Source organism: Alligator mississippiensis, chromosome 1 (assembly GCF_030867095.1).
Source record: "Alligator mississippiensis isolate rAllMis1 chromosome 1, rAllMis1, whole genome shotgun sequence".
NCBI classification, from domain to species: domain Eukaryota; kingdom Metazoa; phylum Chordata; order Crocodylia; family Alligatoridae; genus Alligator; species Alligator mississippiensis.
The window spans coordinates 27,833,111-27,977,289 of NC_081824.1; the positions used below are offsets into that span (position 1 = coordinate 27,833,111).

The 144,179-nt window shown below is 43.6% G+C and overlaps 2 long non-coding RNA genes across 2 annotated transcripts; one reads left to right on the forward strand and one right to left on the reverse strand.

Moving 5' to 3' along the window:
* The first annotated feature begins 5,045 nt into the window (after positions 1-5,045).
* Positions 5,046-23,870, forward strand: LOC132249945 (uncharacterized). The gene is made up of 4 exons (XR_009461488.1): positions 5,046-5,229; positions 7,240-7,322; positions 18,749-18,875; positions 22,016-23,870. It is a non-coding gene; the product is annotated as an uncharacterized LOC132249945 (long non-coding RNA).
* A 12,866-nt stretch (positions 23,871-36,736) lies between these two features.
* Positions 36,737-103,546, reverse strand: LOC132249946 (uncharacterized). The gene is made up of 4 exons (XR_009461489.1): positions 103,486-103,546; positions 41,453-41,508; positions 41,066-41,278; positions 36,737-37,014 (listed from the first exon to the last, which is right to left on the reverse strand). It is a non-coding gene; the product is annotated as an uncharacterized LOC132249946 (long non-coding RNA).
* Between the last annotated feature and the right edge of the window lie 40,633 nt (positions 103,547-144,179).

Sequence of the window (144,179 nt, forward strand, 5' to 3'; positions counted from 1 at the left end):
ACTGCAGAAAGACCTGGATAGGTTGCAGGGGTGGGTTAACAAAAACAGGATGCGTTTCAATACTGACAAGTGCAGGCCACAGCTGGAGTACTGTGTCCAGTTCTGGGCACCCCACTTCAAGAGGAATGTGGACAACGTTGAGAGGGTCCAGAGGAGGGCCACCCGCATGATCCGGGGACAGCAGGGCAGACCCTACAGTGAGAGGCTACGGGACCTGAACCTGTTCAGCCTTCACAAGAGAAGGCTGAGGGGGGACCTGGTGACCATCTATAAACTCACTAGGGGAGACGAGAAGGGTTTGAGGGAGACCTTGTTTCCCCTAGTGCCCCCCCGGGATAACAAGGAATAACGGCCACAAGTTGTTGGAGAGTAGGTTTAGATTAGACATCTGTAAGAAGTATTTCACAGCTAGAGCAGCTAGGATCTGGAACCAACTTCCAAGGGAAGTGGTGCTGGCTCCTACCCTGAGGATGTCTTTAAGAAGCGGCTTGATGCCTACTTGACTGGGGTGCAAGGGGTCGGATTTGAAGATCTACAAGGTCCCTTCCGACCCTACTTCTATGATTATATGAGGGAAGGGAAGACAATAAACAAAAACAAAATATCCCACAGGGCTGGTGAATCTAGCAGGGGCAGGCTGGGGTTGTAGGGCAGAAGGGGGATAGGGAGGAAGGGAATTGAAGCTCACTGAGCCACAGCCCCACAGGAAAAAAAAAAAAAAAAACTGGGAAGCCTATGCTTTGAGAATGTGTAGGGGAAGGGGAAAACAGACTGAAGGATGGGGAAACACAAGCTGGGTTACTCAGCCACACAACAAACACCAGGTCAGGGGGAATGGACCACAGGACTTACCTCACAAGGGCAAAAAACACACAATGAAGGCTGCTGAGGCAAGTATAAAAGATGGCTGGAGCAGTGGAGGGGCTTTGTTTGTGGAAGATTTGTCCAGAAGCCCCTCAGACCTCCAGCCAGACACTCAGCAGCAGATCAGCCAGCAGGAAGACAAATTAGGATCAGATGCTGTGAGTTAGCTGTGGGGGAGGGTAGGAGAAGTCAGTCAATTAGGAAGTGATCCTGTGCAGGTGTGGTGTCAGGTGGTACAGCAGGGAATCTCCCTCTCTCCTGAGAGGGTAGCAGCAGAAACAATGGCAGCAGCAGCAATGGTAGGAGGCATCCAGTTCAGCCACTCAGGGTGTGCTTTTGGCAGAAGTGGAGGTGAAGGTGTGGGTGGCCTGCTAAGGCAGCTGGGGGAGGCAAGGCTCGTTTAGGCTCTGGCAGTGATGGTTGGGGAGGGGCCCACAGGCAGCACAGGCTCCCTTCCCAGGCTGTCCCCCGACTGCAGCTTGGTGGCAGACTGGGTAGCAGACCAGAACAGGGGTGCAGAAGCTGAGGTGTGATGGGGTATGGTAGGCCCCTCCCTGACGTGGGCAGCAGCTTGCATCAGAGGACCCCCACCCGGAGGGTGCAGCAAACAACAGCAGCAGCCGCCACCCAAGGCAGGAAGGGGTGCAGCCAACTTAGTCCAAAAACTGTGAGACCAAGCCAGCAGGTAAAAGTAGCCAGAGGCAGGAAAGGGCCTAGCCATCTTCTCCCCAGAAGCTTCTGAGACCAAGCTTGCAGAAACCAGCCACAGCAGCAACAGCCTGGGACAGGAAGGGGTGTGGCCAACTTCCTCCCAGTGGCTCCTCCCCCAGAAGTCCCTGAGAGCAAATCGCCCTGAGCTTCTTGCCAGGGCAGCTTTTTATACTGCTGGGGACAGCACAGGCTCTAGCTCCCCTGGCTGCAGATCCGGGAGGAACCAGGCAGGGTTATTTTGCCCAGTGTGGCACAATTTGCTCCATAACAAAGTGCATGTCTGAGCAAGTGCGCTTATGCAAAAAGTCCCCGCTCAAATTTGCATCGCTTCTATTTGAGCTGCTGTAAGCGCACGTGCTTGCATGTGTGGACGCACCCAAAGATCTCCAATAGGAATCTAGTGTCAAAAGTATTCAGAGCTATTTGGCTCTTTCTGAATTCTTTGCAACAGAAGAATTGCTCTTTTATTCTTCTATTGTGAAAAAATGAGTGAAAACTATGAGCTAGCATTTTGACAGTAGTTGTCAACACCCAGAATAACTCTATATCTTGTCCCCTGCACTCCCTTCTTGGAGCACACCTCTGCTCTGATATCTAGGATTAAGTTAGGAACACTTGGCTATATTTGAGGTTCACATGCCCTTATTAAGGTAGCTTCTTCAGAAGAAGATTTTATCTACTCAGAAAAGTGTCGTTCTGACCTTTGTAGACCTTAACTCCTAACTTTGTAAAATTAATGAACTTGTTTCTTCTCTTCACGGTCATTTCAGCAGAAGGAACACTGACTTCATTTTTTCATGAATGTTCTCTTCTAAATCCAGATCTTTTCCTATTTTAGTCTTTTTACACATCTGGCAAGCTTACATTTTAATTCCTGGGAACATGGGATTTTCCACTGTTTCTTCTCTGATGTTAATTCCAGATGCTTCAGAGGAACCCCTACAATGGACAATTATATACTAACATGCCCCTCCCGGAAGTTTCTTTCGAACCTCAGGCAGTAACTGTTTTGGCTCATGTCCCAAAACATGAGAATTTAGCTCTCAGATGAATGTTATATAATCAAAGTCACTGGTAAATGAGAACATGGAAATATCACTTTAAGTTCAAACCTAACCTGAGAACTGTGGCATTCAGTGGGGTTCTGCAGCTGCAAGAGTGCCTGCCTGTGTGATTCCTTTCTGATGTGGCATGGAGGGTTTGGTTTTGTATCAGGAGCTAAATGAGGGCTCAGTACATGTTTGTTGACACACAGCCTTGTGACAAGAGGCCTATCATATTGCTGTAAAATTGATTATTAGTCACTGGAAAAGATGCAAAATCCTGACTAGGTGCCAGATCTTGTAGATGTGGAAAATCTGAGATGTTTATGGAGATGTTTTTGCCAGAATAAGCATAAATCTCAATAGCAGAATAAATATTTTCTGTTTTTTAATAGCAAGACCTTGTAGAAAAATTACTAGCTTATTGAAAACCCAAAGCATCTCATTGGCCAACTCTAGATTTGGTGGCTGCACCTTTCTTGCCTAGGTTAGAAGCTGCACAAACTGCAGTGCATATGGCTTGGGATGAAAAGGAAAGGCAATGCAGGTAGTGGAGGAAAAATTAAACTGACTTTCAACTGTTAATTTTTATTTTTTTTTTAACATTAAAAAAAATATCAGCTTTATAACTTGAACCAGCAAGGTCAAACTGTTCAAAATTTTTCCATATCTATTCATTTCATGAGAAATACCCTTTAGGGCATTAAGTCATAAAGAAAATACTTAAAGATGGGATGCAGGTGCTGGACTTTCACTTTCTTGTGCATTAGGGAACTGCCACACTGACCAACTAGGAGCTTGTCTTCACTGAAGTTATTTGTTGTGAGAACAGGGTAGATATGCCCTAGCCAGCTTTAAATGACCTTAAGCTGGAGGAGTCTACTGCAGCCACATCAAGCCTAGCACTGGCTACAGGAGCTGCACAAGAAGCAGGGGATCTACTTGGGTGGCTAGCTGATGTTGATCTGTTGTTAGATCTGCTACTGATATCTGAACTAGATCATGTATGACTATTGTGTGCAAGTGCAGTGTAGACCTTCCCACTGAAACCTTGCCCACTCTTATAATGGGTATAGCACAGGTGAAGCTGTCTCAGCTTTCCCATGCCACCCTGCCCCAGATCCATGCTCCCTGGCCTGGATAAATGTTCTGGTTTGGCCCATCTCTGGGGGTATTGTTTGTTTCACTGGAATACAACAAAGCAGCCTCTAGCATAGGCTGAGTCTTAAAATTAAAACCAGGGTCTTGAACTAGTATGAGAACTGTACTAATAGTCAGCAGTGGGTGTGGAGTATCATTTTGACTGTTCTTCCTGTTAAACTCTAGCCCCTGCACCCTTATCTCCACCCCCTGCTCTACATACAGAGACTTGAATCTATCCAGTCTGGTCAATACGATCCTCATGGCCATTATAGTCATAACCTTACTGAAGAGGAAGAGGTGTAGTCAAATCTGTACATCCCATTGCCTCCAAAATGCCCTTACACATTGATATCCCATTGTTTCAAGTGCCTTGGTGGAAGCAGATCAGGAAATTTATCTAAATCTGTCCCCACCCCCATCTTGGAGCAGTTCCTGGAAAGAAACCACCATATTTTCTCTCTCTCTCTCTCTCTCTTTTTTTTTGTTCTTATTTAGAAGGTCATTAATGTTAATTGTTCCTATTGCTGTCCTTTTAAATTGTTGGATTCCCTGTGTCAAAAAAATAATAATAATTTCAATTCCTCAAGTGCCATCTCTTTTTGTAGCTTGGGACTAGTGACAGGTGCCTCTTTTGTTTTCTGATTTGACACCATCTCAAATAGCCTTGAAGCCTCAGCTAGCCTAAAAAGCCTTCACTAGAAGCAAATGCCCAAATTAGCATTTTTGCTAATTCCACAGAAATGCAAAGTTCCTGGCCTTGGGCTAGGAATCCGTCATATTACTCCACATTGTAAAATAAGAGATTTGGGAGTGAAGAAGAATTTTGGCTAGGACAGTTATGACAAGGCCTATGTGAACTCTCCTTCTCCACATGGGAAAAAGGAGCTAAATATTTCTCAGCACCTTGCTATCATGGTTGAATAATAAATTGTTAACATGATTAAAAATGGTTTAGAGTCTTTCATGTCTCATCTTCAAGTGGTTGCTCTCTGCCTCAAGATACTCAGGTGTTCACATTTATCCCCATGATTAATTTAACTCTGACAGGTTTTCTTTATCAGTGTGGCAGGGCACCTTTGGGTGCCTGCTTGTAGCAGGCCTTGTGGTGCCTGCCATTCAAAGGGCCTGGGTAGGCAGAAGAGACAGCCTACAGGTGGCAGTACTCTCCAATAAGGAGTCACATGGGCACCAGGAGAATGCCTGATTGGGGAAGAGAGGTTATCTGCTAGCTATAAAAGCAGGCTTGAGCAAGCAGCAGTTGCTGCAAGCTGTCAGGGGCAGGACATTGCCTGGTTGGAGCTGCTGCTCAGGAACACCTGGAGGACAGGGCAAGGAACTATGGGCATGGCAGGAGGTTCCTGGTCCTGGGAATGACCTAAAATTAGCCCTGCTGGGCTGGATGGTGTGGTGGAGCTGTTTGTGGCACAGCAGCTTCCAGGAAATGCCACGTGTGCCTCCCCAGTGAAGGGTGAGTATGGGGCACCAGAAAACCTCAGCCCCAGCTGCCTTGTGGGTTACCCTATGGAGGGGAAAAGCTAGGGGAGAACACCCTAACAGAAAATTGCAGAGGCCTAGGCCCACCGTGTGGGGCCAGAGTCCAGGTAAGTCAACAAGCACCTGACGCCCAAGAGGGAGTAATGCCCCAAAGGGTCCAGGTATGTTAATAGACACTTGAAGTCTGCACAGCTGTAGGCAGAGTTAATAGGGTCCAGGTAGATCACCTACCTGGTGAGCCTGAGGCTCAGAGACCCTAGCAAGGAGACAGAGTAGAGTAATAGGGATCCAGTGGTGGTGTAGAGTAGGGCCTAAAGACAGCTTGAAGTACTGCACAGAAGCAGTCTGGAGTAGTGGCAGACAGCAGTAGTGTAGAGTAGTGCCTAAGATGGTCTGAAGAGCTGCACCATATGCTGACTATCCTAGTCATAGCTGGCAGCACTGTAGAGTAGGGCCTGAAGATGGACTGAAGCTGACCAGTACAATTAGAGTAGGGAGTCCCAGTGAGGGGCATGAGTTAAAGTCTAAGAACACAGTGGGGTGGTATAGTGGTGTTGTGCTCCAGGGGAGAGTGAGAGTCTTGGTGAGACCCTGGACCATGGGTTCATGTGAGGCACTAGGCAATTATGGATGCCATCTGTGAAGCATGGGCCATGGTGTAGGGGTGGTATGGAGCCATGGATAATGTCCTTGACATCTGGCTTTAAAAAAAATGGACAGCCTCCCACTTAAATATAAGCAATTTATTGTTTATACCAAGGCATGGTGTGGCAGGGCACTGTTTGTGCCTGCCACTTTAAGGGCCAGAAGGCAGCAGCTGTCAGGTGCCCAATTAGGGCAGCCATTTTAGATTCAGTGCTGCCCAAATAAACAGGGCAGTTCTGATGCTGGGGGCCAGGCAACAACATTGCCTGGCTGGAGGGCTGCTGATATCATCTGGAGGTAAGGGGGGGAGCTGTAAGGGATGGTAAGGAGGCTCCTGGTCCTGGGTATGACCTAAAACTGCACCCTGCCAGGAGTGGGTGCTCTGGTGGGGCTCTCAGTGGCACAGGAGCCCCCAGGAAATGCCAGGCCATTTACCACCCCAGTGAAAGGCAGGTTGGGGCACTTTAACCCCTAGCCCCCACCACCAGGTGGGTAACCCTTTTGTTTGTAGGACCCAGACAGCAGACCCCAGGAAAGAGAGAGGGGCTAGAGACTCAGACCTGATCAAGAAAGTACCCTCAACTGGTCAATGCTGGGGTCAGGGCCAGGACCAGGACCGTCAAAAGGGCCAGGGGCCCACCGCAAGGAATGCCCAAGAGCTGAGGGCCTGGGATTCCGAATGGCCTGGAGGTGGGCCAGGGCTGGTAGCCAGAGGTCCCGGGGGACCACACCCAAGAGGGGTAAATCATTTCAGGGAGCTAGATAGCCTGAATGAAGGCAGGGTAGGCCACCTGAATGGAGGGAAAGGTACTGATGGGAGGATTCTGGGGCCTGGTGTGGGGCCAGTGATGATGAGAACTGCTAGATGCCATCTGCAAGGTTTGGGCTCCGGTGAAGGGGAGGAATGAAGCTGCAGATAGCGCCCCCTGACATCAGGGCAGTAAGTGGGCAGCCTCCCGCTTAATTACATCTATTAATCAATTAACATCAAGGCATAGCAGGAGAGAACTCAGGCCGTTAGCCCAGGAACAGATGGGTGGGCCACTCTGAGACCGGCCCTGAGAAGGCCCCCCTTTACACATGGCAAGTGAGACTAAGCATCTAGATTGCCCAGAAAGGGAGGTGGGCCGGCCTGGTGCCCAGCCCTGAGAGTTATCTTGTTACAATCATCTTCAATGTGGCTACTTTTCTGAATAAATCTGTGTTTTTACTGTACATCTTTGTACTTCTTCATTGCTACAAAATGTTTTTCAATTCTTATGCTATTCACTTGATTCAGATCTGGCTTAACTTTCTTCTTTCTAAACATAACTGTAAACTTCCCAACTTTCTTTCCTAGGTGCCCATACAAAGGAAGTAACAGCAATAAGTGCCCACCTTACACTTCTTGAATTACCTGTATCATGCTCCAGGGACAAAGCAGTAAGTGGAAGAGCTTACTCCATAGGTTTATTTTACCTTGCTTTTACTGTTGCTTTCCAATACAGCAGATGGCAGAGGCAAGTGAACTGTGGGCAGGAATGTCCCCAGGAGATAAGCCAACCTGGGTCATAATTTACTGCTGATATAAATCAGAAGTGAATTACTGTGTTCCAGGAGCAAGGAAGAATCAAGGAAGGAATTATGCATTTGAGTCACAATGCCCTCCAAGACTAATACCATATTTATTACTATCATTGCTATGAGAGGGACTTATCTAAATCATGGTGGAAGTTTGTGACACAGTGGTGCCTTTAATCTTTCTCTCTCTGACCCATACCCCCCCCCCCGCAGAAACCACAGCATTAATTGTCTCTCAGCCACTCCATGGCAGGGGGAGAGAGGGGCACATGGTGAAACGAGCAAGATTAAAGGTACTGCTGCACTGTGAACTTTTGCTGCAATTTAGGTAGGTCCCTAGCTATGAATGCTCCTGAAGCCCAAATTTAACCCTTTTGGGTTTTGTGGGTTTTTTGTTTTTTAAATCCCAATGCTCTTGTTCATTGTAACTTAACTTTCAGTACTTGTAAAAGAACTTTTTTTTTTTTCTGAGCAGTTTCTGTTCACTATTTGTCACAGCAGCACCTAGACTTAAGTTATTAGTAGTGAGGAAGAATCAAAAGAGAAATGCTAACTGGCTGTCTTGCCCATCACTATACTTTAGTGACTTACATTTCTAGGAGACTTGCATGCTGTCATCTCTGCTTTATGGCCAAGAAACAAGGACTTTGTATGCTAGACACATCAGGAGACTGAACAGTTTCTGCATGAGATGCCTACATAAGATCCTGGAAATAAAGTGGGAAGACAAGATACCAAACAGAGGTGCTGGAGGACTCACACACTTAAAAACTGCTATCAAGAAAAGGAAGCTACAATAGCTCAGCCATGTCAAGAAATAGGAGATTGGATCTCCAAGAATATTTTGTATACTGAGATTTGAGACAGCTCTAGAATGCAGGTTCCCCTCTATGGAGGTACCACAACATGAACAACTTTAGGTAACTTTGGCACAACATATCTGGGTTCCCCACAATATACTGTGTCTAATTGTAGGCCCCTCACTGTAGAAAGGATGTGGACAAGGTGAAGACAGTCCAGTGCAGGGCAATGAAAGTGTTTAGGGTGGGGAAGCACATAACTTCTGAGGAGAGACTGATGGAATTGGGCTTATTTAGTCTGCAGCAGAGAAGACCGAGAGGGGATTTGATAGCAGCCTTTAATTACCTGAAGAGTAGTCCCAAAGAAAATGGAGCTAAATAGTCTCAGTGGTGGCAGATGACAGAACAAGGAGCAATGGTCTCAAGTTGCAGCAAGGGAAGTTGAGTTTGAATATTAGGAAAAGCTCTCACTAGGAGGGAGGTGAAGCACTCAAATGGGTTACCTAGAGAGGTGGTGGAGTCTTCATCCATGGAGATTTTTAATACCTGGTGTCACAACATGGGGTCCTGCAGGATGGCTGTCTTCTCTCCAAGGCCCCTTTACTGTGTCAACTTGGCCCAATGGGCACCATCAATTCTTTCCCGCCATGTCTTTGTTGGTAAATGTATATTAGAGAGGCTGCCTTTACATCTTCTTGGACACTGTTTTGCTGTACTCTGACCCTGCCAGCTCCTGGACCCCTTGTGGGTCCCATTCTGCAATGGGTGTTTTGGGGCACCCTAGCCTTATGGGCTATGTGTGGCTCCAACCTCCCCTTTACCATGCCCCAAGCCTCGCAGAGGGAGTTGACAATGTTTGGTCTGGGTCTTATTATAGTTTAGCCCCCTACCTTGCACTGCGCCTTCTCTGGTGCTGGGGTTGGTAAACCCCCCCATGCTGTGCCCTGTCTGGTGCCAGGTTCCCCACACTGCCATGGGTCCCCTATGAGGCCTCCTCCTTCCCCTCATAGCCTCACCCAAACCACCGGTCTTAAACAGCAAACAAAACACAAGCCCCTGGGCTATAACATAAATTCAAGCTGCCCAGCTATAACATCTTACAAGCCATACCAGGGGTGCTTCGTTTCTCACCAGTATCAGAGGTTGTACCTGCAGTCAGGCCTCTTCCCTTTGCTTGCTCTGGGAGAGCTCTTTCCCCCTTGGCTGCTGGCAGGAAACAGCCATCCTAGCCTCAGCCCTGGGGTTTATATGTGAGCCAGGCCCTGCCCCTCCTGGTCAGCTGACTGCTGGCAGGGTTGGACCACTACCTCACTCTGGTTTCCCTCATAACCAGCAGCTGGGGCTCCCTACTCACTGCTAGGGCTCTTCCCCTAGCAGTTTCCACTCTTCAAAGTAGCAGGGCACCTAAGTGCTCTGAGACACCTGGCTTGAGAAAGCCTTGGCTGGAAAGATCTGTTTTGGGATGGTCCTGCTTTGAGGACCTCTGGAGGTCCCTTCCAGCCCCAATTTTCTATGATTCTAATATCAACATAGAAATCTGGGAGGAGTGCAAAGAATCCCATCCAATCTGGAGGGAATGTCTGGCACTAGGTGCAGCTCAACATGAAGCTACTTTGACTCAGAGTAAAGCAAGAAAGAAGGAAGCAGCATGCTGGAAACTTGGATTCCAACTCAGACAACACATGGATTTGTAATGCTTATAACAATCTGTGTTGCTCTTGAATTGGACTTGTCAGCCACAAGCAGATTCATCAATCACATAACTAGATCTCTTACACATACCATGATCTGGAGCAGGGGTTCCCAACTCCAACAGTGCTGGGCCATGAAGAGTTGGCTGCCAGTCCTCGGGAGGTTTGGCTGCTGGACTGGACCGGCAGTGACTGTTGACCAGTAAACTACAGACTGGAAGTGACTGGCATACTGCAGACTGGCAGCCAACCCTTTTTTATATTGTAGTCAGTACAGTAGTCAGTATAAAAAAGGGTTGGCTGCCTGCCCACAGTATTCCAGTCACTGCTGGCCCACAGTTTGCCAGTCCGCTGTCACTTCTGGTCTGTGATTTGCTGGTCCTCTACAAAAAAATGTTGGGAACCCCTTATCCAGAGGACTAGTGATTGCCTATGCTATATATGATTATTACCATGTACCTGTAAACGGGTAAGACAATGATACATGCGGTTTCTTGGGGTGGGGAGATATGAAGAAGTTTAAAACTGGGATGAAGACAGGGAGAAGAAAGGGGGCAAAGTACAAAGTTTATGGAGTTTGCATCTGGTGCTTGGATATGAAGTCTAATTCCCTTCTGGCTTGAAGGGACTGCCAAAGACAGCACATTGCCAGGCATAGTGTACACTGGCTTATAGCTAGGGCCAGAGCATTGGATCCAAGCCCCATGAACCTTAGAGGGACTAGTCATATCCTTAAAGCTCACTATGTGCTTAAGTGCTTATTTTACCAGGGATTCAGCACAGTGAATAAGTTATGCTTTTCTAAAGTGTGGTAGCTGAGGAGCAAACAAGACCAGTCTACAGTAGGTCTCGGCATGTCCCTCCATGGCATGAACATCTAAATTGAAACATCCCAATTACATAGACTTATGGTCCCCATTAAATGGTAGATCTTACTGCAAGAATCACTGGGTTTAAATTGGATCCATGGGAGACTTCTAATTTAATGGATTTTTCCAATTTAATATGGATTCTGGACTAAGTAGAATGTCTAGTGATAGCAGAGGCAATTGACCTTGTTGTGTCTTTTGCAGCACCGCAGTAATTGGTGATTGTAATTAGTGTTAATAGCACATGGGGGCAGAGAAGGGAGTTGTGTGTGTTGTCAGCACTTTTCCACAGGATGTTCAACATGGGAGTGAAAGGGAAACCTTTCACATATCGAAATTTGCTCCAAACTAAAGAACATCACAGCTATATGTCACAAAGTTATTTTATAATGTAGTTTGCTAATCTAGAATAAATCTGTTAGACCTTCTGCCCCTCCAGACAAGTGAAACAAATGCATGGTAAGTTGGTCATGAATTGGCTAAGTCAGACTGACTTGGAGAAATGAGAAGTCCAATACTCTGAAACTAATAGGATTTTTTTTTTAATTAAGTGCATAGGATGGAAATATTGTGGCTTGGGGTCTTTTTCCTGCTTAGAAAGTGACTTTTGGTGCCATTCTCAAGATTTTAGTATCTATAATTGATTGTAATAATTAGGATTTCGTTAAGAAGCTGGCACGGCATGGGTTTTCTTTTTAAAATAATCTATGTCAGTGGTGTCAAACCTATTCAAACAGCAAGTCAATAGCTACTGAAATTCATCATTCTTATCAAAATTGGCTGGAAAAACCATAATTTGACTTACAAAATATAAAGCTTTGAAAATATGGAATATGATGCAGTTGCAACAGTCACAGACACTAGATGTACATATGGTAGTGGAATAATGTAGTTTTCAACTGTTAGACTGAGTGTTCTTTTTCCCCCTATAGTGTAGGTCATTTCTACAGTAAAAACCTTTATAGCAGGAGTGAGACTTAAATATCCTTGTTGCTGTGGATGACTAACTCAGGCACATGTTAAAGGGAGTTCCTTGTGCGAATAGGGAGAAGAATGTATTATATTCTACAATTAGATTCTAATGGAGTTGGTTCAAACACCTGTCAAGGTGATTCAAAATCTGAAAATAATGATTAACTTGCCCTCCCAGTTCCTGCTGTGTCCAGATAACATGACTATGCCTGGAAAAATTAAGAAGAAACATTCTTGTCTAAAGAATCACAGATTACATGGGGAGTTAATTATCTTTAAGGAGAGAGGTCTATTTAAACCCACCATAGCACTAGAATTGCCAAAAGCCCTCAGAAGGTTGAGTGGTTTGGTTCAGTTTGGAGAAGCACCCAGAAACTTGGCTTTTCCTCTGATCTCTATGCAAGAAGAAGTATTTTTGCACAAAGGACCTTTACTTTGTGAAGTATTTTACAGGTTTGCAACTTCTGGGTACACGAAGGACATGTTCCAAAATGCTTTGGAATAAATTACAGTCTCCATTAGCAAAAGCAGCTGTAGAAGAGCCCCTATGGGTTTTTTAACTATTTGGGTTACAAAGTGGAAATACATTTCTCACAAAGAGAAAGTTTCCAGTGCACCATACTTCTAGGTGGGCCAGAAATATGAAAATATTTCTTGAGACTTTTCATTACTTCTGCTTCCACTGTTGAAAACAGACCAAGTTTGAAGGCTTTATAGAGGTGGGGAGGAAATTAGAAAACCGGTATAGTTTTGGTCACTGCTGGTAAAATTCCAAGCAAGTCCTTTTTTTAAGTAGATAGGTTTATCTGCCCTATTTATTAGGCTCCTATATAATTCCAGACTTTCCTGCTGACTCTCATATTCATGGCTTTCAATTCACTGATGGGATTTATGTCTGAGGAATCAAAATCAAACACAGTAATTTTGTGACTTTTTTTGCATGTGGAAACTAACAAACATTCTACAAAAGAACTTTCAGCCTCTTCTTTGCATCTCAAGTGTCTAGATGCCAAAGCAAAGAAGCAGTGTATATCCAAAAATGACTTTTTGGCTTCAGTGAGTATTTATGCCTTTTCATAATGAAAGATTATTGAACACTTCCCAAAACAGCAGCTGTACAAACTATGCCTGCTACAGGAGGAGAGAGCAAGCTCATTAGTCCTTGAACTGGTGGTCTAAGTCCAAAGCTTCCAATGTGTAAATTTGACCTCTCAAAGGAAATACCTGTTAGGAGGGTTTTTAAAAAGACTTAAAAAAACTGCTTACAGTATCCTTTTATAACTTCCTAATAAAACATTAGGCCAAGCTCAAATTCACTTTTAAAATGTAAAATCATAGCTTATAAGTCTGGTAGCAAATGGACTGCTGTCATTTCACTGACCTTATTTGGGCTACAGTAAATTTACCATCACACTTGAAATTATAAGCAAACAAGCAAAATCCATCAATCAAACTCTTGGCAATCCCTTGCAGTCAAGGATGATTGACTTCCATGATCTGAAGATAGCTGACAAGGCCTATCCGGGATCAGCAGATTCTGTTGCAACTCAGGCACATGTTTGTTTCCATGTGGGGTAGGTGGCTCTGGATTTTTGATTCAGTCCATAATATACTGCTTGTATGATTCCTGCGTTTCCATCTCTTGCTGTTGTCATAAGGTTTCAAGTACTGAGATCTTTGCAGCAGACTCTTCCTCCACTTGCTTCAGTCCTGAGCAACAGTCTTCCAAAAGTTGATGCTGATGTTGCATTTTTTCAAGTTGGTCTACAACATCATAGGAATAATGGAGACCTGGTGGGACTCCACCCATGACTGGACCACAGGTATAGACGGCTATACCCTGTACAGGAGAGATCAAGCGGACAAAAGGGGCGGGGGTGTAGCTCTTTATGTCAAGGAAAGCTATGCATCCCTGAAAGCCAATATTGGCACCCAGGGTGGATGATTGGAGACCCTCTGAGTTAAAATCCATGGGGAACACAGCACAGAGGACACAATGGTGGAAGTCTATTATAGACCTCCTACCCAGGATCAAGAGCTTGATCAGGAGTTCGCCAAGGAATTGGCTGAAGCTACATGCACCAGGTGCATGGTTGTTATGGGAAACTTCAGCTACCTTGACATCTTGTGGGAAGAGCACTCAGCCAAACCAGAGCAGTTGCAAAGCTTTCTCCCATGCATGGATGACCCAATGATTGAAGGGAAGCTGGCTGACAGTGACCATGAGCTGATCACCTTCACCATCCGCCGTAAAGCTGGCAAGTCAGTCGGCAATACAGAAGTCCTCGACTTCAGGAAAGCTGACTTTGACAAGCTCAGGAGGCTTGTAGGCGAGGCCCTAAGAGACCATGACCCAAAGGGGACGGGAGTTCAGGATGAGTGGTTGCTCCTCAAGGGAGCAATCCTGGATGCACAAGCTAAGTCTATTCCATCTTGAAGGAAAGGCAACAAAAGGGCACAGCAGCCCCCTTGGCTCTGCAGGAAACTAGCGGACCTCCTGCATCTAAAAAGAAAGACCTACAAAGGATGGAAGACTGGATCCACCTCCAAGGAGGAATATTCTGCACTGGTCCAGACCTGCAGGGAGCAAACCAGGAAAGCCAAGGCTGCGACTGAATTCCAACTAGCTACAAGTATCAGGGACAATAAAAAGTCCTTTTTTAGATATGTAAGGAGCCAGAGTAAAAGCAAGGGCAACATGGGACCCCTACTAAACCAGATGGGACAACTGACAACCAATGCCCAGGAAAAAGCCAAGTTGCTAAATGGGTACTTTGAATCAATTTTTTTTTCACCAGTCCCAAGGGGCGACCCTGCCCATTACAGGACAGGAATGCCTGGTTGAGGAGGATTCCTTACCCTCCATCAATGCTGTCCTTGAGAGGCTGGACACCTTCAAATCAGTCAGCCCTGACAGTTTACACCCCAGGGTACTCAATGAGCTGGCAAGCATCATAGCTCAGCTACTGGCATGGGTCTTTGAGAACTCCTGGCACTCTGGTGAAGTGCCTGACGATTGGAAAAAGGCCAATGCAGTGCCTAACTTCAAGAAGGGGAGGAAAGTGGATCTGGCAAACTACAGGCCTATCAGCCTGACCTCTATTCTGGGGAAGGTCTTAGAAAAGATTATCAAAGAGGCCATTCTTAACAGACTGGCCAATGGCAGCATCCTGAGGGATAGCCAGCATGGGTTTGTTGTGGGTAGGTCTTGCTTGACCAATCTTATTTTCTTTTACGACCAAGCAACCTATCACCTGGACAAGGGAGAAGAGATTGATGTCATATATCTTGATTTTAAAAAAGCCTTCTATCTGGTAACCCATGATCGCCTCTTGGCGAAACTGGCCAACTGCGGCCTCCTCTTCCCCACGATCTGCTGGTTGGGGAATTGTCTCTGTGGTTGGACCCAGAGGGTGGTGGTAGATGGAAGTCAATCATCATGGTGCCCTGTGACCAGTGGGGTCCCTCAAGGCTCTGTCCTTGGGCCAACACCATTCAACATCTTCATTAATGATATGGACATTGGTATCAATTAAGGACTGGCCAAGTTTGCTGACGACACCAAACTCTGGGGTAAAGCGTCCACACCTGAGGATAGAAGGGGAATCCAGGTAGACCTTTACAGGCTCAGAAAATGGGCAGACAAGAACCTGTGGTGTTTTAACACTGAAAAATACAAAGTTCTCCACCTTGGGAAGAAAAACCCGCAGCATGCTTATAGGCTTGGCAGTGCTATGCTGGCTAACACTACAGACGAAAAGGACTTGGGGGTCATGATTGACCACAAGATGGACATGAGCATTCAATGTGATGCTGCAGTTAGTAAAGCGAGCAAAACACTGGCTTGCATCCATAGATGCTTCTCAAGCAAATCCTAAGACATCATTCTCCCATTGTACTTGGCCTTGGCGAGGCCGCAGCTGTAGTACTGCGTCCAGTTTTGGGCTCCACAATTCAAAAAGTATGTGGAGAAGCTTGAGAGAGTCCATAGGAGAGCCATGCACATGATCAGAAGGCAGGAAAACAGGTCTTATGATGAGGGGCTGAGAGCTATGGGACTCTTCAGCCTGGAAAACCACAGACTCAGGGGGGAGGTGGTGGCTGCCTATAAATTTATCAGAGGTGCTCACCAGGATCTGGATCTGTTTAAAGTCATATATCCTGACTTTAAAAAAGCCTTCGATCTGGTAACCCATGATCACCTGTTGGCAAAACTGGCTGTTCACCAGAGCGCCCAAAGGGATGACAAGGTTAAACAGTCACAAACTCCTCCAGGACCATTTCAGATTGGACATAAGGAAGAACTTCTTTACAGTCCGAGCCCTCAAGGTCTGGAATAGACTGCCACCACAGCTGGTTCAAGCACCTACTTTGAACACCTTCAAGAGAAATTTGGATATTTATCTTGCTGGAATCCTGTGACCCCGATGACTTCCTGCCCCTGGGGCAGAGGGCTGGACTCGATGATCTTCCGAGGTCCCTTCCAGCCCTAATGTCTATAAAGTCCTTGAAGTAGTTTCTCTTCTCTCCTCTTGAGTCTATGCCTTGACTGAGCTGGGAGAATAAAATTTGCTTTAGGATTCTGGAGTCAGACATCTGGGTGACATGGCCAGCCCAGCAAAGCTGGATGATCAACACCTTGATGCTTGGTATTTGCTTGCAAGAGGATGCTAATGTTGGTGCATCTATCTTCCCACTGGATTTGAAGGATCTTCCACATGCAACATTTATGGTACTTCTCTAACAAGTTCAGATGCATCTCCTCTATGTTTTTCATGTCTCAGTTCCTTACATTATGGTAGGGTTAATAACTGCTTAATAAACCATGAGCTTGGTTTTGGATCTGATGTCATGATCTTCAAACACCCATTTCCTCAGGTATCGGAAGGCTGGACATACACATTTGAGGCAATGTTGGATTTCTTTGTCAATGTCAGCCTTCTACAAAAGATGGCTTCTCAGGTACCGCAATGATCAAGCACTGTTTATATAAAACACACTTTTCTCTTGGATTTGAATTTTTTTTTTTTTTAATCTATATTTTGCCCTGCAATGCAGGTAATGTACTAGCATTCCCTGGAAACCATGGCCTTGGGTGAAGTAGGTAAATGGATGCGGATAAATCCTGAGGAATGTCAGAGGAGCAAAAACTTCATTTTGTGTTTTCCCGAATGTCAAAATAAAGTGATCCAGATTCTTAGTTATCACAAATTGGTGTCAATCTAGCTCCATTTTTAATTTAATCTATTCAGTTTTACATTGGCTAAACAACTGGCCCCATTGCTTTCATTTCTACTGGCTGAAATTGTCTAATAGTTGTGAACAGGAACCTAATCTTGCATTCATCACTGCAATGTTACTTGTTTCAGTAGAACTAATGCCAGGGGTGTATAAGTAGGGTTGGAGCAGCATAGAATCAAGTATATTTTTCAGCAGACTCGATTAATGGAGTCTGCTGGAGCACACTAATTAGCATGCTCCAGCAGACTCCATTAACTGAGTCTGCGCCAATGTGTGATAATTAGCACACATTGGTGCAGAGGTCTGTCACATGTATAGTTGCCCCATATGACCACCCATTTTAAGCCCAAATAGGATTGATAAAGATGTTTCCCTATAGATACATGTTTTTATTTGTAAAAAGTTGACCAGAAGAGTGTACCAACCTTCCTTGGACAGCCTCAAGCTCAACAAGTAACTTGGGATAAACATGGGGAAAGTTTTTGATAAGCTTGTGAAGCATAAATAATATAGTTCAGTGTACATGGAAGTACATTCAAGTTAGTAATTTCAGAGTGTGGACCTCTGTACTTTTTAAAGAAATATGAGTGTGCTGATTGAGAATAGTCAAATAAATATACCAAGCACAAAATACACCAATTAGTCATATAGGTTTCTGTACATTTAAATTAAGATATAAACCCCTGAGAGTAGTGTTAGTATTAGCTAAGCAGCTTTGCAGTTTTGCTGTTGCTGTCCTGAATACTTCACTCTTAGTATGGCTTCATTATCATTTCTAAGTGTGGTGGAATATTATTATTTACTATTAGGTCATAGGATTTACAGTTAGGTTATTTCTCAAATATATAGACTGAGTGCAGTATCAAAGACTAATACCTTTTCACTCAAAAAGAAATATACATTAATCAGTGATTCCAAACTGACTGTTTCAGATGGAGAATGCCAATCATTTTCACAATGAATATAGCTAAATCTCCCTCTGGTCCTGTCCTGCTATTTTTATCTGTCCAGAAACATACACATGCCTAAAAAGGTGAAACAAGCCCTTGCTGCAGCTTTTCTTTCTTAGGGAGGATTGGTTTCTGCATTCCCATTTTCCTTCTCCATTTATTCTTGGTTGATACGTTGATAAACCATAAGGGCTTAAATAAATTAATCTATTACCAGGGAACTAACTTTTCTATAAGTATTTTTCTAATTAAGAATGTTGCTATTTTTAACTTCCTTGAAAATGTGTCTCTTACTTTTGTTTGGCCTGTACATTTCACACACATTTATTTGACTGCTGATTTTACATCAGATTTCAACTTGCTGTTAGGAGGCATCATAAAAGTTTAAGTATCTATTGTCTTTAAAATTATGTCTTTAAATGTATAGATTCTATCTCTGTTATTTTTATTACTTAGTCATCCTAGAACTGATTGAAGAATATTTATCAAACCAAAACTTGAAAAATATTGGCTTTCATTGTTTGCAGATCTGTCCTGATTTCTGCAAATGATAATATGTTCTCTCCAGGAGTATACATTTGAAAGGATTGCTGTGGGTGAATTAAAACTAGGGGTCCAATGATGATAACAGCACTGGTGACTTTGAAAGCAAAATCAAATGGGATTGTTTCACTAGACCTTTCAGTTTGTAGCACCTCCTGCAGGCAGGTAGCAGGAAATATCCCATCATCTGAATGGCCTATTAATCCTTTTTTCCAACTGCAGGACACAAAAGCATTAATTGGGGTGCCTTAGAGGAACACACCAGAAAAGAGAGCATTGATAGAAGAGCAGTAGTAGAATCAAAAAAAGGAAACACTGCTTCAAGGTCTGGTTCCCTTTTGCAAACATGGTGAGAGTTACCAGTAGACGTGTTGCCTTTAATGACTATCAGCTTATGAGAGGACTGAGTCCCTGGGGTAACCCTGATGCCCCCTGGTGGCCTCACAACTCTTGCCCTGCTCTGGCTTTCTGGGTACCCTCCCTCTCTTGCCCTCACCTGCCATGCCTTGCTGGTATTTATTACCATTTTCAGTTTGCTTGCAAATTATTCACTTTCACTCTAAGATGTGTGTGACAAAGTATTAGGTAAGGCATACCTTACCGCCAGTAAGATATATTATGGCAGCTTTGAGACAAATACTGTCAAGTGAGCAGTGAATCACGGGCTCATGAATGGCTTTCCTTTTCATTATTTGGTTGGTTCTGTCCAGTATCCCAGGTACTAGTATGTGTTCTTTCTTTCCTTAATGGGAATATATGGGCAGATGTGCCTGCCCATACAGAAGGTACCTTCATATGATTTGAGGGACTCTGGTGAAGCAGAGTGGAGAAACTTACCCTGCTGGTGCTTGTGCAATAACTGAGCTGTAAAGAACAGGGATTTCCTTACATTCAGCAGAGAGTTTAAAGCTTGCCCTGACATTTCCCCTGTGTATTTGGAGGGGAGTGAGAAATAGACTCTCTGGCATTGGTAATGGGATACTTCTGCTACTAAATAGAAAAGCCTGAACCATGTTTTCAGAGCTTTCCTTCTATTACTTTAATATTTGGCATCATTATGAAGAGATAGAAGGAAGCTTGAGGAGACAAAAAAGTAATGGACTGCAAAGGAACAGTGGGAAGCAGTGAAGCTCCCCTAACTACCCACCTACTTGACTTCATGTAGCATACCTCTGCAGACTCTGGTGTCTGAGGCAAAATGCAAATGTGAGGCAAATACTGGATCACCCATCCAGTAAAGGATAAATGGGAGATGAAGGAAAAGACTACCAAAGGAGGACAGGACACAGCTGCCAATGAACTATAATGAGTGGGGAATAGATACAGTGAGGAATAGGAGCAGGGAGGTATGGAAATTCTCATGTAGCTTGAACCCAGAGCCACTAATAATACCAGGAGATAATACCTAACACCTCTTCTACTTCCCATGGAAGAGGGTGGGAAGTGATACAAAGAGTACTTTGGAGACATATTTCAGTGTCCCTTTTGTTCACAAAAATATAAATCTAATTTTCTTGGCTAAATAAACTCTACCCTGCCTATTGCTCATACTTCTGTTCATCTCCAAACTCTCATATCCCAATACCGTTTATTCTTGATTTATTCCACAAATACTTCCAGGATTTTTAATGACATTTTTAGGAATTAAGTTCCAGGTGAATATGGGCATTGATATTTGTTTTTTAATGATTAGTAACTCTATCTTTTTTTTTTAATATTATTATTTATAGGGTTAGAATGTTCTACTCCTGGGATGATCATTCCCAAGATTGCTTCTCTTTCACAGGAACATTTGCATGACACTTGCTGTTTTCTAATCTCATGGTGCCTCCCTATTTATAAAAATCTATATTTAGGAACATTTGGTCACATACAAATGACTGTCTAATGTAAGAAGAAGTATATGTTCATATAGTTACTGACAAACATTAGATATATTCTCTGCCTTTCATACCCTAGCATACTTCAACATTACTCAACTTTCTGACAAGTATCACAGATATATTAGGCGTGTAGCCATAATTTCACTCAATACAGAAATAGACTGCTGTCCTAAACTGTGAGTAGCATGGTATTGTGCTGTTAAACAGGTGTTGCTTACATTCCAGAAGTAGATATATTTCAGTGACGGGAGAAATAATGTTCCAAGAAAATAAACTCGTAAAGACTTTGAAATCTTTCATGGTTGCTGTATTGTAAATTTGTACATGTGAAATACTTATTATATTTATTTATTATAATTAGTGCAAGGAAAGTAAATGTTCATAGTGTGTACAGCTCCTTCTTCTAAACAAAGTTGACATCTAAACAAATCCTCCAAATCCTTTACTTGCATAGAGTTATGGGAAGAATATTGATTGCAAGATGTAAGTGGAGGCAAAGCTTTCAAGCCTGCATGTATAGACATTGCTCTCATTAGATTTAGAGGCAGAATCACTGGGCTTTGTTTATCTGAATACATCTGACATTTTTTCCTCTCATTTGAATGGAGATATGGTCAGACTTCAGTGATTACATACACTTCAGTAGAGGCAAAATAATTCAGTCTTCGATCTGCAGCTTTCCGGAGGCAGCTAGGCAAGTAGAAACATTTTTCTTTCCTTTTCTTGATCAGGCTTTTTATCAGCCATGTGGAACTACTTTTGTTTGCTCAGCCACAGTTAGAGTGAGGTATACTTTAATAAGATCCATGTGTTAGACATTTTCTAAGCCAAGTACTGTAGACTCCTCTCATCTAACAGTATACAATATAAATCCTGCGCGCGCGCACACACACACACACACACACACACACACACACACACACTTAAAATTGTTTAGAGGTTGCTGCTCTTCATTATAACTTGAGGCATTGCAACAATATGTCGGCTTCTTTTTCTTGCAAGTTTTTTAATCCCTATATTTCATCTACACATGCCATATGGATAATAAGCTAAACCTTCATTTTCTTCTTGCTATTTTTAATGTGAAACATAAAGATGACAAAGGGATTATCATGACTGAATTTCAGGGTAAATAGGGACAGAAGTATTATGAAAACATAAGAGAATGTGGGATCTCATGAACATAAGCATTTATCAAAATGCAACACAAATCTACTTTGTGTAAATCTGGGGGGAAAGGGAGAAAATGAAGTGAAGTACTGTTGCCAATGTTTTTGCCATTGCAGAGTACCCAAAACCACCACATTGTAAAATAAGTAAATAGATTTGGGGAGTTGTTTCTTGGTTTGTTTGGGTTCTTTTGCATTTTTTTGCATTTTTAATTAAAAGAAACACTTGCACTTGTCTTCTATTACTAGTGTTTATTGGGTCTGGGTCTTCACTATATTAAATAAGTTTTCTATGGTCCTTGGGGTCAGATCAGCATAACATTGTATACACTCTAAAGTGTAAAATAAAGCACACTTAAAGTCTGGAAGACCATTCTGTTCATATAACCTGAAAACATATATGTATATTAATTATTACCTTATTTCTTCATTTACAGGGCATGATATGACTAGGAAGTATTTGCTTTCAGGACATGGCTACCTTGGTATCAAAGTTAAGAACAGCTAAAGAAATAAATGATGAAACTACTGCTGGAGCTGGAATTACTTCACTGAGGTTTCATGCTGCCATGGTATAAAGGAGAATAAATACCATAGGAGCCTCAGTAGTAGAGGAAATAATGGTTAGTTTCACTGCTGTAGACCAGGAGCCAGTGGAGTTATATATGTCAGCAGTGACCTTTTCTTATACGGTACTTCCTTCAAACTGCCCCACCTGAAAAATCAACCAATTTTAACATGCTATGTGCACTACTCTGGGATAGAAATATATTTTCTCTATAGCCAGACCTATGCCTATCTGAAATATCCATATTTCAGCTTCTGTTTACACACCAGCAAGCAGGCAGACGTGGCTTGGGGCTAGTCTATTCACAGCTGTTCTTCAGTGCAAAGAGGGATTGAGCACTCACTAATTTCCTTAGTTCTCACCACCACCCTTTTCTCCTTTTTCCTATTTTAGAGCCTTTGTTGATCAGTTGCTTGAAAGTGAAATTTCTCAAGAAAAGCCAAAGTCAGTGCTATTATTGGAGGGGATATTATGAAAGTGCCAACAAAACTCTCCTCTCCCTCCCTCCCCCCTCCCCCCCCCGGAAGAATTTCGGTTCCTAACTGAATCAAAAGCGTGTTTGAAGATTTCACTCTTCCAGTCGGTCTCAAAGCCATCTGTGGCAACTGCACGATCCCTATTGTGTGCCCCATACTGAAGTCCCAGAATATAATAGCCTCTCAGATGACGCATCACACATACAGTACAGTGTTCATATTGAATATATCTATACTTGAAAGCAGGGCAGCTTGGGTCAATAACAAAGCTGTTCTACAATTGTCCAGAAAAAAAATTTCCATTTAGACAAAATCATCTTTCTGAAACTTTGGTGGATTTCTGCCTGAAGCCTTCCTGGCTATCTCTTTAGTTCCTGCCTTTCTGACTGTTTAATGCCTGGCCTTCTTAGGGCTTGGGTTCAAAGGCAGCCCTGTCAGGGGGGAGTGACCCTGGGCTTTCACTCTTCTACCCGGGAGCTGAAAGATCCAGGACAGCGGTTCCCAGGCTTTTTGGCCTCGAGGCCCCCCTCATTAGATTTGAGACACCTTTCCATAACTTTTGTAAATTGAGTGACATCCACTTTCAAAAACTAGTTTATGTATTACAGTGCTTACCTCCCTGCAGAGAGGCTCAGCAATGGAGGTGGGGAATCACTTGCTCGACTGGGAAATCACAGTCATTTTTAGGCAGCTATCTTTGTGAAAGCTAAACATGGGTCTAATGGTCTTTTTTTTTTTTACTAGAATAGATGAGAGAAATACACATTTTAAAGAGATCTAAGTACCATGACTTGTCTGGTCCATACTGACCATTTAATTCATATTAGCAGCATCTATTTTAAAATTTGTCTAGTGAGAAATTAGAGAAAAAAGTAATGAGAATTGAACAACCTGTAATTTGCCCATCTTCTTTCCTACTTTATGTCTCTTTCCTTTTTTGGAAGGAAAGGGGAAGGGGGAGTGGAAGGTGGGAAGGATTCAGCCTTTGAACACACTGTAGAGAATGCAGCTTTCCATCTCTGAAGCTGTTTCCCCAATCACAGCTATTCCTAATTAACTCCCTGACTCAATTCTCTCAAATCTGGAACAATATGGCATTTTATAATAGTGTTGTAAGAAGGAATTTTTACTGACTAACTATTCTGTTTAAAGACTGATGGGATAACATAAACCATAGCTCCCTGCCACTAGTACTCCAATGTTGAGAATGAAGCCAGTTGTTAAAACTGTAACATTTTTTCTCAAAATCTATTCATTAAATCTATTGATGTCTATAAGATGATATGAGTGCCATCATCTTTCATTTAGGAATTATAGCTTTGATTCTCAGTTGTGTTGCTCTGGAATATGGGACAAATACAAATATAGGCATAAAAGTAGTTTTAAGCATTTTTTTCCTTCTCCTGTTTTGGAAGCATGCAAAGATATTTCTGGCCTGTAAGAACTAACTGTCCCTGAGCAACTAGATCCTCTGGACAACTGCATGAGATTTATGGTTCTTTCCTGCATACTTTATAACACTATAGGGAGAAGAGTTGAAGGGTTTGTTTGGGTTTTTTTTTTCCTTTTGATTTTGTTTTGCGGGGGGAGATGTTAAGCAAAACATGTAGATGTGACATCGCTAACATATTTTGAAAAGTCCTGTTCATTTAGCTTAATTGTGTGTGCTTAAAAATGCATTTAGATGCCCTCACCCCAATTTTGAAAAGATTGTTTCAAAATTTCCTTCGGTTTTTTTTTAAAGTTGGAGATAATTTAAGATTAAAACAATCTTCCTCCTGGAAGGAGAAAGTTCTGTAGTGTTTGTGAGCAAAACCAACCTTCTTCAGGATGGCCAGTGAACTGAAACATTGGCTGTTTATGCAGTTGTAGTAAGAAGTCATTAATGTCACTGAAAATTTGGTCCAGCATTCAGAAGATGAGTTAATGAGCACTCTTTGGCAGGCAGGGAGCGAAGAGGAAAGGCCCATCTATTTATCTTTTTTTTTTATGTATTTCTAGCACAGAAGCATGGAAACACTCACATTTTTTTACCATGCATTTTTTAAATATGACTCAACTATGGATCTCCTGTTGTGATAGATTCACATAGATTCATGAAATATCATTCCCAGATGACTTCATTTTACTGCTGTCCCCAGTCCAACCTTGAATGCCTAAACTTAACTCTTTGAAATGTTCAAGTTCCTTATTATAACAGTACACTCTTTTTTTCTAAAACAGCACATTTAGAAATGTTGAAGCAGCCAGGTGAGATTCTTTCAATAGAAATAAGTCACCTTCTTTCCTGCTTTTTTTCAAAATGGCCGCTGACAGATGTGTTCCCTCTGGGCTCTGGGAGCCTGCGCCTGTTCTGCGAGTCTTTCTCCTTCTCTTGCTTCATTTTTGTTCCCTCCCCCAGACAGTCTGACGCATCTCCCACCACAAGCCCCTACTTTTCATACTTTTTCTTACCTCTTTTCACCATTTTTTTAAGCCCTTACTTACTCCTGCAGTAACCCACCCTCCCCCCTCACTCTCCCCTCCTCTCCCTTTCCCTCTGGTTCTTTTTTTGTTCCCCTTCCTAGCCCTCACCTGCACTGTAGCTGCTCTGTGGCTTATTCTTTTCCCCTCTCTCTCCTGCCATATTGCTCGCATTTCTCCACCCGCTGGTGTTCGTTTGTCTGTTTGTTTGTTCCAGATTCGTTGTTCCTTGCCGGCCAGAGGGCTGCCCATCCTCCACCCCTGAGCTTCCTTGCCTAGTCAACACTTTTTTTCACTGGAATGGCTGAGGGCAGCTCCCAGCGGGCCACTGCTGGGGCTTCTGTCCCTCTGGACCAGAGCTTTGGTCTCTCCCTCCATTGGAGTGGAGGAGTATGCCACTGCTGTGCATGTACTAGTAGGCTGCAAAAATGTCCTTTATGCTGTTCGGATGAGTTCGGTCCCATTTGTTTTCCTCAGCAGCCCTGCTTTGGCACATGATGTTGTGGTGTCTGTTGGGGGTGTTTTTTGCATTGTGATGCCCTTAGACACATCAGCAATTCAAGTGGTAGCCTCTAATGCCCCCACATTTCTCTCAGACAATGAGCTCATCAACTGCCTGAGCCCTCATGGCATGGCTACAGGGCTGGTCCATAGACTGCTACTTGGCAGCAAGATTCCTGAATTCCAGCATGTCCTGTCCTTTTAAAGGCAAATGGTCATGCTTCTTGACAGGGAGGGTCAGGGTTTGCCCCACTCCATGTCCTTCATGGTAGCATTATGAGGTCTGCTTCACTATTGGAGACATCTCGTGCTTTTGCTGTGGCAGCAGGTCCCATCTGGCTACCCAGTGCCTGAAGAAGAAGCCAGTCAAGGTGGAGCCAGCTGTAGCACACCCAGTGGTGGCTTATCTATCTCTGGCGCAGAAGCCTCATCGAGTGGTGGGGATGGGGATTCCTCCCAGCCACTACCAATTTCACTGGAGTGACTCCACAGTGGTGGACCTGGCCCATGCCATTCCTTCCCCCTGCCTCTATTCCCCCCTTGGGGAGGTTTTGCTGCCTCCTCCTGGGAAGGCAAGTCCTGGCAACAGAAGAGGTCTTCTAAGAAGGCCTCATCATCCCTTCATGACCTCCCCACCATTTTGAGGAAAGCAAAGATTAGTGAGCAGGACCCCCCCCCGTCTACCTACCTCCTCAGCATCCCCCCCCCCCCAAACTCTGTAGCGGTCAGAGGTGACCTGGGGGTAGGGGAGGTGGTGGGAGTGTCCAATGGCCCTCCCCCCACATCTCACTTCCTTGAGCCTAACGAAGTTGACATGGAGGTTGGGCTCTCTAAACTAGCCCCAAGCCAAGCAAGCAGCTCCAGGAGCAAGAGAGACCAGCCTAGGAGAGCACTGGTGGACCTGGTGGAATGCCAGAGCATCTGGTATGCCTCCTGGGTAAACTCAGTGCCCATCATATACTTGAGCTCTCCCAGTCTGGTGAGGGAGGTGTGTGTGGCGGGGCTGGAAATCTCAGGCATACACTATTTGGTTATGTCCCTGGAGACCCTGGCAGTGTGGGTGGTGGCCTCCAATGAACCCCCACACCTGCCAGACCAAGACTTCACCAAAGCGTTCAAGCACTATGGTGTCCTCACCAGCCCCAGGCACAGGCTGACCATGGGGAGTAGGGACCCCAGGCTCAGACATGTCCTGTCCTTTCACAGGCAGGCATTCATGCTCCTCACGGGTGGCACCCACACCCTGTCTCTCTCCATGAACTTTGTGGTGGATAGGAGGCCCTATGTGGTCTACCTCTCCCAGGGCGGGAATGCATAACGCTGCTGCAGTGGCAGCTCTCACCTGGCTGCCCAGTGCCCACTGGGACAGTCAGCTGGAGCACTGTCTGCTGCACCCGCACAGGAGGATGGTGTGTCCACCTCTGGCATGGGAGCCTCATCAAAGGGTGGGGTTGGGGGATCCTCCCAGCCCCCTCCACCCCTGCTCTATCCAGAGGGATCGACCCCTCTGATGTGAGCATGCCACCCAGGGGGGGCCTGGGATGTCCTCCCAGGTTTCTCCCCCCCTGTTGGGGCTGATGCCCTGCCTCCTGGAGAGGCTGGGGAATCCTCCTGGCCCCCTCCTGCCCCCTGGGACAGCTGGTACCCCGAGCGCTGGCACCCCACTGGGTGGGGTGACTATGTCCCACTCTCAGCCTCCCTCCACCCTCCCCCCACCTGATGGGGCTGCCCCCCCACCCAGTGCAGGGGTTTCACCTGGTGGAGGGGCTGGGACGTCATCCCAGTCCTCCCCATCCCAGTTCCACCCAGGGTGGCTAGCATCTGAGGTGCTGGAGCCCCGTCAGGTGGAACAACTGAGACCTCCCCTACACCTCCCTCCACCCCTGCCTCAGTCGAGGTGGTGGACCCAGAGGTGGCAAACCCCAAGCAGCCTGGTCCGCCCCCTTCGGGGGAAGTGCCACCTGCTCTCAAGAAAACCAAGAGCAAGAGGCAAAAGGGAGCTTCTAAAGGAGCCCCTGCCCCTTTGGGGGCTGCCTATGACAGTGCCGGGGAAAATGTAGCCAGGGAACCTGACCCCCACCCTGCCTGGCACCCCAGAAACCCCACCACCTCAGGCCATGACTGAGGGTGTCCCCAATAATGTCTGGCAACTCTTCACCCCCATCCCAGCTCGTGGGACTTGTGAGTGACAGGGCAGGGAGAGAGTGCCTGCCTCCCCAGCGTCAGGCACAGGAGACAGCAGAGGGGCCCGCCACCCCACTGCCCTCTCCCTTGCCCACTGAGGCTGATGAGGAGGAGATGGAGTGCCTGCCCTCTGAGCGCCACAAGTGGCCCCGGGAGCAGGACGACATTTGCCCCCAAAGAGGATGGGGATCGATCTCCTGGAGACGGTCCTCGACCCAGATACCGAGGGGGGCCTGCTAGGGAGCCTGGCTATTAAGGCCTCACTGGTAGGTCCCCTCCCAGAGTGAAACCCCGCCAGTTCTCAGTCAGCAACATCCAGCTCCTGCTGGAGAACGCCCCCTCGGTGGCCCCCAGCTACAGAGGCCTCCTCGACCTCTTAGAGCAGACCAAAGGCCAAAGGAATGTGGCAGAGAGTATCCGGCAATGGTGCCCAGACCCCGTGCGGTTTGTCTGCGCCACCAGTGACACGGCGAGGCTCATGCGCCAGGACCCAGGTATGCTTCAACATGCCTTCCAGCTTGAGAAGCTGGTGACCCAGGTGAGGGAGGTGTGGGGCTGAAGCAGATCCACAGAATAGGGTAGGACAAGGATAGGCCTTCCCCTGTCTCTGTGGTTTTGCCCTGCTCTATCACCTCCTTTCCCACCTGTACCCTGAATATCCTTCCTCTCTATTCTCCTGCTCATGGCAGTTACCACAATTGCCTCACTAAACACCAATGGCTGCAGGGACCCAGTAAAGCGGACTGCTGTCCCAGAGGGTTTGCAACAGAACCAACTGGCAATCTCCTTCCTCCAGGAGACGCACAGCAATGTGCACGTTCAAGCTTACTGGCATGCTGCCTGGAGAGGCCTCTTGTTTCTAAGCCATGGCACCAACCTCAATGCAGGAGTGGTGACCCTCCTGCCACCATAGCTGCAGTACGACTCGGCAGTGGCACAAGAGGTCATCCCCGCCCAACCATTCACATTACACTGGCACACCAGAGCTTGCTCCTCGTCAGCGTCTACATGCCCACTGAGGGGAGAGAGAAGGTAACCTTCTTAGAGACCCTGGGTGATCTCCTACATAATGCCAGTGAGAATGATGACCTGCTCCTCATGGGCAGGGATTTCAACTGCACCATCGATGTGCTGCTAGACTGGATGGGGCCAGAGCCACACCTGCCTTCAGCCCACTAGCTGCAGACCATGCTAGAGGCGGCGGATCTCGTTGACACCTGGCGGGTCCTCCACGCCGACATGCGCCAATGTACCTGGGTAAAGATGAGTGCCAGTGGGATCGCCATGGCCCACCTCGACCACCTCTACATCACCCAGCACCATCTGCCATTACTGCACAGCAGCCACATCCTCACATCAGGCCTCTCAGACCACACCCTGGTCTGCTGAGAACTGAGCCTGCCTGGCAGAGCACGCACGTGGGTCCCTTACTGGTGCCTCAACATCAGCCTGCTACAGGACACCCACTTCAGGGACTGCTTCGCCCATCTCTGGAGGAGCTGGGAGGCTGTGTGAGCAGACTACTCCTCCTGGCAGCTGTGGTGTGACATGGGGAAGATCCAGATTCAGGCATTCTGCCAGCAGTATTCCCAGCTGGCAGCAAGCGAGATCCTCCACTGCACCCAGGAGCTGGAGGAGGACATGGCGGAGCTTTAGGCAGCCATGCTCCATGCAGGCAATGAAGCAGCACTCCTCGAGAGCCTACGGTCCCACAACAAATGCCTGTGGGAGCTGGTGGAGGGCATGGCTCATGGTGTGAGGGTACATGCCCACTACCAGGAGCTGGCAGAGGCCAACACCCTGACCAGCTTCTTCTTTGGCCTGGAAAGGCAGCAGCCAGTGGCAGGTGAAGTGCGAGGGCATGCCATCACGTTCTATCGGGACTTGTTTGTGGCTGACCCCATTTGTCCAGAGGCTGCTCAGCAGCTGCAACCTGCTGCACCTCGGCACTTTGCAGGTCGAGGCCCTGGAGTGTGAACTCTCTCTGGCAGAGCTTGAGGCTGCTGTGGGAGGGCTTGCCTCGGCAGGGCCCCAGGCCTTGATGGACTGCCTGTGGAATTTTACAAAGCCTTCTGGCCCCTCCTTGGGCCCAGCCTCCTCCATGTCTTTCATGAGAGCCTCACCAACAGGACCCTGCCAACCAGCTGTCACCAGGCAGTGCTCACCTTGCTGCCCAAGAAGGGGGACCTCAGCTGCCTTAAGAATTGGTGGCATGTCTCCCTTCTGTGCATCAACTATAAGATCCTGGTGAAGGCACTGGTGAACTGTCTCTGCACTGTTGTGGCCTCCGTCATCAGGCCTGAGCAAAGCTACTGCGTGCCGGGCAGGACCATCCAGGACAACCTGTTTCTGCTGTGTGACCTGCTCATGGCTGCTGAGCATTTTGGCCTGGACATCGGCTTGGACCCGGAGAAGACCTTCGATCACGTCAACCACCGGTACCTGCTTGGCACCCTCGAGGCCTTTGGCTTTGGGCCACTTTTCACCGTGGCGCTCTGGGTCCTGTACCATGATGCCTCCGGCCTGCTCAAGGTGAATGGCGTGCTGTGCTCCCCATTCCCTGTGCGTTGCGGCATACGCCAGGGCTGCCCCCTGTCAGGCATGCTGTACGCCCTGGCCATTGAACCGCTGCTGCACACTCTGCAACGTCACCTGACCGGCCTAGCCCTGCCATCGGCACCGGGCCTGACCACCGGCCCCCCGATCCAGCTTACAGCGTACGCGGACGATGTGACCGTCTTCCTGGGCAGCCAGGAGGATGTGCGGGCCCTGGTGGACTGCCAACGCGCCTACGAGCTTACTGCGTCGGCCCGCATCAACTGGGGCAAGAGCGACACACTCCTCCTCGGGAAGTGGGCAGGCACACCACCTCCGGACCTGCCGGGAGGCCTCGCTTGGCGCCGGGAAGACCTCAAAGCCCTGGGAGTGTTCCTGGGGCCACCGGCCTTTGCAGCCCACAACTGGGAGGACCTGGCGGACAGAGTGGAGATCCGCCTTCAGCACTGGCGCTGGCACCTACCCACCCTCTCTTACCGCAGCCGGGTCCTCATCACCAACAACCTGGCAGCAGTGACCCTGTGACACTGCTGCATGGTGCTAGACTCTCCGCCGGAGCTACTGGAGTGATTGCAGTGGCTCCTGGTGGACTTCCTGTGGGACGGACACCACTGGCTCCCACGAGCTGCCCTCTACCTGCCTACCGGTGAGGGGGGCCAGGGCCTGATTAACCTGGCCAGCAGGGTGGCTGCCTACCGGCTGCAGGCCCTCCAGCAGCTCCTGTACGCCAAGGGCCACCTCCCACAGCGGCAGCTGGTGTGCCAATTCCTGCACCAAGTGGGGGACCTCAGCTTTGACTGGGAGCTGTTTCTGCTGGACCTCACCTTCCTGAATGGGGCAGTCCTTCCCCCATTCTACCACAGCATGGTGAGGGCCTGGCAGGCATCCTTCCATCTCTGTCCCCAGGCCAGGCACCTGTAGTTCCCACAACTTTTTCTGGAGCCCCTGGTCTACAGCCCGGCTCTGCAGCATGTCATGCCGAGCCTGCCTCCGCCTGCCTCGTGACAGCTCTCATCAAGGTACACACCACCCGCCTGGGGCACCTCCTGGACCCTGCTTGGTCGGACTGGCTGTCACCCAAAGCCCTGGCTGCCCAGCTGGCACTGCACTCCATCCACACCACGGGCCGGCTTCTGCGGGCCATTAGGGCCGCCCTCCCGACGAAAGCAGTGACCACCCTGGAAGGCTATCTCCAGGCACACCAGACCCTCCCCACCATGGATGCCTCAGACAACACCTTCCCACTGCTGCCCGTCATCCCAGTGGTACCCAGCGAGCTGGCTGAGCGGCCCAACACGCTGCTTAGGCTCCCTGTGCCCCCCAGCAGCAATACAGGCTGCCCTTTTGTCACCCTGCCCCGCAAGGGACTCTACATGTGGATGATGCACACCCGGCACACCCAGGTGCTGGCCAGCCGCCCTGACACCGTGTGGCAGCAGCATCTGGCACAGCCTGGGACCCCATCATGGCATACACTGTATAAGGCGCCCACCGCCAAGAAGACCAGCGACCTGCAATGGCGACTAGTGCACAGCATCCTGGCCACTGGCACCTTTGTGTGCCACCTGGACCCGGTGGCCTCAGCAGCCTGCCCCTTCTGCCCTGGGGTGCTGGAGGAGGACATTTTCCACGCTTTCCTCGACTGCCCCTGGATGCAGCCGCTCTTTGCCACCCTGGGAGAGCTGTTTCAGGCACTGGGCCAGGACTTCTCAAAGGGTGTCTACATCCACTCCTTCCCTTACCGGGTGACTGAGTGGGCCGTGGTCAGCCTGGCCAACTTCCTGCTGGGCCAGGCCAAGATGGCCACCCTGAAGAGCCAGCAAAACCAGTTCACCGGGACCGGGATGGTTGACGCCCTGCAGCTCTTCCAACTGCTGGTGCGGGCCCGCCTCTCGCTCGAGTTTGAGCATGCTATCCTCCGGCGGACTGTGTCCACCTTTGAGGAATGCTGGGCCCTCGAGGGGGCACTGTGCCGAGTCGAGGCGGGACGCCTGCTCCTTGTCCTGTGACACCTCCGGCTGTTCAAGTTGCAGACGTATCCAGCGGGCTGAGACCTCAGATTTTGTTCATGTGGGCCGACCCCTGATGCCCTAAGGCCCCCATGGGTGTCCAGAACTGTAAATATGTAAATAGTCCTTTTGTTTGTTGTGGTTTGTGTTTTTTAGTCTGAAGTGTACGGGCAGGCCTTGCAGGCCATGAGCCCAGGCCTTGTTCATGAGGCCCAGATCTTCGGGTCAACCTGTACATACTCTTTACTGGCCCTGATTTGTCACCCTCCCTGGAATAAATGCCTCTTAAAAGTCAAAAGAACAGAATAAGTGGCATCTGTATGCCATCTGTATTCCATTCCAAAGGAGGCGGGGGGGGTTGTCCTCTTCAGTCACTCTGTGAATATGGGTATTTTAATTAGGGGGTTGGGGGGGGGAGAGGGGTGTTTGTTTGTTTTTTAAGTTTTTGAATACCAAAGAATAAATTTCATTTTGAAAATTTCAATGGAAAATTATACTAGAATGATACTCTTACCAAGGTGGGGAGGGGAAAAAAAGTCTTTCTGACTTTCTAACTTCGAGAATTTTCACTTAGAAAAAAAAAAAGCATTTGGAAACAAATATGCTTACTCAGCTCTCCTTGGAGTTCCTTATGTCACATCCAAGGAAACACAACAGATTTTTAATGGTACAGGACACATCTGTATGAGATGCTTTACTGCTCAGTAGAGCTAATTACAGCGCAGTAAGCATCCACATCCAAAAATATGAGTAGCAAATTTACTGAAGATTAGTAACTGTGCAGTAGCGTGTGTGTAGACACCTGCACCAAGTTAACTCTCGGTCAGCTGGACAGAAGTGGGTGAGAGATTGCTCCCTGCCCCCAGGAGCTGCCTGCTTCAGGGGCACCAGAATCCAGGCAGGGACAATGTCCCTATGCCCCAGCAGCAGAAAGCTCCCAGCCCCCATTCCCGAATCACAATAGCTCGCTGCTAACTGGCACATCAGGAGCAGGGACCTGCCCATCCCCTACAACTCTTTCCAAGTCCTTTGCCCTCAGTCAGGGAGCTGGGGCAAAGACCTCTCTGCTGCCAGGGCAAGAGGACATCGTCCCCGCCTGGGTTCCAGTAGTGGAACCCACCCTGGCAGCAGGCAGCACCCTGGGGCAGGGAGCCTAGAGCTCCCCCTGGATGCTTCAGGGGGCTGGTGCAGAGCCAGAGGGGGTGGGAGCAGACTGCTGCCAGGAGCAGCAGATCTGCTTCTGCATTCCTGCTCATGTAGATGCCTGCCCAGGATAGATAAACCTACCCTGGAGCAAATGCATGTGTAGCTATGCCCACAGAATCTGAATCTGAAGCCTTGAACATCTGAAAGAGGAAAGGCAAAATGAATAGACATTGCTTTGTTTATGCTAATGTAACTGAAGTGTTGCAACAGACTGTTTCAGTTCCTTATCAGATAAAAAGTGGCTGCTTGCCTGGGGGACCCAGTCCATATTAAGCAAGCACTCTTATTGCTGAACTTAATCTGGACTAGGGAAGGCATGTCTAACGTGTTTTACTTGGCCAATGGTAACTACTGCTGGAGCTGCTAGACTTTTCTTGAGATCTGCTTGCAAGGTATCTCAAGGAAAAGATAGCAATATGATAGCAAAGATAGCCCAATTCAGAAGCTGCCTCTTGCTGTTACTTCTAACATGCAAGAGGAGAATAGCAACTGAGCATCAGTCTTAAAAAGAATATAATTTCTTACTGCTTTCCAATCACTTTTGTTGGTTTTCCTATATATAGAAGCCTTAGGTAGTTAAGCACAAAATAGTTAAGTCTACCAGTGCAGTTGTTCCATATATTTGGTATTAGACATTCCCAGCTTTTTCAAAGAGTTCAGATTCCTTGCTAAAACTGTTTGCGCAGTGGTCACTATTTTTTTCAGCATAGTAACACAACATCAGCTTAAACAGTGGTTCATATTTCATGTCTTTCAACACATTTTAGAAAACTAGTGCTCGTAATAACTGCTTAAGCTGAGTTAATGTTTCACATGGCAAGAGTTATATTAGTAAAAACAAATTCCGCCAAGAGCAAATAATGTACAACTGTTTCTAATACTAACACAAATGCCTGACCCCCCTTTCCCCCTCCGCATTGCTGACCTTGGGTATGATTTGTCCATGATGTCATCACATAGCAGGAACTTGCAACAGGTGGAGTGAAAATTGCCTCATTCAAAAAAGGGTATGAAATAAATTAATATCTGATTCTAAAAGAGATATTTTACCCTGAAAGAACAATTTTAGCTGATGAAATGTCACTTACTAGGGTTTTTTTTTCAAACGGGAGGAGTATTTGAGAAAAAATACTGGCTCTATAATAAAATGCTGTCTTTTCAATTTGGTATGTGAAATGTATATTTAATATATTCTTATGTGCTGTATTTACTTGAACCCAAGACAAGTTTTACCTCCCTCCAATCAACATGGATAGGGGAGATCCTTACCTTGGATTCCAGTACTGGCTGGGGTAGGCAGCTGCTGTAACCCCAGCTCCAGGCCCTGGATGAAGCCATAGCCATGCCATTTTCTGTACTGGGCCAGGATGACTTGCGCTGCAAATGAGGGAGTGCACAGTCGGGGGAGCACAGAGAAGACGTGCAGTGTGCAGCTCAGGGGGACCATGGGAGAGACCATGCAGCCTGCCTCACAGATGCCTGCCCACCCTGCTTCTTCCCTTCTGCTCTGGCTCCATTCCTGACCTGACCCTGACTTAGCCTGGCCTAGAACTGCTGCTGCTTCTGCCTGACAGAGCCGAGGTGGGCAGGGTTGGGGCCAGGGCTGGGGCCACCACTGCTGACTGCCTTGGAGCCAGAGCAGTGGGGCAACAGGAGGGAGCAGAGGATCGGGGTAGGGTAGGCAAGTGGCCATTAGAGGCAGGCATAGAGGGAGCATAGGATGAGGGTCTGGCCACCTGCCCCCCACCACTGCTTTCCCTACCATAGTGGTATGGGAAATGCATTTAAGATGACCCCTATTAATTAAATTCCAGACACAGGAAGTTATTTTAAAAATAGAATTTTCCTTATATCAAATTAATTATTGGGGGTTGGGGTCATCTTAAATTTGAAGTCATCTTGGATTCTGGTAAGTATAGTAAATTCTAAAATGCCACATAATTGTGTGTGTGCACGTGTGTATGTATTTGTGAGAGAGTAACGATTTATATAAACATGTTACCTACTCTTGGCCTAAGTGGATGGGGCCTGACAGGTTGTTTTGCTTAAGAGAAGAAATTAATGACAGAATCAAGAATCTTCATATTTCTATTTATTTGCATATGATGTACAAAGTCCTATTTCCCCTAATGCAACAAATCCATCAACACAGGATTTTCTTCACTTATAGCACCAAGTCCCTTTCAGCCCTCAGATCAAACCATGCTCTCTAGATGTTTTTCATGTCCCTGCCCCAGTTCTTTTTCTATGTCCTTGACTTTCTTGATGTTCTCACTGGTTTTCTAGTCTCACCCCCTCTTCCATAGATCCGCTTCACCCATAACACAATAGCCAACAGAATCTCTTTATCTATATGTAGGCCCTTTTTTAAGTTGATTTGCCTGTGTTTGGGATGGAGGATGCTGCTGAATTGGGTACCTGGTTCTGGGAAGGAGCTTAAAGGCATCTTACAATTACCTTAAAGTAAGAGTGTTTACACACAGTTCATAACATTACTTTCCATTTCTAGCTGACGGGGCCTTTTTTCCAGAATGGGTTTCTATACAGTGCAGCTGGCTCCATTTTTCCAAACAGACAAGAAGCATTACACATAAGGAGGGCAAACACGAATCAAGGATTGGCTACTCCGATTTCCTCATTCATCAGACATGATGTGTGACTACATTTTGTTGACTAGGAATATTGGACCACAGCTGGGAACCTTATTATTTAGTATGTTTTACAATCACAGGGCTTATTTTTTTTTCATCACCCCTATAATATAGAGTATAGAAAATCAATATATAGCAGAAAGAATGGTAGGTTGAGTGAACATATTGTTACAGCCTTACTGCCAGCTATTATGTAGGATTGGGCATGGGTCTCTTGGAGTTACAGGGAGAAGGATTTGATTGATTTCAGTCACTACTGTGTTTACCTGGAGAATCTGAGGCCAATCAAAATTTCAGTTTTAAGGAATATCTATTTGTGTTTGGGTATGCAAAATGTCTAGGGCCAACCTTGATCAATAGAACCAAGTCCATGAGTGAGAATGACACTTAAGTTATAACTCCACTGATCATACTGGCATTTTTTACTTGAAAAGACTTTTTAATCTTAAAGTAAACAAACATTCAGAAGTCTGCGCAATGCATATAGTTTACAATCCAGTTCAAGTAATTTAAATCTGACTGCATTGTGTTTTATAAACAGTACTTTTTATTATTTGAAGGAGAAATGTATGACAGAATATGTAATACACAAAGAAATGAGTGTGGGTGGTGTAGAGGAACTGAAGTTATTTAAATGATTAAGTCATGTTAAACTCTAGACAATTCATCTTAATTGGATGGCTTTCTTCACCAGTGTATCCTCTTATCTTTTGTTCATATTTCTGGTTTGGCTGGGCGCACAGCCAAAACATTTTTACAAATAATGGCTGCTTCTCTCAGCTGATATTTGTAGCTTGAGCCATTGTCCTATTTTCTTTTTACCTGGAAAAATGACATAAAATCAATTCCTATAAAGCTTCTTTTGGATTTCTCTCACAAAAGCACTATTTTCAGTTCTTTGCCAAACATGCCTGCAGCAACATATGTACAGAAGACATGGTGTAAGCCCCTCCTTTTCTCATTGCAGAATCTCTTTGACTGGTAACACTCCATCACAAAAGAGGCTAAATGGGCTAAGATCTAGTCTGCACTCCTGGTGGGGGCACTTTGGGGAGCTCAGTGTGCGCATGCTTTGCTGTAAATAGTTGTCATGAATAGTTTCTTAAGTAAGACTGTTTCTTAAGTTTCTGAAGATGCCCTTGTCCCTAAAGGGGGAAATGGTGGTTTGGATCTGGCAGCCAGCTGCACTAATTAATTGGTTTCCTATAACATTGTTTCATTTGATTGGGTGAATGTTAGTCCCAGGGTGGATACTATAGCTTTGTATGAGTTTTATGGCAAGTGTGGCTGACTGTGCCAAAAGAGGAGGGAGAGCAGTAGAGCCAGGGAAGACAGAGTAGAGTCCAAGGGAGGACAGTGGCATAAACACTGACTGCTGTTTTGGAACAGACTTGGCTGTTGTGCTGTTTGGGACATCAGCACTCTGACCCTTGCCCTCTGCCCCATTTTGAAGAGGAAAACACATACATCTTTCCCAGGAGTGAACTAAGTAGGAGCATTCTGAGATGAGGATGCTATGGATTGCTGCTACAGTTGGCTTCATGGGGTCTTTCAGGAGAGGGAGACTGAATAAGGCTTCTTGTTAGGGTGTCCCAAGGCAAAGCTTCTCCTTGAAAGCAGTGTTGATCCATGACAGGTAGCAACAATGGTGGGATCCCACAGTGCCTATCCAAAACCATAGGTGAGGATTCAACATACATGCAGGTCTGTAAGAGGAGGGTTGCAGACCTCTGCCACCAGGGAGATGTAACTAACTGTTGGCATGGCAGAAAGTCCCAGGTAATTGGACTGGTTGTACAGAGCAATCAAGCTCAAACCAACTACAAAACTGGTAACAGGGGAGGAGCCTAACCTGTCAGCATGGGAGGGCAACACTGCTTGTGACTGCTAGTAGTTGGAGAAGCATCTACCTTCATCACAATGTTTGCTCTGTGACACTGAGCTGGAGCAATAGTGATTGATCCTGAAGGAAAGGGAGCTTCAGTTAGAGATGTTGAAGATGAAGCTGAAGTATAAAGATCACCAGAGACAGAGAGAGCTTGAGCTGGAGATGAAGACACTAAGGAGTTCTAGGGCTCCAGATATGGGCTCAGTGGGTGTTTCTGGTTTTCAGGGCATCATTGGGTTTCTGGATCACCCTGGCCAGCCATAATCCAGAAGTCTACCTGGCCTCAATGGCTTTAATGCTACTGTTGAGTCCTGGGGTTCCTGGGGAGGATGGGAGTTCCTGTTACACAGGGGCCACCTTGTCCAAAAGGTCCAAAAAAAGAACTTGCTTATGCCCCAGATGGCCTTAAATGAATTAAGGGTGAAAATGGTCATCCTATATTAAATAGGATTTCCAATCTGAAAGGTTCCCCAACCTTAGCAGGTTCCGTAGGAACTACAGACTTGCTAATCTTGCAGAGTCCACCAGGGCTACCAGATCCAAAAGATAACTTGGGATCAAGTTCCTAAGGGCAAGAAGGAACTCTCTGAGCTGGGGTGCTATGAATCACTAGGGAAGCCAGGGACAGAGGGACTGAGCATGAGCTTGTGCTTATTTGCTCATCTTCTTATACATGGCTTCTATCCTTATACCATGGCACCCTTCAAAGGGTTTTGAGACACCCCTGGGTGCCCTGACAACCTAGTTGAGAATCACTGCTCTATCCTAGTCAGAATGAGGCCCTTCTGCCTCCAAAAGATTTTAACAAACATAAATCCAAAGATCTCAAGGAGAAGAGTCTCTGGTAGTGGAAACCCTACTTGCTGACATGTAATAGGAATCTAAGGGCATGCACACATGTGATAGACCTCTGTTCTGATGCATGCTAATTACGATGTGTTGGAGCAGACTCAATTAATTGAGTCTGCTGGAACCTGCTAATTACCATGCTCCAGCAGCCTCCACATCACATGTATTCAGTATTCCCACATTTCAAAATGGCGCCAGGGGCACTTTAACTAGAGCTCATCAAACAAGCTTTAGTTAAAGCACCTCTGCTGCCATTTTGAAGCATGGGATGTCGAGTACAGAATACACGTGACCTGCGGGAGCTTTAATTAGATTGCTCCCCTCCCGAGCATGTGTATAGATGCCCTAAGATATTAAAACTTTGATTTAATTTTAGAACCTGTGCTGGAGCTGACCACTTTGCTTGGAAGGAGGGATAACTTTGTTTGCATATTAATCATGGTACTTTGGCAGAGAAATTACTTTTTAGATATGCTGACTAGTGAAAATTAACTGATTCTTCAATTGAAATAAAAGGGTGTTTCCATATTTCACAAGTGCCTGCCTGCTCTGATTCCACACTCCTAATGAAGATTTAAAAGGAAACAGATAAACCGTGGGCAATAGAACTTACATGCATAGAATCATAGAAAATGTGGGCTGGGAGAGACCTCAGGAGATCATCTAGTCCAAAGCTCAAAGCAGGACAATCCCCAGCTAGATCATCCCAACCAAGGCTTTGTCTAGCCAGGTATTAAAAACTTCCAAGGTTAAAGTTTCCACAACCTCTCTGGATAACCTGTTCCAGTGCTTTACTTTCTAGTGAGAAAGTTTTTAATACTATCTAAATTAAACATCCCTTACTGTAACTTGAGACTATTTCTCCTTTTTCTGTCCTTGGCCACCAGTGAGAATAGTTTAGGTCCATCCTCTTTGTATCCATACTTCAGGTAATAGAAGCCTGCTATTAAATCCCCTCTCAGTCTTCTCTTCTCCAGTCTAAATAAGCCCAGCTCCCTCACCTTCTTCTCTGAAGTCATGTGTTTCAGCCCTCTAACCATTTTCATTGTCTTCTACTGGACTGTCTCCAATTTGTCTACACCCTTTCTATCATGAGGGGCCCAACATACAACACAGTACTCCAGATGTGGCCTCACCAGTGCTGAACAGAAGGGAATCACTTTGCTTGATCTGCTGGCAACACTCCTACGGCATCCCAGTGTGCCGTTAATCTTCAGAACAAGGGCACACTGTTGGCTCATATTCATTCAGCTTATCATCCACTGTAACCCCCAGGTCTTTTTCTGCAGAGCTGCTGCTTAGCCAATCAGCCCCCAGTCTGTACCAGTGCATGGGATTGTTTTGTCCTAAGTGCAGGACTTTGCATTCATCCTTAATGAAGTGCATGAGATTTCAGTTGGTCCAATCCTCTAATTTATTGAGGTATTTCTGAATTCTAGCCTTAACCTCCAGTTTATTTACTAATCCCCACCACTTGATATCCTCTGCAAACTTGCTGAGCACGCACTCCATCCCATCTTCCAGGTCACTGATGAAGATATTGAATAAAGCTGGATCCAGGACCAACCCCTGTGGCACTCCACTTGATACTGGCTGCCAGATAGACATTGAGCTATTGATTACCATCCATTGATTCCAATAACCCAGCCAGTTTTCTATCTACCTTACAATCCATTAATTCAACCTATACTTCCTTAGCTTGCTTGCAAGAATGTTGTGGGAAACTATGTCAAAAGCCTTGCTACAGTCAAGGAATATCATGTCTACTGCTCCTCCCACATCCACAAAGCCAGTAATCTCATCCTAGAAGGTAAGCAGGTTGGTCAAGTATGACTTGCTCTTGTTGAATTCATACTGACTGTTCTTGATCAGCTTCTCCTCCACGTGCTTAGAAATGGTGCTTGAGGACCTGCTGTATGATTTTTCCAGGGACTGAGGTAAGGCTAACCAGTCTGTAGTTTCCCTGATTCTCCTTTTCTTAAAGATGGATATTATATTTGCCCTTTCCAATCACTAAAGATCTCTCCCAATTGCCACACATTTTTAAAGATAATGGCCAGAGGCTCTTCACTCATAATTCCCTCATCACCCTCAAGTGCACCTGTGGTGGGGACATTGCCATGAGTAAAAACTTACCTGAGAGATGGGAGCCAAGAGAAGTGTGGAGCTGGTGGGATACCGCCGGGGACTGAAAGCGTGGCAAGAGAAGGGCTGCTGCAAAAGAACATGCTGCACCAGGACCAAAAGGAGAGAAGCTGCAGCAGGCTGCAGGAGAGCCAATGAAGGCACTTGCACTGACATGGACCCACTTTATGGCAGCGTGCCAATGCCAGTTTGCTGACCAGCCCCCTGGAGAGGGAATAAAAAACCCACTAGATGACAATTGCAGAGGCCTGGAAGTAGGTCCTCTGGAAGGTTCAGTGTGGCCAGGATCTATCTATAGCCCTGATGAGGGCACGTGGTGGCAGCCCCAGGAGGGGGCATGCCAAGACAACATGAGCTCAGCAGAGCCTAAGTCCTTACCTGGGACAGAGCCCTGGATCCCAGACACAGCCAGCCAGGAGTGGAATAGCAGCGAGCTTGGGGAGAGAGAGAGAGAGAGAGAAGAAGAACCTTAGTCTACTGTGAGTCCAAACTGGAGAGAGAAGGGAGTGTAACTGTAAGCAAGGTAACCAGGGATGAGTAAAATTAAAGGTTTGGCTAACGTGAGGCCCGAAGCCAGATGGTACACCATCCAAACGGGACTTTTGAACCTAAGAGCTTCTAAAGCCCTTACCATGATAAGCAGACTTTGTCTTAGTCACAGCCTGGAATTAACATTTGTGGTTGGCATAAGGTGGGGTGTAGGGAAGGGGGAGCCCTGAAATGGGAAACTGGATGGGAAGACTGAAGGAGGGAACCAGGGGAGGCATAACTTAAAAACATCCTCCCGATAATAATCTATACCAACGAGACATGGCAGGAGAGAACTCCTGGGGACCTTCCAAGGCATCTGCTCAGATGATAAGCTGTCAACCAGAAAGGAGATGGAGGCACCTGAAAGGCCAGAAAGAGCAAAGCGCACTAGTGAGTGACACAGAAGGTTACAACATCCCATACAGCTCCATGGACTTGCACACATACAGCTTTTCTTATTCCATAATATGTTCTTTCAACACTGTTGGTTTCCACTTTGTCTGCAAACTGTGCTTCCTGGTGCAGTGGTCTTGGTGCTGACCTTGTCTGTGAAGACTGAGGTGAAAAAAACATTGAATACTTCAGCCTTTTCCACATCATCTGTCACTAGGTTGCCTCCCAAATTCAGTAAGGGACCCACGTGTTCCCTGATCTTACTCTTGTTGCTGACATACTTGTAGAAACCTTTCTTCTCTATCCTTCAGATCACTTGTTAGCTGAAAATGTAGTTGCACTTCGGCTTTCCTGATTTCATCCCTGCATGCCCAAGCAATATTTTTATATTCCTCCCTAGTCATTTTTCCAATTTTCCACTGTTCGTAAGCTTCCTTTTTCTGTTTTACCCCATTGAAGAGTTCCCTGCTAAACCCAACTGGTCTTCTGCCATCCTTTCTAGTTTTCATGCTCACTGGGATGGTTGACTTTTGCACCTTCAGGAAGGTTTCTTTAAAATATAACCAGCTCTCCTTTCCCCCTCAGACTGGCTTCCCAGGGAATCCTGTCCATCAGTTCCCTAAGTGAGTCAAAGTCTGCTTTTCTGAAGTCTAGGGTCCTTATTCTGTTGCTCTCTTTCCTTCATTTCCTCAGGATCCTGAACTCAGTCATCTCGCGGTCACTGCTGTCCCAGTTGCCATGCACTTCTACACCCCCACAAATTCTTCCCTGGTTCTAAGCAGCAGGTTAAAAAGAACAACTAGGGGCCCCTGGTTGGCCTCTCCAACACTTGTACTAGGAAGTCATCCCCAGCCCTCTCCGAAAACTTCCTGGATTGCATGTACACTGCTGTATTGTTTTCCCAGCAGATTTTAGGGTGATTGAAGTCCCACATGAGAACCAGAGCCTGTTATCTGGATATTTGCACTAGCTGTTTGAAGAAAGCACACACTCACCATGACATTACCCTTGTTGCTCTCCCCTCTGACCCTAACCCAGAGACTTTCAACAGGCTTTTTTCTAGTTTCATAGTGGAGCTCTGAGCAAACAAACACAGCTATTTTACATAAAGCGCAACTCCTTCTCCTCTTCTCTCCTGCCTGTCCTTCCTGAACAGTTTATACCCATGCAAGCTATCCCACCAAGTCTCTGTTATTCTAATCACATCATAGTTCTGTGACCATGCAAGGACTTTCAGTTCTACCTACATCTCCAGCTGTGTTGCAGAGACTGAGGCTTAAGTGATCTCTTCCAAAGGTAAAAAGGTCATATACTTTAATCAGTATGTGTGTTAGTGCTAGTTGTGGCCCAAAGAGACTGAAATCACCCTGTTTAGATGGGTACATTAGGGGAGGAGGGAGCAGAGGGGAGGCTCTACCAGTATCACTGGTATCCTTCATCACTGGAATACTGTATCCAGTCCTAATGGCAGCACTGATACAAGGATATCAGAGCTAAATGGCAAAGTTTCTGGAAAGAATATCAAGAATAATTTTTTAGTGTGGGGAAAATGCTTTCTCTGAAAAAACAGGAAAAAAATCAGTTTAATAAGAGAAGGCAAAAAGGTTAGCTGGTCATAGTCCACCAGAAATATATATGACATCCTAATAGCTACAAAATTTAGACTAGAAATAAGGTGAAATTGTCTTTTAATAGTGAGACTCATTAACAAGAAATGGTTAATTCTATATTACTTGCTATCTTTGAAAAAAAACAGGAATATTTGTCTTACATGCTAGAACTCCTGGTTAAGCTACAGTCTTGATGCAGAAATTATTAAGCAGGGTTCTTTGACTTCTCTTATATAGGAGGTTGAAGGAGATGATCAAAGAGTCCTTTTCAGGTTTAATAATTTATGAAGAAGTTTTTAATGAAGAACAGAGTGACCAAATATTTCTAATGTCAAGATCTGTATTGTTCTGATTCTTCTAATTTGGTAGCCCAGAAACTGTAAATGCAGGACATTCATACAAAAAAACTATAGGTGCCTGTACACATGCAGGACATCTGCTCCAACACATTTTAATTAGAACTCATTAGACCAGACTTGATTAATCACTGCAATTAGAATGCTCCAGTAGCCTCACCATCATATGTATTCAGCTTCCCCACATTTCCAAATAATAGCAGGGGCACTTTAACTAAAGCTTATTAAATGAGCTTTAGTAAAAATGCCCCCACCACCATTTTGAAGCATACAACACTGAATACATGAGACACTGCAGATATTTTAACTAGAGTCGCTCTAATTAAAACACCGCCCCTCCCTGAAGGTTATGTAGCTATATCTCTATATCTGCCTTCCCCCCCCCACCCCGCCCCCAACAACAGTCTTTAATGATTCACTTTTCATAATCCTTGTGCTACACAACATAAAAGGCTGTATTGTTGTCAAAGAAATATATTTTGCTCCTAATATATTGGATACACCTTCTGGATTGACAAAGACATCCATTAACTTCTTTGCAAGTTGCTTTTGATATCATTATTGTTCAGCTTCCATTTGCTGATTCCTATGATTTAAGATGAACAAAAGCCTAACCGTGTTCTCTTAAAGTTACATAACTTCTGATGTACAACTTGCTCACTACTATAAAAACGAAACTATTAAAACAGTTGAGTGATGGCTTTCTTTTTTGCTAGCTTTCCTGGTTTTGACTGATGTTTTTCGTAAAAAGGAAAAGAGGGAGAAGGGGGTCTTTTATCTGCCTTCTGAGTTCTGAGAAGAGTGCATGTGATCTAGCTCCCAGCATGGAGAACTACACAAGTAAGCTCTCCAGCCAGAGAGCACTAGAGGGCTGTTGCTTGAGTAACTCCCTGTAGGGGAGCCCATTGATTGACTGCCAGCTCTCTGCCCTGCCTGGGAAGGGGGAAGGCTGTCAAATGGCAGTTGGCAGCTAATCTCCTTACTCCTTCTACTCCCTGCCCGCTGCACCAACCTGAGTCACCCTCTGGGTGACCCAAATGGTTACATGAAGAGGTGAGGCATGCTCCTGGGGCTAGAATCCCCCCCCCCCCCCCCCCCGGGCTCTGGGAAAGCTCCTGGAACAACTGTAATCTCTACTCCTGGCTTCTGTCTTTTGATTCCATGAGCTGAGACTTAGCGAAAAACCTTATATTGTGAAATCTGAGATAAAAATCTAAGTAGACTACAAATGGATTGTGCAATGCCCCAATTAAATAACATTTCCATGAGGCCCTTTTAAATGATTTTGCTTCTGAATGCAGTTCAGTGAGCTATAAAAAGATCTAACGGATAGATAATGACAGTAATATTTGAACACTTCACAACATTTTAAAGCTTTGGAACATCCTTAGGCAGTAGGAAGTGATTTTTATTATTCCAATATTACAAATGGGGGAGTGAGTCAGAAAGATTAAATAATGCACCCAAAATCATACATGTAGCAGAGCTGGGCAGTCTCTTTCCAATCACTGTGGCCCACTCGGATTTTCTCTAGCTGTAATGTCATAGCTAATCATTAGCAAGTGAGCTGGATGTGCTTTAGTATCTTATCCCTTGGCATTTTATATGTCTTGTTTAGCTTTAGTGTTGTCCACATCATTTTACATAGGAACCTAGAACTGAAAGGGGCCGCCTGGTGAGTCCTCTCTCTTGCATTTGCAGGAAACATTTTATCAAAGGATGCCTAAAAGTTGCCTCACACACAACAACTGGCACAAATCCAGAACCAGCAGGAGTATCCTTCAACATACCATGAATTAAAAAAAAACCCTAAAAAGAAAGATAGACAAGGGCCCTGCCACTACAATGATACAGATGCAATATATACTTAGAAAATCCTCAGATGAGGACCCTGCCCCATACTACTAAGCAAGGCAAAACCCTCACAGTCCTTGCCAATCTGACCTAGCAGTTAAATTCCTTTTGACTCAAATCTGGTAATCTGACCTTGAACAGAAAAGCAAGATGTTCTGACCAGGAGCTTCTGAATTTTCCAAGTACTAGGAAGAGCACCAGTACACCTTGGTCAAAATAAATCGATAAAAAACCATAGCTGTGTTCAGCGTGTAATGCTTCAGAGAATGAGGTAGCAGGAGCCAAGAGCATTCATGGCGGGAGGGGAAGAGGAACGCCTTCCTACAGGCAACTGCAAAAAGCCCAAAAGAATAGGATTGCCAGACTCATAACATATTGCAAGAGACTTTGTTCTCTATCCCAAAATGAGATATATGCCAGTTGCTAAACCAAGAACTCCTTGTCCTCACATACTATCCTTTCCACAAATATATTGAGTTCAAATTTAAATTGATTCATGTTCTATCCTGACTACTTTGTTTGGATGACATCTGACATTCTCACTAAGGAATTTTCTTTAAAGGTAAGAAAGCACAGAATTTATTTTGTCCTCTGTTGCCCCTTTCTGTTTTTTTTTCAGTCCATACTTATGCTCTTTATGCATTATACAAATTGCATGAGGGTGGTCTGTACTACAATTATTTAACAAGACACAGTCATTGTAAGAAGAGCACTTCTAAATATTTGGTGCTGTTAGTAACACCTAAATTCTCCATAACTGAGGAGAATATAGGAGGAAAAAATCCCTTTTCCCCCTCTATATTACGTTACAGTGCACAAAGTACTTACATAGGGTCAATTTTATATTTTACTGTTTTATGTTTCACACACAGTGACAGGGGAGAAAAATGTTAACAAGATAGATAAACACAATTATCTAGTAAAAAAAAAAAATCTTGACATTTTCTTTGGTTTAACATTAATTCAATTAAAAAATGATGCTGGCTTTGAGAGCTTTGGATGCTTTCCATAGAAACTACATGGGAAACTATCATCAGCATTAGGTTTTCTTCTTAAAATAAATGTTCCTTTACTAACATTTTTTACCTGGAAAAAAACCCATATATCCTTAGTATTCCAAGCTATGAAAGCAAAAAAGCCAATTGCTGATAAAAAGACTTCAGTAAGATTATTCTAATCTAGAAATGCTTATTGCTGTTTTATTACAAGCAATATTTAAAAATCTCTCATAGCTGCTCTAGGGCACTGTTTAAAATCTTGAATTGCTAAACAACATCAAAAGAAAACAATTTAATTTTTTTAATTTGGGTATGTAATAATGGAGGAACAGCTGAGCTATTAATAATTATTTTTTATAAAGTATTAAGGGATGGAATATTCAGAATCAGCCCTTTTTGCATTTTGTTTTGGGGGGTTTTTGGACTTTTTTCTAGTCTAGTGATAAATTTTAATGTGTACTTGTAACCAGATGAATCAGCAGCACCCCTCTTCCAGCACCTAGTATAATGTGGATCCTGACTGACCATGGGCAGCTGCCTTGATCAATACCTTCTTTCTTTGAAGAGTATATCACAAGTCCAACTAAAACAAATAAAACATTTCAGGCCAAGATCCAGCACACTTAAGGGGACTGTGGGCACTGCTGTATATCTTAGATTTCTAGACTAGTGTTTTTTGAATGGCATAGTTCAGTGCTTCAACTTTTCTGTGCCCTATTCAAGACCTGTTTAAAGGGGTCTGCCCTTCAGAAAATACTGAGTATGTGCCCCCTGAAAAATTGAACTTATTTTGAAGCTGTCTCAGGATGCACACCCCAAAATTAAGACATCTATATTTCTAAGCAGTTCTGACAGTTTAGACCCTAATCTTTGCACCAGAAACTGGAATTGAGAGAAATAAACTTGTGGTGATTTTCCACTTTGGGTTGTTGGATTATGATTTGACATTGTTACCCTTATTAGTTATTAAACTTCAAGGGACATCTTGCAGTTTTGTGGCAGCGCATAGTACATTTTCCATTCAATTTAATCAGTTTTCAAGAACAGTTAGGATCCCAGAAGGCATGCTTATGAAATAAAGATGAGAGAGAACCAGCTAGGTGAACATTATTTCATGCTCTTGACAATTACTTAATGCAAGAGCTACTTGGCCAGATTGTGCTGCCTGAACCAGCGCATAAAGAAAATATGCCATATCTGAAAATCTCTATCTTCTTCTGCCTAAGAGTGGTGGGGGGAGGAATGGTTTACCTTTGTGATGCTGGCACCATCTTCATATCCCTAAGATTTGCATGGGTATCCATGGGTGAGTCTCTGCTGGGAAGGGGGCAGGGGAGAAAAGTGAACAAATGGAGATATAGACTGGAGGGATCCTCCTGATCCTCACTTCCCAGAGAAATTAGATACAAATCATATTCCATTTAGGTGCCAATATGACCCCCCTCCCCATTACTATGGTTTCTGAGAATCTTCCAGTCTTTAATGTATTTACCTTTACAAGACCATGTGCGGTAACAAAGTGCTGAAAGTCTGTGGCAGATCACAAAACCAAATTCATGTCTTAGGGTTTCCAACATAGAGGTTTAACTGTTGAGCCATTTTTGACTATCACTTCATGCAATCTCTTTCCATGCAAATTCACTCCGAAGATTTTAGAAGCTACCAAAGGAAAGAACAAGTTACTGATAATTCATTGCAAAGAGTTGGAGAGTCGTGAGAGACCTGTTTCAGAAGGCAAGGACCTTTGTCCAGATACCTCCTACTTTCTGCAGTCTCTTAGACTCCTAGTATTTTCTATGGAGAGGGAAATTGGCTTCCCCTAATGGGAAGATGCTGGGTAAGATGTTTACAAAAGGGAATAGTCTAGACCAACATGCTAGGGATACAGTTTGCATTAGTAGGACCATTTCATTCCTGTGGGAGCAATATGTGTTTTTTGTTTTATTTCTGCTTCCAAATGGAAGGAAAATGCCCATCCCCCAAGATCACTGATGGATTATGAACGTCAGCACTGTGATAGTGTTCCTACTTTATCCATCAGTGCAGTACTTACTCAGCCCAAAGCTAAGCCAAGGCTTCTAAATTAATTAGAAATATGCCAAATCTGAGTCTCTACCATCCGAACTTAAAAAGCTAACAGCTGTCCTACCCTTTTAAAAGGAATGACCTCAAATATATGTGCATAGTTCTAGTGGGTACAATAAGATATGTAGGAATATAATATTTCCATTCATCAATATGGAGCTCTTTGGTATGATTCTCATCAATATGAAAATTTTTACTTTTATATTTAAAATCATAATAGTCCAGGAAGGCTTCTTCTAGTACTGTGTCTCTTATTTACAGCAGATAGCATCTCTGCTATTACATCAATAATGTAATGCATTATGGGGACGTTTATCAATCATTTAATCTAGATAAACTTATTAGGGCTAATGTTACTGTTACCACACTGAGATAAATCTGTTCTCTTCTATCTTTCTTTAGATGCTTCTAACCTGGCAATGGCCTATTGCTTTATTATTTATGAGTGCATGCTTTTCTTTCGGTGTTGATTACACTTACTCCTTTTTTTTTGTAGTTTAAGCTATTTCTGAAAAGGCACCATTTCTGGAAAAGATTTATATTTTCTACAGGAGCCATGTTTTAGGAATATCTTTCCTATTTATCTTAACAAAGTGTAGCATGTGCAGACATTCATGTGGTAGATCTGAAATGCATTCTCTGTGGTAGGTAAGCCTTGTTCTTTATCTCTTTCCACCTGTTCAGCAATGGATCAAGGGAGGGTATAGCAGTGCAGATGCAGCCTTCCTTCTGCCAAAGTCACTGCTGTCCCAGCTGATTCAGGTGCAGGGGGAGCCCCAGAGCTGATCCTGTCCCTTTCTAGCCATGGGCTGCAGCTGTGTGGGGTTCAGGGCTTGGTAGGGGACAGCAGCATCAGTATTCAGGTTTCTCATTCCAGTCCCTGCTCTCTGCTCACTCCCCCCTTACTGGAGCAGGGGCTGGAAGGAAAAACCTGCATACTAGAGGTATGCAAAGTAGGTCATATTCAATTCAGAGTCAGCCCAATTCAGGGGACAGTGATTCACTGTCCTGATTTGATTTGGCCAAATCCAAATCTGAAGATTCGATGCTGATTCAGAGAATCAGTGATTCGTCCATAGACCTAGCTTTAAATGTTTTGTCTATATACCTCAAGGTACCAGGCGTGGCTCGTGAACACTGAGATGGTGGGGCAAATGGAATATCCTACAGGAACTCGGGTGGCAGAAGGGGAGAGGAAATCCCCATGCTCAGCAGTGGACCTGTAAGTGGACCTGAAGTGCATCTGGTCTACTTCTGGGTCCACCGCCAAGCATGGTGGGGACCCCCGCATTCTCCTGTGGGATGCTCCATCCGCCCCAGCATCACAGCATTCACAAGCCACCTGGGACCTTGAGGTATGTAGAAGAAATATTTAAAGCTGTGTCTATGTCCAAATCATCGAATCTCTCCAAATCAGTTTGAAGGGTTCCAAGAAAAAACTTACTGAAAAGAAAATGCTGGCTCCCCAGAGGGAGCAAGCAGTCTTCAGGGCACTGTGGCAGCCCACCAGGATGAGGAACAGGGAAAGAGAATCTGCCTGCCTGAAGGGCTGCCAGCAAGGTGGCTGCTGTCCCTGGCCCTTGCCACTGATTGGCTGTGTGGGGTTCCTATCATATGGGCCCACCCCTCTCCACCAATCTGTGGTGGGGGTGGGGCCACATGACAGGCAGCCCCCACAGCCAATCAGCAGCAAGGGGTGAAGCCACCAGGGCCCCTTGGCTAATCAGAGGCATGGGAGGCCTGCTGTGCTCTGCTCACAAAATGAGGAGTTTCCAAATGAGAAAAACACCAGCAATTTCAAAATGAACTGGCAAAAACAAAGATGCTCTGCAAACTTCAGAATAAAGGGAAAAAAGCTACTGTAAGTGATGCACAAATGATATTGTAAATCATTGTAAATCATGGCTGTGCAACTATTTCTGCAGATCAGTTTATATTAATTCATAGACTCTGACAAAGTAGGCTGTAGCTTACAAAAGCTCACTCTCTGAACAAGTTAAGTCTGTAAGGTGCTACCATGCTACCCTTCCCTGCCTTCTGCCAAACCTGAGATTAACATAGCTCACTACCTCTCTCTATTTCATGAAGGTTTGGGGTGCCTAAAAGGAAATGTTAAGAGTTCCTCTGCTTATAATGCTGCTACTGTTCCCTTTTCACTGTTGCCATCTTAATGTTAGGCCCCAGCTCAAGTCTGGGTTCGTGCCCGGTATGCAAAGGCCAATAAAGATACCAGGGGTGAAAGTATAAAGAAGATTTATTGCTAGCAATAAAAGGTGCAAGCAGAATAATCTCACCGAACAAGCACACCAAATATGCAATACTAAGCCCCTTATATACAAGGGTTTGAACCTTCATAAGCATCCTTGTTTGCTAATTGGCTATAAAGGAGTGACGCAAGGAGTTCTTTACTGAGCATGTCTCTATACCTATGTTTTAGCTATGTATCTCATTAACATACATATATGTTTCATTAGCATATTTCTTCCCCACCTAGGGGTGTGATTTTTAGTATTTTAATGAGCTCTTTGTCCCAGTACTTCTGATTCTGCTTTTGTTTTCAAGCCTCCTCTATCTAAAACTGTCTGCTTCTTATCATTGCAGATGGGCATTCGTTACATAACATTCACTCTTGCTTAGGCTTTGCATAGTAGTTTCTAGGTCAAACCTCACATTAAGATCCACTCACATAATCCAAGGACCTCCCTGTGCTGCATCTGCCATGTTTTAGGCAATATTCCCTCTACAAAGCACTCTGAGGATGTGGAGATATGCCTTATTTGTAGGAATGGGCAGTAGTGTGTTTTGTACAACATATTGGGTCATGAAGTAAAGTGAATTGAAGTGAAGATGCATGCTAGTAAAACTAAACTGGCACTTCAGGAGCATTATTTACAGAGATAAAATGCTGAAGTTTCATTCCAGCTAGGTGCACACAGACTGGTATCTCCATAAACTCTTCTCTCCTGCAAGCTGTGGATTTTCATCCAAGCTACCTGAAATAATGAGCCAGAAGAACGCTCATGTTACACGCTGTAGATTAGAGGTGATTTAGTCCATTTTATTTGTGGCAAACCACTTCCCAGGAGGATTTTTTCCTTGCTTTTCTTATGGGAGGGCCCCATGTAGTCCACTGTTAATATTTTCCATTCTAAATTCCATAACATTTTCTTCAGCTCTGCATAATTTCATATAGCATCCCTTTTCTAAAGGCCCATTTGCTGGCCTCCACTATCAAGTTCTTTTTTGAAGTCTAGGTAAGGTCTTCCATAAGGCTAGGGACAGACATTCAAAAAGCCTGTGCCTGAATTGATTCAATCTTTGCAAGTTAGTTTAACCTGCCTAGGTTGAACCAGTTTGCAACTATACAGACATTCCCTCTGGACTGAGAAAATACAGGTAGATGCTTGCAGTGGCTCAGGCTACAAGATTGGGGACGCTAGGGCAGCCCTCTCATCCCTTTCAAAGTGCTAAACTGAGGGGGGTGCGGCCAGGCCCTGGCAGGATGCTCTGATTAGGGAGGGGTGTAAACCCCAACACTGCCTGCACCGTCCCAGACTTTTCCCCACTTGCTGCTCAAGGGGTGAGAGTATTGCTAGATCCCAGCTAGCACTCTGAGGCAAAAGTGGGTGTGCAGTGCATGCATCTGTTGATGATACTGAGCTTTTCAGTCTCCCTCTCCCTGCTTCTTCATGCTGTCTGCAAACCTGACAGGCAAGGGATCCAGCAGGGAGCTGATAACACAGTGTTTATCATCCCATCAACAAAAGAAAAGCCTCTATTAAATAGGTACTTTGCGTCAGTCTTTCATCAGCCCCATGGGACGCCTATGCCCGCTACAGGGCCGGGAAGTCCGGGTGAGGGTGATCCCCTGCCCTCCATTAATGCTGACTTTGTGAAGGAACATCTTGAGAAGCTGGATACCTTCAAGTCAGCCGGCCCTGACAATCTTCACCCCAGGGTACTCAAGGAGCTGGCGAGCATCATAGCCCAGCCTCTAGCGCGGATCTTTGAAAACTCTTGGCGCTCTGGTGTAGTGCCCGAAGACTGGAAGAAGGCCAACGTGGTGCCTATCTTCAAGAAAGGGAGGAAAGTGGATCCGGCTAACTATAGGCCCATCAGCCTGACTTCTATCCCGGGGAAGATCTTAGAAAAGTTTATTAAAGAGGCCATCCTTAATGGACTGGCCAACGCCAACATCTTAAGGGATAGCCAGCACGGGTTTGTTGCGGGTAGGTCTTGCTTGACCAATCTCATTTCCTTCTACGACCAGGTGACCTATCACCTGGACAAGGGAGATGAGATTGATGTCATATATCTTGACTTCAAAAAAACCTTCGATCTGGTGTCCCATGATCGTCTCTTGGAGAAACTGGCCACCTCCAGACCCTTTTATGATCCAATGGCTTAGCTTTCATCCAACTAAGAAGATCCAACCTACTCTCCACTTAATATATAGTTTCATAGCCCCCCTTCTCTCACTCTTAAAACCCCACAGTCCACTCTCCAACCCTTTCCCAAACCTCTTCCTCACCTCATGCAAAGTCCCATAGTTTCCCTCTCTCATGGTATTCTTACATAGTATGCTGCAGACATGCCCGAGTTATCCCTGCAAATATTAGCTCTGGAAAAGAAACAACACAGCTGTGTTGTTATGACACTGAGTTCAGTCTCAGTTTCTCAATACAATGGTACCAGGTGCAGCAGGAACATTCTGGGGTGATGAAACAACCACTCCAACCACCCCTCTATATGCTCTTGCAGCCCCACCATAGCACATCAAGTAAGAACCACTGAGACTGGCCACCATAGCAAGCACAATGATTTCTGATTCATCAGAAAAAATGTCCTGGCTTCTACATATTCCTATGGTTTAAATCCCTGCCTATTTCTTTTACAAATAATAATTAAGCCTAATCTTATTCCTTTAAGAAAGGAAACTATAAATACAAAAAGTTTATAGGTCAGTTATTCAGATGATGTAAATGGAGATGGCTCCTTTGAAGGCAATGAGTTGTTCTCAACTTCACCAGCCCACTGCCTTCTGGGCTGTAATGTACATATATTCAAACCAGCATTTTTTCTACCGGTGGTAGTAAATATGGACAAGGCTCTATACCCTAAGTGGTACATTACAACTCTAGGCTAGGAACCAGAAATGGTACAGTAGAATCCTAGAATTATGCCCTCTCCATAGACAAGTCCAAAACAATTAGCACAATAGCACTATATCCCTTATTTTTATATTAAATCTATTTTACTCTGCCCCTAAAATTTCAGTGACCTGCAGATTTCTTATTATTTTACAGTATAAAGTATATAAGAGATGTCATTACAGGAAAAACAGAGTTTTTGACAGCTGAGTAGCTGAGGCTTTTTGAAAGTATGCATGGAGGCATGATCAGGGATTTTGTAACCAAGAGGCAAATGAGGTTTGTGTGTTTGTGGTAAGAGTGGAAAAAATGTGTTTTGGGGTTTTTTTTATGTCTCTCTCCCTCCAACCCCTCCTCCCTGCCAACCTGCCTATGTGCCCAGTCCGACATCTATTGAAGCCAAGTAGACAGAGGAAGCCCATAGACAAGGAAAGTGGTAACTCAAATTTGGGGGAGAATGGGGGCTTGAATTCACCATAATTAACTATATCCTCCCCTGCACCAAAATATGGTGGTTTGGACCAGCTCCCGGTGGGAGGGGCATGGGTGCAAGCCCAGTGTGCCCATAAGAGTGAAGGCCCCCAGCAAACCCCTCCAGTGGACCCCAACTTATTAAAGTTTATTAAAGAGGCCATCCTTAATGGACTGGCCGACGTCAACATCTTAAGGGATAGCCAGCACGGGTTTGTTGCAGGTAGGTCTTGCTTGACCAATCTCATTTCCTTCTACGACCAGGTGACCTATCACCTGCACAAGGGAGAAGAGATTGATGTCATATATCTTGACTTCAAAAAAGCCTTCAATCTGGTGTCCCATGATCGCCTCTTGGAGAAACTGGCCAATTGTCGCCTTGGGTCCTCCACGATCCACTAGCTGGAAAATTGGCTCTGGGGTCAGACCCAGAGGGTAGTAATTGATGGAAGTCACTCATCGTGGTGTTGGTTAGCACTATGGAAGAAAGAGACTTGGGGGTCATCATTGACCACAAGATGAACATGAGCCTGCAATGCGATGCTGCGGCTAGTAAAGCGACCAAAACGCTGGCTTGCATCCATAGATGCTTCTCAAGCAAATCCCGGGACGTCATTCTCCCCCTGTACTCGGCCTTAGTGAGGCCGCAGCTGGAGAACTGCATCCAGTTTTGGGCTCCACAATTCAAAAAGGATGTGGAGAAGCTTGAGAGAGTCCAGAGAAGAGCCACGCGCATGATCAGAGGTCAGGCAAGCAGACCCTACAATGACAGGCTGAGAGCCCTGGGGCTCTTTAGCCTGGAAAAGCGCAGGCTCAGGGATGATCTGATGGCCACCTATAAGTTTATCAGGAGTGACCACCAGTATCTGGGGGAACGTTTGTTCACCAGAGCGCCCCAAAGGATGACGAGGTCGAATGGTCACAAACTACTACTAGATCGTTTCAGGCTGGACATAAGGAAGAATTTCTTTACTGTCCGAGCCCCCAAGGTCTGGAACAGCCTGCCACCAGAGGTTGTTCAAGCGCCTTCATTGAACACCTTCAAGACGAAACTGGATGCTTATCTTGCTGGGATCCTATGACCCCAGCTGACTTCCTGCCCTTTGGGCGGGGGGCTGGACTCGATGATTTTCCGAGGTCCCTTCCAGCCCTAATGTCTATGAAATCTATGAAATCTATGAAATCTTTCATTAGTTCAAGCTCTTCTTAAACAGCTTTTTCCAAGGAACTAACTGAGGGACATTTGCCAGCTGATCTGTTGATTAGCTCCAAAAAGGCCTAGGTGGACACTGTTCTGTCTGCCTGCCCCAGTGAAACTGGAGACACACACACAGACACCGCTCAGCATTAGCCAGCATACCACATGTCTAGGCTCCATGGAGCTGGGGTCCATGCTGTCAGAAGTGGGAGGGAGGGAGGAAGGGAGGGGGGATCCCTGCTTGAGCATCAAGCGGCGAGGAGAGATGGGGCAGGAGGAAGCCGGGCAGACCCTGTTGTGCCTGCAGTCTCCCCTGGAGCTCTGGCTAGGAAGCAAAGGGGCAGGGCTATCCCTGTTCTCCAGAGTAGACAGCCCAGCCCAGGGCTGCAAAGCATGTGGGATGCTGGGGAACTCTGGTTTAACTTAATCTGAGAAGGGGTCTGGGATAGACATTGCATAAACTGGTTTGACCCAAATCAGTTAAAATACTACATTCAACCAGGTTTATCTTAAACCAATTTCAGTCATTTTTTAACTGGTTTATGTGCAGTGACCTTATGTTCTGTTACAAGCTTAAACCAGTTTCTGATTGCTTAAACCGGTTTATGTGTAATGTCTGTCCCTAGCCCAAGAGTTCTGAGGAAAAGACTGCCCTGCTATGGTTTTAACAACTGACTGTAGCAATAGTGACAGCGCAAAGTCCAAATATCAGTGTGTCTTTCCAGGATGAAGGATATCTTTGATCTACAAAGGAAGAATGTAATCAGAGACAATAAGCAAAAATTTATAAAGGGAAGAAAGCTCTTGTTTATGATTACAATCAGTGAAGAACAAATGCGAGGTTAATACTTTGTGAGCCTTCTAGGTACTGAATGTGCTCCTTGAATACTTCCTTTGATGACCTAAGCATGTTACACAATGGCCTCATAGTTTTCTATCTCGAATAGCTAACAGCTTGGTTTTGATTTTATCTGCTTTTTTTTACTAAGACAGTTATTTGAGAATGCTGACCTTTGGTTAACTGCCTTTTTCCTTCAGCAGGGTACACAGGATGAAGAAACTCAGGTCAGCTGGATATGTTAGACTGCAGTATGAGTCTTGATTTGCACAAGAGATAGAATTGTTTTGTTTTACACATAACAGCATTGTTATGGCCACATCTCTGCTATTCAACTCAGCTTGTAAGAGATCCCTGACACACCTCTTTTCTTGCTAATGTAACTGCTGGGTCTGACATGGTAAAAACACAGTCCATATTTCCTGATGTAAATGAGACCAACCACATTTTAAACCTGCTACCAGATCATGCAGCAACCCTCTGATACCTCAAATTTTAACATGATTTGGTAACATGGTTTAAAATAGTTGTCCTAACTTTGAGTATACAAGAAAAGTTTAGCAAGTGGGAGTTTATACTTTTCCAAGTGCCCTCTTCATCCCCCTCTGCCAGCATAGATTACTCTCCCAAGCCTTCTGCCCTGGAATTTCAGAAAGGTATACTCATCTGCTCTTTTCTGACCTAGACCTGTTCCACTCTGCTCTAGTTAATCTTTCTTTTCTGCATAGTGTCACCTTTCCAATGGGCTGGATGAAGAGTGCATCCCCACTACTCCTAGGCCAGGTACAGACATTGCACTTGTATGGGTATAAGTCATTGTAAACCCATCTATACCCATACCAGAACAGAAGTTTGGCACACAAAACCAGTCTATACCTATAAAAATGGCAGAACCCAGTCTAAGATTTGACCCCTCCCACTCCCCACCAAAGGACAAATATGTGTTCTGTTCACTGGCAATATGAACTACACCGCTTACAGAAAACTCCATAACTTAGATCGATCCAGGCTTTTTGAATGTCTGTACCTAGCCCTAGTGGTTAGGAGGCTCCCCTGAGAGTTTTTGCAAATGCTTCAGGCACAGGAGGAAATTGTGGTCTCTCGTATCTGGCTGACTCCTTTAATCATGCAGATACTGTATAAAAGGGGAGCTGTGGTGACACTGCCTCCATTGATTATTTTAAAAGAAAGGAGTAACCCTGCTCCATTTTGTTTTTTAAATAGAGAGATGCCTACTTTTTTTGAGACAGCTCAGGGCTACAAATCCTTAGTAAAGGAAGACACCTTCCCAGGTCTTTCCCTGCATTGTATAGGAAATGTAGACACACACATGTCTGTGGATTCCACGGTTGGACCTGGCACCCAAGTTTGGTGTCACAACACTCAGAGTTGTACTACCTCTTTTGGATTTGAGACACAGAGCCTGCTACACTCTTTGGTCTGGATGGCAGTAGGTGAGTGAGTGCATTATTCTGACCCATTCTCCAGCACTCAGCCCCCTCGTTAGGGAGAAGCAGAATGTGGCCCATCATTCTGATTAAATCTATGTTCAAGGACAGACAACATTTCATAGAGAGAAGTATGATATATATTTTTAAACTGACTCCTCACTTCCCCTCCCCTCCCTTAATTCTACTTCATTGATTTCTTAAGGTCATTTTCCCCATATTTTGGGTTGCTGACATGATGCTTTATGATAGTTCTGTAGGGAATAAGGCAAGAGAACAAAAGCTATACAAATAACTGTTCATTAATTCTGTTGTTATGACATAAAGCTGTCAGCCTAGCTAGTTAATATGGTAGGGTCATTTCTAACCAAATGATATCTTTGTGTTCTTTGGTCCCATGCTCTCTTTTTCTTAGAAATTTAGAATCTTTTTAATATGCACCTTCTTATTATGGGGCTCAGCTTAAGTATAGATGGCAACCTGCATTGTCAGAACATGGAAGCATATGGCTAGCAATGAACACAGTCTCCTGTAATGACTCAGAAGCTGTTAACAATGTCTATATGGCGTGGATTGAAAAGATCAATCAAAGAAAGGGAATTGTTTGCTCTGAGGAGATTTGAGCATCTTCATTGGTACTAACATAGCTCGCCAGTAGGCACATCTACAGGAGACTTTTACTGCAGAGTTGGCTAATTAGTTCTGAAGTAAAGTCTCAGCATCTACACGTGCTGCCCTATTAGGCTACATGAAACTTATACATGTTGTTGTAGGTTAGCACTTGTAAACACAAGTAGTAGACTACGGCGGTGTTATTTAGCGTACAGCAACACATGTATAGATGCTGCCCGGGCTGGATGGGGCATCAGGGTGCTTCAGTGCAGGGGCTGCCTGCTGGCTAGCTGCACACTGAAGTACCCTCATGACCCAGCCAGCCCCTCCACAGCACATTGATCTGGGTTGGACCAGCCCCAGGTTGGCCGGATGACCCTTCGAACCTTTGCCACCTGGGTCTGCTCTGACCCAGCTCAACATGCTGTGGTCCAAGGCATATGTGTAAACGTGGCAACCAGGAGCGATAAACTCCGGTGTGAACTGTGCTGGAGTTTATTGGGTTGCACTGTCTGCTTGTGTAAATTCACCCAGTCTTGCTCAATGGACAACTTTTGTCAGGTTCAATGAAAACCCAGCTAGCTCTGTCTCTGTCCTTTTCTTCTTCCTTTCTCTCAGTATGCTATTGAAAGTACTGCATAGACAATGTTGCTGGATTTCTGTTCTACGTATAGATAGGTCAGATACTCAGATCAGCAAGTAGAGGAAAACAGATATCTGCATATTTCCCCGTCTCTCCCCAGTACTTTGCTCTGAGGAAAGAAAAAACAGGCCCCCTTATTCCTATGCATACCTGGACCCAAGTCACAAAGGGGGAATTGGAATCCTCTTACATCCCTTTTTCTCTTGTATGGTTAGGGAACCTAAGTCATAAACTAGTTTTCTCCCTCCCTGTCTCTCACCCTCCCACAGCTTTGGAAGTAATGATAATACATAATTTACAAGAGGAGTACAAGGTATTTAGGAAGTGTTTGGAGTTGTTTGGAACCAAAATGATTTGGAATGACAATTGTAATACTTCTAAATTAATATTACTACTTTACAGTCTCTTTCTAAAAGCATTAATAAAATAATTTCTTCACCCTTTTTTATATTTCCATAGCAATCACATTTCTTAACTTGAATGTAACAAGTATTACCAGTGCAAAGGGTAAATATAGATACAAAAATTCCAGGGATACTTTGTCTCCCAATTAACAAAACTCCCCTTCCCATCCCCCTCCAAGCCAACTCTTCCCCCCACCAAGGAATATGTGGTTGTAGTGTCATTTTTTTTCTTTTGTAATGGTTCTCTTGATGATGATTGTTGTTGTTTTATTTTTTCCTGTGGTAGTACCTAGAGATTCATCAAGGTTCATGACCTAGATCTTGGTTTTGTACCAGGCTCCCTTTGCAACCTGATGAAAAAGAGGGCCCTTGGCTTAAGGAGGCTATAATATAAAGACATTAACACACAACCAATTTACCAGAAGGTAAGGCAGGAGTTGACACCCTGTCAACTATTCCATGGGAGCTACCTGCATGGGAATGCAAGGTAACATGACAACAAGGTTTATTTCACCATAAGGCTTTTTGTGTTCTGTTTTACAATTTTTGACAGTATGTCAGCTGGTTATATGGTACATTTACCACTCTCATCCTCTCCTACACCCACATATGGCTGACTTGTATTCCTGCTTCTCTGGAATCAGGCTTCCATACAGAGCATTTACTAAGTTGTGTTGTGGTTTGTATTAATCTTATAGCATTGAGAGTTGGGATTTCCTCCTAACTTTCCACACTAATGCTAAATGCATTAGTGAGTATTGATGGAAACCTTTTGTTCTCTAGAATCAAAGGTTTGATTTGGGCCAATACTAAGCAAAGGGCTTATTTTAGTCTCTCTTGCTCATATAAAAGGGCAGTGTCAGTTCAAGTGTAATTAAACTGTGCTTTTAAAAACTTCCTTGGCTTAATGTGTCATCTTAATTACTGAACAGTGTTTATCACACCCCGTTACATCAGCATTTTTGTATTACACCTCCTGTAATAGCACAGAGTGCTAATATAATAAGCTATAATGTGTTAACAGGAGGACAGGGAAGATTCAAATAGTATATTCTGTTCATCCTGGGATTGATTTCTCTACTTCCTTAATGACTTTATCTAGTTATTTAATTTTCTTACCGGTAAGTAATAAGGATGGTGGTAGGGTTTTTTGTGCTAAGATTTCCAGAAGCTGCATTGCATTCACATAATTGCAATTTTCTTTAGCTGCACTTGACTCTTCTCAAATGAAACATGAAAGGAGGGAAGTCAAATACATAAGAGAAAGAAAAGAGGATTATCAAAAAGAGGAAACATAATGATGGGAAGAATAGGCAACTTACTTTATCTTAAAACCCTCTTTACATACAAAGTATGTAGGATACCAAAACAAGGTATTATATACCATAAGAGTCACACCATAAATCCATCTAGCTTAGTATCCTGTTTCACGTAGGGACATGGCAGGGTGGAACTTCCACTTTAGTTATAGTAGTGGAATACCACCAGTGTGGAGACAGCTAGACTATATCAAATGTTCATGTCAGCACAGCTTATTACCATCTGTATGCAATGGAAAATAAGCTACATTGGTATAAGCATGTTGATCCCAGAATAGCTATTAAGAAGGGTTTAAAAAATGGCATTCGTTAAATTAGCTATACTGGTACAAATTGTATGTAAAGTTGGCCTGAGATCTCATTATGTAGAATTTCAGAAATGCTCAATAGTGTCTTAACTTTGCTCCAATTTACTCAATATGAGGAACACTAAATGTCAAATGTCAAAAGTGAACATGCTTAGAAATCATATCCATATAGATCTTTCTTTTCCTTCTGTTGTGCTACCACAAAAAGGTGAGTAATATTTTTACAGGTCTTCTCCTTGCTTTAATTTCAGATTGGCAAAATGCCTGCACACAAGTTCCCAGGAGTTCCTTTTAATGGAGGAGGATGAATTATCATGCACATAATGTGATTAGTGTGTATATGAAAATAAGCTCTTATGAAATATTGCCATAAGAGAAGAAACATAAAGCTAAACTTCTCATGGCCACTTGTGAATACAATCACTCTAACCATCTTAGTCCTGAAATGCATGTAATTTCATATTCAAATAAAGTTAGTGTGTGCATGGATTAAATTTAACAAAAGGAATATGAAAATCACTTTGGCATATCTACAATGAACCAGTGTTACAATATGTTATGTATGTCAAAATCAATATAAGTGCTATATATTGCAATATAAGTGTAAGTACCAATATTTTTCATATTTCAGTTGGAAAAATTATATTTTAAATTTATCTGCCATTCATATGCCATAAAAATGCATATGTATAAAACCAGATTACCTGTTATAGCGCAGCTGAAAACTCCCAACTGAGACTTGGGTCTCATTGTGCTAACTGCTATACACACAAAGTCAGTAAGAGGGTTAATCCCTGTTCTGAAACACTGGCAGTCTGAATACATAAGATAAACTAGGACTTAAAGAAAGGAAGTATAGCCCAGATCTTCCTGATAAGGATCTGAGATGCTAAGTATTAAGTCCTGCAGGACTGAACTTTATAATAGGTATTAAGAAGCACCATGTCACCTTGCGGACTCTTCAGACAAGTTAGGCACTAAGGTAAGAAACAGATGTCATCTGATGTTGCAATTATGCCTCCATAAAAAGTTTATAGGGGCACAAATGGTGAGTAAACAGATGCCCCTGCCCTTTGTTGTGCTACATTAAAGACAAATCAGTGGACTGATAATAGGTAGTCATAAATTTTGCCATTTTGTTGCGGCGAGCACCTGTTAACTCTGTGGTGGGAGAGTAAGGGCAGTCTGAGCTGCCTGCACTCTCCAGCCACCCTGGGCAGATGCTCTGGGGTCTTGAGGACCCCCAGCCCCAGGTGAACTGGCCCAGCTTTGCCTGCTTACAGAGAGGAACCCCAAGGAATCTCAGGGGACTTCCATTTTGAAATGCTGGACACTGAATGCATGAGACACTGCAGGCACTTTAATTAGAGCAGCTCCCAAGAGCCTCTCTGATTAAAGCACTCCCTCCCCACCCCTGGAGCACATGTAAAGCTTCCCCATGTGTTTCACCCAGTGAAGCAGATCAGCTGTGCCATGACATATAGTGAAACAGCTGATCTGCTTCATTTGGCGACATCTGTTTCTAGCCTACGGTTCTCTTAGCTGTACATGGGGAGAGCTAGTGCTTAATGAAGGAAATACTCAGAAAATATCTGAGCTGCCCAAGCTAGCCAGGAAGGAAGTGCAGGGGAGCTGAGCATGGCGTAGAAACCTAAGCAAACCACAGGCCAGAGATTGGCACGTCCCTCCGCACAAGCTTCTAACCAGTGAAACTATGCCTATCATAGGCACTTGAACCACGTCTGATAAAAACCAGGGCGAAAAACCCATAATCAGATACCTTGTAACAAGAACAGAGTATGCAGCTGGGATACATACAGGGCTGAAATTACTGCTCTATCTTTTGCAGGCTATACTTTAATCCATATCCCAGGCTAAACATTAGGCTACTCTGGAGGGCACACTCACTAAACAGAGTTGTGCTCTGGGAATATCTATGCAGTTGGGCCCCATTATGTCTTTTTTGAACCTTGTGGTTCTACTACATGTCCACCAAAGGAAATGTAATCACCAATAAAATATAGAAGTCCTAAAGCAGGGGTTTTCAAATTTTTAAAAAGTGAACCTGTTCTATCTCAGAGTTTCAGGTCATGTACTTTTTAATTTTTGTCCCTCGTTTTTAAGGGGCAAGAGGTGCAGATCAAGGCCCTTGCAGTGAGGGAGGGAGTGGGGCCTGGGACTGGGACAGGGGCAGAGGCAGGCACTGCACAGCCAGGGTGGGGCATGGGATGGAGCCATGAGCCTCTCATCTGGGGGGCGCAGGGAGGAGGGGCAGCTTCTGCCACTGCACGTACCAGGGGAGGGCATGGGGAGCATGTGCCCCCAGATCCACACGTGGGGCAAAGTGGGATGCTGCTGTGGGCTGGGTCTGGGGCTACACTGGGCTCTTATGAGCGGGGACTGGGCCAGGCTGTGCTCAGGGTGGGCAGCAGTGGTGATAGGAAGGGTGCTACAGGAAGGGCTGCAGCCACCCCAGAATTTGCTGTAGCCCCCCCAAACCTCCCTCTCAATGCCATCACCGCCCACCCTGAGCACAGCCTGGCCCAACACCCCAGCAGCAGCCCACCCTCGCCCTGCACGTGGCCCCTATGCCCTCCCAGGGATGCTTGTAGCAGCAGGAGCTGCCCCTTCTATGCACGGCTCTGTTCTGAACCCTGCCCTAGTTGGGCAGCCCAGCCCCTGCCCCTGACCCAGTCCCACTCCCTCCCCCACCACTGGGGCCTCCATCTGCAACCCCCATGCCCCTTCCCTCACAACAGACTTACCAGCCAGACCCACCCAGCTGCTCTCCACGCTGCCAGGCAGTGCTCCTGGCTGCCTGCATGCTAAGCTACGGCTGCACACGCACACATAGCATTTATCAGCCACATCAGTCAAAAAGAAGCTGATTGCTGATACAGTCAATTTTCCTTATATCAGTGCCAATCCAATATGGGACTAATGTATTGGTGCACCTCTACATTTTTCTCATTTGTTCTGTGTACCCCTTACAACTTTTTTAAGTACCCCTAGGGGTGCGTGTACCCCTGGTTGACACCCACTGTCCTACAGGGTTAGTTTATGAAGATGTCAGGGACACCAGAATAGTGGAATTAGGTGTCTAAATATCTCTGTATCTAAAGGCCACAGCAAAAAAAAGCAATTAAGCACAGCTTAGGCTGAATACTTTTGACTAAAATTCCCCCTTTTCTACATCAAAGGATCACATTAGTCCTTTTATGCACAGCATTGCCCTAAGAGGTCATGCTGAGGTGATTGTCTAGAATAATTAGTAGAGAATCTCACAGAGGTGAGCTGTACTAGTTTGGCTTTTCTCAATTATTTCCATTTCTATATTTGTTTTTCTTCTTTAAAGGGCTGTTCACTTATATTGAATTTGTCTGCTTATACACTTTAAAAAAGGTTTCAAGCTCTCTCTTTCGTATGGCATCAGATATCAATTTCCAAACCTATAAGCTACTGTCTGGTATTCTCGCTCAGTGTGCATATTCCATCTGCCCCATCTGGGCATTTATAAAGACTGCAGCTTTTTATTAAGTCCTGTGCTGTTTGTTGGACAGCACATTCACACAGGGGGCTGTCCAAGATGTTCATCTTTTTAAGTATTGTTTTGAAGCATCCATATCCAGATTTCAGTCTGTTCAGCTTTACCCATGCTTCTCTGTCAAGGTCATACCCAATGGGGAACTTGTTTGGTGTTGGTATAAAATGCTTTAAGAATAGGTCTGGCCTTTCCCAGTGGTAAGCCCACTCCATTGTTGCCCATCGGTTTGGTTCAGCATCCTCAATCTCTTCGAGGAGCTTGTGGATATCAAGCTGTTCATTAATGAATGCATCCCCAATTGATACAAAATTCTGTGCTACTAATTTGTCAATCTTTTATATTTATCTTTTAATACCTAAGCTATAGTTTTTCACGTATCAATATTTCCAAGTTGATTAAGATTTTTAAATCCCACTAGAAGGGCCAAAATGTTCAAACTGGGCATCTAATGTTATGTGCTTTAATTCACCCCTTTGTGTCAAAGGATCTGAATAAAAGCTCATTGAAATCAAAGACTCCCATGTATTTAATTGTGTGATATCAGACCTTACATGACCTGATTTTTTAGAGTGCTACCTATTGGCATTTGTGGGCCAAGAAAAGTTGAAAAAAAAGAAAAACACAATGATGAACATATTAAATTATCTGAGTTACTCTAGCAGATTTTCCCTTCATTCAGATAAATGTCTTTCTATGGATATGATATAAGTAAGTATTGTTAGAAGTACTACTTTGTAACCCCCAACTCAATTTGAATATCTTTAATATGGATGCTAAAGCACCAAACTTCCCTCTGCCCAACAGTTCTAGCATAGAAAATCCTTGGATGGCAGCTGCTGCTAAAATTAGCCTCTCCACCAGTCTCCTCTTCCCTCCCCTTATGCCAGAGAAGGGGGCATGCCCAAGGCCAACCACTAGAGACATTCCTATGCCTCACTCAGTCTTCCTGCTGGAGTGCCCCTACCATGATTTCATAGATATTTAGGGCTGGAAGGGACCTCAGAAGATCATTGAGTCCAGCCCCCATGATATTTGGAACTGGTATAATTTGGTTACTTTATAACATGCCATATTTCTTTAAATACAAGTCAAGGCTTTTTTCCACATTTAACAAGAAGGGGAAAGCCCCTCTTAGATTTGCGTCCAAGGGGTTGGGGAGTGGAGGCACACAATTGCTTTGGCTCAGGTTCTGGCCCTCGCCCCCTGTGCCAACCTTCCCTCCATCTCCTTCAACCTTGCAGCATGTGGCCCCTCACCTCCCATGCCCCATCACTGACACATGTTCCAGCTTAGGCACTTTGGCAGCTCTGGCCTCTGCTCCAGCTCCAGGGCCCAGCCTGAGCTGCCATCACCACTGCTATGGAGCCAGGCTGGGGCCAAAGCAAGTGCATGCTCCAAGCTGGCACAGGGCTGGATGCCCTAAGCTGTAACAGGGTGGGAGTGTGCCAAAACGGAAGCCAAGAAAAAAGGTAAGTGGTGGGAAGGGATGGCAGAGGCCGTAGGGATGGGGGAAGATGGGGGAAAGAAGTGGCAGAGGGATGGAGACTACCCATGACGGGCAGGTAGGGGACCAGAGACAGTGAGGGGCGGGGGAGGGAGAGGCAGACAGTAAGGGTGGAGGTATGGGGGGGTAAGCAATGGGGGTAGATAGGCAGTGGGGGCAAGATGCAATGGGAAGGGAAGGAAGGAAACCACACCATCTGCCCCTCTCAATTCCTCTACTGCCTGCTCCCCCTCTACTGCCTGCTGTCCCATCCTCCCTCTCCTCCTACCTTCCTACCTCCTGCCGTCCCTTGCCAGCCCTCCAACTGCCTCCCATACTGACCGTCCCCACCACCACTTGCCCCCCTGCCAGTGCTTTCCCAACTGCAGCAGTGCAGGGCATGAATTAAAGTTGAGCCTCCAATAACTATATTCTATACTAGAAATTATAACAAATTTATAAATTTTCCATGTATATAAACTAATCATTGAAGAGTCATCATAAAGATAGGGTCATCTTGTATTCTGGTGAATAAGGTTGCATTCATTCTATCTTGAGTATTAGGCCAGCAAAGATCTGGTTTCAGGATCACAAGGAAAAAACAGAAAGGGAACCTTCGCATCCTTTCCTACTTTTTCCAGTCTGTTTTATAAAACTCTATATGCTTTTTCCCCAATATTTCATTAATACTGAATGTTAATGAAAGTGGAAGCTAAATATGCTTTGAAGTTGACAAGACCACATATGTTTTTTCTCTACATTTAATTCAATAATTTTTTTCATACTTACAATCCAATAAATTATCTAATTACAAGGACTACTGGCCTTGGTACTGTATGTTACATATTATAACCAGAATAATCACATTTCATACATTGTCATCTGTCAGAAGGTCTTCTTTATAACTTATTCAAGTTTATGAATCTCAGGAAAGAAAAGAAGAGAAGTCATTTGCAGTAGAAAGGATTTCTACTGAATTTTCTAATCTGTCCCTTTGCATCCCAGCAAGATTTGTAAACCAGCAAGTAATTTGGGTGCTTTGAATCTGACTCAAAATATTTCACATGTTGAGAAAATCCCAGGCTGGTAAAAGAACGATTCATCCCTATAATATAATGCCTATAAATAGATCTGTGTTAGGAAAGGGTTAGTAATTTTAAATGGCCAGTTTGAAAAAGTCATAATTATAACTAATTATTCCCTTCTTTTAAATTTCATAAGGCAATCTTCACATGGAAATTCTGAATCAGGGTGGGCTGGTCACTGGTAGCTTCAGTTATTTTCAGTGTCTAATAGTTTCATGTCAATAATTTAAACTTCTCATCAAGTTCAGACTTGCATAGACCCCAAAAAAGAGGACTCCTCTGACTGCACAGATTTGAATCATTGTGCTGAGTCCCACTACTCAGCCCTCTACATTTGTCTCTGCTTTGAATGGCAACACCACAGAAAAATCCACCCCAGGCCTGTTACTGGTAAAGTGACACACAGCTGTTTTGCTGATTGATTGATTGATAACAGCATTATCTCCAGGTCCACCACTTTTCAGAGGTGATGTTTGCTGAAGAGATGAAATAGCGGAAGGGCACCTTGAGTAATAGAGTATCTTCAAATAACAGGTTTTTTGTTGACAGGTGGTAAAATCAGAAGATTTAGTATCTTTTCATTTTTGAAGAGGGTCAAATATCATTTACTATCTCATTTGTACACTAAGCCCTGAGCTATGAAGAAAGTTGCACTGGGTCACACAAAATCACCTGAAATTTCACTAACTTACCTTTTCTGATATGCAAATGTTCTCCCTTATCTCCACACATCAGCCCAAGTCTCACATCCCAAAATGAGTTGGTAGCTGTAGGCCAAAACTCAGAACATTTTACTTTTTATAAGGTTCCAGAAATGCCATGAGGCTCCATTTTCATAAACTAAATGTGTCTGGTCTTTCCTGCTCTGGTCTTCAATGTTTATTGATAGTTCCCAACCTACCCCGTTTTTCTTCATTTTCAATGCAATATCAGGTATTTTCAGTTGAGCAATATTTATTAGAAGTATTAAGAGTAGAGAAGTAATTATTCTTCATCTTTTCTTCATATTTCCTTAATCTCTTCCCACTCTGTGCATCAAAGTAAGATTGTGAACTCTTCAAACAAAGATCTTGTTTATTTCAATCTTATGTTATTATATATGAATATTTAATAATGGTTATGGCTTGATACCGAAAAAAGCTGATCTAGACACTCTGAAGGTATTAGCATCAATGCCCTCCTTTCACTTTTGTTTAGTCCTTTGTCTTGCTACAGCACAAAAACAGAGCTGTAGAATTTGTATTTATGTTTGTCATACTGGAGTTATATAAACTTATCAAATGAGAAAAATATAGTTAATATATCTAGTAGCAGGACAGCAGCACTTTCACAGCATAACAGTGGGTGTTACCCATCCAGGAACACAATCAGACCCACATTCCCCTACTTCAAAAACTTCATTGGAACCTAGGCAAATGCCAAGGCCACCCCCTGTCACCATAGGACAGGATCCATCTGTTGAGGCAAACATCCTACCATTCCTGCTTCACCACTTTCATGTCCTGCCAGTTCTCTTACCACTTTTATCTAAAAAGCCTTAGATTGTATGCATGAAAACTTCCTCTGGAAAGGCAAAAAGTTCCACATAACTATGACTAAAATGCAAGCAAGCAAGGCAGATAAAGAAAATTTGGCACTGCCCAGATGGAAAATACACGATCTACCTATTTTGTTCAAATATTCCACTCTTTCTTAACGTAAACCAGCCAAAGAGTCATAATACTGAATAATCCCATCAATCTTCTCCCTTTCCTCCCAGTACAAACATGACATTTACAAATCATTGCTCTACTTGTGTCCTCTACATTTCTGTTTATCTGAATTATAAACTTTTCTGTCCAAGCACTATCTAGTACTGCTTTCATACCTAGCACACAGCTTAACTTTCAGTAGGTCCCTGGGCATTACTATAACTCAAATTATGCATAACAACAACATTTCATGAATCTAAACCATGCCTGAAATCCCTCCTGTACAACTCCCTCTATACAATGGGTTTCCTTGTGTAGTATAAATAAAAGGAAATGAAGAAATGATGGAGTGAGAATGGCATAAAAATTAAACATAATCTAGGCATTAACCAAAACTACACAAACGCTTTGAATTTTCAATAGTTATTACTAACTAAACTGGGTAAAATTAGATTAGTACAAGAATCCTAAGGGGAGACTTCAATGTTTTATGTTTAAACTAAATTTGGAGGGAGGTTAGTAGTAGAGATTAAGACCACTGTCCTTTAATACTTGAACTGAATACACTTGGCACAAACAGTTTATATGGCCTAATGAAATTTGTACATGACTTTGATGTTGGAAGACACAGGGCTGGTCCAACCATTAGGTGAACTAGGCAGTCACCTAGGGTGCCAAAATTTGGGGGCTGCCAAAATTATATGCAGAACAAAATAATAGGAACATCATTCTAAATAACAGCCCTGGCCAGCTACAGCTCCACCTTGGTCTAAGACAGGAGTTGGGCAAAATGTAGCCTGCAGGCCAGATGCAGCCCACCAGGCCATTCTATCTGGCTCATGGGCCCCCCCCCCAAAAAATTTAGAAAATTAATATGTATCTGCCTCTGGCTGTCTGTCATGCAGCCCTCAATGGCTTGCAAAAACTCAGTAAGTGGCCCTCTGCCTGAAATAAGTGTCCATTCCTTGTCTAAGACCTTTGGTTTGGTAAGGGGAGAAAGACCTCTGAAAAGATCTCAGAGGAAAGATCACTAGAATCACGACTCCTATGTTTTCACCTCTCAAGCAGACTAATGATAAGAGCATACCACTGGCAACATCATCCTAAAAGATGAACCCCTACTCCTATATCATCTTACAGTTCTTAACACTAATTTCTTACACCTTCCTTCTCCCTTCCAAACACCTATTTTTAAATATAAAGGACCCTAGATTTTGTCAGTTGCATTTAAGATTTTGTGAAGAGTAAGATGACCAAAATACACCAGTTCCGGGTACAGATATGTATTGTGTCCGTAATTCAGGAAACAGGCTTCAAGGTAGGAATTTCTTGGTTTGATTTTGTAGATCTTATTTAATTTATATGATGTAGAACTGATGTACACATGTAATTATTATCGTAGGTACACCTGAGTGGTCAAGTTTAATATTCTTAATTTTATAATGTCTAGAAATGGTTGGAGTAGGATTGCTGAATCATTACACTGAGTTCTTGTGAGAACGCATGTGATTTTTTAAAGTAAGTTGAGCTAGGAGTAAGCTTTTGGGGTAAGTAAGTCGAGCTGGGGTAAGCCTATTTTTCTCTATATTGGAAGTGGTGGGGGCGCTGAGGTACACAGTTCACCTAGGGTGCCAATTACCATTGGACCAGCCCTGGGAAGACATCACCATTGTGGAAGAGGACCAGAATATCCTTCAGGATGAATTAAATGACTGTAAAGGCTTGAGTAATAGAAATGCAGTGGAATTGAAGTCCAAAGTGCAAAGCCATTTCTTGGGCAGGGGAAAACAAAAGTAATTTATGATATAAACTTGGAGCTGGTCAAGTGAAAAAAAAAACCTGTGGGTGCACTAGGTAATGGGTGGACTAGCTGATACAGGAGCTCCCCAATAGGAATTATGAAAAACCAATGTGATCTTAGAATGGGTTGGAGCATCTCCAGAAGAGATGGGAGGAATTCATGGCATTCTCTATGGCACCTTTTACTGTTCTGAATTGATTAATTTGACCTGGCAGGGGAGCAGAAGGGCTACTAGATAGGCTAGCCATTTGTCTGATGTTTTGTAGGGGAGGAGGATAAAACAGCTTGCCTTGTTTAGCATAGTAAAACACAGGCTGAGAGAAGATCTGATTGGTCTCAATAGGTATCTAAAAGAAGGAGGTGTTGGGGGAGCTGAGAGGAGGGATACGGTTAAGCACCAGAGACAGAAAAGAATGATTTAAACTAAAGGACAGCGCTGATACAAGGACAAATAGGTATGAACCGGCCATGAATAGACTGAGGCTTGAAATAAGAAGGAGGTTTCCAGCCATCAAGAGAATGAGTTTCAGGAACAGCCTTCCAACAGGAGATTTGGGGACTTTTTCAGTTTTTGATTCTACATCCCTCTGCTGACAAAATGACAATGGGATGTCTGAAAAAGGGCTGGAGCATTATGCTAATGCCATCATAGACTGGCATAATTAATAGTATAATTTGATCTACAAAACACTATTCATCCCTCCCAAATGGATAAGATGAAAGTATGAAGCCTTCAAAGAGAAGCAAGAAGCAAACATTTGATTTAGGAAATGAAATATCCTCTGTGAGGAGAGCACATAGCAAAATGACTTGGTAAATAAAGCAATGACGATACCCCTTCCAGTTTCACTCTTCCCACAATACAGCATTAAAATCTATGAAAAGCAAACAGGGCACAACTTGGTATTGAAAAGCAACCACTTTAATACTGCTGAAACAAGGCTGGTAAATAACAACTTTCTGAACAATGCAAAACAGTCCCTTTCACATGACTTAATTCTCTTGTCTTGCCTTAACATCTATAAATCTATGACTTTTAGCTATATGGACCTGTGTACCGATAAACTTGTATTTACATTAAGGTATCAATTTGGAAAACTCTGTACTGCCTGCTTCCTTCATACAAACAGAATCAACACTCACTACAGATGGGGAACTCTGTGGTTCTTAAACATTCTTTTCTTTTTTTTAATTAGCTGTAAGACTCTGTATAGTTTCTTTTGGATGAATTTACTGCTTTATCACAGAGGAGTTACTAAAGACCACACAAAAGTTTGAAAAGACATGTTGAAAAAAAATAATAAAATTGCCAAGTACAAACAATTAATGTGGGCTTCAACTAGAGGCAAGTTATGCTTGGAATTGTTCTTGCCATTCCACTAAACAGACATCACTAAGGGCCCAGTGCACAATACCTAGCACTGAGGTGCACTGGGTTCTAGTCCCAGCTCCGCAAGTGATGTGAGAGCTTGAGCAAGATCTTCAGACTTTCTTGTAAGCACCTCATATCAGAGATCATTGGCTAACACTGTGTTTTTACAGATGTTAATACACTAGAGCCGTGAGCTCAGTTGAAGTTTCTGGGTGCTACTGTAATAGCAGGTTACAAAAGGAAATTTAAGTTACGTTTTTAAATCTAAAAATTGGGGATTTTTTTATCAAAGAAAACCAGGATTCCTGCTAATTAGTCAGCTCTGCAGTAAATGTCTCATGAAGATGCACCCACTGTGCTTCTCTTTCATGTAGTGATACAACAAAACAAAGCAAAAAGACTCACTATTTCTGGTGCTTGTTACACACATACTTCACTGACCTGTCCTGTTAGAAGGCAAGCTCATTAAGGCACAAACTTGTACAATGCCCTTCTTCTATGTTTCACATATACAATATATATTGGTGGTGTTTCATTTTAACCATGGAAAAAATGTGGATTATGGGTTACTTTTTTAAATCTGAAAATTGTGGGGATATTTTTATCAGAAAAAAACTTAGCTCCATAGTAAATGTCTCAGTGTCTACATGTGCACCCCTGCTAGGGCACAGGAAGCCAATAAACTCTGCAGCAAGGTAGTACTTGTAAATACAAGTACTACCCTGCTGTGGAGTTTTTTTTTCATGCACAGCAGCACACAGGTAGAGGATGCTTCAGTATGGGGCTGCCTGCCAGGTACCCCTGCACTGAAGTTACCCTGTGCCCCAGTCAGCCCCTCAGCAGCACATGGAACCTAGTTGAAGCAGCCCCAGTCGGGCTGGCAGGCAGACCCCTGGGATCCCCTATCAGCCACGGCTGCTCTGACTAGGCCTCACATGCTGTGCATGATTAAACTCCAGAGCTGATTGCTCTGGAGTTAATTGGTCCTGGAAGCACATTCAAACGTCGTGCCCAGGAGCAAAAATTTCCAAAGCAATAAGCTCCAGAGTTTTTTCATGTGCACCAATGCACTTGTAGACACGCTCAGTTAGACTTAATCTTGTAGCTACTCAAACATTTACACAAACTAAGGCTACATTTTGCATTTTCATTCATTAAAACACTCCTTCATTTGTTCTGCTTTGAGGTCTCCATGCTATATTCTGATTTCATTACCCACACAGGGCTATCACAATGTTTACAGAAGTTGAAAGTCACAAACTATGCTGGATTTTCTGTGATAATCCATAACTTTGAGGCTGTATCCTGGGTCTTGGGGGTTCCCTGAAAGGGGACTTTTGACCCATATTTGAAAAAATGATTTTAGATTGGTTCCAAGAAGCGTCTGGATAAGGACTGGCTTTTGCAAACCATCCTCACTGCAGGTAAGAAAATAACTTGGTGACATTTGCGTGTAGCCATCTACCAAATCTCTGAAACACATTGTATTATTTTACATACAGTGCAATCCAGAATAAGATATACACCTTGTTTGAAAGGCAGAATGAAGATAATAAGGTGTTGTCCTTGTAGTAAGTAACTAAGGAGCAGCAGCTTAGGTAGCTGAGCCTGCTTATTGTTCTGCTCCCTGTGGATCATATGCAGACTTGACTTCACTTTCATTTTTACCTGACAGATGCTTACATGACAGAAACTGCAGTCACCATATTTCCATGCTTATAGTATGCACTCCCATTTCCAGCAACTGCTTTTTGTGGGGTGTGGGGGGTTTACTGTTTGTAAGAAAATATGATAAATTACATACACATACTGGCTGTGTTTCTGAAATTTTGGTAAATACATATTGCATTAAAGAGGGGGAAAACTTTAGAATAGTCTTTAGACTGAGTACTCCAGTTAGCACACAAATGTGACCCACCCTAAAATCTGTGTGTTACAAGATATTTGAGGATATCTTAATTACCGCTGGTCTCCATGAAGATAGCATGGTCCATCTCAGGATTATCCCATGGGAAATAAAAAAAAAAAAAAAAGGCTTGGATTGCTTTAAGTTATCTGGAAGCTTTATAATGAAAAGTGTACTTTCATGATAGTACATCTTTGTCAGGAATAATCAGCAGAGTGATTGTCCCTGAGCTTTGTGTGACTGGCATATCTGCTTGAAGGCTGCTGTAACAGCAAGTCCTGCCAGAATTAAATATGAATCTTTGCATACAGTTTCTATAAATCCTATGTTTTCCACTTTATAGTCCAGAAAAGATGATTGAGCAGATGGCAATGCAGGCCACTGGATATATGCAATTTTCTGCTAAAACTAGGAGTTTTCACCCTCATGGGTATCTTATATATGAGGGACTATGGAAGCTGAATACTAATCCTTTTGGCAAGGCACTGCTTTCACATAACCTGGGTATATACATACTAGTTATAAATAAACTGACTGTAGGAGGTAGGGAAAGCAAATTTCTTTCTGTGTCAATGAATAATCATCTCTCAAGTGAACTTCATATATTTTATGGAACTCTCTTTTTATCCTTTTACAAAGCAGGGAACAAAAGCTTTGCCTGAATTTAAATAATCTGAATAAAATGTTAAAAATGGAAAATCTATGGACCAGTATGCATGAAGCAGGAGAAAAATATTATTTTAAGAATTCTCCTTGAGAGTGACTGTAACCAGTGACTCGCTACATAATTTATTAATAGTGGTTCATAAATTACTCTTTCAGTAGGTTGTCAACTTTCCACTTGGAGCACTATACAATTTTTTTTAAGTCCTATGTTTCATTATTATCTACCATCTGTGAACCAATTTTGTTTGTTGAAAACATGTGGGAGGTTGTTCTTGTTTTTACTACTATTGTATTATTCTTAAAAGTTGTCCCAGCCTGTGTGTTTCAGTCTTCGGTGAAAGCTCTTGGTTAAAACTGGATAGAACTCTTGTTAGGTTTGGGCCCCATATACCTTCTTCTTTATGTCCCATCACAGTCCCTAAGGCCAGCTGAGAGCAACCTCCTCCAAATACCATTGTATGCCAAGTTTGTTTAGCACAAACACATGAGAGGTCATGTAGTAGCTATTTTTCAACTCTGGAAGTCCCTCCCCTTGTGGTTAGACCCTGAGCCTGGCTACCTTAGAATCACAGAATCATAAAGATGTAGGACATCTGGAAAGGACATCCATAGGTCATCCAGTCCAACACCCTGCCTGAGGCAGGATCATCCCTACCCAAACCATCCTATACAAATATACTGTATAATCTCTTAGCATAACTACACAGTCAACTCTTATGCAACACAATCTTCCAGAAGATTTTTAAGACCTTTTCCTTTGGGTAGACCTTCACCAGGCAACCTTAAGTGTGGGACCATTGTCTGGGAAGTTTTTTCTATTACCTAATTGTTTTATTTTAATATTTGTATCTGTCTTTATAATTGGGGACCTACCAAGATCATGGTGGAAATGCACTGTGCAGTAGCTCCTTTTATCTGGCTTGCTTTGCTCCATGCCCCTGAATGGTGGAGGGGCCCTGATGGCCCTGCTGCTCACTGCTGATCAATTAGGAGGGAAAAACCATGGTTTTAAATATGCCATGTTTTTTGCCTCCTAGCCAATCAGTGGGGCCACCAGGGCTGCTTGGCCAATTGGGGCAGTAGTGGCATGCATCAAAAAGCAAGATTGAAGGAGCCACTGTACAGCACACTTCTGCTATGATTTTGGTAGGTCCCTATCTATAATCTGGCTGTATATATATCTGGCTATAATCTATAATCTATAGTCCGACTGCCCTGAGCCTCTTTTGGGAAGGGTGGCATACAAATCTAATAAATTAATAATAAAAAGGTGCGGTATGCCACTCACAGCTTGTGCTCTTCTTACCATTTGTCTCCTTACTGTACCTTTGTGTGTTACTGTTCTAAGGAATCTGTCATGCTAGTATCCAAGAGCCTCATTCAATACCTATTAAGGTCAGTTAGAGATTTTCCATTAGTTTCAACATATTTTGGATGAGGCCCTAAGGGCACTTTTACACGTGGTCTGGGGGCAGCAGGGTGTCACTTTAATTAGAGTGGCTCCAAGCATCCCCACACTTCAAAATGGTGGCAGCAACTCCTGTATCAGCATCCCCACACTTCAAACGAGCTTTAGTTCAAGCACCCCTACTACCATTTTGAAGCATGGGAAAACTAACACACAAGATGCAGGAAGCTGCTGGAGCCCGGTAATCAAGTCTGCTCCAACATGCTGCAATTACATGAGCTCTATGCTTGTCTACAGGCACCCTAAGTGCTTATAATTCTCCCAGTGCATTGTGTCTGTTCTTTGTCTCTTATGTCCTAATTCTAGTATGGTTAGAATATTCCTGTGTCCTATTAAAGTCAACAGGCCTTCACTTGGGCACTTGTGCCGAAATATTTTCCAGCAAGAATTGTCTGTCTTGGTGTCCCAGATTGTGCTGAGAACATTTCTGGCTCTTACCACTAAATAATAATTCTTAATAAGATCAGGACTGACTTTGAGCAAAAAGGCCTCTGATGCATCTTTGGCTGTAAATGTGAAGCCTTCACTAAGGCTGCTTCATTGGCTCTTTTTTTTAATTAAAACTTTCTGCTCTTGTATCTACAAGGATGCTCCCTGCAGTTGGTCTCCTCTAATGCTTTCCTTGCTTTTCCCAGATTCCCACAGATAATTTATATACTTTCTAGTTCCCCAAGCCCCTGCCTGATTTTGCCACAACCTTCTGAACTGAAATGCACAATAGCTTTGGATTATGTCCTGGTAATGTTTCAAGTCTGAAAGTTCCTCCAAAGTTTCAGCATCCCAGCCTTCTTCCAAATCATGTGACCTTCATGGCCACGCTTCATTCTTCTCTCTGCTTCACATCTCCCCTCGCCCCACTTCCTATGACCTTTCAAGAACTATCAAGGTAGAATCCCACAGAATAATTATCAAATTACGGATAATTTAAATGAATGGTGTAGTGGTCTGACTTCCCATCTAAAACATATCTGTTCTCTCCTCTCTTTGAAGGTACTTCTCCTTTGTTCATGGAGCCCATCTTTCATAGTCAATGGCAGAAGAGAAAAGTGATTAAGCATACAGCTAAGAGACCAGATCTTGCAGTCCTTGATCAGTTCACATTCTGGCACCTTTTCCCCTTGATTTCAGTGCCAGAGTAATAAGTATGGAAGGACAGCTTGATCTGGAACAGCGATATTCTTGTCAGCTTCCTCTGCATTTCTCAGAATATTTTTCACACACCGACTACTGAAATATAGAACAGAATACCTTGGGAACATTCACCTATCCTATTTGTTTTTAACAGTCACCACCTTTAATGAGGTCTTATAGTGCTCAAATAATGCATTTCAAGCTTAATATTCAAAATAACAATTCAAATGCATGTAACAGGAAAGGAGAGATGATCTTGAAGATATACCACCAGACTAAGGGAAGGTTAAGCTAGTTTCTGTTTCTATTTGATAAGCTGTGTGACCTGGAGTAAGTTATTTATCTTTTTGTCCCTCAATTTCCCATCAGCAACATAGGGATAATAATACCCCCTTGTAAAATGCTTTTGAGATCTCTGGATAAAAAGAGCTCTGTAACTAGTAAGTATTGGTACTAATAAAATGAAGCCTACATAAATCACCTTGGCAATATGATGCAAAGTGATTTACATTAAAGAACAATCATGGTGAATCACAACGTACAGATGTGTCTAGTTAAAAAGGAGATGACTTGTTTCCAGGCTCTAATAAACAATTCAAGTGAGTCATTATTTTAACATCATGTACCTTTCCTGTTTATAAGCAGTAGCAAGAGCAGCCAAGCTGTAATTTAGAATAACCCTTCCAAGTCTAGAATGCAAAATGTCAGTTTACCAGGGTTAACTTCATGTCATTCTGTCTCTCTCCAACTGCAGCTATTTTCTCCTCTGTACTTTTGACATCAGTGGGTGCATCTACACGTGCCATTAAGATGACATGATAAACTCTGGTACAGTTTGTGCTGGAGTCAGCCTTTCCTGGGCACAATATTTACATTTGTGCCCAGGACTGCAGTAGTTAGAGCCAAGATGGAGCAGCCTTGGGCAGGCATGGGACCTGGGGGATCAGCCCCAGTCTCCAGGTGATAGTATCGGGTAGCAGAGGGGCTGCCTGGGACACAAGGGTGCTAAGGTGCAGGGGTTAGGCAGCAGGCTTCCCCTGCACTTTAGCACCCTCATGGCCAAGTCAGCCCCTGTCACCATCTACACATGCATTTTAGCAGCATTATTTTACGGCAGAGTTCATTAATTTACTGCAGCCTAATACCAGTGAACATTTAGATGGTGACACTTTGCTGTGCAGCTTAGTCAGCTCCGCAGTAAAGTGTACATATAGATGCATCCAGTAGTATGGGGATTAATTCAGTATAACATACTTGTTTTAAACTGTTGTATGCAAAAAGGGGCTATAGTATATTGATTAATCAATATAAATTTAATAGGCAAAGTATTTATCATAGCTCCATAAGGCTCAGTACAAGAGGAAGGCTGAGCCAGTGATTACGATACCACCAACCTGGAAGCACCATCTGATTCTTGTTTGACCTTGGGAAAGTCACTTGGGCTCAGATCCTCAAAGGTATTTAGAGGCCAAATCTCACTGAAATATGTAAAAACATTTCACAATTTAGGCCTCTGTATTTGAAAAGTGGCAATAATACCACCTTAGCTAATGAGAGGTCATGAGGATAGATACAGGAAACCCTCACTATTCACGGAATTGTGATTTATGGTTTCGAATATTTGCAGTGCGCTGCACTAACCCACGCTCTCTCCCCGCGCAGCATGATGACACTTTATTACTGCGCTCTGATGATATTTTTACATTCAGTACATTGCAGTATCAGCTAAGGGTTTTATTAGAGCAGGGAATAAAGTGCTAGTTAGCATTTTATTGGAATTACTGTCTCCAGCTTGTTGATCTTAGCCTATTATTGGTACAGTACAGTATTCATGGATTTCCCCATTTGCAAGGATCTCTAGAACATATCCCCTGCAAATGGAAAGGATCTCCTGTACATTCAAGATTTTGAGCCACTCACTATGGTGCCAAGGACCATATCATTACCTACAACAGAATTTAGGTAATACAAAACACATGTGCAGCTGTCAGTGGAGAATCTGACCCTATATGGGTAGACTAACCAACAACTTCTTAAGATACCTTGAACTGACTTTCAGCAACTTAATGGATTTTAGCATAGGTAACTGCTATCATTGGTTTGATATCCAGAGGTGGAGGTCATGGGAAGAACTTTGTAGCAAAAGGATCGTTGTGCTTGATTTTTTTCTGTTTCAGGCACACCCAGTGCAGGTTGGAATGGTTGAAGTAAGCTTGACTGAGCTCCAAACACTCTATACAACACAGAATAAAAGGATTAGGTCATTGTAACAGATTCAGCACTCTTGTGTAGATTACTTCAGACCAGTTCCCAAGTACAGTATGTTATTCTACACTCCTGCCAAAGTTTTCCTGTCAGGCTATTTCCAATCTGAGTTAACTGTTTCCACTATCATAAGTGCATAGTATGGGGGAGGGGGGGTTATAATCTTCTCATAGCATTATTCATTATTATAATACAGTGTTTGTACACAATGAGAAGTGTGTGCATGGCTCCTATCACAATAAGGAAAGATGCAATCTTTGTCCAAGGTTTCTACTCTAAACTCATAGTTGCATAGCACAATGTCATGGGAGCTTACAAGAAATAAAAGGAAAAAGAGTGAGGGTGCGGGGGAAGGGGGGTCAAAGATGACACAAAAGGTTATAGGGACACCTTAATGATATAGTACATGAAATATTTTGTGTTAATATTCCAATTACAGTAAAAGCCCTGTTATCCAGCATTTCACTAACCAGCATTTCTATTAACTGGAATTTCTGGCTGGCCAGCCGAATGGGAAGGTTCGGGGGGGGAGAGGGGGGACAGCTCACACGTGGTGGCCGCTGCCACCACCCACCATCCTATGCTGCTGCTGCTCCACCTGCAGCAAACACCACCCTCACCCCCCGACTCCACATCTGGTCGGAAACCCCCGTGCCTCAGGTAACTGGCATTTTTAGATTATCAGGACCCCCCATTCCCCACTCATTCTGGAAAACAGGGCTTTTACTGTACTTGTGTAATTTTTTAAGGCAGTTACCTTTGGGACATGGAAGCAAAGGCAGACTATTAGGGGAGGCAGGTTGCAAGGAATACCATATCACAGAAGTTCAGACACAGTAACACACAGTGCTTGTGAAAGCAGGGAACAAGGAGGCATGAAAAGAAGAGGTATGGTGCAGGGCAAATCCTAAACAAGTGTGACAGGTATATGGTATAAAAATAGGGTGAGCATATTTCCCTTGTTTAAAAACAGAGCATCCCTCTCCGCTGGGCTCAACTGTGTCAGAGCTCCAGTCTCAGCTGAGTGCTCCAGGGGATGGCAGATGAGGGTGTGGAGATGCGCGGGTGCATGAAAGTCCGTATTTGATAAGACAGTTCCATTTTAAACACTGGTCCCAGGCATGCTGCTGAATAGCACTTTTTTGATCAAACCAATGGAATATCCAAGATAGTGTTTAAAATGGCATTATCCTAGAAAACATGGTTTGCATGGTCACCCCACATAAAAACCAAGGAGAAATTCATAATTCAGGCTGGAACCCTTGTCTGCAAAAGAATACTGATGCTGAGCAAAAGAGAATGTAGCCTGAAAAACAGGGAACCTCTCCCACAAGCGATCTCTGTAATACTTGGATTAGTCTTCCAGAGATGCTAGTGCAAGACCAATCACTTAGTCTTTTTTATATCTTAAGGAAAAGCCTTAAAAGGTGGGGAGAAATCCTGTGCCACAGTAAGTGAATGAGGTTATCTACTATGTCTCTTCTTAACTATGATATTAGAGAGTTTTGGCTGAGTCTGGCTACTGCACTGAAATGGGAAAAGGAAGATGAAGGTTCAGTTCCTACCTCTGTTATTGATTTTTCTGTATAAACTTGAGGTAAATCAATTTAAATTCTCCTCTATTATTTTTGGAAAATATTTTTTTCATAAATCACAATTAAGCAGCAGCAATAACATTTTTTTCCATGGAATTAAAATTCTGTAAAAACATTCTAATGCTTGTAAAACACAAATGGACTGCCTGGCCCCCGCAAACCCATCAAGGGAACTGCTGATGACCAGGGAACCTAGAAGTCCCAAACCCTCAACTCCCACATTCCTCACCAGGTAGGCAGCCAAAGGCCCAGGTTGCTCAGAAGTCCAGGCTCCTGGTGGCCAACTGGACAGGCTGCTGAAGAGATGAGGAGCTGGGCAAACGAACTGGCAAGAAACTAGGTAGGGTAAGGATTCAATTGTGTTTTAGTTGAAATCAATACATTCCCACATACCATGTCAGTTTTGGCAACTCTCTGACTTTGATTATGCAATTAAGTAGTAGCACTTAGTGGCCATCTTTAATACCCCTTGAATCTAAACATGAACATATTCCTCAGATGTGGATGTTACTTTCCTTTATATTTGCAGTTCCATCATTTGTGTCCCTGAAGTCAAATACCATAACGCAAGCATGCAACAACAAGTTTAGTTGTTAAAGTCAGGCTCCTCTGATACCACCATATTCTGTTAATCATGTGCCACCCTAACGATTGGTGCTGACACAAGAATCACTAGCCTTGATAACTGCACCCTCTTTCAGACAGACTGGGAAGGAGACTTGGAGAGGGCAGCTTTAGACTGCACTCTGAAGAAGATATTTCCTTATAGGCTGCCTGGCAGATGAAAGATTGCACCTGATGTATACCATTGCAACTTCTTCCTGGTCATCTTTGTATCACTGGGAACCTTGTATCTTGGTCAAAGCCTGCTGAAATCAGTGTAAATCAGGGATGAATCTAGCCTTATGTCCTCCCTGGAACCCCGGGTGCTGGCATTATGTGAGCTTGTCACACAGTAAAATGCCTGTGCTATATTTCTGTTACTGTGGTAAGTGAAGGTCTAACACATTTTCCTGTTGTTCATACTGTCACAATTGCTGGCTTCAGTGTTTTTGCTGCCCTATGGGCAAACTGTGAAATGTGTGCTCATCACAGCCCACAGCCACTTGCACAACATACAGCCACTAAGCATTTCTCTGCCTCAGGCAACCAGTGTTCTGCTGAGATGGTAAAACTGGCCTGGCTGCTGTTTCCTCCAATTTATATGCCTAGTTAATATTCTCCGCCATGTGGATTCCTGACTAAATAGTCTTCTTTTTCTTTTAGGTTGCACATTAGTTCAATTCTAGACCGAGGCAGATGCTGTAGAGGAAAAGACATTGGGAAATCCTTACTATTTCATTACCCCAACAATCTCTTCTAGCTAGATGGTATTTTTTTAATGTTGTCAAATGTGATATTAATTTTTCCTATCCAAACAGTTCCCTCTCTCTCACCCTGTCAGCTCCAACTTCATTTTCTCTATCAAATGTTCCATGTACAGCGGCTACTAGTATAGGTGGTTTATGTTGCAGTTATAGGCACCCCTTTATCAATATGAGCAACTTGCAACTCTGCAGCATTATTTGCTGCATTCAGCAGACTCTTTCTGCAGACTCTCAATATAAGTATGATGGTCTTCCAGTAGACAGGGAAGTTATCAGTGAGTCCAGAGATGACTGAAGAAGCTAATCTGAGAGCTACATGTTCATCTGCAGGCATGGCATACAGTTCCAGCAATAAACAGTGGATCCTGGTGATGTTGGGTCACAGCTCTTGTCCTTTGTTTCTCTCACATATTTGCCTCCATTATGAGGCAAGCTGACTCAAAATGGTCAACTCTTTCTTATCTCTCACAGTGCCACTGGGGAGAATTCACTGCTCGAGTCTCCGAGGCAATTGAAGTAAGTGTCACATTTCTTCAGCTTGGTCTTCAAGGTGTCCTTGAATCATTTCTTTTACTCACCTTTAGAGTGGCAACCAGTAGTGAGCTCAGAGTACAGCACCTGCTTTGGGCAGATGCCAGTCGTCAGGCATCCTTATGACGTGTCCTGTCTAATGGAGCTGGCGCCATAGAATCATGGCTTCAATGCTGACCATGTTTGCTTGAACCAGAACACGGGCATTTGTTCTTCTGTCCTTCCGACTGATATAGAGGATTTTCTGAAGGCATCATTGATGGTAACTTTACAAGGCTTTCAGGTGTTTCCAATATGTTGCCCAGGTTTCACACCATATAGTAGGGTAGGAATGGCAACAGCATGGATTGTCTGGTAGACAAAAAATTTGGTTTGATGATGTCAAGATCATCAAAGACACAATTTTAGAGATGTCCAAGAGCAGCACAGGCAGATTTCACTCAGTCTTGAATATCATCATCTATGTTTATGTTTTGGGAAAGGTGGGTGCCCAGGTAGGGGAAATGCTCAACATTTTCTTTCAGTGACCTCCACTGAATCCTGGAGTTTATATTAATGACTATATATCTTTTGAAGCCCCTAAACACCAGACAATGTTCAAATGGGATTAGGACCAGGATGAGACCATGGGGGGCAGGGCAGAGGTAAGCAGCACCAATTCAGAGGGGGCTCCAGAATGCCACGTTCCAGGGAGCCTGTGTCATTGCTGCCACTGCTGATGCTGCAGTAGCCTGCATCTAGGGCAGGGGTCAGCAATATTTTTGCGCAGAGTGCCAAAAAAATCCACAACTCTGACTTGTAAGATGTTGGTGTGCCACACGCATCTCCTTTCATCTGTCAAGATGTTGGATGGCCATAGGGATGGATGGTGAGGGAGCCACAAAGAGCCTGATCTTTGTTGTGGCATCACAGCCCCAGCCCCTTTCCTGCCATCCACCCCAAAGTGCATATAACAAGCAAAATGCCTCCACGTGACACACTTTGCAACCCATGCCGGGGGTTGTCTACCCCTGATTTACAGACCTTACACTAAGGCAGACAGCTCATACCACTGCCACAATCACAGCTGCTCTTGCACAAGGAAGTAAAATCTCCTTCCCTCCCTCCCTCCCTGCAACACTCAACATCCAGGGGGGCCAAAATTTCAAGTTATACTTTCGCAAACCACCTTTGGGCATCTAAGTTAAACCTTTACATTTTTTTTTGCATTGAATTTTAATACTGCAGCACCCAGAAGCCCTGACTAAGAGCAAGGCCTCATTGTGCTGGCTACAGGGTGCACACAAAAAAAGAGATAATGTCAGGCTGGATTGTGGGTGTCCAGGTTTAGAGGTCACCTGGGGCCCAAGGGGTTGACTGGATTCAGGAGGAGCGAGCAGATTCCAGGCATAAGACAGATCAGGAGCCAGAAGGTTAAGCTAAGAACTGGGTCTGAGGGGCAACATGAGCAATGGAAGCTGGAAGATCAGGCAGAGTGCAGAGTCAGAGGGCAAGCTGAGTCAAGAAGCCAGGAGATCAAATAAGCCATAGGGAGCAGCAAAACACTCCCTGTTCTGTGTCAGGCATTTATATGGGAGGAAGAAAAGGGTCAGCTGACCCTGACCAGCCACTCTGGTGTCATGGAGTGGGCAGATGCCTAGGACCTGATGGAGGTTTCTGGCTAGCCTTGCCCTGTCTGAGTGGTCAGCTGGCGAGGTGGTAGGCTGGGATAAGTGATTGAGCTGGGAAGACTGCCGACCTAGGTTCAAAGTCACAGATAGTCCCACTTACAAACAGTGCCCAGTAAAAATAAACTAGAAGAAAGGTGGGAGGGAATAATTACTCCCATTTTACAGGTACCGAGGGAGTAAATGACAGGGTATCTGATAGAGGCTTGAACTGTGTCCCTGGCCAGCGCCTTAACCACAAAAACACTCTACATCCTCCTCTCCAGCCACGTTGATTTATCATTCAGATTTGTTCCACTGAGGCAAAATATTCCATGCACGTGGAATATATAACTGGACAGTAAAACAGTGCTGAAGAAGGAATTGCCATGACCTTACCATATTTGCATATATATGTTGAAACCACTACAATCTAGATTTGGGGAGGTTTCAGCAAATGAGTACTATTCCTTGCTCATTGGCCTAATATCTGACAAAGAAGAGTTGCGTCTATCACATACACTCATGGACAGTTGGCGAATGAAGGATGGAAGCAAGCTGCCAGGAAAAATGTTTACTATATCACCTTGCAGTATCAAAGCATGGTTAGTCCATTGGGAGACAGACCAAATTAAATGGCTTCAAACCTCTTGTTCTCCTAAAGCCTGCTGGGTCTCAACGTCCAAAACCTTTACATCTTTTGAACCTCCTCCTCAACTGTCTAGCAAATGGCTCCTATTTTCTGCAGAACCAGCTCCCCAGATTAAAGCATCCTGGAGCACTGGCACTCCCTTCAAATGTCCTTATTTCAATCCTGAGTCTGGAGTATACTGAGGATGGAAGCAGGCTCAGTAGAAATTAAAGCAGAATTTGGTCCATTGCCATAATGTAATAAAGGACACTTCCACATGAAAACTCACACTGCTTTTTCAAGTGTTCTCTTTCAAACAAATGACTCCCATTGGATCAAATTATCTATCCCTGGTAGCGTCTAAGTAAACAGGGCATGCAATGGTGAGCCAAGCAGAGTCATTTCAAATGCAGTCTGTACATTTGCAGATGATAGTCACCCATTTAGGATCATAGGAAAGTAGTGCTGGAAGGGACCTCATGAGGTCATCTACACTGACCCCATGCTCAACTGAATGAACCATTCCAGCCAAATGTCTGTCTAACCTGCTCTCTTCTTCCACCTGGAGTTGACAAATCATGTTGCTTAGTCATGAATCAAACAATCTAACCTCACCCACATTCCTGAGCTTCAACTGAATTTTGTCCAATGTTTTCGATGTTATGATTAATTTTATCTACGAACATATTGAATCAAAATGCAAAATGCTAGGACCCTAGTCCTGTAAACACTTGAGCATGCCCTTGACCTTAAACACTAATGGTCCCATCAAGTTCATTGTCAATCACATATGTACATCTTCATAGAATAAAAACTGGTATAACCCAATACAAAAATCACATCCATAAACCCTTATGTGATTTATGTTCAATGAATAGAACATTGCCAGTTATGTTCCTGTTCATGCCATTCTTTGAAATTATGCAAATTCACCACAGTAATTTCCAGTTCTCCATTCTCACCAAGAGGTGGCACCAGCATTTCCCATTCTCTATTACAAAACATTTCCAATAGCTAGATTAAAAATCCACCTCTGTTCTAAAATAATTGTCTGTTTTAATAATCTTTCTGTTCTGGTCTTTTCCCTGATTTTGTGGCAGATCCCTAGGCAGTGATACTCTGAGCTATGTGTATTTTGTTTGTTAGTGTAGGAGACAATTTATGAAAGAGCTTACAAATTATTTATACTATTTTTTTCCTTTTAAATGGTTTCTTTATCTCTAATCATTAGGCAAATGCCTAATTAGAAAGTTGGATTTTGTGTTTTGGCTTTCTTTTCCCCTAAAATGACGGTCTCTAAATCAGGGGTAGGCAAAATATAGCCTGTGGGCTGGATCCAGCTCACCATGCCATTCTATCCAGTCCATGGGGCCCCTCCAAAAGACAATTACTAGTAGCCCATGGCTGCCTCTCAGGAAGGTGGAGGGAGGCATTGGCTTTCAGAAGCACAGGATTTTAGAGGTCCCAGCTGCAGCAGTCACTCAGGCTCTGGTTCCTAAGCAACCAATCCCCATTCCAGCCTGGTCTGACCTACCCCACCGCCAACCCAAGGCAGGAGGTGCTGGAGACAGGAAGCTTCTGCATAGCAGAGGCTCCTGCCTGATGACCCCATGGCTGTTCCCCAGCCCTCCCTCTGTGCAGGAGTAGAATTTAAGATAAGTTCCCAGAGACTCCCATTGATAAGAAGTTGGGAGAAAGATGGGGAGCTGCTAGTGATCACCCCACTCTGTGCTGCACATGCAGCTCCTGGGACTCTGGCTGGCTCAGCCCCAGTTGGTGCCACTTCGTGCAGGTCCTGGGACTCTGGCCAGGAGCTGAGTGGAGCCATACACCACTGGGCCGGGCCACCTCTGTGCCTCCATCTCCATGAGGCTCCCAGCACTCCCACCTCCCAGCACTTCTGGAGCCCCATGGAGGCTCAGAGCCAGGCCTACCCAATGGTGCATGTCTTCCTGCAGCTCCTGGCACTCCAGCAGGAGCTGTGGGGAGCCACAAGTGACTGGACTTGGCCAGGCTGCCTCCATGCCACCATGTGATGCTCCCAGCACTGCAGCCAGGAGCTGTGAGAGCCTTGTGTCATTGGGCCATGCCAGGTCTATGCCTCCATGTGTGGCTACCCACTAGAGTGTTGGGAGCCCACATGAAGACACAGAGATGGCCAAGCACAGTGGCTTATGGTTCCCCATGCTCCTGGTGCTCCAGTGGGGAGCTGCATACCATCAGACTGGGCCAGCTCTGTACCATCATGTGGGGCTCCCAGCACTCCAGCTGGGAGCCATGGGAGCCGCACACTGTCAGGCTGGGCTGAGCCAGGCCAGCTCTGTGCTGACTCATGCAGCTCCCAGGACTTGTCTGCCATGGGGCTCCACCTGTTGCAGGTCTTGAGCACCCTGTGGGCCCACTGCCTGCTGCTGTTGCTGCTGCTTCCAATAGTGGTATCTGTGTACCATGGGGAGGCATGTGGGGGCCCCACATTCACACCCCACCACACCCACACTTACACCCACAACCCCCACACACCCTATACCTACACCCACACACACATGCACAACCATACCCCCACACCCCCCACACACACTCACCCCTACACCTCTCACAAACCCCAGACCCGCTCCCCACACTCCACACACACACCCACACCCCCCAAAACTCCAAACCTACCCACATCCTCCTCCACATCCCACACTCACCCCCACATATACTCCACCCACCACTCCCCACACATGCCCCACACATAAAATAAAAGAATAAGACTTTATTTTGAGCTATTATACAGTCACCACTATATACACTGTGCAAGCACACATAAATCAGGACAAAATATGTTTTAAAATAAAATTAACATATGTTATAGTAGATGTTTGATTTTTAGTATATGACTTGTTTTAATTCCAGTTCCAAGATGTCAATCTCCCTCCCAAAAGGAATAGTTCCAAGGGCAAGGAGAAAGACTTTCAGTGGCAAATGTCAGGGGTAAGGGGTAAGGGGTGATACTTCTGATCCCAAGATGATGACCAGGGTTGGGGCACATGTCAAGGGGTGGAGCTACCCTTGCAGGCCTTGACAGCTCACCAAAAATCCTTAAGTGGCTCTCCAGCTGAAATAATTGCCTGGTCCAGATCATGATTTTTTAGATCCCTTTCTTGCTCCTGCCCCACCCTCAACCTGCTGCCATTTTAATGGACTTTGCCTTACTATTTGAGCTGTGATCCTAGGTTGAGACTAGTACTATAACTCATTTGGTATTGTACATCTTCCCCGACTACATGAGTGTAATTCTAATGATGCAAATATGAACATTATCTTGATTTAATATTTGCTCCCTGCATATTTTCAGCAAGATAAAAGTGATATTTGGGTTTTTGGGGGGAGCATAATACCAAAACTCACACATGAGAATTTACCAAAAGCAAATGCAAAAATGACTGAAACAAATTAAATTAAATATTATTTTCTTTACTCTCTGGGTTTTTTTTTTCGATATTTCCCCTACATGTCTAGGAGCAAGTCCTTCACTAGCTACAAATTGTTAATATTTCTGCTATAAGAGTCCTATGATTTGTCTGTGTGTGTGTGGTTCTCTAATCATAATTTACTGGTTATACACAAAAAGCCGAAAGTTGGCAATCTAACTAGGAAAACATTCCTGGTTTTGAATAGTATCTGCTGTTATAATCATTGTTGCCAGGCATTTTCAAGATTTTAATGGCTCCTCTTTGAATCATGAGCAAACCATACAGCTCTAACTTTTTTTTCAAGTTCTGAAGTTGGATTCATTATTTCCAATTCAGTCTAGATTTCAGTAGAGTTGGCTAGAAAACAAGAATTCCACTGTGCATAAAATTTGACGTTTAATGCCTATATATATATACATTATTCAAAAGTGTACATTCCATGTCATACCCTGGGAAAACAGTTTAAGAGCAGATTATTGTGTAAATGAACCTTATTATATTTAACACTGCCAAGATTTGTGAAAGTTTGAGTTAATAAACACCAGTTGTTCTGAATTTAGATTTGCCTCCAGCTATCTGTCACCGTTGTGCTGTGTTTTAATTTATAAAATTCTACCTTAGTGACTCTGCACCCCTCTCAGTTTGAATAGTCAGTTTTCTTACCTACATTTTTCACAAATTCATCAGCGTGCAGAGTGTCAGAATTGACTTCTTGAGAATATGTCATTCTGGAAAGAGATAAATCTAAAATAAAGTGTATATGTAATTCCTATGACACTTGAGTGAAATAGGCAAGGATGGCTGTAGGTGATATCTTTTATTGGACCAACTGCATGACTGGGGTGGCTTTAGATAAGCTTTTGAATGCAGTCCATTCCTCATCATGTCCTTTAGTGAAACAGGGTTGTTGGTTGTGGCCATGTTGGCCTAAGGACATAGGCATGCCAGGTTCTTTGGGTAGATGTGATATCTTTTATTAAACCAACTAAATAGCTAGAAAAAATGTTCTTTTCAAGCTTTTGGGCACAAATGATGCCCAAGCATCTCTCTTCAAGCATAGAGAGACTCTGCTGGTGTTTTGAGTTCTCCAAGGTAGAAAAGAAAAATTGGCTTCTTTTCTACCTTGGAGAATTCAAAACACCAGCAGTCTCCTTATGCCTGAAGAAGGGTGTCTGTATCCCAAAACTTGCAAAGAACATTTTGTCCAACCATTTAGTTGATTCAATAAAAGTTATCACATCTACCCAAAGAATCTTTAGTGAAACAGGGCATTCTGTAGGGACGGTATATATAGAATGTCATCCATATCCTCAAGGCTACATTTATAGATGCAATAGTCTATATCAAAATGTATTCTCACTAAAAAGACTCCTGTTGCATTTATTAGGCTTTTGATTCGGCTCTATATTTTGGCTCTCTGCATTGTCTTTGGTGGTGTTAATTTGCACTGGCATAAGAGAAACTCTCTAACCAAAAGCATTTAGGAAAGTCAGTGGACTCAAATTAGGCACTATCTCCAAATGAAGGACATTTCCAAGATCGCAATTAAAGTCCTTTCTACATTTCCTTACTTGCATGTCTACTTTCTTTACTCATTTCCTTTTTGTATGCCGAACATTCTAAAATTTCCCATTCTATAACTGAATAATTCCAAAACATACACCAAAAGCTGAAACTTGTTTAATTTTAGTATCTGCCCTGTATTGCAAAATCATCTAATATGATGCAATTTTGTTTTCAACAGTAGACTTTGCAAAGCAAGTATTGTGTAACCAGAATATATCTTTATCCTTGGGCATGCTTAACAGCCTCCCAGGTGTAGTAGACAAAAAGAATTTGCCCTTGGACAGAAGTTTAGCAAGACACCAAATAATCAGGGGGAGAAGGGGAGGAATGGGAACCCATCAATGATGGATTACCATAGAATCTAGTAGGATATGGGTATGTTGGCTCACTAATCTATTTTGTTAGGGGTGGATTCATAAGAAATATTTGGGATCTTTCATTTGTTAGGTCTAAATGAATAACCAGTTTGGGGCAGGTGCCCAGACGGAGTAGAAGGTCGTCCTGCATAATGGTGATTAGAAAGACAGTTGTGCAAGTGCAAAAAGGCACATGTTGACACTGCATTCAGGAATTACAAATCATTTCTTAAAACTTTAAACAAAATAATTAAGACCAATGAGATGGAAGAATGCAGTGCTGCTCACATCATTTAGGTGCCACTGAAAAGCGCGTAGAAACTCTGGTGAGGAGGGTAGTATTCTGCAGCATGTGTAGGAAGGAAAGAGGCCCGAATCCAAGAATAGTAGTTCTTTGAGGGATAATTTTTTTCTTGCTTTTTGATTAACAGTAAGCTAATTTAGTCATTATACAATAACAATGGTCAATTAATACATTTCAACATAGGTCACAATGACTCCTGCCATTATTTCCAGTGGAACATGACATGAAGGATGCACAATCTACTCATGTCACCTCTGTAATTATCCTCGCCCTTTATACTTCTGATAAGTGCCTTTAGTTTGATCATTTCTAAATTAAACTATTACATTAACAGCTCGTGTGGGCATGCAATTTTTGCACTCTCACAAAAGCCTAAAATATATTGACCTTCTGAAAATCATTAAATGGAGAGCATAATAAATGCAGCTGTTCTGGCTTTTATTAATGATGCATTAAGGGATGCAAAGATGTCCTCACAAGATCAGACCTATTGTAGTTATCCTAGAAGAGGGCACCATAGACTTCTTTGATTCTCTTTCTTGTGTCCAGTTTTATAAAAAAAAAAAAATTATACATATTTGCATTTATATTTTTAGTAACAGGAAATAAAATAAAATTATATTTATACCCAAGTCCTATACATGAAAATCAGCTTTACAGACCATCTAAAATTGGGTATTGGTTGGGTGGTATCCAAACTACTTAATACATATGAGACTTTTATTATCAACATGGCATTACTGCTAAAGATAGAAAGCCAGCTGCAGTCACAGTCAACATACACATTACAAGACGGCAGGGCACAATCTCTTCTATTTGTTCTCCAACAAATACATTATTAAGTCTCAGCTTGCTATTAGTTATTAGGCAACTACTGCTACTTTAAGAAGTGTAACTAGAATTTGTAAGGGGGATGATATTGGAAAGTGTGTTCCAGTTTCTATCAGGATAGTGAATTACTTCAAAGGATAGTATGAGGTCAAATTTTCCTAGAACTAGTCAAGTTGTTACTCACCAATAACATTCATTAAAAACGAATCCCATTCTTTCTATCTGAAAATAATCCACATCCTAATTCTAATTTGAATGTATGCACTACTCTAAAGTCTTTGCAGAATAGCTTAGATGGCTTTTTTTCAGTGTTTAGGGTGGTTTGTGAACTAACTGCACAGTACTCGTAATTCACACCACGTGTTTAGTCTAAGAATTAGATCGTGTAGTCTGACTTCCTGTATAACACAGGCTATGGAATTTCATTCAGTTGCTCCTACAGCCAGCCTAATTCATTGTGTTTTACTATGTGTATCTTCCAGCAAGGCATCCAAGTCCTGACTGCAAAACAGCAAGAGATGGAGAATCCATCACTGATCTTGGTAGTTTGTTCTGATGATAGTTTGTACCACCCTCACTGTTAAAATACATGACACATTTCTGATTTGATTTATATGGCTTCAGCATCCAGCTACTACTGTTGTGATATCTTCAGCTCAGTTACAAGCCAGTTAATGTGCTTTATGGTAATATTGCCATTTATTTAACATCTGAGTCAGTTTCAAACTGAGTCAGTTTTGAACCAAACATTAACCTCACTTATACATGATCTTTCCAGTTCACTAGGATATTTTGAAGGCAAAGGAAAGTTTGCAAATAGGGACCTGGAATTTAACATGCAGGCATTTGCCAGCCCAAGGAGAATACTTTTGATATCTGAGTACACAGTTTGTGTTTATAGCTACACATTAAATAGGTGCATATCACCGTTCTGTTGTTTACAAGCACAGGAGGATTGCTTACAAATCTTTAGGTACAATGGGAAAGACCAGTTAAAACTCCCTACAAAACGTCACCCACTCTGTTTCCATATCTTTGACTTCTATGAACTATGACTCATGTTAGCCACCTTGTGCTAGACAAGGTTTTTTTAAACACAGTACTATTGATCTAGTGGTGTTTTCCTGATAAGCATTTAAGCTTTTAAGAATGCATTTAGCACATATAAAAATAAATATTTGAGGGACTAACTGCCTTTGAACCTCATGATAAGTTATCTTCAGTGGAATGCTATGAAGCTTGAGTTTCCATTATGTCTACTGCTCTGAGATTCACCTGTTAACACACAAGGCATTTCAGCATTCCTGGAAATACTTCATGTATTTGTATTCTTTTCAACAGAGTTGCAAATGAACATTGAAAGAGAGGGCAGAAAAGGCAGAATTTATAGTAAGAAGATTTTGAAAAGTTCTGATGTTTGTGATGCTATAAACAAAAATTATTTATTTTATTATTAAATTTATATGCTGGCCTTCCCCCCAGAAAGCTCAGGGCCACTTACCTTAAAACCCAAAATGACTTATAAAAGCAGATATAAAGTATGGAACAAAAACTCACCTCAAAAACACCCTGACTTAACTTTGCTTGCTAAACACAAGCCCACATAAAAAGCTCTTCCAGTGCTCCAGAGTGAGCAAGGCTTGTTTACAAAAAAATCCCAAAGTTTGCTGAAAATGCTAGTGTTGGACATGAGGAATGCTGAGCAAATAATAAGAAAATGGTCAGCAAATTCTAAGGGATCTGGATAATTTTCATGGTTGTGAAACTCAATAGAAAATGTAGTTTCTTGTGCATACAGTAAGAAAAATAAGAGTTCCTGAAAAATTACCCAGATTCTACTTCCTTTAATCATTTTGACTGGTAACTTATTCCATAAATTGTCCCATTGATTTTAATTGTTCCTTGGGTGAGTCTATTAAATCCCTATAATCAAATTATTCAAGAGCAACTCCATATAAGGATGGGAAATTCAAGTCTTATGAATTATATGAATTATCCAGGACTAGTTTATCTGATTGCAGGGAGGTGGGGAGGGCTTAGTGGCATTTTGGGGAAAGGAAAAATCCTGAAACCATAAGCAAACATCAAAAGGCCAAAAACACACTAAATTGTTATCACTTGCCTATATGTTGTATGCCTTTTGCATATTATAGCCTTTCCCTCTGCTTTTTATGGATCATCCAGATCCATCAAATGTTTGCCAACAGATGCAGGAGACTAGATTCAGTGGTCCTTGCTAACACCCTATGATTCTATGTTTTTACATTATAACAACTGAAGGCTTTGGATACTAATCAGAAAAAGGAATTGCGAGGCTTGTACAACACGCTGCATGTGATAATACTTGGCTCAAACCCAGCACTTTTCATTTGAGAAAACTTTTTTAAAAGAAGGGTGATAATGGCACTCATCATTACTCTTTTGGGGAAACAGGGGCTCAGATAAATTAGATGTTAAACAGTGAAAATGAAATAGAGCTGGGAATAGAATGAGATCACTTGACTCCCTCTAATTTGATTTGTATTGCTTCAGCTGCAACCTTTCTAGTGGACTATATTGCAAATGCAGTTTAATTAGGATAAGGACAAGGATAAAGAACTTGTTTTGTTTATTTTCTTTGTCTTATGTTGAATTCCCTGCTTTCTTTTCTTTTCTTTTTTTTTTAAACAATATGTTGCTTTGTCTGGCGAAGTATCGCCAATGGTGCCTCTGGAAAATCCTCCACATTAGATGGGAAGATCACCTTACAAATGTCAGAATCCTTTATGAAACCAATCTCACCGGCGTTGAGTTAGTGATCCTCAATCACCCGCTTTGCTGAACCAGACACTCCGTGTGGATGCCTGAATCTTGGCTCCCAAAATAAGTGCTGTATTCCCATCTTAGTAATGGTCTAAAATCTTGTGGTGACCAGAGGAAACAAGGACACATTGAAGGTATACCTCAAGAAAATGGATGTTGACATCAAGAGTTGGGAGGACCTGGCTGACAACTGACTCCAATGGTGCTGCAACCTCAAGAAAGCAGCAGCCCATAAAGAGCCCTTTAAATACAGACAAGAGAGAGGAGGAAAGAAAGGGAGAGGAATTCCAATCTGAAGACTACCCTCCCTTGCAGAAGGACCTGCAACTTCTGATGACAGATATGTAGCCCAAGATTTGGCAGATCTATAGCTCTTAAGTCAACTCAGGACCTATCAATGAGCTGTGGAAGAGATCATCCTCAAATCAAGGGATTGCCAATGATGACCACTGTCTTCCATAGTTCCTTCACCCTATGTGTATTTTGACAGTTCTTCATTCTGCCACTATTGTACATTCCCACATTATCTCTGGTTTTCCTCGATGCCTCCTTTTACTGTGAGAATTCAATCTAACACTTAGGCTTGCTCCACCAAAGCATGTCTAGGATTCTCTGTTGTAGATAAAGTATTTTAAAATGTGTGTTTAGTCCTTAATCTGTATTTGGCATCTCTGTATCCAGCGAAAAACATTCCCATTGGTAAGCACAGTTTTCTGTAACTTGCTTTCTGAGCTGCTCCAATATAATCCATTTTCTGATTTTTTTTTTTTTTTATTTTTTTTTTTGTGAGTACCCAGAAGAAAACCAAATGTTTTAACTCAGGTCATGCTGTTTCTTTTCTCTGTAATTGTTTTCTTAGTGTTTTTCTCTATATTAGTTACTAATTTCTGCCCCCCTCCCCTTCACCGTACACACCCACACAGTTCTTGTGTGAATATGTTCAGAGCTAGGAATAGGTATATCTTGTTAAATTAAAAAAGCAATATAAAGTAATTAATATTAATGATTCAAGAGGCATATGGGCAGATAATTTGTTGAACTGTTGTCTTCAGTGGAGTTACACTGGATTCACACTGGCAGAAGCTAAGGTCAGAATGCTTGTTTTTAAATGCATAAGCAACCTTAGTGAAGCATATCTCACCAAGACTTCAGAAGGCAGCAGGTTAACCAGATGCTTTAATGATACGGTTCTTAGAAGCTTGTGTCTTGCTCAAGAGGAATGGGCGGTACATGACTGGAGTAATGCTACCTGTAGGCATATGTCTTATAAGTGCAAAATGCCTCTAGATGCCTGAATGGAGCATAGAAAGTGATCCCTTTGCTATGCCTATTTCAGTTATAGTTGAAGCTCTCCCCATTACTGACATTCTCACATACTGGCATGTGGTGCTGACCCAACCCCTTTGGATCTAGTTGGTCCATTAGTTATCTTCTATCTTGGGGCTTTCAAGTGCTTTAGAACCAAATTATTCCTGGTTCCCAGAATGCGCTGGATAGGAGAGGTAAGTGTTTCTTGTGTTCCCTGCTCCAGTGGTGCATCCACATAGGGATAGCATAACATATCCACAGAACTTAGAGTGGAAGATAGTGAGATCAGTCTTTGGTCACATTTACTTGTTCAGGTTAGTCATACTACAAAATCACTATCATTTGCATCTTGATAATTGTGGGCTGAGTTAACTCTTTTTTTGTTCCATTTCTATAGCAGCTGCTTTCTATACTGCTGTTTCAGATAATTTCATCCACATTTTCTTGAGTACCTTTGCTAATGCATTTTTTGGATGAAAAGTTTAAATGATATCATGCACCAAGCACAGAGGTATAGTAGACTATCTGGCGAAAGTGTAAGATGTGCTATGGGCAACCAGCAATACCACAGTTTGGAAGTAGCAACAGAGAAGTCCATGATGTTCAATGGGACATCACCATTGCATTGCTCTACTCTTTCTGCATCCAAGTGAGTAAGATTGTTTCTCACCTGGGAAGGAAAGCAAAGATACCATAATTTTTTCAAGGTTTGATCAAGACCCTTGAGCTGTATTACTGTCCAATAAACCCATCCATGTGTCCTGAAGATCCATTTCCTTTTGGTAGCTATGACAAAGAAGCTAAGTGGGCTGATTTCTTGCCTGCAGTTCTGATGGGGAATATACTGGGGGGGGGGGTTCAATGTGAGCATGCATTTCTATAAATAGTTGTTGTAAATAGTTTCACAAGCAGGACATATAGATGCCCTTTTCACCCTAGGAAGAGCTGGAATTCTGGGCCTGGAAGTCAGTGACTAGGCCACAGAGACTTGCCCCTCAAGAAGCCACAGCATGGCCCCTCAAGGGGTCCTGCAGGCAGGTGACCAAATAAGGTTTCTTCTTGGGGGGTCCTGAGGCAGTTTCCTTTGAAAGCAATGTGACCCATAACACTAAGGGGCATCACTGTTACGCTCAAACACTAAGAAATGTTCTAAGTGTTCTGTTTGTGACTGATTCCTCTGTAGCTCAGCTAATCCAGTCTCTTTCCCCTTGCCTGTCTCTTAGGTGGTTAGTAAATATTTCAGTGCCTAGGAGCAGGCAGGTCGACAACTCTTATCTCTTGTGTTTATTCCAAATTAATTGAATCAACACACCACACCAGGAAATGCTAGCTTCCTATGCCAAGAGGCTCCAAAATACCTTGCAGTTTCTTGTGCCCTAGATAAGGGACAGAGTGACACATCCTCATCAGAGACAGTGACTCAGAGCTGGGCCTGGAGGTGTTGGGTCTCTTATCTTATCTCCTAGCTGTGTCAAACTAACCAAGTTGTAGGTGCAATCTTGTGTGGCTTATTAGTCGCCAAAATAATTACATCATAGACCAAAAGTGGAATTGAAAAGTGCTCACATCAGTGTCTACTCTTAAGTCACTTTAGCTAGTCTGGAAAAAGAATTATATCCTGTTTAAAGGGCTCAGGCAGGTTTCAGAATTTAGGCTCTAACTGTCTTTATCCTGCTGATTTACAATATTTATTTTTTGATGCAGTGTCCCAGGTCTATTATTCTTTCCCCCCCAATCTTATTCTTGCTATATGAATACTGCACTTTCCTTCTTATGTTGTCTCATAAATTTTTTTCCTTGGTCCAAAATGATATAACTCAAGATATGATTACTTAACGGTACACTCCAGATGGGCTAAATTTCATACAAGTAGTTCCACTGAAATTAATGGTTACACAAGTAAAATTAAGCAGACCCATGCATGTTGGCAGGATCAGACCCTTGCTGTCTGTGAGATTAAAAACAGCAGTAAAGAAGGCAGCTGGAGGTTTCCTCAAGGGATAATATTTACAGGAAGGAACCAAAATAAATGAACATACACTGAGCAGAATAGAAATCTGACACCTCCCCTGCTGGGTGTCCAGACCTACAACCTGGGCTAAAACATCCAACTGGCTCAAAGATGGTTTCCCCTGTCTCCCAAACATCCAAATTAGAGGCAATTGCTAAGGAGAGGTTATATTGGCTCCTTCCAATAATGAACCCACCAAATACCATGCTTTCCTCTTTCCCCATCTCTCCAGCAACACAATGGACAGAGGAGGAAGGACTGGCAGGTTCCAGTCTCCTCACTGTAGCACTACATACTGGGCTGGGTAATGAAGGGAGGCTGATGGCTTTTAGTACCTCAGAGCATCCCTCCCTCTGTTAAGAGTCTGGAGCAGTGTTGAGCTCAGAGCATGCTCTCACACTGTTCTGGTTCTCTTTGAAGGAAAAGAAGATTTTCTCCTAAGAGCTTGAGTACATCAGGGACGTAAGAGAAGTTTGAGGCAGAGGCATCCTATGCTTTCAAGAAGGCAGGAAGCAGATGTCTTTAAGGGAAGGAGTGGGAGTATGGAAGAGAGGCCCATGGAGGGGATGAAGGGGACAGTCTATGATTCAATGAGTACTGAAGAGAGCAATGGTGGGTGCCTTTTGGCCATTTGCAAGGGTGAGAGTTACTGCAAAGGAAGTTATTTATGGAGGGTGAGGGCAGGTTCATTTAGAAGAACAACCCATGATTGTGTGATGTCTGAAATAGTGTTTCAGAAGTACATACCACATTGTCGTCGTCCCCCCCCCCCCACACACACACACCCTTCTTTTGAGCATCAGCTGTTGCTGAGCTAAATTATAAGCCAGTCTTGTATGTAAGGAGAAGGGGAAGCTGATTTAAAGCTTAGCCCTTTGTTCCCCAGGGAGGAGGCAGTGCCCCTGCACCCTAATTGCCTTGGGTTTTTATTTTATTTTAATATTATCCTCCTGGTCCTGCCATTCCTCCTCTGTTCATCTAGCATGTCCCCAACAAAGATTCAGCACACATCTAAATATGTATAGCTCTCGCTTCACAAATGTTGTATTAGAGGTCCCCTGCTGTATGAAATGACACTTCCAAAAGCATCATTTCTTACAGCAGTGACTGACAGGTGACATTGTTTTGGCAGAAGCAGATCAGCTCAGTGGGGAGGCAAGTTGTCAATTGGTAGTGACAGGCATAAAAGAAAGGTAGAAGGCCCAAACCCCCAGAACATTACAAAGAGCAGATACCTAGAGGCAGTTCTCTCTGTTTAGCAAGTGAAGTGTCAGCTTTGAGTGAACCTTTGCTTCTTTCCCTGGCTTTTTGATAGTTACATCAGTGATACAAAGCTGTATGCTCTGGGTCAGACTTTCTCTCCCACCAGTTTTAACAGCATAACTCTTGTTTTTAGTGTAGTTACTTGCAGGTTACTCCCAGAGTAAGAGACAAGAGCATATCCTGTTTATGACAATGCCCCTTTCCTGTAAATCTTAGGTGTTTCATGTGGTTAATCACGGATAAAAATAAAGAACCAGAAGTAAATTTTTTATACTTTTGTGCTAGAGGAAAGCATACGAATCCCCTGAAATACTGCAACTTCCTAAAGAGAAAAGCATGATATTTTGCTATGACTGATACAAAATAAGGGACCTAGCATATTCCACAATATATTTTTTTCGAGTTCTAACATATAGAGACATTAGCCACATAGAAGAAGGCAGCACCATGCAGAGGTACGTAAGTGAACTCTGCACATGCTAGCTCCAGAACTGGATCTGATTAGCTGTATTAGAGCTGTTTGGCACCTGGGCTAATAAACTGTGCTTCTCAGCACATTTAATTAGCCCACACTGCTTTGTTCCTTCCAGATATACCCTAAAAAGTTAACATACACACTTTGCATTGATTTGTAACCTGATGTCAGCCTTTGTCTATTTCTAGTAGCTGACAGTAAAGCAGCCACAAGGAAAACCAGGACTTTGCTGTGTATGAGTTATAAATAACTGGCCTATAAATAAAGTTTTATATAGGAAAAGGTTTCAATAGTATGGGTTGATATTGATAATCATCTTGCAGCAGAGATACCTGACAAGTGATAACCCTAAGAGAGGAGAAGAGGAATTGTTTTGAGTTGCTCAGGGAATAAAAATCAGAATGGTTGACATCAACCAAATCAAATTTAGAAATGGACTTCAGAAGGAGCTGTTGAAAAACAGAGTCTATTAGGATACGGAACAGCTGTGTTCTTAGGAAAGTGCGGTAAGACCCATTTGCTGCCATTATTGAAAAATAGCTGGACAAAGAACTCCAGGATTATAATGTAGGCAACAATCATCTGGCCTGGGGATGAAATGAATGACTTAATAACATGTCATTTTCCTACTCTAATTTCTGTGATTTCATGATTGATTAACAATTTTCTGCTTGCTAGGCCTACACTCACTGTTAAAATCCACTGGCATAAAATTACTCTAAGTGTAAATCTAATGTAATTACAAGGGAAGTGTGAAAGCTATGACAATGATGGATCAGAAACTGACTTTGAAATTTTAGATTGATCATTAGGGTTCAATTGTATAAAAGACTACTAGTAAGCTCTTCTTCCAACATATTCAAACCCCTCATTGAAGGGAATCAGTGTACATTTAACATCTTGTACCATAGGTTCTTTACCGCTTCTATCCCAAATGAGACATCTACACACACACATGTAATTTTGCTCACTTTAACTGTTCCCTTGACTTTGGTTGGATTATTTTCATGTAACATTCCACCCATTTTGTCAAAAAGATGAACTGACTTGCCCAAAGTCACATGTGAGTCATTGGCAGAACTGGAATAAAACCTGGGATTCCTAATCAACATTTCTTCATCAATAAGGTGCTTGAGGAGTACTGAGTACCTTAAACAAAATAAATCAACAACAAAGTACCTTCTAATGCAAAAACCTAATGCAGCATACAAATCCATATATGCATATTCTGTTTTAAGTACATAGCCTCAGGCCTTACTGAGAGCACGTACTTCTCTGAATTTAAGTCAGCAATGCTCAAATACTGTGCTGTCAGTTCTGTGGATTACTTTCCCAAAACTGTTTGTTTCCCCTCATTTATAAGAGTTCTAGATGTCATTTTTGGGGCTGCTATTAGAAGCCTGGAAAATGATGGGAGTTAGTCAGTTTCAGAGCTGCTAGCAGAAGCCTTGAAATTGACTAGCTCCTGTCAATTTCAAGGCTTCTAATAGCAGCCCTTTGACAATTGCTTCCACTTCCCTTCTGATGCCAATTATTATTCGGTTCAAAGAAATAAAATGACATTGCAAGCAGACAGTGAGGCTGAAAGATAGTATGCCCTTAAGCAGTTTGTACATTTGACCAATGCATGCAGATAACCAATGTGTTTTACAAGTTAAGCAATAGGCAAAACAAAAAATGATGGCGTGTATTCATATACAGTTAAATGAATTACGCTTTTTGTAACAGAGAGCCAGAGAGCTCCTTTTACTTTAAGGGAGAAGCAGCAGCAAGGAGATCCCCAGGTGGGGGCAACACTGCCAATTATGAGCTGACTGCAGGGGAACAGGCAGCCAGGGATCCATAGACAAGTGCCCAGTGCAGGGCTAGCTGCCAGCAATAGGCTGGTAAGGCAGAGCTCTGCTTCAGCAGCAGGGATGTGGTTAACACAGCAAAAGCAGCAGCAGAAAGCTGCCCTGAAAGCAGACTGGTCCAGAATGAAAACCCCTCTGGATGGCTGAAGATTCACCTGACAGGAAGAGGGCAGGGCTTAGGAGGCACATAAAGCCTGCGCAAGTAGTAGGGAGAACTCCAGAGCAAGATGGTTGCAGGAGAGCAACTGACTGATACCTGAGCTGCCCTGGCAGCTGTAAGTAAAGAATTATGGCTTGCAGGAAAGTATGACCCAGTATGAGGATAATTTTAGTTGTAGCCAGTGGCCGTGTATTTTTGTTTAAGCTTTATACTAGCAGACTGAGTGTGGCTATAAGGGGCTATGTAAAGGGGCAGGGGGCACAAGCCACAGAGGTGCCTGGAAGCGCATGAGGTCTTGAGCTATGCCAGGGCAGGGGTGTAAGCCACAATGGTGTTCAAGGGGCTCATGGGTGTTTTTGGGCCCTGTCAGTACTGGGCTCAAAACACAGGCAGATGCCAGAAGGGTTGAAGCCTGCAAGAGAGGTGGCCTGTAGTTGGCAGGGCCAGGGGCCCAAAACCCCAAGAGAGGCAGAAACCAGGGCCAGGGGCTCAAAGTCCAAGAGGGGAGAGACAGGAACTGGAGCTCCTAAGTCGAGGCTTGGTGCAGTGGGTCTAGGTCAAAAGAGACCAGCCAGAGAAAAGGGGCAGAAGCTGGGATGGCCGAGACCCTGACAGGGGTGTGGACACCTAAGGTGGCCTGACATGGGAGTGATTAATTGGTAAGATCCATGAAGCATGAGTGTGGCTGTAGGGGTGGAAGGAGACCCCATGAATAGACCTTAAGGCAACTTTTGCATTAAACCATGGATGGGCCTGGAGGGCCCCACCTAGTACCTGAGAGTCAGGATGAGAATTGTCTGGGTTCAAGAGAGACCTACTGACTGATAATAGACAAGGGCTTACTCTGGGACCCTGGGGCAACCTCCCTTTTCATAATTATTTTTTTCCAAAAAAGGCATTGCAGGTGAGACAAAAGGGAGGGTACCCTGGGAGCCATAACAGGACAGGAGCGTGGAGCCACCAGGGGACATCATAGCCATGCCTGGAGCTCCAACCCTGTTACACATTTATCCAGTGTATGTAAAAGTAGTGTACACTGAAGGTATACGACATGAGTTATCTTTTGATCACAGTGTGACTAGTGCTAAGAGTTAAGTTACCTGTGCACCTAACGGTTATGCAGGATTGAAACCTAAATAATTAATTGAGGATAAAAGGGAACTCTCAAGTCTAGTATCTGCTTTATATTTCTTATTTTCAACTTTGCATGCACCAAGACATCCTTGCAAAACTGACTTTGAGCTCAGCTGTAGCTAAGAAAGCAGTTTGCTCTAGCACTGCTGTATATTCACTACTGTAATAAAAGAGTATAATGGTAGCAGGAACCATGGTCAGCATTGGCCCTGACAGTTGCCCTTATCCTACAGACCAGCATGAATCATTTTGGATGGAGCTGGAAGAACATGTATAACAAAATTCAATTTACCCTCTATCTTCATGCTTCCATATCTCTGTGTGCCTTCCCATCAAACAAATGGCCTCTCCTTGTTAGGAGATGAAATTGCTTGTGGACACAGAGCAATGTACGTCTCTTCATGAGCTACTCCCATTGACATCAGTGACAGTTGCTCCACAGAGCAAAAACATAGTGTGATGCTTTGTCAGATTTTGCAAGCAGAGGCATTACCTTTAGGAACCTGGAACTAAATGGGTCTTTTCTTCAGTCCCCTACTGCCTTGTGTAGCTTCAGATCTGAAATGACAGTGATAACGTATTTTGAAAATAGTGTTGTAGTAGTAATAGTAATAACTAAAATCGCCAGCACTTTCTGTAACATGAGAGCACTTTTTAATCAACACAAAAATTGCAATGGTTAAGGTCCTTGCTGAAGGTCTTTGGAAAGAAAATACATCCCCCACCAAAAGCAAAAAAAACCCCCAAAACCCAACAACAACATTTCAGTGTCATTGCTAACAGTGCTACTGTGTTTTATTTCCTTACAATGACAGGATAATTTTCACCCTTAAAAGAAAAGAGGAAAATAGGGAAAACTAGGACTTTTTCATGACTTTTAGCCAGGAAGGTCTGCCTTTGACTCAGCAAATGCAGTTTAAATAAGCAGGACCACATTCATAGCATCTGGCTAGGTCTACATTCAAAACTTGCTGGCAGAGCATTATCAGTTTGGATGGGGAAGTGGCTGAAGTTTTTCATATCACAGACAGAAGGCCTTTCATATATGTGGTTGTATCTGTATGAGAATGTTTGTTTTTTGTCAGCACAGCTTATTTTGTTTGGGAACCAGTGGGCGAGTCTACACAAGACACTAAATGAGCAGTAAACTAATTCTACAGCTCATTATTGCATCACGGCAAGAGCAGTGCTAGTGCACTGAAGCGCAGTAAAATAACTGGTTACTGCACATTCAGTTAGTATCTGCTATTACAGGTACTAAAGTCAAGGACTTAATGGGGGCATTTGCACAAGACATTGCCCATTGGAGTAATTCTACTGTGCATAACACAGCTGGCAAAAACCATGTTAACGCACTAATGCACAGTAGATTACTCCAATGAGCATTAAGCATCACAAAAAAAGCAGGGACGTTAGTAAGAGAATTTTGTGTTAGTGTGCAATAGTGGCAATTGAATGTGGAATAGTGGCAATGAATGTGTAAACACACCCAATGTGTCATACCTATGGCTCATTAATGCATGTGCCCAGTGTCTTAGAATATCAACCCCCCCACTTTTTCCAGTATGTTTTATCTGTTCTAAAAGGGTTGGTCAGTCTGGTTATACTGAAAAAGTTTTCCTTGGGAAGTTCTTTTCTCTTGAGTAATACATACGGGCGAGTGCAGATGCAAGTACATGCATAAAGCTATAGCTGAATTTGGTTCTTATGTAGAAAACAAAGCGGCAAGTTCCCTCATGAGCTGGCTACTTTGGACAGTTAGGGAACTAGGTTGTGACATATTGTCATATCATTTCCATTTTAGTACAATATTCTGTAGCTATATGTATGTGTGTATACATGTATATACATACATGTATATGCTATGTATGTGTAATGAACATGAGTCATCATTGTATGAACATGAGTTGTCAGTGTGACAAAATGATCGGCAAAGCTAACAACACGTTATCATGTATCAGCAGATGTATGACAAATAGAACCGAGGAGGCGATACTTCCCCTCTATGCGGCACTGGTCAGATCACAGTTGGAGTACTGTGTCCAGTTTTGGGCACCATACTTCAAGAAGGATGTTGATAGACTTGAAAGAGTCCAGAGAGGGCCACTCATATGGTTAAGGGCTTACAGGACAAGCCCTATGAGGAGAGCCTTCCTCAAGAGAAGGCTGAGAGGTGATCTTGTGGCCTCCTACAAATTCATTAGGGGAACACAGCAAGGGATTGGAGATGCTCTGTCCACCAGGGTGCCTCTTGGGGTAACAAGGAACAATGGTCACAAACTGACAGGAAGCAGATTTAGGCTAGATATCAGGAAAAGCTTCTGCACGGTAAAGATGGCCAAAATTTGGAATGGGCTTGCAAGGGAGGTGGTGCTCTCCCCTACCTTTAAGAGGAGGCTAGACATGCACCAGGCTGAGGTCATCTGACGCCAGTACTCTTTCCTGCCTAGGCAGGGGGTTGGACTCAATGATCTGTTGAGATCCCTTCCAACCCTAGCATATATGACTATATTAATCTATATATGCATTATGTATATATGCACTAGAGCTATTTTTAAACTAAGTAGTTATAGGGTAACAGTAATCCTGTTGGGGTAGGCTGCAGGAAGTAGTTAAAAAGAAAGTAAAACTAAAGGAAGAACTCTTAGCACATCAGCCAAAGAGAAGGGAATGCTTTTCCAACCCAGAGTTGCTCTGGCTTTGATAGTGAATATAAGAAGAGACTAAAAGGCACTAAAAATGACCCCTAGAAGCATCTGCTAGTGTATGGTTTGGCTCCTATTTCTTCTATGGGCACAAACACATAGCTCCATTGAATATCCATCTACATACTGGCTACCAGTTTACTTTTGGGTGGAAATAAAAGGTTTGGTCATCATCTAAAAGAGCAGGGGTCATAGCAACCACCAATGGAACCTCTTGACTGTTTCACTAAAAAGCTTTTCTGAATGCTGAGTGCTTCATACTAGTAGAAAGGTGACTGCCCTATTGCTGGAAAGTGCACTTGTCCAGAATTTTCTTTTTTTGACAGTGTAGTAGAATCCAGTTACAGTAATCTGATAATAGATTTTTGGTGGTTTTGCTTTTGTCCTCTTGTTTGCACTCAATTTGTGTTCATGACCACGGGATGTGCATTTTGTCTGCAGAGGTGAACTTGATCTGAAACATTTTTTTTTGAGCTGTACAAGTTGCCAGTTGTTTCTCTAACCTCCTGTTATGCCTTCAGATATTGCAATGAATGTCACAAGTCATACAACAAGTTATGCAACATCTCTTTGTTATTCCCCATACTAAAGACATAGAATCATAGGAAAGTAGGGCTGATGATATGTTATGAAGTCATCTAATCCAGCTTTCTTCTCAGGGCAGGATCATCCCTGACTTAACCATTCCAGCTAAGAGTCTGTGCAACCTGCTCTTGAAAATTTCCAGGAATGGAGATTTACACCTTTCTGTAGGTAGTCAAGCTACCAACTTTCTGTAGGTAACTCAATATTTAGATAAGATTATCTAAAACAAAACTGGGATTGACAGAGTACGCAGTACTAGATGTTTGGCTTGCTGATATAGAAAGATTTACTCAGAGTTTGTTAAAAAGTAGGGCTGTGGGAAATGGCACCGTTCCGTTTTGACTTGCATTTCAATGTTTCAATGGAACAGCATTTCATTTAAAATTTTGTTTCAACTTGAAACTGCTGTTCTGTTTCGTTTCATCGAAACAGTTTCACTGTTTCAATGCTGTTTCGACATTTCGCCCATAGGCTATAATGGGGAAGCACAAAACAGCCTATAACATTGTCCTATCTCGCCTGATTTAGATTAAACTTGCAGAAATGGTAGCCCCTTCTGATGGCATGAAGCCTGCCAAGTTGCAAGGAGATAGGTGCAGGGGGTTCAGGGAAACTGCACCCCAAAGTCTTGAAAGCAAAAAACTCATGTCACGTGTATATGTTAAGCCACAGCAGGGTCAAAATGGCAGGGATGGTAGCCCTTGCTGAGGCAATGAAGCCCGTCAAGTTTCAAGGAGATAGGTGCAGGGGTTTTGGGGGAACTGCACCTCAAGCTGCTGACAAGCAAGACTCATGACATGGGTGACACTGTGTGTGTTAAGGCGCAGCAGGATGGAAGCTGCAGACCTGCTAGCCCCTGCTGAGGCCATGAAGTCTGCCAGCTGTCAAGCAGATAGGTACAGGGGCTTTTGGGTTCTGGGACCCTGCACCTCTGGCTGCTGACAGGCAAAACTCGTGACATGGGTGGGCAACAATATGTGTTTGTTTAGGTGCTCCCTCACTCAACTGACACCAAGGCAGAAAGCAGAGTAGTTCAAACAATGCTGCCTTTTATGCACTTTTTCCATCCCTCCCCCAGAGCACTGGGATTGGAAGGGACCTCAGGATGACAGTCACTGGCAAGCTACAGAGTCAATAATGAGAGCACTCCTTCCCCACCCTTTCCCCCTTTCTCTACTTACTTCAGTTTCTGTTCCCTGCAGGTAAGCCCAGCTTCAACTTCGAAACTCAAAACATTTCAAATATTTCAAAATGTTTCAACTTGCCTCGTTTTGTTTTGAGGCTGTTTCTAAGCTCTCTGTTTCATTTCAATTTTGCTGTTTTGAGCTCAAAATGAGTGTGCTGCATCCCATGGCACATTTGTGGCACCCCACTCAGCCCCTTTCTCGGGGTGATGCTTTAACCTTATCCTGAACACATGTAGTCTGCCTAAGCACTGGGCCAGCCCTGCCCCCAGCCTGTTCCCTTGGGGCAAGACTCAGCAAAGCCCCTGGTTCAAATCCCTGCCCCCATTATTTCCTCAGGCCAGCTATGAGTCACTGTCTGGGATTATCTCTCAGTTTTCATATTCCATCTACCCCATCTGGGCATTTGTAAAGACTGTAGCTTTCAATTAAGTCCAGTAAAAGCACTGTTATCTGGCAGCCCCCGGGAATGGGAGATGCTGGTTAATCAAATATGCCGGTTAATCAAATGTGCACCGTCTGGTGCACTCCCAAGCATCAGTGTGCTGGGGGACAGTGTGGGGGTCCCCATGCAGGCTGCTTTGTCCCACGCAGGCTGCTTTGCCCCAGGCCTTGGGCCAAAGAAGTGACAAAGAAAAACTTGCCTCGTGGCAGTGAAACTGGAAGTCCCTGGAAGTGGTACTTCCAGTTTTGCTTTTGCCGTGTCCCTCATATGCCAGTTAGTAGAGTTCTTTGGCTAATAAAGTGCCGGTTAACACAGCATTTTGCTATACTGTGCTGTTTGCTGAATCCTGCATTCATACAGGGGGCTGTCCAAGATATTCATCTCTTACAGTGTTGTTTTGAAGCAACTGTGCTGTTAGTGCAATTGATCCCGAGCTTGGTCAGTTTAGCTTGACCCACATTTCTCTGTCAAGTTCATTCATACCCAGTGGGGGACTTGTGTGGTGTTGGTATAAAATGCTGTAGGAATAAATTTCAGACCAGCCTACTCTGAATGATTATTTCATTTCCATTCACTCCACCCCTTATCTAAATTTAGTGTAGCACACAAGGCATAATACTTGGCCTGCCATGCTCTCCACAGGCCCAGAAACCTGGCGGCAGGGGAGTGGATAGGGTCTGTCTTCTTATATCACTTAGTCTAATGCCCTAGAGTGCAGAGAATACATCTGTGTGGGTGCAAGTTGTGCAGCCTGTTATGAGCCTCTGCACACTGCTAAGTACAGTGTTGAGCTTTTTAATATGACAACTAGTAGTGGCCTTCTATGACCAGGTCATCAAGTCCTTGGATGCAGGTATCGCAGTGGATATAGTCTTTCTGGACTTCAGGAAGGCCTTCGACATGGTCTGTCACCCCATTCTCAGTAAGAAACTAGGAGACAGTGGTATTGATGCCTACACGGTCAGATGGGTCACTAACTGGCTGGAGGGCCGCACCCAGAGAGTGGTGGTGGACGGGTCTTTTTCAACCTGGAGGGATGTGGGCAGTGGGGTTCCCCAGGGCTCGGTCCTCGGGCCTGCACTATTCAACATCTTCATCAGTGACTTGGGCGAGGGGGTAGTAAGCACCGTGTTCAAATTCGCAGATGACACTAAGATGTGGGGTGAAGTGGGTACACTAGTAGGAAGGAACAGGCTGCAAGCGGATCTAGACAGGTTTCAGGGGTGGGATGATGGGAACAGGATGGGGTTCAACACTGACAAGTGCAGGGTAATGCACCTGGGGAGGAAGAACGAGCGGCACACCTACAGGCTGGGGAACTTCTTCTCGACAGTGTTGAGACAGAAAAGGATCTTGGAGTCATCATCGATACCACAATGAACATGGGCCGACAAAGTGGAGACGCGGTCAGGAAGGCCAACCATACCTTGTCATGCATCTACAGGTGCATCTCAAGCAGGTCCAAGGAGGTGATCCTCCCCCTCTATGCGACACTGGTCAGGCTGAAGCTGGAGTACTGCATCCAGTTCTGGGCACCATGCTTCAGGAGGGATGTGGACAATATGGAGAGGGTCCAAAGGAGGTCCCACCCGCATGATCAGGGGTCAGCAAGGCAGGCCCTACGAGGAGAGGCTGGGGGACCTGAACCTGTTCAGCCTCCAAAAGAAAAAGCTGAGAGGGGATCTGGTAGCAGTCTACAAACTAGTCAAGGGGAACCAGCAGGCATTGGGAGAGTCCCTGTTCCCCTGAGCACTCCTGGGAATTCCAAGAAACAATGGACACAAGCTAGTGGAGGGTAGTTTCAGGCTAAACATTAGGAGGCGCTATTTCACTGTCAGGGCAGCTAGGACCTGGAACCAACTTCCAAAAGAAGTGGTGCTGGCTCCTACCCTAGGGTCTTTAAAAAATGGCTGGACAAACATCTGGCCAGGGTCATTTGATCCCACTACTCTTTCCTGCCATGGCAGGGGGTCGGACTAGATGATCTCCTCAGCTCCCTTCTGACCCTACCAACCATGAAACTATGAAATTTCTGCACCATACAAGAGCACAGTAATCTTCTGTTGCATGTACTATCGCAAGTGGTTGTGCACACTTTGAAGTTGGCACCCCATGTCATGCTGGCTAAACATCTTAAGGCAGCTATCTGTGTAGAGACTTTACTGCTGACCTTCTGAATGTTATTTTTATAGGTGAGGGAATGGTGTAATGTGACTCCTTGGTAAGTTAGGGTATGCTTATAGGGAAAATTGTGGTTGCCTACTTTGATATTCAGCTTGCTCTTGGCTCAACAATTGTCCATGTGGAAGACTGATGATACTGATTTATTGATGCTCCCCACTGACATCATGCCTCTCAAATAACCCCTCACCCCCTCCAGCCCCCATGCATCTGGCCTGGAAGGAATCAGAGGCACCAGGGCAAGGACCCTCTACTGTTGTTGGAGGCTTATCAGTCTGTGTTACATTGAGCAAGGCCATAAATCTGGGAAACTGTCAACGGACCACCCCATCCCTCAAGGGCATGTTGCTTTCCTGAGGCCAGTGTTTACATGGATCCAACTGACACACACCCTAACCCAAACAGACCCCAATATACACTGAAAGTGTTTTTTGAGCCCCACAACTAAGGTGTAACCAACAGGCAAATCTGCGTGTCTTCGCTGGCAATCCTCCAGGTGCTGTTTGCCACTATGAATGACCACTGCTGCAGGTAAGATGCAGAAGGAAACAGGAATAGGAATTATCCCCAGCAAAATACTCCCCCTACTCCCTCCCTCCCTTCCTCTCCTCCTAGAGAACTGGAGAAGGCTCATGCCTCTGGGCCCTGATGCTTGGGTTTCCCAGCCATCCTGGGTCCCACAAAAGGGAGAAGGAACTCAGGAGTCCAATTTTTCCCATCTGATAAGCTGAACATGGGCATACTGTCCTCATGCCAGGTCATGAGGAGCTGCACAACTTATGGCCCCAGGGAAAGGGTTCTTAGGTCCCTCACTCAGTGTCTGTCTTGGCTGCAGATTCCACCTTTGTGCATGGGAGGCTTGGCCATGGAGCCCAAGATGCTGGATCCAGGATGGTTGGCCAGACAACTGCAGAACACTGGAGACATGTGCATATATGGCACTGGCAACATGAGGACCAAAGGGGACCATTGATGTGGGGGGTTTGAATGGACAGGTTGGCAACTGCTTGAAGCCATGGTGCCACAATGCTTGAATGAGCTGTCCAGGACCAGGTCCAAGAACAAGGTCTACAGATCGCCAGCTGCCCTCTGAGAGAGGTCATATGCACTGCTATGGAGAAGAAAGAGTCACTGCTCCCGGATAAAGGCGTTTATGCACGTGGTCAAAGACCACTCAAGATCCAGCTACAACACTCCTGAGTGCATCAGTATCATCTCCCATGGAGAAACTATTTTCCTCCTGTCACAACTCAAAGTTGTGATTTTGTGTTTTGTGTGTGCTTCGGCACTGCTAAATTATTTTCCCGCTAAATTGCAGCTTCTTTGCACGGTGGAGTTTTCTGCTGCAGAAGAGAACCCCGGTGCAACGGAGAATTCCCGCCAACTTGTAGCTTTCTTTGCAGGGTGCATTTCTTTTTGCATCTAAGAAATGCTTGGTGCAAAGAGTTCCCGCCATTTGTATTATAATTCGAGCCCCATTATTGGCTTGCGTGAAATTATTCACACGTGGTGGCTAGTGATTGGCTTGCTAGCCGTATAAGAAGCTTGAGTGGTTTCCGCCCAAATTGGAGGACTCCATGAACACCAGGAGGAGGAGACTTCATGCTGTGTGAAGATCTCTAAGCGCTGCGGAGCCATTCGGACCCAGCGCATTTCAAGCAGGCAGCAGAGGTCTGATCAGCCTCTAGCCTCTCCCCGTTGCCGTTCGCAATCCTCGACGTATCCCTCTCCCTGCGCGCAAAAGGATCCACGGAGCCTCGACAACTCTGTGGGAGTGATCCGAATATTGTCTGAGTCTTCAAACGAGGATTTAAGCGGAGCTGTGCCTGGGAAACTGTCCAGCCTACACCGCAACCATCTTCGGTGTAAGTAAACAATCTTGAATCAACCATTACGCGTCTGTGACTAATTCTAGCGTGCCGCCTGTTTTCTCCGACCCAGTGTGCCCGTGCTGCTGGCCACAGCCCGCGCGGCACGAAAAAGGGCCCAGATCGCTCCCGGCCCGCACACCTCCCAGGCTGGATTGGTGGGGCAGGCTGCTATATGTCCCATCCACCATGGAGAACTCTGTTCCAGGGACTGCTCCCTAGGGCAACATGCCTGAAAGTCCCAAGGGGAGGGGCCTGGATGGCAGCCATGGAGGAATGCTCCACACCACACATTGATTGGGGAATTCTGGGTGGCAGGGGGGCTGGAACAGGAGATACGATGTGCAGGAGCCACTGACCCATGCTCTGAGGAGCCAGGAAGGCATCCAGTAGGGCCTGCTTCAAGAAGCAGCCATTTACTCAGCCCATCTTCCAGGGCCAACTTGCCAACCTCGGCTTCTTGCAGGTGCCTGCATAGGCATAGGACCCCAAAGAGAACAGAGGGAGTTGTGGGGACAGACCACCAGCCCACTGGGCCAGGCCACTGCAGCCCCAGGTCTTGCTGTGGGGAATGGCAGCCTGATGCAGGCAGGGTCTTTCCCCACTCTCTAGATGTTAACTAAAAAGAAGGTTCCAAATTTTGGAGTGGGCAACGTTGCACAGTTTTCCATTAAAAAACACTAACAGTTTGGCAGCTTCAACATTTGATTAAAATAAGGCAAATCTCTTCCTCACATGGCATTCCCCTGCACTCCAATGTGTGTGTCTGATGGGAGTTGGAGAGGGAGAGGGGAAGGGGGATGATGCCCAGGCTGCCTGGGTTATGGGCAACACTTCCTGTGAGGCAGGGCCAGAGCAGCCCATGTCAGGAGACCTGTAGCCTTCTGCCGAGGAATGGACACTCAAAGCCTTCTGACCCTACTCATCCAAGGAGGGCTCCCAGTCCATGTGGGTGAGGAGGCAGTTTGCTAGGGCTTCACAGATCTGGACACCCTGCCACTGTGGGGCCGGGGCCACACACATCAACAGGTGATTTGCCTTCTACCTCATGCCTGAGATATGCTCACGGTGCCAAGCCTAGTCCATAGCTGAAGTGGTCCTTTTGGTGGTCCAACTGTCCCTCATACAGCTTCAAGAGCGGGTAGGCAGGGTCCTTGATGAGGATTACAGGGACAATGATGTCACCAGTGATGAAATTGACTCGGGACCCTGGGCGCATAGCACATGCTCTCCAACACCCTGGGGAACAGGGAGTGGCTCAAGGAGCATGCACTGTCCTCATCAGCTGTGTGAAAGTCCTGGCCCAGTCATGCTGCAGACACCTGGGTTCTCTGTGTGTGTCCAGGATGTCTAGATTCAGGGGTGGGAGGCATCCAGGTGAGTGGGCGTGATGTCCTCACCAGTCAATTGGGGACAACTTGACTGTTTGGCTCTGCTCAGAAGTCTCCAACAGCCCAGGACACTTGGAGGCATGTGAAAGCCTCCTTCCCCCTCATCTCCTGCTGCACTTGGGTCATGCAGGCAGACTTCAAGCCCCACACAAGGGTTAACATTTGTTCTGCTTCCTCCTGAACCAAAGCAGAGCACTTAATAGAGTAAAGCTCAAAAGTTAGAGTGCTTTTGCTGTGGGCTTCTTGAACACCTGTATTTAGCCTCTATTTACAGAGCCCAACAATAGCAACTAGAGTTGCTTAATTACTTCTCCTTAACAAAAAGCCAAGACTATTCATTTCCATTTGACTGGTATGTCTTTTGCAACAGGGGATTAATGAATAACAAATTTCTTCAAGGTCAGATTGGGAAATCAGACTCACTAAGGGGACCTCATGCCTGAGCAATAACAAAGTAAACATTACAGCCCAGGGTTTGCACTTATTTTTCTTCAAACTACCTGATTAATAATAATAATAATAATGATAATAATGGGAGAAATCACTGTGACACACAATGGATTAGAAAACTAACATCTGCACTTCTGCATTAGTGACTAACTTATCCATCCTCTAAATACTTTAAAGATACAAAAATCACTGCAAGAATGATAAACTATTCAACATCAAGATCAATCTTGGGCGTTCTAACAAAAGCCTGTTGTAATAGTAAAAGATTTTATCACAATATATTATTTCCTTTCTATTTTTCTGGTGTTCAGTCTCAGGAATTGGAATTATTCTATCCTTTGACCTGCTCATTGTAATTCCCACTGGCTTCACGGATGGTTCTTGGTTAAAAATAAACCAAAACTGGCCAGTTAGACAATAAATGGTAACAGGTTAGGTACCAGCGGCTTCTGCTGTTACATTTGCTCTTCAGCCCATGAAAACATTGCAATGTTACAAGGATCAAATTGCAGGACTGTGAAGATCTGCAAATTTTTCACTCCAGAAATAGTATATATGTGATTAGAGCATAATGTGTTTTTAACAATACATTTAGGGTTCTCGTTAAATTTCTTAGTTCAGTGAAGGATAATACTTTTACACAGCTGTCGTCTGTATTAAGAATTACTGAACATTGCTTTGTTTCATACTGCCTCAGTAAAAGCATACAGAGGCTTAGTATTATATGGGACAGTTATTCCGAATCTTAGATCAATGGAAGAGCCCAACCATAGCTTAGCTGTGGTTTTAAGGACTAATTTCTCCCCTACCCTTGTTGCAGAGCCACAGCACTTCCTTGATCTCTGTTATCTGTGAATGAAAACAAAGTATTTTTTTTCTTACTGAAGGCATATCTGTTTTTATTTTTTTGTTTTTGTTTTAGCTTCTTCTGTGTGCTCTTGGGCTTCCAGTTACCTGCACATGATACTCAGTCTTTGAGATAGGAATGTCTGAAGAAGGAAATTTTCATCTTGACCATTATGCATGATAATAAAAAGCGCCTTTTTTACACCTGTGCTTGGAGTCTATTTGTTTTCATTTACTATCAAGATTTTTTTTTCAAAACCAACTCCATTATATTGTCCATATTTGTGTGAATCTATACAAGTAACAATACAAAACAAACGATGTCATATTAAATCTAAACAGAGCCAGCCCTATATGTTAATGAAAAAAGGAGACAGGAACCCAAGGTCCCGCTCCAAAACCTACTGAACTGAAGGATAGACAAAGCCCATTGGTTTAATGCGTTTAGATCAGACCGCAAAAATAGTGGGACCAAGTTCATTCCTAGTAGAGGTGGACTGAGGTCAGCAATGTAACAGCAAACAGAAGGTTGGGCAGGGTGGCACCTTAGAGACTAATTTCTTTAAAAAGTCATAAACTTCCATAGGCAACATCCTACTTTGTCAGCTACTTAGCTGCTGCCTATGAAAGCTTAGCCTCCTTGAGTTAATCTCAAAGGCGCCACCCTGCCCTACCCTTGCCTGATTTTAGCTTTACACTGCTAACTATCTCTTTCTACTCTGTGTTTCATCGAAAATGTTTGGGGACTTTACTGGGCATTCTGAGAATCGTGCAGGAAAAGCATTCTTAGTAAAGACGACATCCTGCATGAAAAGGGTTCTGACCCCAACCCAGAGCATTCAAACATTCGTGTAGATGCGGTACATCTAGACCGCATCTACATGAGAGGCTGACTGTGCAGTTGTTACTGCGCAGTCATTTAGTACTTGTGTATGCAAGTACTAAATGACAGCTCAGTAACCAGCATAACCACGCAGTAGCATCCCTGAATGGCTTTTTGATGACACTGACTGCACATTAGCTTGTTACTACTGGACAGTAGCATTGTGTCATGCTTCATGTCATGCAATGGTACTGTGCAGTAGTAACAAGCTACTGCGCAGTCAACATCTAGTGTAGACACAGCTTTACTGTTCTCACTTGTTATAATGCAGCCAGAAGAAAGAAGATTTCTTTTCTTAGAAGGCTAGAATCCAAAGCATATAGGACTTTAAAAAAACATTCTCAACACCATGATTTAAAGAGAGGCCTTTAATATTAGGATGCATTTGAAAAACATAGCATGTTGTTCAGTTGGGTTTTTATTTTTCAGCAAAACTGGTCACCTGCCATGTGTTAGCTAAACTGAGATTGCACTCTAGATATGGAAGTACAAGATTCTATTTATAAAAATGCATAAGTGCCAGAGAATGGAAACTAAATCCTGCATTTCAGAATTATCACTGTGACCAACTGCCCATGAAATGCTTTTCATGTTAATGTATAGTATGTCTGTATATAATTTCTAGATTCATATTTATATCTACAGCCATATGCTGCTAGATTTCCATCTTCTGTTCAGACAAATTGCTCGAGCTGCAGTTGCCAAAGCAAACAGTTTTTTTTTTCTTGAAAGCACCAAACATATAACACATGACACACTTTATTCTTTCACACTTGATGACTTTTAAAATAACAACATATGCATGTACATGAGCCAAAGTGAAGAAAAATCAACAATAAAAAGAAAGGTAGGAAAGTGAGGTATTTATTACATGCTTTTAATTAAAACAGCTGTTCTATGGACCTCTTCTTAAAGGAGAAATTCTGTAACCTCTTAAGGTCACCACTTTTTTTTTTGCATTGAAAACTCCCTCTATTGCTTCCTTCCCCAATGTTCCACTATTTATGCTTCTAGAAAGGGTTATGCGAGTCATTGGAGGTCTACAGCCACAGTTTGAGAATAACAAAGGGTGGTAATGTGAGTCTTTACTCCTCTTGGTGAGGCCAAATCATCTAAATGGAAGTACCTTTATAAATAGGATGCCCACAGTCAAGTTATAAGTTAGAAAATAGATCTTTATCGTAGCCTTTTGAGAGGTAACTATATTCTAAGAATACAGGTGTAGTCAAACAAACATCTAGCATGTATAAACATTATTTAAAAGAGAGAAATACAAGACAGTTCATTGATGAGCTCTTCATTTGATCACTTCTGAGGTCTAGAAAGGTGTGCCATTTCTTGCCAAACTCTTGTGCTCATCTGCTGATTTGACAGCATTTATTTTTCAGTGGAACAAATCTATACATATTTGTCAGCCAAGTCTTATGCGTGGGAGTTTTGCCTGATTTTCAGAATGTAATAATATCTCTTTTGGCTGACAATAAAGCTATGTGAATTTTTTTTTTTTCAAATATTTGTCTGGCAGAGGTTCATTTATATTCCGTTGTACAAAAATATTTGAGGGTAAATTAACCGCATTGTCAATAATACTATATTCAGGGTGTTTCTTACAGACCTCCAAAAGTTTCCATGAAAAGGCACAACCACATCCTATTTATCAGTGTGCCATCTGCATATGACAGCTAGTTCACACTATCATGCTCAATGTTTGTTACAATGTAGCTCACGCGTACGCTGTAACAAAATTTGTCATTCATTGTCCTTGTAGTTAGTCAAATTCATTCCCACCTGCCTCATCTATTCTTTTAGTGAGGGAATCTATTATTAATTGTTGAACAGACCTCAAGGAATATGCTACTCAGTCTTAGCTAAGGATTGTCAAAAGAAATTGGCTAGTATGTATCCTAAGTATTCCTGCTGATTGGAGAGAGTCTCCTGTCTTCCCCACTGCTGCTCTCAGAGTGACTTGGGTTGAGACCTGAAGAACATAGGGTCCAAGAAGGGAAAAATCTCTCCCATCTTGGGTTCAATAGGATTGGGGTTCACCTGGCTTCTCTTTCTTTATCACATCCATCAGATCCATTTTCCTGTTGAACTCCAATCTTACCCCATCAGTAAGAGTAAGCTAACTGGCTGGCCATGTTCACTCTCACATGGCCCTTCTGTCCCCCAAATGTCAGAGTTAGGTGAATTACAAGGTAGGGACAAGTGTCTCCATGGATGCATGTAATATATGTGCATCCTCCTACTGGGATACTCAGCAGCATTCACCAAGTGCTCATGCACAAAAATCTGACCTGAGCCCAAGCTGATGAGTCCCACAATGTGTACAACCCCTTGGATCTGGGATCTCCTGCTTCACCTCTGAGACATAAGTGCAAGTGTATCTGAAATCCATATCTAGGCAGTCCTGGTAGTGGTGGTCCTTCTCTCTGCATCAGAAGCAGGTGATTTGATCCTCCAGTCCTCCTCAGGGCTGCAGAGAAGTCCCAGGTGGCTGTCTTCTCTGGCAAAGCCATTCAGGGACTGTTTGGGGCCTTGTCAGAGATACAGGTGATGTCCTCACAAGGGACCCATTTAGAGACATGGTCTGTTTTCCCCATAATCCTAGACTCCTCAGGCTTGAGGGCTGCAAGCCTCCTTGGGGATCTCAACAGACTAACTCCACCCCCAGGAGATCTTCTACTCTCTGGGTAGACTCTTCCAAAACAGTCACCTGGTAACAGTACACTAACTTCCTGATTTTGGATGGGAGGATGTTGCAAAACTATTCTAATGTTACCAGTTCAACCACCTCTGCAGCCGACCAGGAGTCGGAGTTATCCAGCTAGTGTACATGTCTTTTAACTTTTGGGCTATGACTCGGAGCCGAGTATTCAGGTCACAAATCTCTGACTGTAATCTGTAGGAATAGACTTTCTCACTAAGATCCAACTGGTCGAAAAGGGTCACCTTGAGGGTCTTGTAATCCTGGGCCACATCTGCCTCCCGGGTCCAGTATGCAGCCAGGGCCTCTACCCTTATTAATAGGGCCACCACCATAGCCCACATAATTAATGGCCACTGATAGGTCTCAGAAACCCATTCAAATTTGTGAGAAAAGCCTCTGGGTCATTGGCCAGTCCCATCCTGGGGAGCCCTCCACCCTTGAGCCTCAGATGTGATTTACCAACTGGAGTGGGGTTCTTTCTCTATTCCTCCTGCCACTACATGAACCCCTGCTGTTGCAGCTGCTCCTTCCTTTGGAAATGCTGCATTTGTTGCTTATGTTCCCTCTGGACCTGCTGCTGCTGTAATTGGAGTTGCTGAAATTTCTGGTGTTGCTGCTGTTGCATCCACAACAGCCATTTTGGCAGAGTTCTGTCTCCATTGCTGGAGTTCACTTTAAGTTTCCCATGTTCCCCACCACATATCATGGGCTGTCCTTTTGCACAGCACAATGTTTATTTCCCTGGGACTAATTTGCCCTCAGGACACAACATAACTCATAAATCATCCAACAAACAAAGACACCAACAGTAAAGGGTTAACACACACCCTGTGGTCCTTTCCTGGACCCAGAGAAAGTGCTCTGGGTCCAGGAAAGGACCACAGGGTATGTGTTAACTGCCCCTGCCTCACAGCCTTCTCTCTCTCCCCCAACGTTCTTCCCTGGATGCTTTTAACTTCCTCTGGGCCAGCCAATTATCATAATAAGCTGTTCCCATCCTCCTAGGCAGGCCTGCAATCACTTCCTTACTGCCTGCAGCTGGGCTGCAGCCCCTGAGACATGCAGCCTGCTACAAGCACTTTAACAGAAGTAGCTAAAGGAGAAATAACTGGGACAATAACTTTTACACACTAAAACTGAATTAACTGATGTTTCAATTGTATTCTACAAGAAGTTGCATCCATGTAAGAATGTGCCATCATTCAAAATTAATTTGGTATGTCTCATGGTTTGTTTTGGCAGCTGAATCCCAAAATTGCTAAATAATTAGGAGACTAATTGTAGAAAATGCCTCAACTGTTTAATTAAAATGCAGTTCTAAATCAGAATCAAGACTATGTAGAAAAATTATCCATTCTTGACAAATCTGTATCTGTATCCATTCTCCCTCATCTGTATGCTGAGTCATATGTTTACCATTACTGAGTTATCTCTGACTGGGGAGTGAGTCAGAATTGACAGACTGATGTATGTATGCATTTTTTGTGCATTTAACTATTTTTAATTAATTATTTAAAAATATGTTAATCATCAACTCCTCTTTCAAATTTTAAGTGGTTTCTTTTTGGGCAAACTCCCATTGATTTAATCTAATGACAACTGAATAAAATCTGACAAGGGATTCATGATGTTCTGTAATATGGCTGTTTATTAAATACACAATGACGTGTGTAGGAGGTTCTCAGTGCTTACAAACAAAAATAAGTATATGCTCCTTTTGGCACCAGGAAGCCATTCCTTCCATGAGACAGGTTGATCCTATTGTGGTTTGTACACATCTTCATCAGAAAAATCACCTGAGTTCCAAAGGCAGAGGCTGAACTTTTGAAGGCAGTTCAGGAGGGTTAGACTCAGCTTCTGCAAAAAATCATTGGAAGTTGTATGGTTATGATCACTGCATTGCTTTGAGACTATCAACCCAAATCTTTACTAGGGAATGAGGTGAGGCAAAAAGAACTTTTAGCAGTTATGATAATTGGTGGGGAGAAAATAACACATCTTTTTCACTTAAGTGAACAAATCTGATATGATATTACTGTAATTGCACAAAACTAATATTATGACACTCTCTTACTGTTCCTTTTGCTAGGTACGGACATATAGACATTCAAGAAACCTAAGGTAGATTCAAACTAACTTATGTGGGTTTCTCTTAGTGGACTAGGTTAGTTCAGTAACAAAAAAACACAAGTTTGCCCTTTGGTGGGGGCGGGGCATGCATCTATGTCGCATAAGAACTGTGCCTTAGAGGAGGAAGGGGTGATGTCACATCTTAGGAAAGATGTAGCATAAGAAGTACTATATTATATCAGACTAATGGTCCATCTAGCCCAGTATTCTGTCTCCGATATTGTTCTAAGGTCACATCCACAGGAACGTGGATGTTTGGTACTCCGGGGACAGCTAGCAGCAGGACACCTTGTGCCACTGCTAGATGTCTCAGGGGAATGTTTGTGCCACGAGCCCTCTGGTGCATGGCAGGTTACCCCAAATGGGGAAAGAGAGGATAGGACCAGAACTAAGCTGGCCCCAGCAGCCTTACCGGGGTTCTGGGGGCCTCCTGTAGCTGCAGCAGTGGCAATCCTGCTTCTCAGAGCATGGCCGGCAGGCAGAGCATGGCTCCATCTGGCTAGACTCTGGTTTTGATCGGCGCATGCTGCCCCCACATGCACCACTCCACATTTTTGAGTGTTTTTTTTATTATCTCTGGATATCCAGAGGTCAAATAAATCCCCCATGCTGATCCCTTGCAGCATGGAGAACAGCTGAACGCATGGTATGTGGGGCACCATGTACCACATGACCATGCTTGTCTGGACACAGCTTAAGTGTTTTCTGTAGAAGGAGACCACAGAACTGGATATATCTAGGGTGATCTAGCCCCTGTTCATTACCCTCCCTGGCATACATCACTGTAGGTTTAGAGATGGCAAAGGATACATTTCTTATTGTTCTGTTTAATAGCTATTAATAGGTCTATCATCCGTGAATTAGTCTAGTTCCCCATTTTGAACCTGGCTGTTCTATCTGAGTCTTCAACCTCCTGGAACAATGAGTTCCACAAGTTAACTTTGTGCTGCGTAAAAAAAAAAAAAAAAAAAAGGACTTTATCATCTTCGTTTTAAACCTGTTTCCCGATAAGCTCAGTGTATGGCCCCTCATTCTAGTATTCTGGGACCTGGTGAATAACTGTTCCCTACTCACTTTGTCCATACATGATACAAGTCTTTATGTTAAAATCCTTCATGATTTTATAGACTTCTGTTATATCTCCTCTCAGCCTTCTCCTTTCCAGACTGAAGAATCCTAATCTTACCATCTTGCCATCTCCTGGTATGGCAACTGCTCCAAACCCATGATCATTTTGGATGTCCTTCTCTGGGCATTTTTTAATTCTGTATCTTTTTCAAGATGTAGAGACCAAAATGGCCAATATTCAAGACTTAGGCACACTATGGATTTCTATAGTCTCATGATAACATTTTATTTCCAGTTCCATTCTTAATGATGCCCATATTTTACTGGCTTTTCTTTGGGCACCTCTCCACACTGAACCAAAGTTTTTAGAGAATGATTTACAGTGACTCCAAGATCCCTCTCCTGAGTGATAACACATACTTTAGAACTCAACACTGTGTATGTATAATTAAGGTTATTTTTCCCTGTGTGCATAACCTTGCACTTGTTTATATTAAAATCCATCTACCATTTTCTTGCCCACTTAGCTTGGTGAGATCTTTCTCCAGCTTCTCTCCATCAGCTTGGGATGTCACTGTCTGCAGTTGTTTAGAATGTGGACGTGTTCTAGAGGAAGGGCCATGAGGTAGTAAAGAGTCTAGGTGACAGGATTGTTAGCTCTTCATTTCTGTAAGAGCTATAGTTGGGATTTCTTTGCTTGCCCCAAAGGGGGAGCAATTTGGATTTGGCCAGCAGATCAGACCATCGCCGCACCAATACCACACCAAGCCAGGAAAGCCTTAACTTTTATAACAAGAAGCATTTAAGCAGAGAAAACAAAACTTGCTTTTCCTATCCTATGCCGAATGTCAAAAACATCCCTGTAGTTTTCAGGTACAACAGTCAAGAGTCTATGTGGATACTGCTTTGCTGATTATAAATGAAATATAGGAGCCATTAGCTAGGATTCATTAGCTTTATTGTTTTCCATGACATTAAAGCATCAAGCTCCTTCCCTTAATTAGCATCATAATTACTTAGCCTTCTACTAGAGATTGGAATAATATCTTTACTCTGTGAAGATCCTTTAGTCCCATTTGGATTTGGTCTAGAACACTAATGATCAATGACTGCTAGGGGATCTATGTAAAATGAGTTAATAATCTCTTGCCTATTTTATGATATCTGATTGCATCACCACCCTATTAAAATAATCAGAATGTGTTTCTAACTGCCATTCCTTTCACTGTCAATAACATTTAAATACAAGACACAATCTGAAAGCCTGCAAAAAAGGCAGAATTCGCCATTGTTTTATTTGCATGAAATAATCACTATGCAATCCCAGAACTTTTAATGCCAAGAGAAAACAAATGCTTGCTCTTTGGGAGGCAATTTATGACTGCAGAAAGGAGAATACCTGCTCTTCTTTCTGCCCTGCATGCATCACTTTTCCTCTGCCACTCACTAAACTAATTATTGTATGATTTTACTGCTGCAGGTAACTTTGAAATACCTGCAGGACATTCACAATTGGAAGCCTTTATTGCATCATTTCACTGTTTACTCATAATTGCTAAAGAATGTTCTAATCCTTTCTGTCATGCCTAAATCTTACCAACTTATTTACAATATCATTTTAACATGCCTGTTCCCAGGGCTAGGACTGTATCTTTTTTTCTTTTTACTTTCTCTTTGTTCACTGTTGTTTTTCATGTGTGCCTTTGGCTATCAAAAGTGCACAAGAGCAATGTAATACTGTATGTGTCTTATGATTGCAGTTTTCATTGGATCTCCCTGCTGTTTTAAAAAGGTGTTTTGGAAGCAGCTGTTAGTCAATCTGAGGTGACTATGAGGGGCACAGAAAAACAAAATCTAATTTTATGATGGTTAGCTTCTGCATAATATATTAAAATAGATAATTTACAGTATTGCAGTTGTTCTGCAGTTGAAAAATTTAGTTTCTAGTTTAATTCAAAATGCCACACGGATTCAGTAATACTGCTCTCAGAAGAGGATGTCTGTGTTCCCTTAGCTGACATGGATGGTTTCATGTTGGATGCACTGAGACATGAGACAAGGACCAGCTCCATTCTGTTTTTAGCTTGGTAGCACATTGTTTCATGTAAACAGAGTACTTCTCCCTGAGGCCTGTGTACTCGGTGTGCGGGATGGATCAGAAATATAAGGCCAGAAGTGCTGTAGCTTAAATTGCAGTTGGAATCTTGAATGAACTAGAGCAGTCTTTAATCTTCACCTTAAAGGAAATGATGATGTTCACACTCTTAAGATAGAGAAACTGAATATAAAATGTTAATAAACTGATAATAGTTATCTGTAACAATTCCCCAAGGAAAATTTTGAGTACTGTTACAGGTCTTTTTTAACAGTGCCTAAAATTGATTCTACACTGGATACCTCTTGCTTTGTTCTACCTCTTATTGGATCAATGAGCAGGACTGTTCCTAGCTGGGTATCCAAGTGATCTCTTCTTTTTCCAAAGCTGCTGCTAGTTCATGGGCTTTTTTTAATGAACAACAGTGAAAATACTTGCTGATGACATATGCAGATGAGACAAAAGGTTTATGGGGTGGTAGATAATGAAGAGGACAAGAATAATTTGCACCATAGAATCATAGAAAATTAGGATTGGAAGGGACCTCAGGAGGCCATGTAGTCCAACCTACAGCTCAAAGCATGACATCCCAAACTATATCATCTCAGCCAAGCCTTTGTTTACCTGGGTCTTTAAAAGCTCTGAGGATGGAGATTCCACATCTCTGGGTAGCCTATTCCAGTGTTTTACTACCCTTCTAATGTAAAAGGTTTTTTTTCCTAATATCTAACCTAAACTTCCCTTGCTGCAACTGGAGACCATTGTTCCTTGTTCTGTCACCTGCCACCACTGAGAACAGTTCAGCTCCATACTCCTTCAAACCCTCCTTCAGGGAGTTGAAGGCTGCTATTAAGTCCCTCCTCAGTCTTGTCTTCTCCAGACTAAATAAGCCCAGTTCTCTCAGCCTCTCCTCAAATGTCATGTGCCCCAAACCCCTCACCATTTTCATCTAGTTAATAGGGCTGTGCGAAAATTAACTGGCTGTTTCGTTTCGACGCTGTTTTAACTCATTTCAAGCTCAAAACAAAACAAAGGGCTTCGAAACAGCCTTGAAATGAAATGAGGGCAGTCAAAATGTTTTGAAAGTTTTGAAACATTCTGAGTTTCGAAGTTGAAGCTGGGCTTGCCTGCAGGGAAACAAAAAGTAAGGAGAGGGAGGGAGAAGAGGGGGGAAGAAGGGGGAAGGACTGCTCTCATATTGACTATGTAGTTGGCCAGTGACTGTCATCCTTCCCTGAGGTCCCTTTCAATCCTAGTGCTCTGGGGGAGGGATGGAAAAACAGCATAAAAAGGCAGCATTGTTTGAACTGGCCTTCTTACTGCCTTGGGGTCTGACAGTTACTGAGCTGTGTTTTCTACCAGCTCAGAAGCATTAGACAATGAAGGCTACTACTAGCATTGATCTGAATGATTTCCTACTTGCTAGCCTAGCAAGTGGGATTCCACAATACCTTTTGCTTTCTTCTAGACCCTTTTATTTTATTACTATATTCATTTATTTATTCTTTTCAATTGTATAATTATATTGGATATTACACTATAGAATTTATATAGGACGGGAGATACATTTATATTTTCTTTCTATACATTTATACCTTGTGGTATATACATACCTTATAGAATTTATATAGGAACGCAGATACATTTATATATTTGTATAAAAACAAGACACTATGAAACACACCATGAAGCATGGTGGAACAGCATCTGGCAAGCCTTAAGGGAGGGGCAGAAGAGTGGGTAGGAGAGGTGTAAACCCCTCCCCCCTAACACCAAATTGAGATGCAGTCTCTTTCCTACAACTAGCAGGGATGAGGCTTCAATGAGCAGCAAGGAGAAGGGAGCAGTGCCAGTGCCAGTGCCACTGCCTGTGCCTGAGACTGCATTCCCTCCAAGAGCACCAGTCATAACCCTTCTCCCCCCGCCACCACCACCACCAGGACAACAAACAGCAGCACCAGCACCAGCATGACAGTCACCTCCACCCCCATTTCACTTCCCAGCTGAGCCTTCCAGTGCCAGAGGAAGAACTGGAGCTGGAGCTGGATCTCAATGCCCTAGCAAGGGAAATTCTGGGGAAGGAGGGGGAATCAGCCGAGCCCTTCACTACAACCTGCTGGACATCAAACTCCCCAGTTACCTCTGCACTTTTACCTGCACTGCTACATCCCCTTCCCCCATCCTCACTCCAGCCTGTCCCTCACCCCCTGAAGGCCATTTCCATTTTCACTGACTGGCTTTCTTGCCTACATTGCATGCCAGCCTCTGGCTTCTTTACTTTTGCTTCCATCTAGGAACAGCGCGCGCGCGCGCACACACACACACACACACACACACACACCAACTGCAGGTGCTTCCTCAGCCTGACAAAGGTTTTTCAACCCCAAAACTTGCTAAGATATATTTCTGTAACTATTCAGTTAGTCTGCTAAAAGATACCAGATTAGACTGACCCAAAGGAAAGGACCTTGTCTGCCAGTGCCATGTCCTTAGACCAACACCTCTAGCACCTGACCAGAAGGACGCAGGGCCCTGGGCACATCTAAGCCCCAGGGCTGGGGCTGGCAGGGAGAGTTCTTTGGCAGCTGCTGGAGAAAAAGCTCCTGCAGGAGAGAAAAGAAAGGCCCTGTCACAGTTCAGCTGCCTGAGATGCTGCTGGTGCTACTGTGCTGCTGCAGTAACTAAGTTATTATCTTACCTGTTATCATTTAAAGTGGTGGACCAGACTGAGGCTGTAGGGGAGGAGGAGCCACATTGGTGCACACTACCATGTCATGTAGAGGCCCCAGCACCAGTGAGGGCTCACCTTAACACACACACATACACAGTCACACAGTGAGGGCACTCCTTAACACACGTGCTGGAGAAGAAGCTCCAGCAGGAGAGAAAAGAAAGACTCTGTCACAGTTTGGTTGCCTGAGATGTTGTTGCTGCTGCTACTGTGCTGCTGTTCACTAAGTTATCTTATTACCTGTAGTCATTTAAAGTGGTGGACTAGAATGAGGCTGTAGGGGAGGAGGAGCCACATTGGGGCACAATACCATGTCATGTAGAGGCCCCAGTGCCAGTGAGGGCATGCCTTCACATACACACACACAGTGTCACCCATGTTGTGAGTCCTGTTTGTCAGCAGCTTCAGGTGCAGTTTGCCAGAAACCTCTGCACCTATCTCCTTGAAACATGGCTGGCTTCATGGCTTCAGAAGGGGCTACCATACCTGCAATTGTCATCTGAATTAGGCAAGAAATGACAAAGTTATAAGCAGTTGTGTGCTTCCCCATTATAGCCTATGGGCAAAACAGTTTAGACGAAACAAAAGAGCGCTTTCTAAGTGCTTTCTTAGTGCTTTCTAAATGAAACAAAATTTGAAATGAAAGACTGTCCCATCGAAATGTCGAAGTGGAATGGTGCTGTTTCGCACCAGTTACAGCGCACAATTGCACAATTCTACTAGTTAACAGACATAATTCCAATAAGACACATTTTAAGACAACCAAATATATCTGTGAACTGACAGCCCAGGCAGTAGTTACATAATGATTTGTCTTGGGAAGCAGTGGCTTTCAATGCAGGTGTAAAGAGGTGCTGTGATTCTTGGATGTATAAAAAAGGGACTAGCAAATAGATGTGGCAAATTGATCTACTTGCATCTACACACACCATTAGGAAGACTGTTTTATATCTAGTGATAGTGTAAATGCTTTAAAAAAAGATGTGATGGTTCTAGAAATATTTAGGAATTATACCAAAAACAGTTCAGGTTTGGAAAGCAAAACACACAATGCGATATTTCAGGAACTCAAATTACTCAGTTTATCAAAAAGAAGGTTGAGATGTTTTGTTCACCACATATAGGTACTTATCTGATACAGATCTGATAGAAGGACTTTTCAACCTCACTGAAGCAGGCATAAAAGATCCAATGAATGGGCATTGATGTTAAATTCAACCTTGAAATAGGTGAGAGTAATTAATGATGACTGTAATTAAATATTGAAACAGTTTAATGATGAAGCTAGTGGACTCAATGTAAGCCTTGCTGGATGACAACTTTTATGACCCATCTGTGTAGAGGCCTAGGATAGGATGGTCTTGATAGAAGCCATGGTTGAAGTTAGGCCATTCTGTGGTGGTACATCGTACTGAGAATACTGTCCCTTAGAGTTATAGCTGCTGTCTCTTGTTTTATATATATATTGTATATAGACACTGGTTGACATATTTTGGGGTGGGAAAGAATCTTTTCCAGATAAAACTAGTTGATACCTTTGGATTTTTGCGCTCCTTTGCAACACAGGGTTTAGTTTGTTTGATGGGATTTGCAAAGACTACAGACACTACTGCTGTTTTGATTCTCCTGCCATATGCCTGTGAATTTTGTCTACTTTCTTGAGGACCAAAATGTTTAAGTCTAAGTATGTGGAGTTAATGTTAGAATATTGAGCTGAAATGCTATGGTCTGCGCTATCAGCTTTTAAATGGTCTGTTCTAATTTTAAACTTCATGAAAGTCAGCATGGCTATACAAGGAAACTCCAGCTCATTTATAACCCGATTAATATACTAAGCAAGCAGTTGCATGATTTCTTACTAACAATAAAAGATGGAACTATTTGGACATAAAATGTATTTATTGCCAAATTTGGGTCACTGTAAAAGTTCATTATTTACATTATCCAGTTAAAAAGCAGGAGTATTTGTTTCCCTTAATCAGGTCTAATAACAGAGAGAAATATTCTGCATTATTCTCTCTAACCTTTTCTTTATTCTTAAGTATGAAAGAAGAAGGAAGATACATTTTCTCAGGTACCTTTAACATGTGTCTCGGGGGGAGCACACCATGCACACACACACACACGCACCCACACACCCATCCACCTGCGCGGGGGTTTTAATCTGATTCCAGCTGGCCCAGGCTTACTTTCATTTTAGCTGTGATGGCTGAGTGTTGAAGGCATTGGACTTGAAATCCTATGGGGGCTCCCTGCGCAGTTTTGAATCCAGCTCACAGTGGTAGTTTCTTTCTTCACGGTAAGGGTAGCCAAAATTTGGAATAGGCTTCTAAGGAAAGTAGTGCTCGCCCCTACCTTGGGGTCTTTAAGAAAGGCTGGATAGGCATCTGTCTTGGATCATCTGACCCCAGCACTCTTTTCTGCCTAGGCAGGGGGTTGGACTTGATGATCTGCTGAGGTCCTTTCCAACCCTAGCATGTATGAATCAACCCAGTTTTCATTTTATGACCTTAATTTCCTAGACACATTTACTGGTGTATAGGCAAAGCTGCTATAAAATTGCATTTTTGTGACTAAATGAAAAATTGCAGATTTAAGACTGATGGCCGCTTCTTTAAAAATGTGCCCAAAAAGTCTATATCAAAGTTTTTATCATCAAACTACAAAATAACAACATTGAGAGAATTGACTATGTATCCTTAAAAGTGCTTTGCATTAGGGAAAAGAAAACTCTCAGTATCTTACAAGGATTCCACACCAGTTAATCATTAGTTTTATTATAGCAATGCCTAAAGGCACCATTGAGATCAAAGCTCTATTATAGTGAATGCTGTGCATGCAGTAAAAGCCTGTTTCAAAGAGCTTACAGTCAATATAGACAAGACCCCAAGTAAGAGAACTCCCCAAGGATAGTAAATGCAGACACACTCATCCTATGGAATACATTAGAAGAGATTGGCTTAAGCTAGAAACTTGAGATACAAATAATCCCTGACTAAAGTTTCATGACCTGGACCTAACTATACTTAAAATCAATTAAAACTGATCAAGCCTCAAAGTTTCACTTCAACAACGTCTGATTTTTCAAATTAACCCTGACAGGTGTATTATATATACTACAATAACATCTTAAAAATCTTTCAAATTCTATGTATTTTCTTCATCGGATTCAAGCTCTGGGAGAGGCATGTTGCGAGAGACCTGACTGTAGGTGTATACTATAGGATGCATAACCAAGGGGAGGAACTTGATCTAACCTTCACCCAAGAACTAACGGATGCCGTGTGTGCACGGGACATGGTTCTCATGGGTGACTTCAACTACCCAGACATCTCGCGGGAGGAGTGCTCGGCCAGCTCAAATCAATCAGGATTTTTCCTGACCAGCACTGAAGAGCTTTTTTTAATTCAGGAGGTGCACAGGCAAACTAGAGGCTATGCAGTTCTTGACCTGGTCCTGGCCAAAGGAGATGACCTGGTGACCAGCTTAAACATAGAGGGCAGCCTAGGCTATAGTGACCATGAAATCATTAGTCTGTCACAAGGCTGACAAAACAGATAGGAAGCTTGAAGTCTTACACTTCAAAAACACAAGTTTTAATAAGCTCAGGTCACTAGTAGAGAATGCCTTGAGAGACCAAGGACCACAGGTAAAGGGAGCATGAGAAAAATGGTCATTCCTTAAGGGTACAATCCTTAAAGCTCAGAGAAAATCCAGTCCCTTATGGAGAAAGAGTTGCAGAAGGGTCAAAAAAGCCTCTTGGCTAAGCAAGGAACTTGCATTCCTCCTACAGGAAAAGAAAGAGATGTACAAACAATAGAAGCTTGGGACAGGCTGTAAGGAAGACTACTTGACAAGGCCTGCACTTGTAGGAAACAGATTAGGCAAGCCAAGGCAGAAACCGAACTAAAACTAACTAGAAGAATAAAATACAACAAGAAGTCCTTCTTTAGCGATATAGTGTGTAAGAGGAAATCTAATGGAATGTGAGGCCGCTGCTCAATGCCTCAGGATACCTGGTCACTACCACTCAGGAAAAAACAGGACTCCTAAATGACTACTTTGCTTCAGTCTTTCACAAGACTAAGGGGAACAACGTGCCAGATAGAGCACAGAATGAGCAGGGCAGGTTTGACACCATTCCCACCATTGCCCTAGAACTGTTGTACGATCAATTAAAGAAATTAGACATATATAAAATCAGCAGAACCAGATGAACTCCACCCAAGAGTGCTGCAAGACTTGGCTGAAGTAATCACAGAGCCCCTGGCAAAGGTCTTTCAAAAATCATGGGCCCCTGGAGAAATCCCAGAGGACTGCAAAAGGGCCAATGTTGTGCCCATCTTCAAGAAGGGGAAGCATGAAGACCAGGGAAACTACAGGCCAATTAGCTTAATTTCTATTCCCGGGAAAATCCTAGAAACATTCATCAAAGAGGCTATATGTAACAAATGTGTAGAAGGCATGATACTGAATGACAGCCAGCATGGTTTCATCACAGGCAGGTCTTGGCTGACCAACCTCATTTCTTTCCATGATCGGGTGACTCATCACCTGGATGAGAGAAAAACGGTTGACATCATATACCTCAACTTCCAGAAAGCTTTTGACCTGGTATCCCAGGAGGTACTCATCAGAAAACTGGAGGATATCAGACTCAGCTGCAGGACCATCAAGTGGGTGCAAAACTGGTTGCAAGGTAGGACACAGACAGTCCAAATGAATGGATCGGTGTCATCCTGGTGAGATGTGGGCAACAGGGGCCAGTACTTGGCCCAGTGCTGTTCAATATCTTCATCAATGACCTGGATGAGGGCATGAAAGGCTATTGGCCAAGTTCATGGACGACACCAAGATATGGGGTTGTACGGACACACCCGCAGATAGGCTACAGATATAGCAGATCTAGACAGGCTAGCATGTTGGGCAGAATGGAACGAGATGAGGTTCAGCATAGAGAAACACTAAGTGCTGCATCTGGGAAGGAAGAACTCCCAGCACACCTACAGGCTGGGCATCGCTAACCTGACCAGCACTACAAATGAAAGGGATCTGGGGGTAACAATAGACCCCAGCATGAATATGAGTCTGCAATCTGACGCAGTAGCAGCTAGGGCCAATAAAACTCTGGCATGCATCAATCGATGCACCTCCAGTAAATCCAAAGAAATGATTCTCCCACTTTACTCAACATTGGTGCGGCTGCAGCTGGAGTATTATGTCCAGTTCTGGGTGTCTCACTTCAACAGGGAAGTGCTGAAGCTTGAGAGGGTCCAAAGAAGGGTCACCCACATGATCAGGGACTTGCATGCTAAGCCATATGAGGAGAAGCTGAGGGATCTGGGACTCTTCAGCCTAATGAAAAGAAGGCTGAGAGGGGACCTGATTGTGGCTTACCACTATATCAGAGGCATACACCAGGGGCTTGGTGAACAACTGTTCACCAGGGCACCCTGGGGGAAAACTAGAAGCAATGGCTATGAACTCCTGGAAGATAGTTTTAGGTTAAATATTAGGAAAAACTTCTTTACAACTAGGGTATTCAGACTATGGAACAAGCTCCCACCAGAGGTGGTGCAATCACCTACCCTAGAGGACTTCAAGAGAAGACTGGACGGTCACCTGGCTGGGGTCATCTGACCCCAGATGTCTTTCCTGCTCATGCAGGGGGCTGGGCCCGATGATCCTTCAGGGTCCCTTTCAGCCCTATGATTCTGTGATTACTTTTAGTCTATTTTATTTTACTTTTACAAGGATGACCCCTTTTTAGTCTTCCCAAATTTGCTGTAAACCAGAATTTCCCAAATATTGTGGCTTTATGCCTCACTGTTGGGATGTTGGGCACACTTATATCCTCCATACTTCAGCCACCAGCACCACTTCTCTTGCATTCCCCTACCTGAGCTGCTGCTACTACCACTTCCCCCACCAATTGCCAGTGGTGGCAGCCACTAGCAGGAGACTCAGTGGCATTCACTGGCTAAGGGAAATGCCAGCTGAAGTAATGGAGCATTGTTGATTGTTGTCTTGATTCTCACATAGTCTCCTTAGGAATGTTTTGTGCTTCCCCACAGTTTGGGAAAAGTTGTTGTAAACCATTGTAAATGTATTATCTTATATAGAAATTGAAGATGAAGAAAAGAGCGAGTCCCACCATTGCGATTCCCCTGTAGTCATAAGAAACTTAGGTGGTCTGTGTAGCCTTTGTACTACCACCAAGAGATAAACTCCGCCTACTCATGCCCACTCCTTGAGGGCATACAGAGACTGACCATGGTGCTCTAGGGCACATTCAGGGCCACAGAGAGGTACACTCCAATCATCAATTGTACCTACATTTTGCAAGCTTGGGTGTTTACAGAGCAGGCATGAAATGGGAGGAGGAGGGGCGCACATATGGCCATGTACAGATGTTCAGTTTCTACAAAGAGAGTAACCATTCTCCCATTAGAAACCAAAAGAATGAAGGCATCTGAGCTTTTTCTTCCAGAGCAAAAATGGCTGCTCCAAGAGAAAAATAATCCTGCTACACACAGGTAGAAATTGCTCCTGGGAGTTTCCCTGGGAGTTTGATTGTCTGAACACTTTCACCCAACTTAACTCCTCCCAGGAACCAGAAGGAGTGCAGGTAACAAAAAGGCTCCTGCACCTTCCTTACACTAGGGTCACCCCAATCTGGAGAAGGTACACGGGAAAGCTATTTCCCCCACCCACCACCACCACCACCCCTGTAGAGCAGGGGGGGAGGGGAGGAGCAGCTGCCAGCTGTTCTCTGTCTGCTTCTCACTCCGGAATTCCTGGTGTGAGAAACAGGGAGGAGTTTTTCCCTGTGCTCCAGTCCCCTGGGAATGGGAAAACTGGAGCTGCCCACACATTTCCCAGATTGGGATCACCCCAGTCTTGGGAAGGAGTAAAGAGCAGGTGAGAGGGGGTGGTTATAAACTGAACATCTGTACTGCTCCCTCTCCCAGAATCATTTGTAGCAGTAGAAATTTTCCAGTGGTAGAAATTAACATTTGTACATGGTCTATCTATCAAGCAACACTTCTGAGCTTGCTTCAGAAACCCTATAGACATAGCCTAAATATATGAAATTCTTCCACTTCATCCTAACCTTGATTTCTTGCTGAAAGCTCAAAAAGGAAGTGATATCCTACAGGATACTACAGGCCTTGAAGTAAAATTCCTTTTCTGATTGAATAACTGTACAGCAAAGTACTAAAAGCATATGTAAAGTATCCAGGATACACCAGTAGCCCTTGAGATGACTTTATGACCATGTAACAGGGACCTGATTCTCTGTTACAAAGAATAAAGAAAAGATTGGGAAGGGAGCCTGGCCCCTTTAAGACCAGGACCTTTTGGGCCATCAAGGGCCAGGTGCTGCCAAGTGTGGAGTATCCTGGACAGATAAAAGCTTGCTCAGAAAACAAAGTGTGGCAGTAGAGTATGGTGGGGATAGTGGGGAAAAGCAGGGTCCATGGTGGGGAGGGAATCCAGGAGGGTTGGCTGGGATCAGGGGGACTATCGGATTCAAGCGGGATTTGTGGGGATGAGATCTCTCTCCCCCATCCCTCAGGCCCAGGACCCCCTCACCCCCAAATGAACAACTACTACCCACAGCAAACCTACCCCCCATTCCACCTGCTCCTTCCCCTACCTCACTTTACTTTATCAGCTCCTGGCACTGATGACTGCTGTTAAAACCAGTAGCAGGAGAGCCTTGTGGGATGTTGGGGTTTGGTGGGCTCAGGGATGTGTGAGTTTGGTTTTCCCAGTCTGTGGAGGGGGAAGGGGGTTGTCCATCTGGGAGTGGGGTGAGGGCTAAAAATAGCTCCTTGCTGGAAGGAGAGGGGGCAGGAAAAGTGCAGCCCTGGGGCTTGGACTGGCTTTCCCAGGGTTGCACTAGAAACTGTACAGAACTTCAGTTAGATGTGTCTTGCCAGATCCAATCTAACTTAGACTATCTTGGAGGTAGGGTCAATTTAAATTGGGTCATTCATTTTTGTATTGATCTAACTGTTCTGAACTTCTGTATAGTTCACACTTAGATCCACCTATCTAGGGATCTAAGTGTAAGGTCCACACCTGGGTGAACTAAATTAGATTGGGTGGCCATTTTCAACCTCCCTGAGCATCTGTGTGCACCCTGTAAGTAGCCCTTGAAGGGAAATGAGTTTTGTTGTGGTTTTCCTTCTCTTCCTTCTTTATTTAGACATCAGACCTGGGCAAGAGCAGATACTTTAGTAAAAACCTTTGTCCATTCCCCCGAGTCAAAAATTTAAGTTAAGATTTTTTTTTTTGTAATGGACATCCAATGGACCAGAGTGCCTGTAAGAGGAGATGTGAAGGCTACAGGACAGGGTTTCCCAGTACCTCACATAATCTAATTCCCACAAAGAAGGCTAGAGCTCCCAGCACAATGACCTATGTGGACACAATGGACTTACTGCACTCACATGAGACATTGAGTAGAGTGGGTGCAAAGCCTCAGGTTGTGGGTTCTTACCCTGCAGAAGTCTGGAAGTAGCCTAGCCTCTGAGACAACCAAAATGATAGACAAAGACTGAAAGATAAAACAGAGATACAGAGGAAGCTGGAAAGCACCAGCATGAACAGGAAACCCAGGGAGCTATCAGACACAGAGAACCCCTACAGGTGGTGGAAACCTGCCTTAGGATGCCTCCCATCTTCTGCTTCGAGCAGTGGTAAGACACCTCCCACACTCTTTTCCAACAAGGTGTGGGCAGGCAAGTAGTATTGGGCGGTCACTGAGTGAGCAGGGCAACAGGATACCCTTTCCTGAGTTCTGTCACAGACCTGCACTACAAGCCTGAGTACATTGCCTGAGGACTGCTAATGTAGGCCGCTCCCAGTTGCACAGGCATCTTGCTGAAACTTCTTTCCCTCATTCACTTGTATTTTGTTTATACATTTAGGAATATGGGAAATACTTATATAAACAAAAGCCAAGGCACTGTAGTCTATGGCAACAGGACATTTTTTATCTCAAGCCAAACAAACTCCCATCACAGATATGTTGCAGTCCTGCATACTAAAACTTATGTACCACAGCTGAAAATCTAAAGTTGAACTGCATTAAAAACAGTGGGCCAAATGCCACTCCCAGTTACACCATTGTTAATTTGAAGTAATGTGGAAGCAGCGCATCACCTGCCCTGACCAGAGCAGTGACCTCTTAAAATGGACTATTAAAGTCATTAAAGGAATTCCTTCTTTTTTTTTATCAAAATGGAAGGCTCTAGAGGAGGTGAAGCAATATGGTGAGTAGATGTAACTCTGTCCTTCGACTTAAGGAACTTGGTTTAACTACTGGCAGAGATTCAAAAGTAAAAATGAGTTTGAGCATCTTACATATGCATATTGACAAAACAGTGCTGTTTGGCACATCTGGTATTCCTGATTTCACACTGTCTTCCACAGTAACTCAGCTACCTTCAGAGTTGTTGGGTAAAGAAAATTGTGAATTTCATAGATATACTTTAAAGTCATCAGTAGTAAAGAGATGAAAGCCCTGACGGTTCATTGTGAGATCATTTATTCTCCCAATCATTGGAGCACCCATTTGCCAATTAATTTCCAGCGTGCCAGTCAATAGAAGCCAGACTTTCAGAGGTAGCTAAAGAAGGATATACATACCCAGCAGATTTGTCAGAAACTTGTAGGTGTCTGACACCCACAGGAACCAATGGGTATAAGATACCAAAGTGTTTTTGAAAATCTTCCTAGGTACAAAAAGCCCGTTGGTTTAAATGTAAGTTACATCTTTCTGAAAAAAAATCAGTATCTGTTTATTTATGTGCAATTTTTTTTCCATAAAAGTAAGTGAAAAAATGTAAAAAAAAGAATCCTCTAGACTGAGTACTGCATATGTCTTTAAGAGGACTATTTACACGAAGAAGGACTTTCTCAGATTGCTGCCTCAGTAGACTAGAGTTATACAAGTTATGACCATTTTTAAAGTTCAAAATAGTAATGTAAGTGTAGCCCCTCTGCCAGGCACTGGATGGGAATAATGCGGCCTGGGTTCAAGTACAGGGGTTTTACACCAACTTTTCAAATATAACTTAAAACCCTACCCAGAAACCTTGGAAAACAAATTTGACCTGGATGGTCTACAGTGAACAAACTTCCCCATTTGCAAGTAAATGTTAAACTAAAATAGGGTTTATTACAGGAGAAAAAGGAAGGAAACACACACCTTAAATAAAACCTTAACTGTTACCCAAAACAAGTCACATGAGTCACTGGCAAACCAACCCAAGTCTAGTCATTTGGGAAGGGAGACTCACCTAGGGCTGCCTTCTGGGGGCTCTACCCTCTACCACCTCTGCCAACCCCAGTAGCAAGTGCTGGGTAGGGAGGCCGCCACCAGAGTTGCTGCCACTCTGATGCTGAGGAGAGCTGCTAGAGTGTGATGCTGAGATCCGCTGCTCTGGCTGCTGCCTCTTCCTCTGTATCACCCAAGGTCACCACCACTTCTCCGTGCTGCCTGGGATTGCTGCCACTCCTCCTCAGCTTACTATGCACCCCCAGCTCTTTTAGACCCTTTCCAAGTTCCATTTCCTCAGCTCTTTTACCCACAGTGAGTATAAGGCCCCTGGCACATGTTATTTTTCCTGGCATGATTAAGGTGTGAATCATGCCAGAAATAACAACTGGCCACACGTTCAAAGAATTTATGGTGCCATAAAATCATGAACCAGCCACAAAGATATTACTAGAAAAATGCATAAGATCTTTGCAGCTAGTTTGTATGGTGTCATAACTTGAACGTGTGGCATACCATGCAGGGATGGGCCCAGGGCTGGAGCCCCAGAGAAATCCCAGTGCAAGAGCAGCTGGCAGGGGTCACTGCCCTGGGGCAGTCCCTGTCACCTCACAACTGATTGGGACATCCTGGTGCTCAAACCTTGGGTTGTCCTAATCAGCTGATCATCAACTGGCAGGGATTGTCCAAGATGCAAGTCCTCCACCAGTCCCTTCCAGCCGATAGCTGACCAGGACCACTCTGGGGCTTCAGCCCCAGGAGGGTCAGTGCCAGCTGATGGGACAGCGGGACAGCTCCAGGCTTGAACCCCAGGGCTGTCCTGATCACAGCTGAACGTCATCTGGCAGGCACCGGCCCAGGACTGGAACCTCAGGGCAACACAATCAGTTCATTGTCAGCTAGCAGGGACTGCCCCAGCGCTGGAACCCCAGGGCAATCCCTGCCAGCTGACTACAGATTGGGACAGTCCAGGACTCAAGCACTGGGGCAGTACTGATCTCCCATCCCCAGCTTCCCAGAGCCATCCAATGATCAGCCGATTGCCAGGCACCCAACCTGCTGGTGCAGGGGGAGCCCAGGATCATGATTCTGGGTTCCCCCTACACGGGTAATATGGCCTTAATTGGATCTGATGCTGGATCCCACAATCGTACCTCCTGCCACGCATGTATGACATAGCAGGAAGTGCAATTGTTAGGATTAAACGTCAAATACTATCATGGCTTTAATGGCAAGTGTACTAGAGGTGTCAGTCTTATAGAGTCCTAAGTTCAGAAGCACTTAAGAGTTGCTGAGCCACATACCACCAAGAAATGACTCCTGTCTGGAATCTCTTTTCACATGCACAACACTGCACTTAAAACAGAGGGCCAGCCCACTACAGACCTCTGCAGAGATCAGTGTGGGCTCACCTTTCAATGACTTTTGTATAACTGCATGAATAACATTTGTGTCCCTATAAACTTCACAGATTTGGAAGGAAAGGACAATAAACACAATCTCATCCACTACCCCTTTACAATTGCACACTTTAACCCCAAACAATATAACCCAAACCCACAAACAGAGGAAACAGGCAAGAGTAGCCACCAAATCTGATAAAGAATACACAGCGTTACCCTTTATAGAATATAACCATGGTCAAATGTGCAGAACTTAAGCTGAGTTACATAAGAAATTAATGGGAATCATTCTGTTAATAGATTTATGGAAATGTCACTAACTAATCTTCTGATGACTAATATGTCTGGATTTGGAATATGGTGATAACAAAATAAACTCTTAGATTCTGATGTAGTTTTAACACAATACAAAAGTATTATTTATAATAGCATCATAATATGGCTATTGTTAATGCCAACCATTTTAAGATGTGATCTCTGGATGGAATTTATACTTGATAGCAAAGAATAAATTGGCCTATTTGCATTCTCATTGATTTTTCACATAGCTTACTTGCCCTCAATATTCAGGTATATTCGCCTGTCAAGTGTTGCATCATGGCTTCCATAACAGCTATTGACAATGGCACAGTATGAAAAGGCTAGTTGCTCAGTTTGCTTCATTCAGCTAGGAACTGAGGGTCACATTCTAATGTCCTTATTCTGTAAGTTATTCCACTTAAACTAATGTTTGCAATTGCAAAGTAAGTTACTGCTCAGTATTAACAAAGGTAACAGAAATTAGCCTGAATGAATGAGGGATTTAGGTTGTAGCCGTGTTTGTCTAAGGACATAGGCAGACAAGTTTCTTTGAGTAAATCTGATATCTTTTATTAGACCTACTCAAATAGTCGGAAAAAATCTTCTTTGCAAGCTTACGGGTACAAATACCCTTCATCAGACTGAGGAAGTGTCTGCAGTTGGTCTATCTACAGACACTTCCTCAGCCTGACGAATATCAGGACAGAACTGGGGACCTCCACAATTAAGACTGAGCTATGTTAAATTGAATTAAAGAGCCTAGACTCCCTAACTAGATCCATAACAGTCAAATCTTACTTGGATATAGCATGGATGGGGACAAAAACAGTAGCACACACTGACCAGTAGGTTACCCACCTACCATAATGGCATGGGATAGGTAAGCAAGCTTTCTTTGTACAATGGAAAAGATTTTTTTGCTCTATTAAGCTTTTGCTGGACACAGCCTAAGTGTTGGGTCTGCCAGGGAACAGATACAGATTTCTGATTTGTTTTTCTAGCCCCAGGCTGCCTAGACTGGTCTATAATGTGTTTTAACATCAGCTGGTAACACTCCCTAAAGAAACAGCTGAAGATTGCCAGAATGCACGGCATGCCAAATTCTTTCAATTCATTTCTCTCTGTTTCTGAACACCCTCTGGACTTTGTTGGGGGTTCACTGTAAATGTGATGGGGACTCCTCATGAAGGCTATAATTTACTCCTATAAACTGGGAACACCGCAACTAAATAGTAAATAATCTGAATTGTTACAACAGAGTCTCGCTGAAGAGCAGTATTTTTAGCTACTCTCTCCAACTGTGGTAAAATTATGCTTTGCAGAGGCATTACTTAATCAGGTCTGATTGTAGCCACAGCATAATTTAGTCTCTTTTATACACTGCCACTTAGTCTAGACTACTGGCTCACATAATATTAATGCAATACAGATTAAAAGGATATTGTTGGAAAATTCTCAAAGCAGCCCTTGTTTATGCTCAACTCCCACTAAAGCTGGAATTAAAATGCAAACTCTCCATCTGCTGAATGGTAACTTCAGTAAAATCCATTAAAACCTAATAATTCTCAGATTAATATTTAACAATACGAGGTTACAGAGCAAAGCGGGTGCTAAATTTTTTGTTTTGATTTGTTTTGTTTTGTTTTTCTTGAGGACAGAAACAATTGACAAGCAATTTCTGTGAAATCCTTGAAAATGTTGAGGGGGAAAAAAGAGACTGTAGAGGGTTGGATGGAACCAGGAAAGGATGTATCCCATATTGCTTGGCTTTCTTCAGGACTTAGCTTCATAGATTCATAGATGTTAGGGTCGGAAGGGACCTCAATAGATCATCGAGTCCGACCCCCTGCATAGGCAGGAAAGAGTGCTGGGTCTAGATGACCCCAGCCAGATACTCATCTAACCTCCTCTTGAAGACCCCCAGGGTAGGGGAGAGCACCACCTCCCTTGGGAGCCCGTTCCAGACCTTGGCCACTCGAACTGTGAAGAAGTTCTTCCTAATGTCCAGTCTAAATCTGCTCTCTGCTAGCTTGTGGCCATTGTTTCTTGTAACCCCCGGGGGCGCCTTGGTGAATAAATCCTCACCAATTCCCTTCTGTGCCCCTGTGATGAACTTATAGGCAGCCACAAGGTCGCCTCTCAACCTTCTCTTGCGGAGGCTGAAAAGGTCCAGTTTCTCTAGTCTCTCCTCGTAGAGACTCCTCTCTCTACCTTATGGATGACTTGGTCATCCATAAGGTAGATTTGTACTTATTCCCCATGTTACAGATAAAACAGGTCAGTTTTATCAGGTGGCTTGATAATCTAGTTATACCAGTGTAAAAGAGCAAAATCTTGCCCCAGATCTCAGTACTTGGTCCCCTGTAGCTGTCATTAAAGCCTTCCTGAATAATTTTCTTAAAATGCTGCTTTTTAGAAAGCTGAGGAGAGAGAAATAATGCTGCTGGGATAGAAGCAATGCTGCTTGCTTTACAGTTGCGTTATCAGCTAGGGACCATAAGAAACCCTGACCATAGTTGCTAATACAAACCAAAACAATATATTAATTGTGAAGTTGTTTACTTTGAATTAAGAGTTAAAAGTGAACTATAAGCATGGTTTGAGCTCTAAACCTGGCTTTTGCAATTGAAACAATGGAATAAAGGAGTTTTTAGCGCTCCAAATTGAATGTAGATTCATAATTATTTTCTTTTGCAAAGCTACATGCCCTTCACCACCAGTTGTTAGCTTTTTTGTTAAAGTTGTGATTAATTTATAGTTCATGCTAGAGGTGATATCTTTTATTAGACCAACAAGATTTTTGAAAAAAAAAAAATAATTACGGGCACAGACACCCTTCTTTAGGCATTGGAGAAAGGATTGTAAAACTTCTCCTGGGTAGAAATGGAAGTTCAAATTTCATAGGTTTTCACAGAGAAGTCAATAGATGGAAAGTTCCTCTGGGCAGCCAGGTCTTAGCTGTTAAAGAGTCTCTCACCTCTCTTGTGAGGTTCTGTGACGATGCAAATTAGCTTGAACAAAGGTAGGAGCAGTATCTCAGGTTTCAGGTGGTTATAGTTGCTTCCTCCTTGGGAAAATATGAGGATTTCATTTAGTAACTTTCCCCACAACTAGTTGCATGTCTTCTTTCTGCTGTTGCCATGGCAACAGTAATTGAAAATATTAGATCATTTCATTATGAATTATACTCTTTGACTCCAATTCTTTTCTTTAAAAAAAGATCTTACCAAAATATTTCTCCTTTAGCGAGATTAAAACTAATACTAAGAGTTGAGCTACTAAGGGATATGCTAATTGAGCTTTCCACTGCTGAATCAGTAGTCATAAATTTCAAATGTACACCTGTCTTTCTAACCACAGACACTCCTAAATCTATATTTGCATTTATGTGTGTTCACAGTTGTATAATTACTATATTAACTCCAACTATAAAACTACCCTGAATATGACAATCCCCCAATAATTAGACCCTATATATGAAAAATTTATAAATTTGTTATCATTTTCCAGGTATAGAATCTAATTATGGAAGGTTTGCTTTGAGGTTGTCCCCTTCCCACTGCTGCAACAGGGAAAATTAAATCTGGAGGGCCAGGTGGCTCCTTGCCCTCTGTTCCCCCAACTTTTTCCCCTGGCAGCCCCTTCTGTCCCCCTTACTGTCAAACCCTGCTCTCCCTCAGCACATGGAAGTGAGGACCAATCTGAAAGCACCGGTGCATGAACTGATACATTTGACCTTCTTTTGAAACTGATGCAAATTTTAGCACACGTATTCACACAAACATACTTTTAAGCAGCACTTTTGTACCAACTTATATAGAGTACAAACTATGCATGATATTACTCCAAAGCCAAAAAGCCCAGGAATTACCATATTGTTTCTTGGTCTGGACCCCCACAGCACAGCATGTGTATGTTCTCCAGATTATCTCCCTCCCTCCCAAAGGATTCATGTGCTAATTAGCCTCCCACTCATGACTGGAAATGGGTGCTTTGGTGCTTTTCTCATGAGTCCTGGGATCCTGCAAAAATATATATTCAAATGAGGTGCAGGGCAAGCTAGTCTGGTTTCACCTCGTGGAGGTTGGGACCACATTAATCATATGGGACAGGCTGAGAGAGGAGACATTAGAGGGTGAACTGTTTGGGGCTCCATTTGTTGCTGTTTGCCAGACATTTAAGGCTGGCTAAGACACAGGAATCATTGGAAATGGGGAATAAAGGCACAGGTCAGCTGTCAGAGTGAAGAGGAAATCAAAGTGTATTCACCTAAGTGGCTGAACATGATTTGAAAAAGAGTTGGCACTGAGAGGGACTGAGCACAATGGGTACTGCTGTGTATCTTATTCAGATGGGATTTACTAACCTATACTTGTGGTAGGTTCTCATCAGCAATGAAAACCTAATATATGCCTTAAAGGTAGAAAAAGGGAACAACAGAGCATTGGGGTGCAAGGAGTGGAGCAGGGAGACCAGAATCTCAAAACAATGGCAGAGGTGGCAAGTAAATATGAGAAGGAGAAACAGTTGAAGAGTAGAAATGAAGATCTGGAGACAGATGGGGAGTGGACAAAGGTGGAGAAGAAAGTAAGAAATAAGGTGACAGGGAGAGCAATGGTGAAGCCAGCAACAATGAGAGTGATGAAGGAAGAAGGGAGCAGCAAGAGAAGGTACACTGAGTGAGAAGCAGAGGACAGTGGGAACATGATGGCAGGTTGACCCACCAAAAGTGGCATTGCAGGAAAAACACAGAAGAGGCACCAAGAGAAGCTAGAGAGGAGAAGAGGCTGTAGATAAAGGCATCTTTAACCGGAGACGGGAGGCAGGCAGAATTTACAACAAACCAATATAATTTCCTGGAAAAGGTACTGTTTGAGATTTTGGAGGTAAAAGAAGATTATCTCATTAGCATGACTGCTTTCTCAAACAAAAGACTTGGGAATGGACTTACCAGGATGGAGAAGGGTATAAGAACTTCTGGAAGAAATATGCAGAGAAACATGGAAGGGAGGAATTAAGTGGGATAAAGCTTATAGCAGGAGAAAAGTCAAAGGAAAAGTGCTTATCATTCAAATGTACACAGATTTACTAGAGGCAGAAGACACAAAAAATGGAAGTAAAAGTATGTCCAAAGGGTAATGTCAGTAAAAAAAGTAAGGGACAAATATAGTATGTGGACAGGGTCTTGGAGGGCACCAGCAGTGAGTGGAGCCCAGGTGGGGTGCTGCACCTCCTGTCAGTGATCCAGATCAGGGCACACTGGGATTTTATAATGTAACATGGGCAGCCAAAACAATGCAGCAAATACAGAAAGGTGGGATACTTATCCACACACTGTTACCTCATGGCTTGCTACAGATGTGAAGGGATGGGGCACAGAGCAGCAGAGTGCCAGATATCACTAAAATGCATGATTAGTAAGGGAGAGGGACCCTTTTATTGTAGGAGCCCCAAAGCCTTTGCAAGTATAGTCAGACCCCCTGAGGAACAGCAAAACCTGGAGGAGGAGAGCAGAGGAGACGAGGGGTTTGACACTGAGGTAGAAATGATGGAAGAAACCCCACAGGAAGGTGAAACAGAAGAGGGGAGGTGACATTTCTGTGATCAAGGCAGCGCAGGAGGAGATAGGAGACAGAATGGAAGGGAAGGCGGGAAAAGGAAACAGCTCATACATGAAAGTGAGGGTAGGAAAGAAAGCAGATCTAACAGACAACAGAAGTTGTCTGGGGCAAGAGATGGGGCAAGAGAAAGAACCAGAGACAGCCTGGGAAAGGAAAGAAAACTCAGGGGCTGAAGATCAGGAAGAAGAAGCCTGATAATGAGGGAAGTGAGTTGGAGAAATAGCCAGAGAGCAGTTTCCTGCTGCTAATGCCCCTGGGCTCCAGCCTGGAGTGAAGGCCGATATAATTAATGCCTTTCTT